Source organism: Callionymus lyra, chromosome 7 (assembly GCF_982586985.1).
Source record: "Callionymus lyra chromosome 7, fCalLyr1.hap1.1, whole genome shotgun sequence".
NCBI classification, from domain to species: Eukaryota; Metazoa; Chordata; class Actinopteri; order Syngnathiformes; family Callionymidae; genus Callionymus; species Callionymus lyra.
Genome location: NC_141824.1, coordinates 24417144 through 24561322, shown reverse-complemented (window position 1 = coordinate 24561322; position 144179 = coordinate 24417144). Strand labels below are relative to the sequence as shown.

General features: G+C 38.3%; 6 protein-coding genes and 1 long non-coding RNA gene across 14 annotated transcripts; 4 read left to right on the top strand and 3 right to left on the bottom strand.

The window, feature by feature from the left end:
* Positions 1 to 24026: 24026 nt before the first annotated feature.
* On the top strand, positions 24027 to 83179 carry dock10 (dedicator of cytokinesis 10). Of its 3 annotated transcripts, none has more exons than XM_087795430.1 (57): positions 24027 to 24235; positions 52255 to 52374; positions 52913 to 53002; positions 53637 to 53719; positions 55079 to 55151; positions 55447 to 55581; positions 56939 to 57073; positions 57162 to 57348; positions 58609 to 58694; positions 58903 to 58986; positions 59063 to 59215; positions 59285 to 59518; positions 59599 to 59721; positions 62206 to 62288; positions 62365 to 62487; positions 62569 to 62648; positions 63001 to 63188; positions 63262 to 63327; positions 63395 to 63487; positions 63561 to 63684; positions 63790 to 63911; positions 63991 to 64074; positions 64730 to 64822; positions 64934 to 65052; positions 65267 to 65336; positions 65709 to 65822; positions 65885 to 65956; positions 66031 to 66177; positions 66712 to 66795; positions 67516 to 67612; positions 67734 to 67766; positions 67931 to 68109; positions 68949 to 69065; positions 69204 to 69321; positions 69405 to 69526; positions 70203 to 70317; positions 70384 to 70450; positions 70527 to 70574; positions 72632 to 72742; positions 73787 to 73899; positions 73965 to 74080; positions 74415 to 74552; positions 74629 to 74811; positions 74876 to 74986; positions 75701 to 75916; positions 75985 to 76042; positions 77209 to 77310; positions 78237 to 78343; positions 78422 to 78544; positions 79030 to 79143; positions 79807 to 79953; positions 80065 to 80275; positions 80342 to 80532; positions 80604 to 80704; positions 80768 to 80906; positions 82276 to 82348; positions 82467 to 83179. In XM_087795430.1, exons 1-57 carry the CDS (start codon positions 24128 to 24130, stop codon positions 82523 to 82525), a joined length of 6582 nt encoding a protein of 2193 aa, XP_087651556.1. In that variant the 5' UTR covers positions 24027 to 24127; the 3' UTR covers positions 82526 to 83179. The 3 variants fall into 3 exon arrangements, with proteins under 3 accessions (XP_087651556.1, XP_087651555.1, XP_087651557.1); XM_087795429.1 differs by lacking the exon at positions 24027 to 24235 and adding an exon at positions 43776 to 43979; XM_087795431.1 differs by lacking the exons at positions 24027 to 24235; positions 82276 to 82348 and adding an exon at positions 43777 to 43979.
* On the bottom strand, positions 61444 to 85589 carry LOC148075773 (uncharacterized). Its single transcript, XR_015711846.1, has 3 exons — positions 85454 to 85589; positions 63216 to 63319; positions 61444 to 61902 (listed from the first exon to the last, which is right to left on the bottom strand). It is a non-coding gene; the product is annotated as an uncharacterized LOC148075773 (long non-coding RNA).
* On the top strand, positions 85456 to 96598 carry LOC148075772 (putative E3 ubiquitin-protein ligase HERC6). 2 transcript variants are annotated; one of them, XM_087795436.1, is made up of 23 exons: positions 85456 to 85695; positions 86535 to 86682; positions 86749 to 86825; positions 87948 to 88175; positions 88240 to 88331; positions 88392 to 88519; positions 88581 to 88735; positions 89764 to 89819; positions 89943 to 90034; positions 90099 to 90158; positions 90263 to 90359; positions 90448 to 90628; positions 90713 to 90858; positions 91773 to 91889; positions 91955 to 92053; positions 92144 to 92272; positions 93847 to 93978; positions 94058 to 94224; positions 94290 to 94356; positions 94413 to 94483; positions 94650 to 94833; positions 95538 to 95640; positions 95714 to 96598. In XM_087795436.1, the coding sequence occupies exons 1-23, from the start codon at positions 85476 to 85478 to the stop codon at positions 95953 to 95955; spliced, it is 2991 nt and encodes a 996-aa protein (XP_087651562.1). In that variant the 5' UTR covers positions 85456 to 85475; the 3' UTR covers positions 95956 to 96598. The 2 variants fall into 2 exon arrangements, with proteins under 2 accessions (XP_087651562.1, XP_087651561.1); XM_087795435.1 differs by having other exon boundaries at positions 92126 to 92272.
* A 9040-nt stretch (positions 96599 to 105638) lies between these two features.
* Positions 105639 to 116826, top strand: LOC148075771 (putative E3 ubiquitin-protein ligase HERC6). 3 transcript variants are annotated; one of them, XM_087795433.1, is made up of 23 exons: positions 105639 to 105899; positions 106739 to 106886; positions 106953 to 107029; positions 108152 to 108379; positions 108444 to 108535; positions 108596 to 108723; positions 108785 to 108939; positions 109968 to 110023; positions 110147 to 110238; positions 110303 to 110362; positions 110467 to 110563; positions 110652 to 110832; positions 110917 to 111062; positions 111999 to 112115; positions 112181 to 112279; positions 112370 to 112498; positions 114072 to 114203; positions 114283 to 114449; positions 114515 to 114581; positions 114638 to 114708; positions 114878 to 115061; positions 115766 to 115868; positions 115942 to 116826. In XM_087795433.1, the coding sequence occupies exons 1-23, from the start codon at positions 105680 to 105682 to the stop codon at positions 116181 to 116183; spliced, it is 2991 nt and encodes a 996-aa protein (XP_087651559.1). In that variant the 5' UTR covers positions 105639 to 105679; the 3' UTR covers positions 116184 to 116826. The 3 variants fall into 3 exon arrangements, 2 of the variants coding, with proteins under 2 accessions (XP_087651559.1, XP_087651558.1); XM_087795432.1 differs by having other exon boundaries at positions 112352 to 112498; XR_015711845.1 differs by lacking the exons at positions 115766 to 115868; positions 115942 to 116826 and having other exon boundaries at positions 112352 to 112498; positions 114638 to 114763; positions 114878 to 115019.
* A 177-nt stretch (positions 116827 to 117003) lies between these two features.
* Positions 117004 to 121232, bottom strand: LOC148075770 (protein YIF1B). The gene is made up of 7 exons (XM_087795437.1): positions 121157 to 121232; positions 119158 to 119287; positions 118969 to 119073; positions 118760 to 118896; positions 118539 to 118694; positions 117630 to 117723; positions 117004 to 117556 (listed from the first exon to the last, which is right to left on the bottom strand). Exons 2-7 carry the CDS (start codon positions 119224 to 119226, stop codon positions 117401 to 117403), a joined length of 717 nt encoding a protein of 238 aa, XP_087651563.1. The 5' UTR covers positions 119227 to 119287; positions 121157 to 121232; the 3' UTR covers positions 117004 to 117400.
* A 3619-nt stretch (positions 121233 to 124851) lies between these two features.
* LOC148075769 (putative E3 ubiquitin-protein ligase HERC6) lies at positions 124852 to 138549 on the top strand. 3 transcript variants are annotated; one of them, XM_087796402.1, is made up of 23 exons: positions 124853 to 125114; positions 128462 to 128609; positions 128676 to 128752; positions 129875 to 130102; positions 130167 to 130258; positions 130319 to 130446; positions 130508 to 130662; positions 131691 to 131746; positions 131870 to 131961; positions 132026 to 132085; positions 132190 to 132286; positions 132375 to 132555; positions 132640 to 132785; positions 133722 to 133838; positions 133904 to 134002; positions 134093 to 134221; positions 135795 to 135926; positions 136006 to 136172; positions 136238 to 136304; positions 136361 to 136431; positions 136601 to 136784; positions 137489 to 137591; positions 137665 to 138549. In XM_087796402.1, exons 1-23 carry the CDS (start codon positions 124895 to 124897, stop codon positions 137904 to 137906), a joined length of 2991 nt encoding a protein of 996 aa, XP_087652528.1. In that variant the 5' UTR covers positions 124853 to 124894; the 3' UTR covers positions 137907 to 138549. The 3 variants fall into 3 exon arrangements, 2 of the variants coding, with proteins under 2 accessions (XP_087652528.1, XP_087652527.1); XM_087796401.1 differs by having other exon boundaries at positions 134075 to 134221; XR_015711878.1 differs by lacking the exons at positions 137489 to 137591; positions 137665 to 138549 and having other exon boundaries at positions 124852 to 125114; positions 134075 to 134221; positions 136361 to 136486; positions 136601 to 136742.
* A 177-nt stretch (positions 138550 to 138726) lies between these two features.
* LOC148075768 (protein YIF1B-like) lies at positions 138727 to 140987 on the bottom strand (the record flags this gene model as incomplete). The annotated part of the gene is made up of 6 exons (XM_087794930.1): positions 138727 to 139279; positions 139353 to 139446; positions 140261 to 140416; positions 140482 to 140618; positions 140691 to 140795; positions 140880 to 140987. Coding segments are annotated over 6 exons (756 nt in total), but the record flags the coding sequence as incomplete, so codon positions are not given.
* Positions 140988 to 144179: the final 3192 nt, after the last annotated feature.

Genomic DNA, 144179 nt, shown 5'->3' with positions numbered 1-144179 from the left:
AGTCTTTGCTTATTTTAACTGTAATGTTGAATCCATAAATCAGATGTGGTGTGTTCACTCACACAGTTACACACAAATTACAGATATTTCTTTCTGCCCCGAAGATAAGTTTTGGCTCTGGCTTGAAGAGCCTTGTTCAAGGTTACACACCCACTGTTCTGTTCCACTGAGCTGTGTAACCATAACAGTTTAATGACATGCTATTACTGGGCTATCATACTTACCACATCATGTTAACACCACAACCACTGCTGCAGTCCCACACATACAGTAGGCTGGATCTGATTTAGGACTTAATCCTGCTCATTTGGATTAACATTTCCTTTTTTTAAATGTGTGGCTTATTTTAGGAGTTTGATGCAGAGATCTAAACGTGTCTTTCATCTTCAAATGTGGAAAAGTCCAATATTTTTCATCTTACTTCAGTGTTTATTATTTATTTAAGTGTTGAGGAACAATCCATTCACTGTGTATGGCTTTTTCCATCTAATCGTCATCCAACAAAACCTATTATGGGCAGAATTTGGAACAAAAAAACATTATTAAGAAGAAAAATGAATGTCTGAAATAATGAATACGGATTGTAAAAGTTTGGACAAAAAATATGTAATAAGTCATAAGGGAAAGAAAATCATAATTAGATATCGAAAAGTGGAAATATGTCATGATGTTATCAAATGTCAAAATATTATAAAGCGTTTGTATTTTGCATAACTTTGGTTAAGATAATCTGAAGTGATAAATAATTGAATTTTGAAAAGAATGGACTTAATTTACAATCATAAACAATCAACTCATCAAGATAAAAAAAAGACTTTTCATTAGTTTTAATATTTTCAGGCAAAAATAGAGCCACAGAAAATAGGGACTAACATTGAGTAGCTTAACTTAATTGAGAATCCTAAAAAAAAAAAAATTGAAAGAAAAAAACATTGTGTAACAATAGAAATTTTAAGAAAGTATGAATACAGTAATTAAAAATTGTAAACATTTAAATAAAAATAAATGATATTGTATGTAATAATACAGAAAGTAATTTAAGAAGTCTAAACTTTATATTATCAACTCCTTATAGCCATTTATCTTAGATTAATTTGTTTAATTATGAAAACAAATTATCATTCATGGTGTTTTGCTTAAGTGAAAACGCTCCTTGACATTTTTATTTTGATGCACCAGCAAGGACGCTGAAAGTCGAGCATGCACTAAATATGGCGCACCGATTCAGCCTCAGTGGAGCAAAAATGCCAGCCCTTCACACAGAGCCAGTCACTTGTGATTTATTTCATATTTCATTTTGATTGGGGGATGTTTTTCGGGTAATCACCCTCTGACAGTGCGCCCCGTGCTGTGGCCAAGCTGTTTACATTGCTTGGCTGGAGACATGCTGACACCGAGGAGGGCTTAGATGAACTTTGGGGTTGCTTTCAAGATCTGGATAGTATTTGTAGCTGCTTGTTTGGGAAGGATGGGTCAACAAGGGCATCGTAATGAGATGGAAAGATGAAAAAGATGACAGGAAGACGAAAGAAAATTTAAATGATTCCGTTTTATTTTGATTGCACGATTTAAATAGTTTCTAAAAAAGTTGAAAAAAAAAGAAAGTTGGATATAAACTTGTTTGATAGTCATGCATCAGAGTAAAACACAATGATTAAAAGCAATGTTGCAAGCTTGCAGACCATTGGGGATTTGTCTCTCGAAAACATGCTGGTATAGTCTAAAGGAAGTTTAATTCCTGCAACTTCACTGCAGTTCCTTCTTTTAGTTCCTTTTTTTTAGTTTTAGCTGTTTGATGTGTGTAATGAAAAAGTGGGAATATTGTAAAATCAATGAAAGGAAATAAATGTCAAATGAAAAGTGATGATAATAATAACAAGGCTTTTATAACTAAATAAAATGCTCAGGGATCGGGGTGTCAAACTCAATCACACAAATCTTATATCAGACCAAGTTGCTGGCAAAACAAAATGTATAATTACAGCAGGAAGTGATTGTTTTTTTCCATTGTTGGAGGCTTGTCTCAATTATCTCTGTGTCTGTCCTTCTTCACCATTCACGCCTATCAAATTCCCCTACTTGGACGATTATATGGGACATCTCTGTATAACTGATGACATAAATGGTCCTTATTTTATCTTAACCAGAGATAATTTTAATGATTTATCATTTACCCCAATTTAACTGCTTTTACATGCATTCAAAGCCACTTTAATCTGTGGAATTTTTCAAATGAGTACATTTACAGTATTTACCACCTGGAACCTTAACCGTATTCATCACACTTATTTATTATTTCTACTTCTATATTTGTTTACTAGAAGCAGGAAAACAATGATAATATATCATGTAAACACAATATTTAGGACGTCATTAAAAAAAGGTAACTTCTGAAGGACTACACAGGGTGTGATAAAAGTTTGGTCTGAGGGTGATACTTGATCAGAAATGATGTACCACATGTTCTCAGTCATCAACTGTTTGATTTGAGACTTTGAATTAAATGTGCATTACAGTGCAATATCTCTGGAGTCAACAGAAATTCCCCCAAAATGTAAGGTACAAGAAAGGAAATTGGGTAAAATCTCATCTTGTTCATTAATCTCAGTGTAATATACTTAAACTGTTTAATAAGTTAATCAATGTTCCAGTTGACAGGATTTAAACTTTAGCTATTGTTATTTTGTTTATTTTGTCTCATCTAAATCCTTTGCAAAAACAGTTCAAACACACATCTGGACTATATAGTTAAACTTTCTCCAATAAGTTTGGAATTATCATAAACAAAAGTGAAATTCACTCTTGGAATTATTCTACTCAATGTTTTACTCTTGGTTTATAATTTAAGACATCTTTTTTCACATCACTATGCCCTCTGAGTATCAAGAAAATAAAAAAATGTCAAACAAGACAAATATCTAACTATAAAATAGAACTACACAAACAGAAGGTTATTTAATTAAAATAGATTGTCTTAAAATCATCACCCGCACATTCTTCAGCCCACTCTCTCATAGCTAATTGAGGTAAATGAGTCATTCCTTTACCAGAGAGGAAAATTAAACAACGCACCAATCCTCAAAATAATCAACAGTTGACATGTTTCTAAAAGCTCGCTGCATATTGCATGCGTCTCCGATAAACTTCAACCCCAGGTTTGGCAGATTCAGTTTCATCTAGAGCAAAGTTCAGCTTGAGCTTTCCCCTCTGACAGGAAATAATGTTGACGGAAAGATTTTATAATGACTACGAGATCTAAAAAGTGAAATCGAGGATTAAAAAAAAAAAAAAGTGAGCCGTTACAGCTGCCACACAAGCAGCCCCTCTTTTTTCGGCAACAGTCAAAGAAGCAAAAGTCAACAGGGCCTTCTCCTCCGACTCATGCGGAAGCCCCGGGTCACTGGCGGCATAAAAGAAAGACGAAAATCTTTGTGAACACAGCACTGCGAGTGAGTAAAGTATTGAACTTTTCACATTGGGTTTCATCAAAAAACCTGAAAAGTTTGGAAAGCCTAGTCAATTTACCAGATCTGTGTTTTTCGTGTGTGTTTGACTGCACAGCAAGAGTCAAGTCTTTGAAAAGCAGAGGCTGAGATCTTTGGGAGGCGCTGAACCCACGCCTTTGTATTGTTTTGGTCTTTGTTTGTAGAGCGTTTGTTCTTGGAGGAGGAGGTGGTTGGCTTCGCGAATCAACCTGAAGTGATATGTCTCACAAACATTTGCTGGGTCTTTAAAGAAATGTATAATGCTGTTAGATATTATTTTAAATCACTCGGCTGATTCAATGCCAAATGTCAAATCAGATGTAGATGACTCCGAGGGTTCTTTATGCTAATGAGACGGTTCATATTCAGAGGATATGTCTACAGAAAAACCTGGGTGTTTTTTCGGAGTACCGGGGAAAGGTGTGTGCTTCCGTAAAAGACGAGTCGGAGCACCCAGGGGCAAAGCTGAACACAAGCTAGCCTGTTGTCGGAGCGCTTGCTGTTTTTACCGCGGGAAGCAACACAAAAGAGCAGCAGGAATGTTTATGAACACCTCCGATCCCTGAGGAACTCCAGGGCTGACCTGATTATCGCCTGTCTGTAATTCCACAGTAGGCAAGATTTTTCCAACTCCTGCGGGTGAGAATTGAAAGGTGTGCGTGTGTGTGTGCGCGAGTGTGTGTTCCGTCACTGATGGGTATGGTTAAACATCATTAGAGCGGTCGGAAGAGTCGGTGCATTGGTTTTTACATGCTTGACTTTGCACTCGAGGAAGATCACTCAAAGGGAAGCCCTGAAGACACACACACACACACACATTCACATAGGTGCACACACTCACACTGACTGAAAACAGGGTGTTTATCAGTCAAGCTTGTTTTGTTAGTGCGTGCATTCTTTTGACATGAGCTCTGACTGTGGCCTTTGTAAAAGAGTAAATCAAATAACAGGGCCGACAGGAGCACAGCTACCACCCCCTCCAGCATATACAAACAGAAATAAACCAAGGCTGTCTATATCTAACAATAGGACAACTTTTACTTCAAGATGGAGCAGTCATTTGTTCGTCTGTCTAAGACAGCTGGCATCTTCTCATTCATTCCCCAAGACAACTATTTGTTCACTTATGTTTAGTGCTCGGTGCCAAGATGTGTCACGTGTAATTCAGATGATCAGCTGTTTCTTCATGGACGATGCAGGAATGCAGCGCTGGTCGGCCCATGTCTGGAATCTGAAGGACCGGGCTTCCAATCAGCCCAGTGACCTACCATGGCACACAACATCTCTATCCATCATTGGACACAGCACTTCCACCGACAACGCAAGGGGTACTCAGCTCAGGAGGGACCAAAGCATAGCTGGGTGCTGCCATCTTCTGGCCAAGCTCCATAAAATAATTGAATAAATGATGTCTCAATTATATTCCTTTTTAAAGCATAAATAATAGGTTTAATGCCAGAGAGGTATTTGTGTTAGACAAATGTTTAAGATCTGACATATAGACCTGATGAAATAAAAAACTTTTAGCAGCTATCGTTAAATTTACCTCCATGTTTTTCCCGCCGTCTGTTTGTTTATAAATTGGGGTCACACCGTGGTGCCCACAGACACCAATGAAAAACGTTTAAAAACATACTTTTATACAGTAAGCATTATAATATGTTTTATTCTGTGTTTTCTTTGTTGTTGCCCATTGCCAATTACTGAAGAACCTACGATTAGGGTATTAGAGATATATCATTTGTCATCCATAATAATATATATTAAGTCTTTTCAGACTTCTGTACCAAACTGATGGTGGCCCTTTGTGTCACACAGTGTCTTTAGAGTTGTTCACAGATGCAAAAAGGTTAGTGACCCGTGCTTTAAATCCATGAATCAATTGATTTGTCACTCTCTGTGGTGCAGAACAAGATGTTCTCTGCAACACCACAAAGAGTCAATAAAATTGTTTTTTTTTAAACTACAATGTTTTAGAATTAAGGGGTACGCTCAATTTCGACAACTCACAAGGTAGAACATACAATTCCTCTTTTCAGTGATAGTGTGTAAAAGTTGTCGATCACTAATTACTAAACATCCTACTATAGGAGGGTCCACTAGAAAGAGATAATAAGAACCCAAACCGGCTTCATCTACTGACAAAATGGATGATTCTTGCAATCTTCAAAGAAGCCTCTCAGACAGCAAGTTTAGCAAAAAGAGCTCCAGCATTTGTTTGTCACTTCGCTATCTATAGCTCTGATGAGAGTGAACTAGTTATTCAGGAAATGCAACCTCTTTTTTTATACAATAAAATATGTGTTGGTCAATGAAATATATTTATAAATCCTTTTTTCAACAATGAAAAATGAATGTACCACCTGAGGTGATGGTAGAGTTCAACCGAGCAGTTAGAGAGAAGGCTCCTGGCTACGTCTCTACAACCAGGCTAAACACATCAAGCTAATATGTCGTGAAGCCTCGTGAGTTATTGTACTGAGTAGCTGGTTTTTCCTAGCAGTCCTGGTTTGATCTTTTATTCACCATCCTTTTTGCTCAGGATTTCAGGACAATTTCTCTCACCCTTTACAGTCAACAAACTACAAAGCCAAGGCCTTGTCTCTGGGAGGCATGTCGAATAACTTGAAACTTTGCCCTCAAAAAACAAAATTGTTTCTTACTTCAGAAATAAGTGAGAGGGTTGAATCAGTCGACGGACGGAGAACCGATATTCTCCGTTGCACAGGCGAGGTAGAGGACAACTCTTGTTGACTCCAGGAGCAGTTGCATATTCACTCAAGTGGCTGTCTGCATCACAGAATTGAGCCAGTACCTAAAACTATTATTCCGCCATTAGTTTTCTGCAGGTCACGATTGTGGCATAATGCAATAGCATTCATCTATTTCATTCATTTTAGTTCTTAGAGAGCGACACACAATTTAATTACCCACTCTCCTCTTTGGCAGCCGGAGCAGGAGCCAGCGTCTTTCCCCCTTCCCTCCACTCACTCACTTCTCGTAACGGATAGAGGGTGCCGAAACAATGATGGATAGAGTCTGAAAAGTGCATTATTTCTGATGCATTTTTGATTATTTCTACCCTTTTCTTTTTTTTCTCCAGGTAATGCAATAAGCCTGATACGCCCAGAGTTCTGTCAGAGACATGGATATTGCAACAGCTCAGGCATCACTTTACATCAGCGGGAAAGTCACTATTCCTGAAACATGGAGTTCTTTTTTTTTTTTTTGAAATAGCTCTTTTACTATTTCTCTCCCATTTGTATACTCTTTATTTGCTCTACATCCTTTGTTATTTTGACCGTCGATCTGTCTCCAGCTTGGAGACATTCTCATTTGGACTGGTGCCTTGGATCCCCCAACAGACGGCCACGATAGTTCCTCATCGAAACAATTTCAAGGACCTTCTTCAAAGAGAATGAATCAATATAGCTCAGATGTGGGGTTTAAGCAGAGGTTACCCTGATATAGTTCAACTTCAGACTCTCCCTCAGTCCTGACGTGCAATGGAGAGCCACTGACCCCTTGTTTGCCTAATATAATTCACTCCATCAATCAATTCTAAATATAAAGTCATTTTCACACAGAACCAAGAAATATGTATTTAAAAAAAAAAATCTCTAAGCACCGGGCAACCTTGAGGGCAATTCTCTCATGTCTAAACTTGGTTTTTCCACAATCAAACAATGCAAATGTCTCTGATGTCTGAAACACTGACGCTCTCAGCGAGAATTGATCCCAAAACCCTCTGAGCTATTTTCCACCAAACCAATTGTACGAGAGTTTCTCTTTATGGATTATCCACCGACTAACAATATGCTTCTATCAACATCCTACAATTTGCTCGCTTACTTTTAAAGAAACAAGTGATAATAGTGTCTTCTTAGCACTATTTACTTGTAAAGAAATAGAACTAAGACGACATTAAAAATGATATTCATTATCAAATTCTGTTGTTTCTGATGAGAGAATTGATATCTTATTTTAAGTACCACAGTTTAACATTTGAATGGAATATTCATATACTGTTTACTTCAGGGATTACTTGAACCGCAAGCAGAAAAGATCTTAACAGCAAATAATCTGACTTTCTGTTCAGATTATTTTATTTGACAAGTTGTTTTTTAATAAATTAGCTTTAGAAGTCTGTGGTAAACATCTGAACAGCCTGAATATTAGTTCTTAAAAGATAAAGGAGTTTGAAATAAGAGTTGACGGACAATAAACAAAATGGTCGCGTTATTACAGAGACAATATTCACTGTATAATATGACGTCAGAGGGAGAGCAGTACGTCAACAATGCAGCCATAATTCTCATTCATAACATTACATATTTACTTTAAACTAAAACTGTAGAGACAATTCTCCAACATGAAGCGATACTTAAAACGTACACTTACCAGAGATGCTGGCCATCATTTTTGTGAACCCCTGTTCCGGAAGTGACGAGTCATCTTCTCCTAGCTAATACAGGTAAGCTAACGCTAGCTTCGTAGCATCACCTAGAAAAGCCTGGTGTCCTCCTTAAAAAATATATAACAGTTAACTTCTGTTCCTTGTTTAACTGCGTTACAAGTTTATCTTAAACTTATTAATGTATTTGAGGTCTTTCTCTTGCAAAACGTCAATGCGGCAGGTGTACACTGACGAGCCAATCAGAGTACAGGAAACAATGGCGCGAACGCCATGAGGGGTGATTGTGTGCTGTGATTGGTCGAACGAGTTGTCAATAAACAGGACTCGGTTAACAGATAAACTGTATCTGAAACATTATGTGTTGTTTAAAATATTATTCGATGGTATATTATGTTATATATTATCTATTATAATAGATAATATATTATATTAAGATGTCCTTTATGTCTCATTAAAAGTCTTAATGAACCGGACTAAAATATGAAACAATAAAAATAGTAAATAATCATATTTAAAAGAAAGACACCTTCAACTCTTTATTGTAATAAAATTGTGTTCCCCTGTCAGGTGTGTATAAAAAAGTTAAGTATATATGTAGGACATGGCATCAAGTTTTCACTGCTGTGGAAGGAGATTGGAGTGCCTGGAAGAAAACTAAGTAAGTGAAGTGAAAACATACAAATTTAAGCAGAAGACAAACCTCCTTTTAAATTCCCCAAACTAGTAATATCTAATAGTATTTGTATTCACTTAGGACATATGTAAAAGCCTCACCCAGCCCTTAAGGTCATATTTTTTATTTTATTCCTGACTTCCAACAAATCAACAGTCTTTAATCATTACCCTTAAACTAAAAGGTTCAGTCTCACACTAAAAGCTCACTAGAGAACCAACATTTGGCACTCCTCAGTATCTCTCATCATGTTAGTGAACATCTCCCACCTCTCCGACCTTCCTCTTACATATCTGCGTCACCATCCTCTCGGCTTTGATTCAACCAACAGCTCTTCACATACAGAGCGGCACCGCACCACTGGGTCACTCGCACAGGTGAAGCCGTCCAGGTGAGCTTGGCAGAGGAACGCAGGCGGCTGTCTGTAGGACGCGAGACTGAGGGTTTGGCTCTGAAGCTTCATCTTGGCATCACACTTCACACGGAGACACAATGTAACCCAGGTAAGGCGATAATATACAGTTGCGAGCGTTGGCTGGGCTCCATTCCGTGAGTGGTTAGACATGATCCCGTACTTGTTGTCTACAGCGAGGAAAAGCCCGAACAATCATTGTTTGATTCAGCACGAATCATGAAAGGCCTTTAGTTTACCAGGTTTAAACAACCAAAGATGAATTAATTAATCTGTGATTAATTTTATTTTTGTTAATGTTATCTGACAGTGTCTTATAAACAACTGTGGAATAGCAGCACTTCATCTTCGTGTCCTCTAGAATTATGTCAATAAACTTTGACCTCCTAACAGAAAGCCATAATCCATCATGTTTTTTGTTTTTTTTCAGTGTGTGTGTCATTAACATGTGGCCTACACACCCTCTTTCCATCATTATATTCATCAACTATAGTTATTTGTATGAACTGTGACAACTTTCCAACATCAGAACAGGATATGTATATTTATGTATGTATATCTACACACAAATGATTGCACGGGAGAAGAAGAAAACGTACAAGAAGATGAATCACAAGAGCAAATATGAGAACTGAAAGAATAGCATGAAAAAGAATAAGAAAAACAAAACAAACAAGAATGAGAACTAAGAACAAGAAGAATGAGTCTGGAGGACAAAATGAAAAAAAAAGGTGCAAAAACCACAAAAAAACATGAATACCAAGAAACAATGCCTACAGAAATAAAATCTAGAACAATAGCAAGAACAAGGACAAAAAAAATGACACGAGAAAAAATGAAATAAAAAATTGTGATAAATGCAAATACATGTTAAAAGAAAAAAAAAAGAAGAAGCAAAAACTAGACATATCAGAAACAATAAAAACTAAAAGGACATCAGATACGAGAAGAATGAAAAGATGTGAAAAAAACAAGAGCAAAAAGAAAACAAACGTGAACAAGAACTAACAGAATTTTAATAAAAAGAAGAATTAAAGAAAAAGTACAAGAACAATAAGAGTGAAAAGAACTAAAACAAGAGCATAACAACAAAAAACCTTAAGAAGAAAAACATTGTCGAGAGATTTTTCAAATACAAGGTGGAAAAAAACAACAATAATTAAAGTGACAAGACCAAGAACAAACAAAAACAAACTCAAATTGCATATTTTTTATTATAGTAACAGCTTTGACTTCTTCATCTTTTCTTTATCTTCTACTTTTAAACAGTGTTTCTATGCCTTGTCTTAGTCAGTCAGGACAGGAAAGAATGAATAAGAAGCTGAGAAGAACTTTAGCAATCAGTGCTCAAGTTTATGCGACACACTCAATTTTTCACAATTTTTTCGCTTCTCAACTGCCTGGTCAGTCTGGCTTATTTGCACACAGAGAAGAATCTTGACAGAGTCTCTCCTGTGACATTTGGTGAGAGTCCGAGTGTGGCATCCCGGCTCTGTCGATGTGATTGGCTTTGTGTTGTCCTGTCGTACAGGCCGATAGGAGATTGATCAGGTGCTTCGCTGTGTCTGAGAGTGCAAGCCCAGGAGAGTGTGAGTGGTGGAGAGAGAGAGAGAGAGACACAGAGAGAGAGAGAGAGAGAGAGAGAGAGAGAGAGAGAGTCTATCTGAAAAGGTCAGGCTGTGGGGGTGAAAAGCACTGATGTTGACTTGACAAAGCTTCTCTGTGATGAGTCTCACACCTGTGATCCTAGTGTTTTCCAAACATACACCCACCAATAGTCGCACACGTGTTCTTTGTCATTGTTGACATGATAATGTTTTTCTCATCATGCATGTACAGGAATAACAGAAGAAAGAACGTTTCTTTCAATAAAATACTTGCGTTTTTGTAAAAGCAATAGAAATAAATAGCGATTTAACGTTTAATTAAAATACATTTAAATACAATATAAGTATTTCTGTATTATCTGGAGACGGCAAGTCAATGTCGTGTCATTCTCCATCTACATCTCTGTGGCTTCAGAAAGATCAGACAGAAATCCTTTATTTGTCCTGCGAGGGGAAATTCGGTTTAAACAACAACAAGAGCCATATACCACAAATAAAACACCCAGAAATAAAATAATAAAATGAAAAAAATCTAAATAGAATAGAATACAAATCTGCACTATATTATATATACACAAAATATTTACAAAAATAACAAGAAGAAAGGTGCTGTTAAATATAAAAAAAAGAAAAAAAAAAGATACTAGATGTCATGGAAGTCTTGTTCTCAGACCAGATTTCATAGTGGTATAAAATATCATTAAGCAGTCTCGTGGCCAGAAAAATGTACTTTTACCAACTGAAGGTATTCATCTGGTTGATCATCAGTCTATCTTAATTTTATCTTTGTTTGCTCTTCATCAAACACCTTTCCTTCAACATCTGTTCAACCATTATTGGAAGTCTCTGCATAATCTCTAATCTATGTTCCTTATCTTATCTTAACACTGGCATCTTAGGTCAACCACTTGAACATAAATCTATGGGCCTTAAGTTTGACACATGTGATGTAGAGGAATATTTCACTTTAAAACTGTTGGGTGCAAGAGATGATCGTATTATTGTGTAATTATAAATGTATCTACAAACACAAAAAGAAAAAGAAATCCTAAAATGCTTTAGAATCAGAACCAGAATTATGTTTATTGCCATTAAAGGGTTTCACCAAAATGGGAATTTTCTTTGGTACAGTAGTGCAAATCTGATCTTAAACATGAGTTAAAATAAAAATGTTCACACAGAATGCGTGTGAACAGTTACAGTCATTGTATGTTCTTGAGTAAAATATGTAGTTCTAAAAATAAGGCCTTAATACGCAGTAAAATGTCTTAAATCAAATATTCAAGTAAAAATGTGAACATTATAAATAAGAACAAATACGATTGTTAGTTTCGAATCTAAATATATTGGGTATTTATTAGTTGGCATTTATTAAGTCAAAATCTTTTTTTTTTTTTTTTACAGATTTTCGCAGAATCACAATAGCGAATGTAGCAACTATTAAAAGATACTTTTACATTGAACAACATTGGAAGATGTAAATGTACATTATTCTTCATGGCGACGGGTTTTGAGGAGAATTATCTCCACGAAGAGAGATATTTAGGTAAAATTCTCCCTTTACAAACATAATTGACGTGTTTTATTTTATTTATTTTTCAGTTTTGTAATATTTTGGAGTTGGTCTTAAATATAATTCCAAACTGTATTTTTAAAAATGTCTTGAATTAAACCCGTCTTAAGCTGCAGGAAGCCTGCTTCAGACCTGCTGGAACACATGTGTCAAACTAATGGCTCATGGATTAATGTTCATGTAGATATGGTGACCTATTAAGTCTTCAGTGATTAAGATAAGATAATAGATTATTCATGTCAACAATCATACAGAGACTTCCAAAAAGGTTAGAAGGAAAGGAATGTGAAGGGAATTTGAGACTTACGGTTAGAGTTCTAAAAGATTCCAGCCTCTTGTATGAATGAGTTTGTTGGACAATCCTGTAGAAGATTTCAATATTCTCACTAAAAATGGCACATTATAATCATTTCCTCAATATGAAATTAGTTGTCCTTCCCTATATAGTTCCTCTACTTTCTCCTTTTGTCCATCACATTTCCCCTCTCTCTTTATTTTGCTTGAAATTCTTCCCTTCTTCCTCTCTCCTCTTCTTGCTTTGCATTCTCTTTCAGCACTCGGTTTGTCCAGGAGATTTCCTAACATTGTTCTCGTCTTCAGTGCACTCCACACTTCATGTCGGGGGGCTGCTGTGTTTCCTGACCCGTCTCAGTCTGTGCCCGCGCCCATTCGTCTTGAAGCCACCTGGCATCCATTCCTCATGCGATGGGGCTCCGAGGGCTCCCTCAGTCATCGCGGTGCTGCGGGGAAGCTGCTCGCCTAATGAAAGGAAAACAAACTCCACACTTTCCTCCCGCTGGTTTTGCAAAACACCAGCCTATTAAGAGTAAAAGTCAAACTTCGTGATTCATTAGGAAGAGGAAGCCTGAGCCTGCTGGACAGATCAGTGAGACGCGTGAGTGGTGGAGGGATGAGGGGGAAATGGGTGTGGACGTGCCTAAGAAACCAACCATTAAAGATCCTTTTACATCTTAACATTTGACTGGTACTTATGATCCATCTGTGGTCATACGGTCCAGGATGTGAATTATTGTTCATAATTATTTCCATGACAAGTTGTGGATGAAGCAATTCATTGTTGGAGGTTGTTTTTTTCCTGAGAAGCTACAAAAAAGATTTGAGTATTGATTCATATGCGCGTAAATGAAGGAAGGGAGCTGTACACAAAGAAAACTGAAACTGCTTGAGGGTTTGATGTCGATGTTTTGAAAGAGATCAAATAAGTATTAGAAGAGAAGGCAAATATGTTGTGTATTGTATCAGGGTAGCAATGGAAAAAACATTGCTCAGTCAATTTAAAATACAGACTTATTTAAGTTTTATTCTGGAACAATTCCTCATGTCGAGGCTTCAACACAGGATGGACGTTACAGACGAGCACAAGGGAGGTATTTGGATGTTTTTAAGTGTCTTTTTGGATGAAGATTAACATGAAGACAACCGGGGCTACATTAAAATTAACAAACATTTGTGTCTAGAATTTTAAAAAAGGAACAGATTACTCTGAAAATAATCCCAACTCTTGGTCGACATGAGTGTGAGTAGAAAATGAGTGAAGTTGGAAGTTTGGGTGAACTATCAGTTTAAGAGAAAGAAGGGATGGAATCAGGGTCATCAGTATTTTTGCAACTATATCTATCTTCCATTTTTCACCTGTCATTACCTCAGTGTAGACCAGTCCCTTGACTATATACAGTATTTAAGGACAGTATTTTAGAAATGTTTCTATGTTCCTTCTTTTTTGTGTGCATTTTTTATCCCATTAAGTACATAGAAAGATAGAGAGAACACATTGTAGATAATAGAAGTTAATGATGTGCTGTATATCTTATTTCATACATATATAGTATATATAAAGTAGGAAATAGTAGTGATGTAATAACCTGGTGGGTGCAGTGGACAAGAAACCGTACTTTCACACAAGTTGTGAGTTTGTTTCTTTTGGCGCTTTTGTTTCATTTTAGTTCGTTTTTCCTTAAACGACTCTTGAATGATGATAGTTGTTGTTTTGTCATTGTGTTAAAGCCATGTCAAATGAGCTCCTTGGCAGGGGTATGCATTGTCTCAGTGGGTTTACTTCTAATTCCCTGTATGCTATTTTTGAAGTGGTGAAATCAAATCCTGCTACTATCTTGAACAGGTTTGTTGTCTACTGCTTTTTAAAATGATGGACACCCTCCACTCTTCAGGGACACTCTCCATTATAACATGATAGCAACGATGGGGTTGAAGACATTTTTTGGAAACAACATTTTTACTCGTAGAGCTCCCTGGTTGAAGCTCATACCTCTACGTAGCAACACCACTTCAGTCCACATCTACATTCCAAATGACTTTAAGAATTGCCTTAGCTGTCGTGAAATACTCTGCACATGCAAGTACTCATGCGTGTCCACGTTTATGTTGACTGGCGTGCATGTTTACGTTTGTCACCAGGCTTCAGGGATAACAAAGTGCTGCTCATATCCTCCACTGTGCCAGCCTGCTGTGTTTGTACAGTAGGTTACAGTGTGTAGGTGTGTGTGTGTCAGACCTCTCCTCTCCAGCACTCCTCACTGTTATGTTTTCCTTTGCCCCTAATGAGTTCTAAGTGGCCAATACTTTCTTCTGCAGGAAACTCATGTCAAACTAATTAACTTTTAATGAGAGGAAACCCACTGATTAGAGTGTTTCTCTTGGCAGAGCCGGCTATTAATTCTGTTGCTTCTCGCAGCGAGCCTGAGAGGAGAAGGCCTTTCGTAGAGCAGCGTAGACACACACTCGGAGGAAATCCTCAGTCTGTTTGACCAGCTGGTGGAGTCAAGCTCAAGGCATGATGGTCTTTTCTTTTTTCTTTTTTTCCTTTAGTTTTTCTCATCCACTTCCCAACACTGCTCTCTAGTGGCCATAACTATAATTGACTCGCTTGATTTAAGTGCTTTATTCTTGAATCATATTATGGGTATTCAGAAATATATTTTATTAATAAAAAATATTAAAACAAGTTACAGTATATAAGTGACAACTGTTGGGAGATATGAACCTATTACTCTTGATTTGGAACTGCCTGGAAGTTCCTTTATATGGCATCATCTTTTACTTGATATTTGTAATTCTCTGACTGATAATTACCCTTTTATGTATTAATGTGTGATTATGTTTGTTAACTGTGTTGGAACATTACTTTTTGGTCTGTGTCTGAGATAAAAATCCAATTAAAAAGAGAAAAAAAAGAATTAGGTATATAGTCATTACTGAAACAACAAATAAATAAACAGTTTGAAGAAATAATATGAAAGTTAAAACAATGCTTACTAAAAATTATAAATATAATGCTCACATATATACATTTGCCTTGATTTCCCGCAGTCTGGCTGATGCATTTAACCATCAAAGTTTAATGTTTGTAAGGGTCTTATTCAGTTTCGCTGATCGGAAATACAACCGCAGGGAAAAGGCAAAGCTTGAGACTCACACAGATGTTCCTCCACAAACTACGTCACATCACCATTGAGGCCGAGAAAACTTCCGGTTTGCTTTAACCGTCTAGCCAATCATGTAAGTAAGTAAGTAAGTAAGTAATATTTATTTATATAGCGCTTTTCGAGACCAGGGTCACAAAGCGCTTAGACAATCAAAACAATACTCAAAAAAGTACATACTTTAAAGATCAAGATAATACTGAGAACAACACAGGAGTTCGAGAAATTCAAGGAAAAGCCTGAACAAATAGAAACGTCTTAAGATGTTTCTTAAAGGAGTCAGTAGACTCCATCAAGCGCAAAGAGAGAGGAAGATCGTTCCAAAGCTTAGGAGCAACAGCCTGAAAAGATTTCTCTCCTCTGGTCCTGAACCGTGTGCGAGGAACCATAAGTAGATTCTGATCCACAGACCTCAGAGCCCGAGCTGGGGTGTAAGGCTGGATCAGATCAGTGATGTAAGGAGGAGCCTGACCATGAATAGCTCTGAAAGTAAGAACCAGAATTTTAAAGTTGATCCTGAAAGAAACTGGAAGCCAGTGAAGAGTTTTAAGGATCGGAGAAATGTGAGTTCTTCTACTTGAGCAGGTCAGAATTCTCGCTGCAGAGTTCTGAATCAACTGCAGACGAGACAGCTCCTTCTTGTTAAGACATGAAAACAAACTGTTACAATAGTCCAGACGAGAAGAAACAAACGCATGGATTACAAGCTCCAGATCATGTTCCAACAACATTTTCCTAAGTTTAGAGATTTTTCTCAGTTGAAGGAAACAGTTTCTGGTCAGTTTTCTGCAGTGTTGAACTAGAGACATGTCTTTATCAAATACAACACCCAGGTTTCTCAGGCTCAGTTTGACAGACTGACCTAAGTCACCCAAGTACTGACTCAACCCTGGAATCTTATCATCAGGAGCAATCACCAGTGTTTCAGTTTTGTCCACATTTAGCTGTAAAGTGTTTTCACTCAGCCATTGTTTGATTTCTAGCAAACAATTGACTAAGCTGTTCAGCCTTTGGGGCTCAGTTGGGTCAAAAGAGCAGTAGAGCTGGATGTAAAGGCCTGACGCAATATTAACCAATCAGAAGGAACAAAAGGCGGGTCAATCTGTCATTACAGCACCACTTGTCTAATGTCGTCGCTTAGGATTCTTCACTCTTTAGCCAAACTTAAATCTGGAGAGTTCTCCATAAACTTTACGGTAGATTCCCTAACAAACGCTACTTAATAGGAGGAAATAAACTCTTGGCTTTCAAATTAAGAGCATTGAATCAGTTGCGTCTTCCTTGTAATCCTTTACTATCACAATCATACTTAATACTGTTTAAATCCATGTTTGCTAATCCTTTTTAAATTAATTATTAGTTCATTCATCTTTTTCTATATCGATTGAATGTTCAAAACGAATTTCGATTTTCAGCCAATTGAAAGGTAATAATTAAATATGGCAGGTTAAAGATTTTGAATACATAACTTTAAATTAATTGATAATTAAAACATAATATTTCAGCTATGACAATTCTATATAGACTTGTTAATTATGAATTAAATCATATATTTGTTAAACTTCATGTGTGTGAAGAATGTTGATGAGATATATGAAATAACCAGTTATAAGAGAAGGTTTTAGGTTTATATACTTGATAAATACAATATAATATACTTGTAATTATGATATAAAGGAGTCAGTGCCTCACCAACCATGAACCTCACTGCACGTCACTGCTGGATACATATCTTTACACATTGTCAGTCACTGATTAACAGAAAAAAAAGTCTTAATATCAGTCTCTTCACACACACAGTTCCCAGTGTCTGTCCTTATGTGTGTTAAAATCACTCATTTCTGTATCCAAACTGTCACTCACATGACACAGAGATATTAACGTTTGAATGACACTCGAACATGCTTGATATCAGAGCTTCTTTTTGCGTTAGCTTCACTGGGATCAGCCTCTTTGACTTGTATTTTAATATCAGACTCGGTGTAACTGCCAATAGACCACATTACAAAGTCCTAACATCTTATTATTGCAGGATTTAAATCCAGTGGGAGCGTAAAAACCGTTCTCTTCCTTTCCCCGGAATCCCGCGTGAGCAGGTTTTGATCTGCCGAATGGAGTGGGCCTCTCAGAACCTGGGAAAATGTGCCCGTTTCATCTTTCAATTACTGTCAGGGTTTGAAGTATCGGCGTCCTACCTTCATCCCTCACAATATGGCTGAAGTTTGTACAAAAAAAGGGGATTCCAAAAGAAAGAAGGAGAGACAGGCCGGCCCAGCAGCCGGTGCTCTTTCAAAGCCTCGCCCGTGCCCTTAAAGATGAAATCCATTTTGTTTCAAGTTCCACGCTCGGCCTGCATGATGAGAGCTGGAGGGGTGAGGAGGGAGAGAGGCCGACAGAGAAAGTGAGGGAGAGTTGGGGAGAGAAATCTGTTTGATTTGTCAGAACTTCTTTAATTTAATCTACAGCTGTCAGGATGCGGAGGATCCAGACCTCATCAGGGTCTTTTATCTGACTGATTCCACCTCAGGCGGCAGACAAACACACACACAAACACACACACACAACACACACAATCATGAACACCAATCATTTATTAAAGAACACGAAAATTCTTGAAGAACTTACTGAAGTGCTAACTGAGGTCGCAGCATCAGTGAGTCAGGTTTGGATCGTACGCTCCTAATATTTGCTCGACTTTGTAAAAATTGAAAATAGTTGAAAATAGATGGAAAGATAAAGTGTGATGTCAGAGAGGAAGCGAGAATGAGGTATAAATGTGTCGTAAATGAGAGAAGTCATTCAAAAATATTGAGGTGAAGACCCTGCTTACTGTACCCCAAATCAAAGACAAGACAAGCTATTTTTCAAGTACAAACTGACTGAATAGATTTAATACTATTCACATAACAAGTAAAAACAATATTATTTCAAGACAAAAAGCAACTGAAATTGACCTTAAACTCAAAAATCTTAAAAGGATTTTTTTTTCAGTTTTAAAAGTAACTTTCAGTTACTATAAAAGTAACTAATAACTTATAAACAAAAGTAACTCAGTAACTTTAAGTTACATATTACTTGCAAAGTAATTGGTCATTAACCCTTGTTTTATCTCAGGGTCAAGGGTCACCTTACCTCACGAAAGGGATACCTCAAACACATTTGTTTTGGGGGCCTTCAGGTCCCTGAGATAACACAACGGTTATAGAAAGGTAAATTCTCCAGGTGTATGGTCCAGTGTAAGTTTGAATGTTGCGATTAATCAATTTAGATAAAAGGTGAGAAAAATAAATGAAATAAACAAACATTCAAAAAAATAAAAATAGGGCTGCACTAATCGTCATTTTTCTGGCCGATCAGCGAGTCTTTACAGGCTGATACCGATTTGTGTCCACCTTAACAACTTAAACACACACAAAATCACTTTTTTCTGTCTGTTTTTTCCTTTTGACTATTGATCACAGAAACATATAACAACGATCAAAAAAACTAAACAAAACTGAAAAAACTCAATCATCTAATTAATACAACAACTACCATAATTTAAGAGTCGTTCTGTTTACAGCAAACACTAAAACAAAAAAAACGAATATATCAAATGATTTAATAACTAAAACAAGTGTAGACAACAGTAAACTAATCAAACTCACAATAAAACGTCTTTCTTATTTACTTATAGACAACTCCTCTCTGTTCATGCAACTCTTGTCAATAACCATTTATAGAAAGTCCACGTGTTTCTGTGTGTTCATTTTTCATTGAAGTGATGCAGTGTTCACTTATACAGTGTTTCACGTTTATTTTGAAAATATCATTCATTCTTGAACGCACCTTATAAATCCAGTTGTCATGGAATGCATGTTGGCATGTGACAAAGAGGTGTTTCTTCCAGTCTTGACATCATCCACTAATCCATTGTTTCCTTTATATTATTTTTTTTAAACGTTGTTTTATACAGTGTCTTCAGATAGTAAACTCAGTTTAAAAATAATGCCAGGTTTAATGGAATTAGTCGATCAAAGATTATTAGAATGGTCTTTCTGTCATCTATTGGTCTTTCAAGATGAAGACACTGTATCATGATACCTCATCAGCTGTTTCATGAAGCCTCATCAACACATTACTAGTTTAATTTTTATATCATTTAATTTTTTCTTGATTTTAGAAACTTTAAAAGGACATTTTTCTAATCCAATCGTCAGAATTTTCGAAAGATATCCAAGTAACTGAGGTTCTATTTTTGTGTATTTGAAAAATACAGTTTTCTTAACTTATCATGTCAATGTAGACATTTTAAAATAAGACATAAACCCTTTTTTTTATTTATGTTTTGCAGTGTATGACTATTGTTATCATACATGGGGCCCAGTGTCTGAATACAGCTCAAAGATTTAATGTTTTTAGTCAGTAATCTTGTTTTTTTTTCTTATTATGTTATAGTTCCTCACTTAATGTTAATACTTGTAATTGTGCTTTATATGTAACTGTGTTTTGCTGTCCAGCCAGGTCTCCGTTGTAGAAAAGATTTTAATCTCAATGAGACTAACCTGGATAAATAAAGGATTAATACATAAATAAAATAAAATTCATGTCATGTGGCCAGCAGGAGCTTTAAACTAAATGTATTCAATACTAGTTTGACGACCAGCTCGCCTCGAACAGGCTTGTTCCCATGTTTCATGTTTTTAATACATCTGTATTGGACACAAGTGATAATTTATAATGATAATATTGATCTATTATCTGAGATCTACTAATTCAAGTAAACTTGCCATAATTTTCAAACAGAGAGCGCCATCTAGTGGCCTTTCAAAATAAATACACTGTATCATGATACGTCATCAGCTGTTTCATGAAGCTCCAATAACCCATCACTTTTTGACTCCATTAAATTGTACGTCTTCTTTCATGCAACACAGAGTAGCTGCAACTCTTAAGAATATACAGCAAAAAAATATCTTTTTTTTAAGGAGAAAAAAAGAAATGGTTCCATTTTTTTAAGCATCTGCATTTTCCCCTCTGTTTAGCATCCTCTCGGAGGCCGTATATCCAGCATCAGCTTGTCCGATCTTGGCTGAAGTTATAAATCTGAGATGGTCTCTCAAGCTTTTCTACTTCTGTTGCTTCCCATCCAAACTGCATCTTAAAGTATAACTCACACAGGTTCTCCCAGAGGGGCTACAGATGGACTTGCACTCTCTTCATGTCCACTTGTGAGGGAGGAAATTAGAAGTAAAGTGCTGGGGCACATCCCAGTCAACAGGAATGTGATCGTCTTTCACTCCCTCGAGGTCTCGGATGGTATTTCTGTGTTTGCCGTCCTCATGATAGTCTTGAACCGAGCAACCTGTGGACACTCCGGAGTGTTATCTTGTTATTGAATCCAAGGTCCTGACAAGAAAAATGGGCTTCTTGAAGCGGCTCCGTGTCCAACCCACGGCCTGGAGAGACCGAGCGTCCTCCCTCGCTCCATGTGCAGTTTTCATCTTGTTCACCGGCAGCACTTAACTTCTCACTTCACCTTCAATGTCAGCCACGCTGAGCTGGGATCAGATGAGGAATCACAGCGCCTTCATAACTGTCTGGATCTGAAAATTAATGTATCATTTACTAGCAGACCCGGCACTTCATTTCTGACCACTTTACTCGTCTTTTGAATAATATCTTTTGCTTCTGTTTTTTTTTTTTTTTTTTAAGGAAATACTTCGCTGTGACTGATGTGTTTCTCTGAGGTCATTGCTCAGGTCACTGAGCTCGCATCAGAATCCACAAGTAGTGAGCCAAAGTTATATATTCACATATATTCTAACTTAAAAGTCATTATTAGGGAATTTAATCACTTACCATACTCAGAACTTCTTCAGTAATTTGTGTGTATTTGTGTATTTTATAAAGCAGTAATTACAAGAAAGAAAAAAAAAATTGTGTGGACAAAATAACAACGTTGTTTGAAAGCTAAATACATCGCAACAGCTAGCCTATTATTGTCATTTAAAAAAAAAATTCGAGCAGAAATGAATACGCTTGTCCTTAATGATTAACTGTTATGGAGGAGATAAATATTTTGTGTAACAGCGCCTTTCAGTGGTGAGATCTGGCATTGATGACCACATAGTTACTTCTATAACATCACAAATGTCTGACATCCATCATCATAATCTTCAGGTGAATGACTGACAAATGCGCCACAAGAACATTGTTTATGTTTTATGCTATTAAATGCTATTAAATATTCATATATGAAACACTGGAATTTTTTAGTGTAGACATTTTTCTTTATCAATATGTTGGATTTTTTTTATTAAACTCTAAGTTGTTTCTAACTGTGTATTTTCAATTTAAAAAAAAAGTAGAATTCGGTACATACTTATAACGAACATATTTCTAGTAGGAGAACATTAGCTATTATTCATTAAAACTGAAGTCGTGTTAACAAGACGTTAAACCAAATTAATTAAATTAAAACCTATCGTGTTTTTTGTTTTGTTTTCGTCCAACAGGACAGTGAACTGGCTTTTATTTTACAGTTTTTTTACATTTGGTCGCAATATGTTTTCTCTTGTTGTATTATATGTAATAATACATATAATGAGAATAAATCAATCAATCAATCAATATAATTATGACATATGATAATAATAATACATATAATAATAATATAAAAACGCAAATTTATACTGAAATAATAATAACCCTTGCATTAGCTCTGGGTCAAGGTTACCCGAAGGCCAGAAAACGTTTTTTTCTTCCTGTTTGTAGTATCCCTTGTGTTGTCTCAGGGTCAAGGTGACCGACCTCCACCACTGCATATTTATATTATCGATTTGTTTTCAGGCCTCCGGGTCACCTTGACCCTGAGAGGAGTTAACACCAGTGCTACAATTTAAAGGGCCACTAGATGGCACCCTCTGCTTGATAATATTTGGCTCTGATCTACCAAGTCAATGAAACTCAGCATCAGGGTTAAACAAGTTGAAAGTTACAAATTCGTTTTCAAATTGAGATGTATCCAAGACAATACATGCAAAATATTGATCTGGCCCTTATTAGATTGTTGTAAAATATCTTCTTTTCATGCTCCCCCAGTTGTCTTGGGTGCCTTTTACCCATTTTGACCAGTAGCTGTCGCTGTTGACTCATATTTCCCATCTACTGCATCTTTTCTTATTGAGAAGTATCAATCAAGGTGTCAATACAGATTTATTGATAATGCAACTACATGTCTACAGATGACTCATAGCAATGCTATCCCTTAGCTAAAGTATATTCAAGAGTATCATTATTTTATACTAACATTTAGGTAGTTTACTTGAAGTTACCCTTTGACATACTAAACTTAACAGTACACTGATGTATACTTATACTCAGGTGTACTTGTGTCAATTGTACTTCAAGTCTACTAAATCACTTTTTTGTATTGGGCAACTGTATTATTGTTGTTTTATATGTATTTGATGGTTTATATGTATTTTTATGTTGTGTATAACAAACCTGTCATGTTTAAAAATTAACAAGATGGTTAAAATATAATTCTTTGATTATCAATTTATCTAAAATTCTACATTTAGTTGTTATATTTTATTGAGATCTAAGGCAGTCGTTGATTGTAGCTTATGATAGTTATTGTTTTATAGCATCACAAACTTCTCATCTTTGACAATGATACTTGTAATATATATGTTATAAAGAATGATTCAGAGACAGCTCAGGTGGGGATAGATACATTCTTGTATGCTTACTACCATACACAACTAGTGACCTCTGACCTCTCTTGTTACCAACAATTCACAGAAAAGCAATTCTATTAAGCTTGTTATCACTGTAGTACAACATATACACATGTCATAGCTAAAACATTGTTTTTGTTAAGTTGAAAGTTTACTTAAAATGTTCCTATTTAGCCTGAATACACATCAAATGTGCGACTTTTAGTACACTACAAGTACATACTGTATAAGTTAGTGAACTTACTAACTTATACTCTTGTGTTTGTCTCTGTGTTGTCTTGACCTTTTAAGTATTTATTATTTTATTATTTTTGGTGTTTAAGGGCTTTGTGACCCTGGTCCTGAAAAGCGCTCTATACATACTACTTACTTACTTACTTACTTACTTAAGTATGCTTGATTAAAATATACTTCAACAATACTTTATACTTTACTACAACTTTTTGCTACACAAATTAATTTCTAATTTGCTTGACCTTATATTAAAAAAAAGTCATCCTCGAATTTGAATTGGCTTTTAAACATGTTTGAATACAAAAGTTTGATTTGATATGTAGGTGTTCCACTTGCGCTTATTCAAAGTAAAAGCACTTCCGGTCCCGCTCTTGTTTTATTGTGAAGACCCCCCTAACGGAAGTGGGACATGACGAGCCGCTGTGTGGCGTCAATGCCAAATTGCGTGTGCGTGCGTAACAGTGTGTAAAAAAAGCGTGTGTTACACGAAACGTGTAAACACGACTCGTGTCGTCGGATGTGAGGGAGCGCGGATGCGGAGATGGCAGCGGAATCCACCCGGAGATTCACCAAAAACCTGCTCAAACCCGGGACCGCGGCTGAGATCCGGCAGACGGCTTGTAACGCAGTCCGTCTCTCGGCGGCGACGGTGAGAAGCACATTATTTATTTATTTATTATTTTTTAATAGCGTTTTTTTTTGCGCGGACCGCCACCTGTGGGCTTTTACAACTGCATATCGATTGAGGGTTTATTTATTTATTATTTTTTTTCCCTGATAGAATCCGGCTCCTCGCTCCACTGCAGCCGAGCATTGACATTCATGTTGCATCTTTCCATGCAGCGGTGCAACATCAGTGCAGCATTTTTTTTCTCCTCCTCCTGTCCTCATCGATCCTGCAGCCCAAACACGTTTAATCCTGCTCTCATATCTGTGGTCATGTTCACAGTCACTGTTGAGAAAAAAAAGAAAAAGAAAAAGAAGAGAAGCTTCCATTGTGGCTGGGGATGAATGGTAGTAAAAATTGTGGGATGCGGCAGCACATCTGTCCAGCTGTGCACGCAGACACACCAGAAAAAAAATGGAGGGAGGTATCAGCTACAGATAGTGGCTTAATATTGGCTTTATTTAATGGGATTCTCCACTTGGAAGGTGCTCTGGTGGGTGTGTCGCCTCCATGGTGGGTGCATGGATTGACATGTTGGATGAGAGAGGAGGGGCGACCCCTGGAGAAAAAAACCTCACCCCAGTGTGATATTAAATTGAATTTTTTTATTTTAAGCAGTTTAATTTCCATAAGGCTTACTTAACTGGTCACTGGCGTGGAGCTTAGCGTAGTGGAAAGGTCAGCGGAGTCTCCTCCTCATCCTCCTCGCTCCCGGTGTTAGTGTGTCAGTGGGACAGGGAAGCACGGGATTGATTTGAATAAAGAGGGAAAATGTGATATTACATCAAACGGCGGCGAGAGTGAATTGAGGTTGCTGTTTGTGAATATGGAAATTGATGTTGGCAAGGTCGGAGTGTTGTTTTTATTCTACTAAATGGACTTAAGTGGGATTATATTGATCCCCTGATTGGATGAAGCGATTGATCGGCGGTGAAAAGACGTGAATATGAATATTTATTTCATGCTTTAATTACGACATGAGGTTTATTTTCTATCGACCGGCTGCTTCGGTTGTGTGTATTAATGTTGGTCGCAGGTGCTCGCAACAGTGTGAAGTGCACTTGTGTGTGTCGATGTGTGAATTTGTGTTGGTCTGTGCCTGCAAATGTTTCCTCTTCAAGCTTTCTCGGTGGTGGGTCGTTGCTCTGCCTTCAACAGTTGAAATTTATCTTAAATCATCAACATCCTTATCGGTATCGTGAGTCTTACATCATGACGATGAATTTGGCATTAAAAGTTGCTCAATTCACTGTGACTCAAATGCAAAAGTCATGTATGTATCTGCGGTTTGGGAAAGAGAGAAGGCACATTTTAGGGAAGTACTTCTCAAGGCCACATTTTGAAGATTTTCTGCATAATTATTTCTACTTAATACTTTTTTAGATTGGAGTCTGCAAATGTAGCTTAAATACATTCCATATACCAGCTTAAGGATTTAAAAGAAATTGGATATTTAAGAAGTTGTTATTGATGGTGTTGTAGTTCCATCTGGATCTAGGAAGGTTATATGGCTACCAACCACTGTTGCTTATGAGCCAAGCTCTTCTTAGAAATGGAACCTCCACCTTCAAATCCAGACACTCAAATAAATCAAGGTGTAGATAGAACTGATGGGTTAACAAAAGCTTCATGAAACAGCTGATGATGTATCATGATACAGTGTCTTCATTTTAAAAGACCCCAAGATAGAACTACAACCTTTGGCTCTGATCTACTTACTTCACGTAACTGGCATAGTTCTTTTTAAAGACATTGTGTCATAACACCTCATCAACTCACCACCAGAAGTGGTGGTGCAGTCATTTAGCAACTTGGGTGTTCGTGAGAACTTTGTCTTTGCAATTCTAGAATCATGAAAGTTGTTTTTTTTCGCTTTTCTTTTTAAGATGTGTTTTTATAATGTGATATAAAAACAGTCCTATGTTCGAGGTATGTACTTTCAGAGAGCTCTTCAAATCTATTGTTTTTGTTTAGGCACCTATTTAAAGGGCAATTAATATGTTGATTTAAGTGTCTCTTAAATAGATGTTGTATTATTGTATCATCAGTATGTGTCTTTTTCACTGAAATATTATTAGAAAAAGGGGTTAAGCCCCGCCCACTGAAAACATCTGGAGATGAAATCTCATTCAACGTTACCACACCCACTCTGTGGTGATTGTGGTAACATCGACGTTTTCATGGAGCATAATCAATCCAGGAAGTCTCGACCTCCAAGGGACTTGTTGTATAAACAAAGCAGGGCATGATTACAGCTGACTGTAGGATGAGTGAAGCCAATATTGCGTAATAATGGAATCCATCTCGTAACCTCTAGTTTCAACACGATTACAGACGGAGGAGAACTTTCTAAAGTAATAACTTCAAAACATAATAATGATGAGGAACTTACTGCCTCATGAAGAGGAAGACTTCAACATTTGAAACATGTGAGTGAGTCAGGAGAATTGGGTTCTCACATTAGTTGACCTTTAAGTAAAAGCGGCAACAAATTCTCCACATTTTAACTTTAATTCATACATAGGAAGTTTTGTCATCATCACATCATCTTATTTGTCTCAAATATATGACATTATATAGTGTGATATATTAAGAGATTTGTTTGTAGAGTTATTTGAATGGATACATTTACTCTCTTAACTAATAATACATTTACTTAAATCAAATTAATCTGTCACTGTTCTTTCATCGGGGCTTTTACCAGATATGTCATGTGAGTCTGCCAATTAATATGAAGTCATAAAAATGGCTTTTGGGTTCATCTATGTAAGAGATATGTGTAAGAGTTGACACCAGCATGTGTGCAGGACTTCAGCTAACAGGGTGTGTAAACGTCCGCTGGTGTTGTCTGTGTCTATAGACAATCTTTTTTTCTTTTTTTTGTCAATGTGTTAATGCACGGCTTTTGAAAGAAACCAGGTCAGCAGAATCAGCCCCTAAAGCATGACGGTCAGTGAGGCGTGAGTCTCCTCGTCACTCGCTGACCCCCCTCTCCTCCTCTAGTTGTACTTTCCCTCTTTCACTCGGTGTCAACCCGCTGACTTTTGCTTTCCCTCACTGAACTTTTTCAGAAGAATTTTCCGCGTCAGTTTTTGGCCTGCCTCAAGTATTGTTGGACATGGATCGTCATCCATTAAAAGTTTAGCTTGAAAAAGTCAAAGAAAAAGGTAAAGTTAAATTAAATCCATGAAATAAAACACAAACATACATGTATGTTGAACTTCGCTTGCATGTGTTAAGCTAAACAACACTTTTATGTATTGAAAAATCTAAATAAAACTATATCTTTGTGTTCATTCCCAAAACAACTTATAGAAAATGTGATTCTATAGGATAAATTAAATGTATCATCTGACTTTTGAAACCACCTGTCATCTTGGACATGTTTGAAAATAAAGCAATATTTTCATATCTATGTTTCTCAATGTTTTGAGAAAAAACTGGAGGTCACCAGAGCTCCGGTCAAGTAAAATTAGAGAATGCAAAATAAAATATAGTTATATTTATGGCCAACTTAAACACTCTTTAGTGAAATAAAATAAAGCACCAGTCAAGATTTTCATCTTTGCTTGAAGTTTGATTCACAACCAGAAGACTTAACCAGAAAGTTAACTAATGGTGTTAACTGAAAATACACATTAGGGTTCGTAGCATTATTTATTTTCATGTAGTATTAGTCTGCAAAATCCATTTTATGAGTCCTAGTCGTCTACTTTAGAGTATACAAAGACCAAAAATGTGGTATCCCACAATGCACGTGGATTTTGTGATCTGCTGATTGACAGGCTTGGATACGCAGATAACAGTTTACAATTCAAATGTATTTAAAATGATTATACTTACCATCAATTAATATCCCAAAAATATATTCACCACTTTTGTTATCTCAAGGTCAAGGTGAACCATAGGCCCAAAAACAAATGTGTTTGTGGTATCCCTTGTGTGTTCTCTGGATCAAGGTAAATGACCTCCCTGGCTTCCAGAAATACATACTGTAAGCAGTGGTGGAGGTTGTTCGGGCCATTGGGTCACCTTGACCCAGAGTTAGCACAAGGGGTAAAAGTAGAAATCAGATTGAAGTTTGTAAAGAGAAGAGTTTGTGTAATAATGTAACTACAACATGGACGATTCTGTGTTTATCACAACTAATAGTTGAAAGTCCAAGAACTTTCTTCTCTTCGGCTAATCGTGAGTTCCCAGACATACCAAAGCCAAAAGTGGAGATGTCCTATCTTTTAATTTGGGGAAATGACATCCTAATCTCTTTAATTTAGGAAAAATGTCAACCAATCTGGAGGTTGATGCAGGAACGTGGTGGTGCCTTGTTACTAATAACAAGGTTGGTATTGTCACATGAGGCTAATATTGACATCACTCTACACAATATTCCACCTTCTCCTGCTTGTAGCAGTCATGTACTGTAATCGTACGCCTGTTCCTCCGGCATAAAAAGCTCCGCTGGGTCTGTCTGGAGCTGCTGAAAGTGTGTCAAGACGGCACGGTACAGTCATTTGCTGGTACGGGGGGGAGCCGGGGGAATGCCATTGTGAATGTGCTTGGAGTGTGTGGTCGTCGGAGGACATGCTGTCAGTCTGACTCTGTTCTCAGCTCACGACGCGTCACCGTCGGTGCCTGCGGTGAAGTCGACATGACTTGCTGACTGGCCTTTTTGTCTGCCGCTCTTACAAGTAGCGTGCATGTGTTTGCAAATGGGAAACGTATTTGCGTCACGGTTCGACAAATCAAAATCGTTCGGTATTGAACGCAGATGCTCTTTGCATGTTTTGACATCGTAGGGATTTTTCTCTTAGTATAAGACGAATGTATTCCCCTACAGCTGTGTCTCTGTTACCATGGCAACAGAAAAGGTCAATTAGGATGGAATTCTTTTTTACAGGAAGCAGCCCTATCACTCCTTTTCCTGTCTGATATATATCATTCATCTCCTGCTCTTCCGTTCCTCTGTTTCCCACTACACCGAGACACGAGATGTCCATGACGTTACTTTCTAAACTATTTTCACCTGATCTAGTCTTTTTTTTTTTGCCTTAAAACACAAAAGTACATTTAACGTCATTAGTATGTGTTGTCTGTGTTTTAATAAAAATACAATTATATGTAATGAAATTCTAATCTATGTCTGAATGAGGTCCACAAAAGCAAATGCATGCCGACCTTCCCGGAACAACCTCCTCCAACTGTCCTTCGTGGACGGGATAAGATCCAGCTTGACCTTGGAGTGAGAGCCGAGGGTCGGGTTGGAAATAGGCAGAAAATAGCTGAATGAATTAGTGTTTCACGTCCACATTTGTGCATGTTTGTGGCTGCAAATCCTCCAATTAAAGCCAAGCATTGTCTTGTCTTAAGTTATATGCGACCTTATGCATCATTCATAGCAGGGTAATTGTTAGCGCTTGATCGTTCCAGAGCATGTGTGGTCACGTTTGCTGAGGTACACATATTAAAACCTTACAAATAAAGCTTACTTACTTACGTAGTATTTCCCAGGTGAGTTTATACATTTATAAATATATCAATCTCAACTTTTCTTATATCGTACATCAGTAGTGCTGGGTGTCAATCAAAAATGTTTAAATACTGGTTAAATACTGGTAAAATACCTTCACTACTACCTAACTTCACTTAAATACTAGTTCCTGATTGATACTTCTTTCCGCCAATTTTATAATAACTTATTCCGAAAAAGGGCGCACAGTGGCACAGTGGTTAGCCCGGTCGCCTCACAGCCAGAAGGTTGCTGGTTGTCCATAGGTATGAGTGTGTGTGTGAATGGTTGTCTGTCTTTGTGTGCCCTGCGACAGACTGGCATCCTCTCCAGGGTGTCCCCTGCCTCTCGCCCAATGAAACTGGGATAGGCTTCAGTCTCCCCGCGACTCCAATAAGGGATAAAGCGTTAGAATAAATAATAATAATTCTGAAAATACACATCGAATGTGTTTATTTTTTTTTAGCTTTGGTACATTTCCAGTTTTTCAATTTACAGAAATCAATAATAACAAATGATTTCAAGTAGATGTATAACACATGCTGCACAATTGCAAATTAGGTTGAAATGTGTAATAAAGCTTATTTTTCAATGACATTTTCAATGAAGTACAGCAACCCCCAAAAGGGAATAAGTGTCAAAGAAAATTAATGAACAGCAAAAATGTTTTTTGCAGTAAAAAAAACCCATTAAATCCATCTTAACCTATGGGTAGCAAAATACTTTTCAGACGAACCATTTTTGGATGCTAGGTACAACTATAGCATTTAGGATGGTGCCCAAAAAAAAAGTACAGTACGCAGCCATATACAGTGTGTATGATGTGTTTTAAAGCGACCGTAGCAGGTGAAGGTTGAATAATAGCCCTTTGACATAATGACTTTGGAAGTGTTTGTACCCAACCATCCCATAAATGTGTCATGCATATTAGATGCATAGTGGATTGAATCTAATGGAGGAGTACGTGGGGGTTTGTTTTGCAAATGGGTATCCCAGTAGACCTCTAGAATATAGTAGCATAGTTCCATCACCATGAAATACTTGTTGGGTTGAAAGTTAAAATAGAAATTACAATAACAATAAACTATACCAAAGATTGGCTTATTTTCTACTCAGCTGAGATATGAGATTCAGCAACTGAGTTTATTTTGAAGCTGTTTTTGAAACACTAGGAATGAATTCAGTAACATTTATGAACAATCATCACCAATGCTTTACGCATGGTTGAGTCAATCCCGGTTTGAAAAAGGCCAGTGTTTTCATCTCTTACACTGTGCGACGACAAGTCTGCTTCTTGCTGACTTTGGGAGGAAGCATGTGCCCCTTTGAAAACCTTTGTGCGAGACCTTTTACGAGGCGACACTCTGTGCCGCTCTACAGGGCGTCTTCATTATGAGGTGCAACAAGAATGTGTTCTCATATCTATGTTGAGGTTTTCACACCATAGTTATATATAATGTCAAGCTTATTTGCATATTTCCTCATAAAAGCTCAACTTCTGCTTAGAATGAATGAACTTTTTAAAAGTATATCTTCTAGAAAAACTAAAAATTAATCTTAGCATAGGACAATGGTTTGATCGTTCTTGTATGGATTATAACCGCTGCTTCTCGTGTGTCTGAGCAAAAAACCCACAAACATTTCTGAATTAAATACATCATTCAACTAGCAAAATGTTTTGTTTTTTATATGTTACTGACATTGTTAGAGAAAACCTAGGTAAGGCAAAGTGGTTATTAACCAACAAGTCAAGGGTTTTATTAGCCAACGTGTCACCCTATGGCCGCAAATTTATTTTATTTTTGTTTTTTTAATATAAAAATAATACCAGTAGTAATAATACCAATAATAATATGCATTTTTCACAGCACTCAAGAGCATCGTAAAAGTGAGATTAAAAGAAACTGTAAAAAACAACAGAAAGTAAAAGTTAGGAGAAATACAATAGGTTTAAAAATATACATTTTAAAAGGGAAAAGTTGGGTTTTGAAGTTTTGAAAACAGTTTGAAAATGTTCATATTTTCATATGCAACAAAACCTTGCTCTTCTAATCTTTACATTTTTGGCCACTTTTTCTTTCGGGATCTTTGCTCCTTCTCAACTGCAACCAGGTTCCATTGACTCTGCACTCAGTTGGTTTGAGTGAAGACCACAACAGTTCCCCGCAGTGTGTACGTTTATGAATCCCACTCAAGAGAATAGAGAATAGGATTAGAGCGATGAATGGCTCTTTGACATTTGTTTTGACTGATCTGCTGATGACTGGGCTGTGTTTCCCTGATAACAGTGGGACAGTGCACCGCTGGCTGTGTAACTTCTCAATGACTCATTCAAAGACGACACAGAAGTAAAAGCAAACGAAGGAGAACAGAGAACAAATCTGTCACCGTCAGTAGTGACACTGTCTGCTGCAGAATCCTCCCACTGTTTGACAGAACGTGATGCTGCACAGACATCTCGCTCCAACATGAGCGCATGGATCTACACTACTGCGTTGCCTCATCGAGTGCTTGTTAGCTTTAAGAGTAAGAAAGAGTGTTTAGTCTTTGGGAAATAAGTCAGTTTTCCTGGGAGGTCACTTGCGTGGGGTTGGATGGAAAGAGGTCTTCAGTAGGGATGTAAGAAAATATACACTTAAATATTACACTATTTCTTTTCATGATATCGTATCGATATTTATTATTTATATTTCAATAAAGCGTGCACAAAATTAAATAATTAGATTTTTATTAAATTACAGCTAACATGCAAATATTTACGGCCTGTGTTGCAATTAAACCTCCGGCAGCTAGGTGGCAGCAGTCAATACGTCCTCTGCAGCTAACAATGAAATCATGCGACATCTCTTTGATGACTAAGGACAAGAGGATACATTCATTATCATAAGCTGATATACTGTTCTTTCTTGTCTCACAACATAAATGAATATGTTTGAATGGAGATGGATCTATTGCTCATATACTGTAGTGCAACTGCGTGTAATCAGCTACACGATGGTTATAAGCCTTGACTACAAGTTTTAAAAAATAGTAAAAGTTCACACTCCCAATCTTATCGTTGCCCCAGATTCTTGCCAACACACACTCCCAGTGCTCCGGCGCAGACGTAGAACTGATGTAGGTTTTTAATAGACAGCACGAAGCAGCTTTACAGCTTCACTGTCAACAGCTCCATTATGGCTGGTGCTCAACTTTTATCTTCTCCTCACTCTCACAAACCTCCTACCTTCGTAGTCAGCGCCTCGCAGCCGTCCGACTCCACTCTTTGCAAAAGCCCCCCCCCCCCCCCGGGAGGGGATGGAGGAACAGTCCACTTCACATAACTGGACTAAGAATAGTTCAGTGAATTGAAGTCTTGTGTCTCTCCCTCACTGTGCATTCCAGAGTAGGAGGCCTGAATATGCTGCTGCCATTAACGTATGCCCCCGGTGCCCCCGCTGCCCTCATCCTGTTGTGTCCACGCATACATGCATGATCTATCACATGGTGTCTACTTTCAATCTTCAATCTAGGGCAGCACAGATCCTGAAAATAGTTGCCCTGACAGATGAACATTGGATTAGGTTGAGCTGCCTTTCTGTTGTCGAATCATTTCAAAGGGAGAATCTATCAGGGAAACATCTGGTCTGAAGTTAGAAATGCACTTTAATATCTTGGAAAGGAACACTGGGGTTTAAGTGGCCTCTTAATGTGCCTGTCCTCTGCTGGTCTTTGATCAATCCTGTTGACCCAACTGTAATCCTCTCGGACCGTTCCTGTCCTTTTGACTCTCAAGGAGATTAAAGAAGAAAAAAAAGGAAGAAGATCCCAGTAACTATTAGTCACGTCTCACATAAAAAGATAAAAGAAGCATGTGTGGTTTTTTTATTAGGTCGGCACAGGAGCTAAATGCAGTTTTACTGATAATGGCAGCGTCCTTACAGGACAGAGCTGGAATGAGAGTCTGCCACAGCAAACGATAGTGGACCACTTGAAGGTCGTGGTTTTAAGATAACATGAACCCTGCATTTGAATTAAGTTCTCTTAAGCTAGCATTTATTTCAAGTTAATGTGTTACAGCACAAATGAATTTTATTTTAGTTAAAAAAAGATACAGTTGATTTAAGATTACATTAAAATTAATGACATGCATTAGCTTTATATTGACCTTTAAATTAATTATTTTGAAAAAGATGCTTTCTTTTATTATCAGTTTATTATGTTACTTACAGGAACATGAATTAAAGGGTCGACTAAACAAGGCATTTTTATTATCCAATAAACTCATTTTAATGAATTAACTAGGAAAGAACAAGAACGTTGGCACCACTGAATTATTGTTTCTTTTTTTCTATTGCTTATTTTTTGTGTTATCGTATTTCATTCTTTTATTCTAAAGTATCACCACAAGAATCCCTATGTTGTGTTCACAACACTGGCATTAAACGTTTCTGATTCTGATCCTCAATTGAGTATCAAAGGTACGTTCTCTTTATCACTAACTATAGGTGATCAATATTTGCCTTTCATTGTCTCAGTCGTTAGTTTTGCATGACTTTCATCTTTTTCAAAAACAAATTATAGAAAGAGAAACATGCTTTCCACACACTTATTGTTGTAGAACGGACTCCAAATTAATTTAACATGTAATCTAAACATTTGTTGTTGCTTAAATGCAAAAAAAAGTGAACTTTAATGCTCTTGTCCAGCTCCTTTACATAAATAATCCATCAATAATTATTTTAAAGATTTGAAAATAATGTATGCATATAAATATTCAACTTTAAATCTTATTGTTGAGTGTTTTATGTACATTTTAAGCACAGCTTTCCTTTTTTTTTGGATGCATATTTTTAGTCATTAATGGATTTAGTAGACACAGTGGATATTTTTCTTTTGAAATATAATGTTTTATGTTGTTATTTAATTTAATTAGATAAATTAATGAAAACACGGTTATTTAAGTGGTGATTGGTTAATGTCACCACTGACTGTAGTTTTGAATACAAATCCTTACAAATGTTTCAGTAAAATGTTGTGTTTTAGAAAGAGCCACCAAAACCTATTTAGATCTTTTTTGGGTATCTGAAGTTGTGTCATCCTTAAGTAGAGCCAAAAGCAGATCTGCAAAAGAAATAAGCTGGGAGGGATAAGAAGAGTCTAACTCAGCAAGTCGGGGGGGTAGAAATTAAGAAGAAAAGGGGGGGGATATATAGAGGGGTGGGGGGATAATAAGAAGGAAACCCAGGAGGGAAAAGTGTGCAGCTGCGTCCTCAGTCTAAACCAGGACCTCTGGGACACGGAGCATGCTGAGTAGGCGTCTGGTTGATAGCTAGAGGTCCTCGGGAGGTCACATGTAGGATTTGTGTAGGTGTCATATGCAAGTCTTATGACTGGGAAATAATTTTGGAAGGTTCTCTGATGGAGCGTTGGCATGAACTTGTGATTTACTCCGAATGATTTCCCTCCAAGGGGAAACACATGACGGTTCAAGCATATATTACTTGTTGGTATGTTCTTCTGGCCTGGACTCGGTAAAATCAACACAAGCTGATTCCTGATGAATATGACAGGTTCAGACTCGGGACACGTTCTTCAAGCGAGTTGCAGGAAGCAGAAATCATTAGGGATAATTGCTCGAGGAATAATGAAGGTTTCCTGGTGTCACTGGCCCGGAAAAGTGTTGGAAGTTGAGCAGGCTTTTGGGCTTATTCACTGATCTTTTTTTTTTTTACCTGGAGAGGAAGTGGATGAAGTTTAACAGCTGGATAGTTGGCCCAGATAAGAGATGGATGGATAGGGAAAAGGTGGGCTTTCCAGGAATCTAATGACATTGGCAAAACCTCTGCACACTGCAGTGAAACATAAAGTAAACCTTCATAGTTTTATTCCCGTCTCTAATGAATGTCTCCCTCGGATGGAAAACCAGCATTGACAAGCTGTGCTGCTCGACTCACGGCTATTATTGTGAACCCTTCGTGAAGGTTGCCCTGATTCTCTGCGTTTCTCATCAACTAGCAACATATACGCCCTGAATTACTTTCTAAAATATCCCCTTTTTTTCACCACACCAACCGAAGAATGTCTTTCAATGCCACATGCTTGTGAAGGAGTCAGTAATATTGGCAATATTGAAGCCGGTGGCCTCAGATGTCTTCTGCTCGGCTCGGGACAGGAGGGGGAGGAGAGGATGCAGCAGTAGAACCGAGCCTTGTGGGAGTCTGAATTAATGAGGCATCGGCTCTCTGACAGTGGTTGTGTGTCTTTCCAGTACTTTGCTGCCCCGTTTGCCTAAAAAGACTGTAGACTTCGCCGGGTATTTTTCTAACACTGCTGTCTTTTATTAATGGGGTTTATGTTTTCATGAATATGCGGTGAAAATATATCTTTTTCTGCCATTTTTTGTTTGACTTTTATCAATAGCTGAGATGGATTGCTCTTTTCGTTTACAAAACTTTGTTGTGTTGTACTTCTGACTCAGTACCGCCCCGATTCTTTGAAATTCCCAGTGGTTTAAATTCAATCCCGTCTTACTGAATCAACTTATGTTTTATTAATTTGTGCCCTGAGGTTGTTTCCCCTCAGTTGGATTGACTCCAGAAAACCAAGGTTGGAATTCTTAAGCATTTTTTTTCCTACAATCTTTGCTTGAAAGTGGTGACATACAAAGGACGAGTGAAAGAAAAAATATCGATTCACTGTGATATTTTTATTTTATTCATGATATATATCGATATTCAACAGCACTGTGTAATTTTTTATAAATATTCAGGTTCATTTGCTTCAATTTCTTCTCTTTTGAAATATAAATAAAGACGGGTTTAAATTATAATTAAATATCCTATCGTCAGATTCTTGCCTAAACACACACATAATAGAATGACTTTTGTGTTACATTTACACCTAATCCATTTGGAAATTAATTGGACACTTTGTTTCAATCAAGATCAACCCTTGTATTTGTTGTTACATAGGATGTAGTTGAGTTTTGATCTCTGTGCGCACAGTCTTACTTTCATAACATCCATAGTTTTTAGCAAAGTAAAGTCAAGTGAAAAAATTAAGAAATCAATTGTTGTCAAATGTTTTTTTGATAGGTTAACAAAATGTATGAATGACGATTGAATAGGAACTTTGTACCACATAATAATAAACAAAAGTGACACCCCAATGGAAAATGTCTGGGCTCATGTAGCCCAGAAATTGTGTTGTGGCGAAATTCTGATATTTTTCCAGACCAGGAAGTGACAGAATGGATGAAAGCTTCGAAAAAGATCTGATTAACTAAGTTGGTCTATTCTGAATAAAAATGTTTTATGTGTGGTGTAAAGTGCCCTCAAATAGTTCCGTCAAAATTGTATTCAAAAAAGCTTTTAAAAGCCATTCGCATTTTTAGCATGTGAAGTCATCATATAGGAAGTTAGGAAAGATCCCTACTCTGGCGTTAACCTTCACCCTTGAGAACCCAAAACCATGTTTTTTCACTTTTTCCGAAATTGCCAATTTGGCCAAAGTTTCATGATAAAATTCCTCCCCTTAAGAATACAGCCTTTTAAAAATATTATGTAAATCAGAGAAGCTGCAGTTCAACTTGTGTCCACTTGAGGCTTGCTGCCCTGTAAAAAGTAAGTAATTTGTTTTTGTATAGCGCTTTTTCAGACCAGGGTCACAAAGCGCTTAAACAATCAAAACAATATTCAATAAAATATATACTTTAAAGGTAAAGATAAAACTGATAACACAACAGGAGTTCCAGAAAATCAAGGAAAAGCCTGAACAAATAAAAACGTAAGATAACCTAAGATGTTTCTTAAAGAAGTCAGTAGATTCATCAAGCACAGAGAGAGAGGAAGATCGTTCCAAAGCTTAGGAGCAACAGCCTAGAAGGATTTCTCTCCTCTGGTCCTGAACCGTGTGCGAGGAACCATCAGTAGATTCTGATCCACAGACCTAAGAGCCTGAGCTGGGGTGTAAGTCTGGATCAGATCAGTGATCTTAGGAGGAGCCTGACCATGAATAGATCTGAAAGTAAGAACCAGAATTTTAAAATTGATCCTGAAAGAAACTGGAAGCCAGTGAAGAGTTTTAAGGATCGGGGAAATGTGAGTTCTTCTACTAGAGCAGGTCAGAATTCTCGCTGCAGAGTTTTGTATTAACTGCAGGCGAGACAGCTCCTTCTTGTTATGACATGAAAACAAACTGTTGCAATAGTCCAGGCGAGAAGACACAAACGCATGGATTACAAGCTCCAGATCCTATTGTGACAACATTTTCCTAAGTTTAGAGATTTTTCTCAGTTGAAGGAAACAGTTTCTTGTCAGTTTTCTGTAGTGTTGAACTAGAGACATGACTTGACCCAGGTTTCTCAGGCTCAGTTTAACAGACTGACCTAAGTCACCCAAGTGCTGACTCAACCCTGGAACCTTATCATCAGGAGCAATAACCAGAGTTTCCGTTTTCTGTATGCTCCACCTCTTGATCAGAAAAGGTGTAGGTACAATTTCGGTCCCCCCTGCAATGTCGTAAATACTACATCGACAATCTAACTTGCAATGTATTTTTTGCTTGAATATACCTGTTATTTCCCCCCTACAAGTCAAAAGACATCTTCCCTTTCAGAGGTTGTATGAGCACTGAGTAACAATGAATCCATCATAAGATGAAACACTCTCATGAATATATTCACAGACCGACCTTGTTTGTGTTGTTTCATTTGATTTAGTTAGTTTGTAGGATTGTTGACAGCACTTTTGAATTGCTCCATCAATTCCTCATGCGGCTTGAATTGCATTCAATGACTTGAAAAGAAACAACTAATCCTTGAACCACCGGAATGTTTGTCAAAGTCTTTTGTCACTCTGACTGATTTGATATATCACTGCTGTTCTAGTCAAATACTTCAAATCCCGCAGGCACCGTTCTTTCTGTAAGTTAAGCTGCATTTTTCGAGGAAGTATAATTTATAGATAGATTTAGAAAAGGAAGGAGTTTCTTTTCAGGAGGGGCAGCTTTTAACGTTTAAAGAATGATTCTTGGAAGGGGATGTTTCTTAAATCTCATTCCACTTCAACAATAGCAAACATCCTTTTTTTTTTCCATACTCTCCTCCTCATTCCCCTCTTTTTTCTCCACCTCCCCCCACATCCCTTTTGCCTCAGGACTTTACTTCCCAGATTATTTTAATAGCTTCCTTTTATAAATAAAGCAGCTGCCAGCAGAGCAGATAGTATCATAGAGCGCCTCCTAGAGTTTATTTACCAGTGGCCCGACAGAGAGAGAGTGTGTGGGCGACGTAAGAAGGGAACCTTGCAGACGGAGACCGTGCTGTGTTGATGTCTCAGCACTAGATGGCAATGCTAATGTGCTCTTCAGTCGCCGCCACTTCCTCTCAAACATTACACCAGGAAGCTTAAATCATACCCTGTATAGTAATAATGGTTATTAAAGAAAACACTATACATTTGTATCACCATATATTCCCTGATTTATATTTATATTTTATGAATTAAATTATTATTTTATTATTATGCAATTGCTGCAATGTAGATTAAAAAAAAAACACATTTTTATTAGTAGTTTTTTTATAGTTAAAACACAAGGCACTCACTCAATCATTCAATACAATAAGTGTGTTCTTGTATGAAATTCAAATATATTCTCTTTGTCTTTCGATGTCTATATGTGATCTTTTCAAATGGAAATATAAGAGACAGTCCTTGCAACCAATCAGTCAGTGTAATACGTTTATTTTTGCTTGTAAAAGGCAGAGATTGATAAAAAGTTACATTAAGTATTTCATGTTACTTCATTTTATCAATTGTCATATTTATGATATATTATCTTTGTTAAGAGGCTCAGGAAGAAAGTGGACGCCTGAAAAAAAAGGTTCATTTAATTAAGTTGTAAGTTTATAGTATGTCAGATTCAAGTCGTCTGACAGTACAACATGGAAGAAAAGCAGTGTAACAGCAGAGTATAAATGACTTACTTACTTACAATAATGGCAGGATTATTTCAGACTAGCTGTGTAGCATCAGTTTGACTGTCTTCCTGTTTTGGTCGACCACGCTGCTGTGGTGCTTCTTGGGGTTTTTACCGAGAACAACACATCAACGTATCTGCGTTGACAGCAACAAGAACAGCTGATCAAATAACCCCCCTAAACTATTAGTTTCATTTTAAAGAGATGGTTTTTTTTCACTGCAGCCAGACTTCATTATCGATCAGAGATCAACTATTTTTCAAAAACGCTGGAGGCCCCAGATTCTTGTGTGAAGCCAGCACCTATGCATGACAGCATCCTTCCTGTTGGGGTCGCCATGGGAACCAGTCAGTGTTTTCCCGAGTAAACCGAGTGCAGATCCGCACCACATCAAGTGCCACTGCTGTGAGTCAGCCTGCAGCTCTACGGGGAAGCTAACTATAGCAGAGCTAACTGCTTACGAAGCAGCGTGCAGGAGTTTTTAATGGTTCATGGGTTTTTTTCTTCTTGACCTACTTTGTCAGGCCATCTGAAGTCAGCAACATGGTCCATTGTTTTTAATCACACAAGTCTGCGAGTTCACTTTTTTTTAATGCCTTCAGAGGAGAAGTTTGAAAGAGACGGCTCGTGAGGACGGAGACAGCTGGAACGCATTAACTCCACGCACATGATGGCAGCAAACAGTTCACTGCTCTGATGTCATCGAGCTAGAGGTTCACATTTTACATGGATAATAACCCTCGGTAGACCACATGAAAACTTTCAAACAGTCTTCCATTTTTCTTTTGTTTTGAGGAAAAAGGGAAAGTTTATTGCTTGTCTTTGACTGAACATGTGGTGGAACCAATGTCGATGGCTTAAAATACCACATAATTATTTAAACAATAATGTTTGTCTTTTAATATTCCCTCTAGAGGTCACTTCATGCTTGAATCAATGATTTCTGCCTCATCTCACGCTGTGTCTTATTGTGCTGCCTTTATAAAAACTGTTTAGATTTATACAGATAAATAAAATAAGATATTATTGCAAATTGAGAAGATATGTTTAATACTATTTGATAGCTTGAATAAAGAGGTTAAATTGAGTAATGCCGCCCCACACACACACACACAAAACAATTCTCCAGAGGTGTATATGTATCTTTCTTACATGGGAAAGCTTGTCTTGCTTTCTTTGCGAGATCATAAAACCAACATGAAAATTAAGTGATGAATTCAACTAAATATGGTTTAAAGTTGTATTTTATAAATATTAGTTTTAATATAAAGACAATTTCTTTCTTCTAAATATTGTATATTCCCTTAAAGAGCCAAAAAATACTTATACAAAATGTACAACAACAATAAAAGTCCACAACAAAAACCCTATAGTCATATATGAAGGGTAGCAACTAATAATATAAATAAACAAATAATAAGTAGTTTGTTTCTACATTATTTTTGACCTCATGAGGGACACATAAATACAGTCAAAGGCCCTCATGTGGCCCCTGGGTAGCCCAATTCTGATGTAATGTTACCTCAGGGCTCAGCTACACAACAGCAAACAAACCTAAGAAAAAACTAGATTTTGTATCGGTTAAATGGTAATTAGTTCTAAATAGATTTCAATTCAATTTTCGTCAGATGTTAGTAACCAGGACGTATCAGAGCTTTACTTTTGCTAGGATTTGCCCACAATATACCTTAAGCTCAATTATCTGGCTTTTCCTCTGTAAGAGCCATATATAAGTTCAGGACTTGAAACAATAATGACTAGAGATAGATTTTATCAATTGGGATTTGTTTTAAAAAAAAATTGTGCCAACACTTAAATGACCCAAAACGATGGCTAAAGAATAAAGATTGTCACAATGGTGTCAAATAAAAATGAATCCACTTTGTTCGAGTTATATTATGGCAGTATTATTTTGGGGCTAAATGCGACAGACTGTTGAGTTGTGTCAGTATAATGGGTTCAGGCTAAACTGAGTGCGAGAGGTTGTACAGTGAGACAACTTTTACATACTAGAATGCTACCAAATACTATCATGGCTATATTTTTAAATGCATGTTAAATGTTTTTGTTGCAGAAAATGACATTCAATCCAAGTTCAGACACAGAAATGAAGCTTCTGAAATGTACCCGCCCAGAAATATATCTGTTATCTGTATCGTTCCGATCCCTGCCTGGTAGCATTTTGAGGTATCTGGATGAGTCAGTACGAAATCACGAGATCAGTACGAAACATCCGGGGGAGTAATTCCCATAAGCAAAACCTTGCAACTTAATTTCACCATTTAAGTTAAAGCTAACTAAGAGGTAAAATGCATACGGTTTTTAAATTGAGAAATACTTTCAAAACCTTTTAACGACACTTAAATTGTCAAGAACAAATTGTGATGAAGTGCATCACACATCCATCCATCTGGTCGTCTCGTCTCATTGGCTGTTGCTTGAAAATATTCCTTCAGTGTTTATATTCAATTGTAATTATGCCGTCACCACTGTTGCGTTTAGTGATTATTATCTTTGGCCTTTGTTAAGTATTACAACACGACTACATGTGGGCGGACGCTGGGATTTTCTGTCACACTGAAACACTGCAAGGACTTCCATGAAAACTCTCACCATCACCATGGTTTCCACTCTGAGAGGAGATCGCATTCTCCATCACTGGAATCATTCCTTCCATCGTTCCATCTGTCTTACCTTCAATCATTCTGTCAATTATTTGTCTATTCATTCATCTATCTATCAGTTTGTCAGTCTGTCTGTCTGTCCACCGTTCATCTATCAGTCCGTCCGTCTGTATTTCTAGCCATCATTCCTTCTATAATTATGCAAAGCATTCGCTCTATCATTCCATCTATCAATCTATCGTTTGTCCATCTGTCCGTCTGTTCATCCATCATTCCATCTATCATTTCTTCTATCATTTCATCCATCTTTCTATTCATCATTACATCTATTAATCCATCTATATATCGATCCGTATTTCTGTATGTCTTACAGTCCCCCATTCCATCCATCATTTCGTGTAACATTCCATCTATTTATGAATCTATATATCCCCTTGAATATCTGTCTGTTCATCCATCATTCATTCTAGCATTCCTTCTATTGTTCCATCTGTCATTCCCCCCATCAATCTGTCCATCATTGCGTCTATCCTTCTATCTATCTGTAGTCTTTCTGTCCTTCTACCATTCTTTCTATCGTTCCATCTATCATTATTTCTGTTATTTTGTATTTATTTGTCCATCTATCCATCCATGTATCCGTCTGTCTCTCAGTCTCTCTGATTATTTTCCTTTCTTCACAAAGACCACACACAGATAAATGTGAGTTAAATGTAATCATCAACCAGAAACAGATGGTATTATAAAATAAAAAATGAAATGGGATAATAATTCAATAAAGCTGGCTGTGTGGGGCGTTAGAACGGATCACATGATCACTTCTTTTGTGTCTGCCTAGTTGGGTAATTAATGCCATGTTTGTGCTACAGTTGTAAAACTCCACCAGGACGCCCACTCTCCACTTTCCATCCACTTTCTCATTTAAACGCCTCTCGTACGACTCCTGTACGCTCACACACCAGCTGCTCAGAGGAGAAACCTACACAAATCTATACGAGATGTCTTGAAGAATCGGACTTTTGTTAATTATCTTGAGTGAGGTGGAGATTGATCCTTGCTTCAGATGCACAGTCAAGATAAAATATATTGTGCAGAGATGTGTGTGTGTGTGTGTGGAGCAGCTGGTTCTGGTCAGCTGACAGTTCTTGCTGAATGTGATTTGTGGGGTGAGTTGGGCTGGGCTGGACTGCTGTCACTGTGTTTGTGTGTGTGTGTGAGGAAAAGAGAGAGAGAGAAAGAGAGAGAGAGAGAGAGAGAGAGAGGGGGGGAAGTAGGAATTCTGTTGTGGATGTTCAGCAGCAGAAACTTGCGACAGGAGAAGAGCCGGGATCTTGTAATGCAGGGATAGCAGAATTAAGATGGATTTTTAGGAAGCGGTCGGGGCTTCGGATTGATCACAGCACCTCTGGCTGGACCAGGGCTGTGTCAGAGAATTCATTTGGAATCCTCAGGCAGGTGGATCTGGGCTGCAGAATCATGGGCTGTTCAGCCAGCGCCGTCCTGCTGCTGCGTTCCGTAGGTGGCCCCGACTGTGGCCATATATGTTCACGTCAGGACCGAGCATCCCTGGACGCCGCCACACCCACGCTGGAGGGCTACACCATGACCGGCTCACCTCTCACCATCATCGTGATGGTAAAAACCAGCGGCGCCGGCGACATTCTCTGTGCATGTGTGGGCAGCTGCAGACAGCCACTCTGTGCAACATGTTGGATGCTTCTATATTTCCAGATTCTTGTGTATTTGTCTGCTGCATTCTCAGTCTAACCAAACCCGCTATTGCTGATGTTGATCTATGGTCAGTCCGTGGGTTCTGCCTGGTTCCCCTCACAGCTGAGAGGCAGAACGACGGAAATGGAGGGAGGTGAGAGGAGGGCGGGAGGTGGGGTCATACATCAGGAATCTGTGGGAAAATCTTCTTTTTGAGAGGCAGAAAATAGCCTCTCGATCATCCCCCCGCTCAATGGACTGCCAGTGTTTCACCATATAGCTCTTGCATAAATAGAATCCAAAGTTCATGAATGGATCACAGGAAATAGCATGTGCTCCTACTTCCCTCCATCTGTATCTCCTCGTGTTGGCAACAATTTTTATTCCCTTGAGCGACCCTGGATTCTGTTAGACCAGTGGAAAAATGTTGCAGATTTGGCAGTGAGGGATTTGTTGTGCTGACTTTTATTTAACTCTTTTCACTCTAGTCTCAATTGCCTTGAATGTCAGGTTTTTATGGTTTTATTTTGAAGGTATCAGCCTTGCTCTAGGAATTAACAATCAAGCCTTCGATCCCGAAAAAGGGAGAAAAGACATTAAAAATACTTTCATTCTTCACCTGGACAAGACCATAATGACTTATGCACCTAAAAATGTAGCCACGTGCACACGCCTTTGCGTGGGTACTTTAGGGGCGATCCGGGGGTTTAGCTAAGCAAAACGAGGCGACATTTCCCTTTCGTTTGTTTCTGCCCTTGGGTGCCAAAATGATCGGAGAAAAACATCACTAATAACGCTCAGTTTCTAGGGACTTGAATCAGTTTCCCACGAAACTGAGCGACATCAGAGAGGAGCCGCCAGCGTGTCGCGATATCTCCAAATCAATAATAAATCTCACCTCCTTCCACACGCACACATAACAGTTAATAATTTACCTGATGTTAACAACTTGGACAGAAGATGGACAGGTTTACTATCGTTGGAAGTTCCTAATCTTATAAGAACGCTGAAAAAAACAAAGAAGAGATGAAAAGTACTTACAATATGTTGCTTTAGCAAAGAGGGTTGAAAGAGACGAGTTATTTGCGTTTGAGTAGCGTTCATATATTAGTCTTACTTCCGTGTATATACTGAGCCGCACACCAACAAGACGTGTCGCCATAGCAACCAAGCCTAGCGAACTGCGCCTCACAGCTGACAGACAGACCTAGACGTAAACGACAACGAGACATAGAAGTACAAATTGACAACTTTACAAAATGTGACACCGATCGGTCGAAGTGGGAATTTAAGAAATGCTTGATTTATACAATACAAATGATACAATTATCGCACATGTTTTCCATGCCAATATCGCGATATCTTTTCGATATATCGTGCAGCCCTAGCCACATTTAATAAAGGAAAACCAGCAGGGGCCATATGTGAACTATAGCTTCAAATAGACAAATAAAAAACAAAAAACAAACTAGTGATTAGTAAATAGAATTTGTCTTGTTTTCCTTTGATTTTGTCAATTAAACCTTGAGTTTTGTTGTATTGAATTGTGTGACAATAGAAAACGTATAAAAAACTTAAAGTTAACCATTTTCTGATTTTATAGATGGCCCTCGGGCTGAACTTGACTTGCCTGCACTACAGTCAGGAGAGTGGCGGTGCGGAGCATACAGCAGAGGTGTCAAACTTAATCATACAAGGTGCCAAAATATGTTAGTGATTGTGAGATTAGATTGTGGTAAAGACAAAATGTGTATTTCCTAAACCATCACAGGATGCATGAAGTCTGACGTGATCTGATGTGTCTTTTGATTTGGAAACTTGATCTAACTTTATCTTCTCTGTGTTTTTTCTCTTGTACCAAAAATTCCCATCGAATTCCTTACGACATCAATTTTACTCTTAATGCAAGTCTCTGTATTATTGTTAAAATATTTAATCTATGTTCATTATTTTGTCTTAAACACTGATAATGTTAAGTTCAATTTTAGGTATTAATCTAAGTTGATTCTTAGCCAACTATCTGGCTGGCCAAACAAAATGTGCTTCGGATTCTGTTCCTGAGCCTTGAGTCTGACATCTGTCTACAGGATACAGATCAAAGTTATGAATCAAATGAAGTCATAAATTCTTAGTAATTTTCCCTTGATGTTATTTATGGTAGTGGCAAAAAACCATAACGTCATTGGCTTAGATAGTAAAACTAAAAATGCTGCCAACAGAATAGAAGGAGACCAAAAAACATTTCTTCCACAGGAACATAATGAGGGGAATATATAATAATACAAATTGAAAATATATGAAGGTTTTAAGGATAAGCATCCAGGAATGATGAAGGAATCAATCAAACTAACCACTTAAACTTCTGGGAGTTTTATAGTCAAACATATACAAAGAATAAATATTAAAGAATGAGTCTATATACAAATAAAGATGGATGACATGAGTCATGTGGATGTATACACTGGTTTCAGAACGAGTCTCTGGGGAATTCCAAAGGTCAAATGTCACATTGTGTAAGAGCATTTACGACAAATCAACTCAGGCTTTTCATTTGTAACAAATCTTAATAAGTAAGTAAGTAAGTTAAGGTTAATTGTAAAGCACCTTTCTAGACCAGGGTCACAAAGCGCTTCAACAATCAGAAACAATACACAATTAAAATATAATCTTAAAAGATCACGACACATAAGACAAACACAGGAGTCCCATAAAATCAGGGAAAAGCCTGAACAAATAAGAATGTCTTAAGATGTTTCTTGAAGGAGTCAGTAGATCATCAAACACAGAGGGAGAGGAAGATTGTTCCAAAGCTTAGGAGCAACAGTCTGGAAGGATTTCTCTCCTCTGGTCCTGAACCATGTTCAGAAACCATCAGTAGATTCTGATCCACAGACCTCGAAGAATGAAAAATGAGAAGACACAAACGCATGGATTACAAGCTCCAGATCATGATGTCGGCTGACTGGGGAAAGTACACTGTTCTGGTTCTCTTGGATCTGTCCTCAGCCTTTGACACAGTTGATCACCAGATCCTGCTAAGAAGACTGAGGGATGAAGTGGGACTGTCTGGGTCTGTGTTACAGTGGTTCTTGTCATACCTTTCTGGGCGCAGTTTCAGTGTATCTGCCAATCAAATAAGGTCTGAATCAGCAAATGATATTTGTTCTGTACTTGAATCCCCTGGTTAAAATCATTCAGAGATTTCCTGATGTTTCTTACAACATTTTTGCTGATGACATCCAGCTCTACTGCTCATTTGATCCAACTGAGCCCCAGAGGCTAAACAGCTTCGTCAATTGTTTGCTAGAAATCAAACAATGGCTGAGTGAAAACACTTTGCAGTTACATCTGTACAAGACTGAAACTCTGGTTATTGCTCCAGATGACAAAGCTCCAGGGTTGAGTCAGTACTTGGGTGACTGAAATCAGTAAAAGTATCAACTTTACTTTCTGAAAACCTTTTATTGGATTCGCCTCATCTTTGCACAATGACAATGAATGCACAATGACAACAAATGTAAACATTTACTCTGATATTCCTGTGAAAATAATTTAATTTAGAGGAAGGCATTTACTAACAACTTAGATTTGTTCAATATGAGTCTTGTTTTTGAGTGAAGGCCATTGGGACAAAGAGTTTCATTGCAGCGTTTAAGCAGCTTAGAGAACATATCATAATAGATTAAGTTTTAATTAAATAAAAAAAGATAAGATCAAGGATGTCTTGGCTGGATGCAGAAAAGTAGATTCAGGTTCCTTGAACACTCCGGCAAAAATACATGTAACCTTGATGGAAGTCAGACCTGGCGAAATCGAATCCTCACTCAAGGCTGGTTGGACTTAATATAGACCAGATTCCGGGCCTGGTTATTTATAGATGAAATGTCTTTTTAATATGTTTTTCAATTTATCACATTTTCGCTCGACCTGTTAATGTAAAGCAGACGCACGTCCTTTCATTTCTCCTGATATCCTTTGTCTCGTTATCGGTTTCTGTGCCCCTCGTTTCACATGTGTTTGTCACAGATAAACCTGAAAATATTCAGTGACCGTAAGAACACCCTGTAATTCCATCTTTATAGTTTTAAATCATGCAGATTTTTACGCCTCATTTTCCCACTGAGTGAACGAGACACTCAGTCCTGCTGAATGTTTCAAAGTCTCAGTTGAATCCATGATTTTCGATCGGCTGAAAAGAGCAGGAGAGATCCTGAGGAAAGATGTGAAAAAGTGGTGTAAGCGAGGGATCAGAGACGAGACAGGGAATCAAAGGAGGCAGATAGGAAGCTTTTGATGAGACGAAGGGGAGGACGGGGAGGACGGGGAGCGAGGGAGCCAGCTGAGGCAGGTGCAGCTCAACTGTGTTTAAAAAGGTCAGACTCTTCATGCACATGTTAAGCATCTCAGCACATCAGTTTTCGCTTCGGATCTATTGCAAAGCAAATAGACGCTCAACCTCCGTCCAGATGTTACGGTCATGCGTGCAAATATTGTGAATTACTGCTTTCGAAATATCGTGAGAAGCCCATCAACCCTTGACATTCAGAATTAGCTACTTACTCAACACAATCAGTCGCGGTTCTTTAGGTGGAGAATCAAACCAAGGGAGTCACGCTACTCACCTCAATGCTTAGTAAGAACGTGTTTTACATTTGACTGATATTGACTGCTACGAAGCACAGAGACTTACTCTTTTATGGACAGTTTCCATTGAATAAAATAGCTTGAAAGTCAAAAGTAAGGCTAAAGAAATCCAGCACTGGCTACTCAGGAGTAACTCAATACATATTTGGACACAACGTGCATGAATTCTTAAGTTGTGTATTTCTAAGTGTACTTTCAACCTTAACAGAAAGTCTGGTTGCAATTTGGTCTTTTTATTCTTTAAGGCTGAATATTCCTTAACTACCTTTTACTTACAAAAAATCACCTCAAATTCATGTTCTAGTCTTATATGAATTTTCAGCATAATTATTAACATCTATATTATTACGTGTTATTTTAGCTTAGGCCACATAGGATGACTTGGCAGGCCGTATTTGCACCCTGAAATTTGAGTTTTACACATCTTTTTTTGAACAATCATTTCAAATAACTGTGGCATGGTAATCCACTCGACTTTTTTGTTTTATGCCTAAAGAGCAATAAAAAGACGCTTTAAAAAAAACACAATTTATGCATAATAGGTTAAACATGATTTTCGACTGTTTGGTCCCAAAAACACATCCATTTGGGACATCCTGGACTTCGTGCCAGTTCAGTGTTGGGCACAGACAACCACTGACGTCGAATTTGATCACATGAATATATTTTCTTAAATCTATCAATATTTTGTCACATTATTTAAATGTTTCATCACAGAAAAATATTAAACAATCTTTTGTTTGCAGCCTTCGAAGCAACTTTTGACAAAAGTTGTTTCCTCTTAATGCTTCTATTATCTGTTCTGCTCTGAGGTTTTGAATGGAGGAAGTGAGCGCTTTCTCACATTTGTCAATTTGGTTTTGGTTGCTATGGAATCTTTCATTTTTTGATCTTTGCATGTATACCTCACTTGACTGCGTTTTTTAGAAGACGAGAGTTTACATTTAAGGCTTACGTAAAAGTGTTCTTTAATTTAAGTTAAAACTTAAATGGCAACTTATGTGGAAACCCAACTCTCCTGGCTTACTCGCATGTTTAAAATGTTGTCTCTCATCATGTTTTCAAGTTGTTACTTTATAATGTCCTCCCACGTCGGAAATCTCGGCGAACGAGAGGTGAAGAGAACCGAGTCCATTATGATGTAATAATGGGCTTCACACCTCCTCCAGCCACCTGTAATCACACCCCGCTTTGTTTATACAAAGAGTCTCTTGGAGGTGGATACTTTCAGGATTAATGGTGCATGGTGACAAACTTCACAGTTTGAGTAGGTGTGGTTATGGTAAACAAGATTTCATCTTCAGAAAAACAACGTGTTTTCAGTGGGCGGGGCTGAAGCACATTTTCTAAGTAAATATTTAAATGAAGAGAGTTTTGTACAAACAGACACATACTGATGATACAATATAGCTCCAAGATCTATTTAAGACACACTTAAATCAACCCATCAGTAGTTCTTTAAAAGGTAAAGTTCATTATTTGAATAATCAGATCTACCAGAGGTTGTAACTACTACACACAGAGATGTGGTTTCTGTGCTTACGTTTGTTGTTCATCGCAGACGCACTTCCTCCAAATCCACGTGTGTCGTGTCACAGCTCGAGCTGCCGTGTGCTAGTCTGCCTCTGCGTCAGCACATGCTCACAATGTGAGCGTAGCTCGTCGTACTTTTTTTTACATACTGATTTTTCTCACTGAATCCAAATGAGCTTTCGGAGCAAAATCACCTTCCGCAGGAAAGTAAAGAAACCAAGAGCACGGTTGGATTTCGCTCATTTGAGTACTGTATGTGTTTTTATTTACTTCATTTTCGTGTGTGTTGCTATTAATGTGTCTGCCTCTACAAGGTGTCATTATGATGAGGAAATCTGCCTAAAAGTACCTTACTTAACAGCCGTCTGCTACGATGACATGATGTAAGAACCAGCTGAAGTGTGTTAAATTAGATTATGTGTGTAATTTAGAGTCATGTTCTCTGCATAGGGGGAAACCCAGAATTCCTCCTTAAAGTCCCCACAGTGTTATCATGAGATCAAGTAGCTTGAAAAATCATTAAGATATTTTTTTTCTTGTAAGTAAGTAAGTAAGTAATTTGTATTTATATTGCGCTTGTGGTGTTTATTAGGTTGTTCGTTTATTAACACTTCATGGCATCAATAACATATTTAATTAACTATACATTTAAGAAAAATGGCCTTAGATCTTATGAACGACTCATATGTCAGAGGAACCATTTTCAATCGATCCATTTTTTGAAAGGTAAGTATGAAGAAAGCAGAGTTTCATTTCCTCGGTCTGACTCTTGTCTTGTTCACATGCATGACAGGCCTCTGGTAGACAGTGTGCGTAAAAGTCCCGGTCTGCACTGCCAGACCAGAAATCATCACTTCCTCTGCTGTCATAACGGCCGCTGTTGCTGCTTATGGTTTGATTCCAATCTGCCTTAAAATTGCAGAAGTCTTTTACTGAAAATAAGCCATCGGTGCAGCAAAACCTACTTTTAAATTTCACTTTGAACCCGATCTAGAGATGATTTCCTCATCACAGTGTGTGGTAATGTCATGATCATCACTTTTCTTGAGCGTTTGCATCTTGGCTACGGATAATGAACCGTGATGGTTACCATCTGTTGGCCCGTGTGTTTGAAATCATCAGCGATGAATTACTTTGTTAGCCTGGATATGGGTTCACATGTGGTAGAAGCATCATCAATGTTGGAGTCTGGAGTGGTCAAAGCAAAAGTCTTGTTACCTGTGTTCTCTCATGTTTCAAGTTAAAAGCGAGTTAATCATTGAAAAATATAAATGTAATTTAAGGAAACAGAGGAAAAAAGTATGTCGTGAATGATTATTTTTGATTAGTTCTTAACCTTAACTCCCCCCAAAGCTTTTTTGAAATACTTTCATTTTCATTTTAAAAATCATCTGAGTATTTAATTTCTTCAGGCTGTTATACTGAGTTATGTTGTTTAAACCAGGAATTACCCCATTATATTAACAGACCGACCCTATGATTAGTTAAAACTGTTAATATACATCATATAGAGTTTTATTTCACTCATGTTCACAAGTTAACAGGTTTATTTTTGACTAAAACGAGTCTCAAGCTAATGTTATTTCAGAGAAATACAATCTTTTTTTCAAAACAAATCACATGTCAGACAGAAATAATCAATTAAACAGAAATGATATCCTTTTTTCTTTATAAGTGGCTTGGTAACAAGTGGCTCGAGGACCGGTACTGTACTCTTGATCGGGTTATGGGGACCACTGGTTTATACGTTACGTCTCACTGATGTCTCTAACTAATCTGCATCTAGATTGTGGGAGTAACAGCAAACATTCTAATACTACGCTTTTCCATCCCATAATCCTGAGTTTTGCCTTGAATAACCTCTAAATCAGTGACCCAGAATTCATGAGAAAATGTGACGCCAGAGAGTAGAATTGATTGAAAAAAGGGGGGACATATTTTTTTCTGTTTACAAATGCATTCAACATTTTTGTGCTCTTATATTGTTCATTGTTATTGATTCCAATATTGTTTCTGTTCACAGCAGGAGAAGCCAAAGCTAATAGATCCGCTCGACTATGAGGCCGTCATTGCTGAACTGGGGGACGGGCTGAAAGAAGATCCTCTCAGGGATCTGCTGCTATTCCCCGACAATGATTTCTCAGTAAGTGCCTTAGATGTGGTTGTTGTTCGGTGGTTAATGCAGCTGAATGATTAAGATTTAGGTTGTGTGTTAGAAAGTTGACAAACTGCCAAAGAATCACTTTACTCTGAAGATGGTTTTATTGCTTCCATGAGCCCAGTCGATAGATTTACACATTTAATTGCATAACAATCCTACTCCAAGAAGAAGATAGAAGTAAATCTTCTTTTATCTTCCTGTCCTTAAATCTCTTTTTGTCATTATCTGTTAGTAACTTAGACTGTTTTGAAATCCTTTAGAAAACTTTCCAAGACAAGAAACCCTGTGAATCCTGCAGCTTTTATCTTCAAAACTGAATAATTGCTTTTCTGTGAGTCTCCGGCTTGAAATGGATTTCATTAGAAGGAATAGACGGGGTTTCTTACATCTGCACATTTCACAGTTGGATACTTACGTCGTCGTCTGTCGAGTGCAGAAATGAAATCCACTGACCAGGCTTTTGCTGACTTGTTCTGAATGTTTAAGAGTGTAATAATAGTTAATACCTTTTTCATTGCAGGTGTCCACAGTGCCTCAGGATAGAAGAACTCTCAAGTCAACAGTCCCTGAAGGTGCAGAGCTACAAGCTGAGTGTCTGCTGGTCAGACAGGTGAGTGCAGTATTTAGTTAACTTTATAAGGTACCCAATGACATTAGTAAACTGAATAATAAACTTAAGTTCAATAATGTGTATTCTCAAGATGCAAACTAGCCATCATTTAGTAAGCTAGGCAACTAGCTTACCAATTAGCTCGCTGTATGTGCTACATGGATTCTTTGGTATTGTTGTGCTTCAATATCAGATGTTTTTTGGAATCGACTGTAAGAAAAATGCTTTTGAAGTTATCTGGCTTAGTTTATTTACAAAAACATTAGGACATTTCTGATACAGTATTTAAATTTATTTTCAAAAATTTCCATCTGTGTTTTGACGAACCGTTTCATTAGCAACTTCGCTAAGTTAGCAATGCTAACAATATAAAAGCTAAATACATATTATTAGCTTGTTGAGTTTCTGCTATTGAATTTGTTACATACAATTTGTTTTATTTGTAGTTTGAAAGGTTTCCTTTGTGATATAAAGTTGACAAAAAAATAAAGCCTCTCATTCTTGCTCCACATTCCAATGTTACATTTCTTATCATCCGTTTGATTGATATACTGTATTTCTGTGATAAGTCCTGGTTTCAGACACTACCATCATTTTCTTGGAACTACTTTCACTGACAAATCTTTTCCACCAGGCTTGCAAGTATTACAACTCCGATTTAAACGTGGTTCAGTTCAAGTATGACGACTACGCTGGAGACTATCGCCTACTGCCGAGGTATTTTACTCCATATTATATATTTCATTGACTGTGTTTATGTTTAATACCCATGTATTTTTCTTTTAAATATCATTTAGTGTTTAGTACTTTTGTAACACAACATAAAATAATGTGTTATCTTTTTTACCAAGGTTCTGTACTTCACCCATTATAGTTTGATTTCAGTTCAGTTCAGTTTATTTTAAAAGAACAATGTGCATTTACATTAAAAAAGATATTTTGTTGAACACCTATCAAATACTTTATCGCTGCTTCTAAAATATTATTATACAACTTCATGAGTCAACTTTAATTGAATAAAAAAACATCAGATAGCGTATATTCTTCCCACTGATTTAAAATGACGGCTTGGAAATTCATTTCATTGTGGTTTTGAATGGGAAGGCTTGACAAACATCTTGGCTTTATCATAAGCCCTCAATGTCAGTCACTCAATCTGATAACAGTTCAGTCAAACAGGTATTTATCAACATTTCCCACTTCTAGAGAGAGAGCCAAAACATTATGTAGTAACTGCTCGGGACCACAGGAATGTGTTCCCCTGGGCAGCGGCTGTATTTTTCCCAACCATTCACATGACTTTTGAACTTTTCCATATTACTTTTGTGTTAATTGAGATTAAAAAATAATAGCCTTCAAAAAAGGAATTCCATGAATGCCTCATTGACAAGAAACGTGGAACGTTTTTCTTTACAAAAAAAAGAAAAGATAAAGACACAATTTATAGACAAGGTTAGTGGTCCAGAATATAAAACATAATTTAGTCTTTTAAGTGCCTTGAGATTTTGAAGCACATAAAATCTGTTTTCTTCTCTGTCCTGTGGTGAGTTTTTATTTGTCATTTTATTGTAAATAACAAGTATTTAATAGTGGCAGATTATATTAATGCTTATCGCAAACATGCTTTATAGAAAGAAAGCTTTAAGTTGCAAGTTTAGTCAGAACTCATCAACAGCTCTGCACACACAACGAACATCTGTTCCATTTTAAGACCAATCACAAACAGCTTTGATCTGTATTATACACTCTCGGTCCAGAATTTTCTGTTCAATAATTGTGTCAGACCGTTTTTATGACATTAGGAAAAGCGCAGCCTCATGGACCTGCTGCCTTTTTGTCTGCGTCTCACGGTGACATTTCGGTTCCACAAAAACGGGTCAGCCAGGGCGGTCAATGGCGAGGGATCAAGTTAGCCCGTCTTTTGTTGACTCCTGAAAGGGAATGACAGAGCAGCAACCTGCATTTATTAACCATGTTGAACCCTTGGAATGTTTCCTTTTTTCTCCACATAGGCTTTTAATTATTCCTGATCTGTTTTTAACTAACTCCACTTTCATTTTCTTAATGACTCGACAGGAAATTGTACAAAGCAGAGAAGCTTCCTTCACACACGTTTGAGATCGACTATGAGGACGTGGACAAGGATGAGGTCGGTAATGGCCATCTGTGGAAAGATGCTTTTTAGAGTACTTACTGGTTACTTCCTGGGCTTCATGTCGAAATCTGTTTATCGCAGACGTAAATCTGTTAGAATAGAACTCCATAAGAGCGTCTAGGTCATTACAGGTTATTACATATGAGTGTAATTCGTCGGACAAATGGCTGTTGTCGTATAGAAAGAGTCTAGAAAGTCTCCTTTTTCCGTATTGATCATTTGTTGTCTGTCTCAGAGGGAGAAGTGGCAAGCTAATGTATGTTTGACTGAATGTTTCGGTGTTCAACAGGACACCACATCCCTGTCTTCATCCAAAGGGGGTGGCGGCGGAGTTGGAGGAGGGGGAGGGATCGGTGTGTTTCGCTCTGGCTGGCTGTACAAAGGGAACTTCAACAGCACTGTCAACAATAGCATCACTGTTCGGGTAAGGAAGTCATTATTTTCCCTCGATGATACTGCTCTACGACAAATCAATGTCCAGATAATAACATTTAAAATGAATGACCCTTATTGAAGACTGAACTTTTGTGTAGGTCACATACTTTACATAATAAATGGATTCTGAACTACTTAACCATCATCCATTTGTACCATATAGAACTCAAACTATAGATGATTTAGATTAAGTAGCGTTTAGTTTACTCCTCAGATTTACAGTCATTCCTCTCGAGGTCAAGACTTTTTACTAGAGGCAGAAAGTTCCAGCCAGAAGCTATTGTTGGCACAACACAGCAGCTGAGTAAAATCCTTATGAATCCATCACTTTAAGAGTTTTGGATACTGTTAATGTTGTAAATATCTCTGGAAAAGATGGTAATCATTCATTTTTGGATTTACTAAGATTTTAATGGTAAATAAAGAGCTTATATTCTCTATAATAGGCAGTAAAATATCTAAGTTCTGTCACTCTAACTTGGACTTTTGACCTTCCAATTCTCGATTTCATGTTTAAACTGCAATTCATGTGAAAACCCAACTTTCATGACTAAAAGTCTGTCATTATGTCGATGCTCCTATTTTAAGTTATTTCTTCATAATATACTGTATATATATAAATGACACACCGTGACAAACAGCAATGCTTGACCAATCCCAGAAGACTGGGCGTGGTTATGGTAAACCACTTAAGCACATTTTCTAATGTAAATATTTAAATAAAAAGAGAGTTTTGTACAAACAGACACATACTGATGAGTACAATAGAGGACCAATATCTATTTAAGACACACTTAAAACACACACATTAGTTGTTCTTTAAGGGTGAGTTGACCAATTTACTAATCACACTGAAAAGTTGTCCTTTAATTTTTCTGCATATGCATTTGTTTACAATCCATGCCATATTTAACAGCTGGAGATGTGATGAAGAAGCCTCATGAAACAGCCAATAAGGTATCATGATACAGTGTCTTCAATTTGAAAAAAAACCCTAGATGTCATTCTGGTATTATCTTTGGCTCTACTAATGTTACTAATTCAGTAAAACCTGGCATCGTTTTCAAACAGAGAGCGATATCTAGCTGTCTTTCAAAATGAAGACACTGTATAATGATACCTCATCAGCTGTTTAATGAATCCTCATCAACCGATCTCGAGTAAGGGCCATATTAAGACAGTGTCTCTGACCTCTGCTGTAAAGTAGTTTAGTGTTCTTGTGACACTAACAAACTTTAAGGACTGATGTTAAAATAATAGCTACAGAGTTTCACGACTTAACTATTGTGCAAAATAAAACCAATCATGTTTGTAAAGATGTTTAACACTTTTTTTTTGTCTTGTAGTCATTCAAGCGGAGGTATTTTCAGCTCACTCAGCTGACGGACAACTCCTACATCATGAACTTCTACAAGGATGAAAAGATTTCCAAGGAACCCAAAGGTTGCATCTTCCTGGACTCATGTACAGGCGTAGTCCAGGTATTTAATTTGGCTTTCAATGTTTTCATTTGCAATAAGGAAGATACAGTTTTTGAAGGTACGTTACCTTTTTTATTTTCTTCTTCAGAATAATCGCCTTAGAAAACACGCCTTTGAACTGAAGATGAACGAGGTCACGTACTTTGTGTTGGCGGCGGAGACGGAGCAGGACATGGAGGAGTGGATAAGCACGCTGACCCGCATCCTGCAAATAAGCCCCCCCGAGTGTCCCACACAAGACCGGAAGAGCCTGGACCTTTCCGACCATCGGCAAGGTAAAAGTTTCTGACTTTTAGAAAGTGGGGCACGAGAAGAAGTTTAATAACCTCCCTGTTGTTTAACGGCGTAAACAAACAATATATTTTATTAAGCCACAGCAATCATGAGGACTTTTTTTATTAGCGTGGGCCTGATCCACATGAGGAAATGAGACATGACGTGAAACAGGGACTCCACCTTAGCTCTGTAAGCGAACCTTGTTATTAGAAAACTTAACATCTCGGGGAAAGGTTTAAAAAACGTCTGAGGTCGGGCACGGAGCTGCAGCTTGTAATGTAAGACCCGCTGACAGAGCGTTGAGAATTGGCACTGTGAAAAGTGAGTGATGTAACAGGTCCAGTCTCCAAGGCTCTGTGGTCTGTGAACATGCCTCTATAAATCCTGCTGGTGACCCGCTATTAGTAACACTTTTTGTTCAAGCATGGCCCCTGCAACAATCTGCTTCAAGCTGATTTATGCAGTTGTTTGTCCTCAGTTTAACCTTTAATTACTTGAAGCAACAACATGTAGCATTTTTAAACATTTGTTTCAATAGTTTCTTTAATGGTTTAACCTTAATGAATCATTGTTCATGTAGGAGAACATTATATCTACTGCTTTGACAATGTTGACCGAAGTACTGAGATAGTTCTGAGAAGCCTCCAGGAAGATTAAAATAAGCCTTCATTTTTTTTTAAACAAATGCACGGATTTCAAAGGATTGCAGTCACACTTGTGTGACAAGCTGAGTTGACATAAACAATATTTGGAATATTATGTATTATACCTTTAAAGTTGGAGGTTTGAGGTTTTTGTGGGGCTTATATTGTTAATTTCATTTAATTGCAGGGTTGTAACAATACAACATATCATTTTGATGCCAATACTCAGTACTCAATACCATTTTCGATACCAAAAGGATAATAAAAATACCCATTTTAAAGACCAAATATTTATAAAAAAGAAACTGCAACTATGATAACACTTTTCAGGGCTGAGGTAGTGCAAAAAAAACAAACAACTAAAATAAACAATTAGAACAATATATACTGGCTCTTGGGCAGGTGGGGGCGGTAATATCGAAACTTATAGTATGAGTAATGTATCCGGATACATCATTTTATTATAGATATTTTTTTCACTTTAGATACTCTTGACAGCCCTTAATAGTACAGCATCTTTCCCAACTTTAACCACCTTTATTAACCGTTTTGTTACATGTTCATATTGACCTGTGTCATAGATGTACTTAATTCTGTCCTTTTCCTTTTTTTCAGATGTTTTTGACCTCTCTTTGAGTGACTGCTGTTTGCAGGAGAGTGAGGATAAAACTGAGAATGGCATCAATCCAGAGCTGGCAAAGGTTTGATAATCAGCTTCTATAATATTTCCTCTCCTTTGCAATATATGATACCTCCAGACTCAGTCTCTTCCAGAAATGTAGACGTTGTTTTCTTCTCAGTGTGCTCCAAAATAAACCATGAAATGTGTTATATTAGTATATAGTATATAGTACTCAGACGACTTGTCATAGTGTTACAGTTCAACTGTTTCTCTGCTGGACTCAACAGTACATCTCTGAGACTGATGAGAAGATTCGTACGGCGAGAAGAGAAGAGCGCTTAAATCTGTTCTCTCTGGACCCAGACACTCCCGTATGGATTACTTCATCAATTATTGATCCCAGTGCTCCATCTGATTTGTTAACCAACTCTCTCAAATATCTCTCAGGTGTTAAGGAGTCCAGAGCACAAGTCAAGTGAACATGCTCACGTGCGTCCTTTTGAGGAGAAGCTGGGCAGAAGGTTCATGGTGACCTGTCGATCCCTGAATCTGATGCTGCAGGGCTGCATCAGTGAGAACGAAACTGGACCCGTCACGAATGTGAGTACACACTCACGGAGATGATCAGCTATATGGAACTCACGATTCTCTCCTTTGACATCCAAACAGATTGAGCCTTTCTTTGTGTCGTTGGCCCTCATGGATGTCAGAGAAGGGAGAAAGGTGTCGGCTGATTTCCACGTCGATCTAAACCAGGAGGCGGTCCGTCAGATGCTGGGGGTCGTCAGCAATGGAACCAGCTGTTCGGGTCCTGGAGTTGAGAATGGTGTGAGCTCTCCTGGAGAGAATATGTCCTCAGATGTCAATCTGGACCTGGACCACTGGCTTTGCTTCCCCACGCAGGTCAAGTTTTGTTTCAGTTACATTAAAAATATATTTGCATTTTCTTTTCTATAAACATCTAAAATTATTCTTGAGTGCAGGCTATCTTCTCAGTGACCAACCCACACACAGACATAGTGCTGGTGGCAAAGGTGGAGAAGGTGCTGATGGGAAATATTGCCTGTGGAGCAGAACCTTATATCAAGAACACAGACTCAAGCAAGGTCAGATGTCATTTTTTACAGTCACAACAATAACATTTATATGTTGCGGGAAAAAGGTAATTTAATCTTAATCATTTAATCTTTATTATCATTATCATTAAATTGATAGTTCATCCGAAATTAAAACTTTATTTTCTAATCACCCTCATTACGCACCACGCTCATCTTCATCTTCGTCCAAAAAGTTAAAAACATCTAAATACCTCCATAGTGGTTGTCTGTAATGTCCATCTTGTATTGAAGCATCGACATGGGGAATTGTTCCGGAAAAACTTAAATAAGTCTATATTTTAAGATTTTTTTTTAGCAGAAGTTTAAGGCTAACATAGGGCCGTGTGTCCCTGATCAGGGTAAAGTGTCTGAGCAAGACACCTACACCATGTGTTGCAGCCTACTCCCATCAGTATGTGTGAATGGGGGAATGCATGACTGTCAAAGCGCTTTGTGACCCTGGTCTAGAAAGCCACTATACAAATAGAAATTATTATAATACTACACAAACAGGAAGTACTGTGGGTAAATATCACAAGTGCTTCCAGTTTACTGTGTACACTACTGAAGAGCTCACGATATTTACTACTTAGTAGTTCCTGTCTAAAACTATTTAAAACTAATATGCAAAAAAGACTATCTTCAAATTTGTGTATTGCATTTTTTGTAAATGCAAAATAATTAAGTTAGATCATATGTATTTTATTCCTAACAAGCAATAGTACTACATTTTGTCATGTGAACATTATGTGTGTCATGTAAACATTGTTTGTGTCACGTGAACATTTACTTATATCATGTGAACATTTCATGTTATAATTTGTGTGTCATGAAATAAGAATGATGCATTAATGACCAAACTACTTACACACATCTTAACCTTCCATATTATATATCTTTAGAAATTACCAAATTACACAAAGAATTAAGTATATAGTAGTAGTAACCCAAAACTGGAAATGTATAAATCTTTCTGTCACAAAATAGGCTCCATTAAAAGAGATATTGGCATCAACTTTGCCAAAATGATCCCACCCTTGCCCTTTCTCTTGATATATCTACACTGTTGTTTAAATGTTTAACCTTAAATCTGTTCAATTGTCTCAAAAAGATTTTCCCTTGAGACAATTGGGTAAAATAGTTTAAAAAAGTGTGTTTTTCCAAGATGTAGTTGATGATGTTTGAGGGGTTTCCCACTGGAAGAGATTCAATTGGCACTGATTAAGTTAAGCGAAGTTAAGTGACGCACCAGATATCTTGCCAGACACTGTTCTGAATTAGACTCTGACATTGTGGTGATTTTAATCTTGAATGAGTGGAAATTCTTGTCTTGTCTTCACTGGCATTACTATATAGTGCTTAAAGCAGAATAGAATTGTGATCCTTTAATGCAAAGGGCTCCAACTTTTTTGTACTCGGAACGGTTTGAATCCTAATTATTTCCAATACCGATCCTTTAGATAAAAACATAATAAAAACAAATTATAAAGAAAAAATAAAGATATTTTAAGCACATGAAAAATAAAGTCAGCCAAATCCTTAAAAAAATGTTGTTATTGTACATTGATAATGATGTTTTAATGACAATAAAGACTCTTGAAAAACTTAACCTCTTAACAAGATGGTCCCATATAAAGTTTGCTAGTTTAAAAGGTTTTGTTTGTTTATATATATATATATATATATATATATATATATAAACTTGATCATAACAAGCATTTTGCTGTGAATAAAGTCAGACCTGTCACAATATATATTTATACACAAGGTTACACAATATATAACCCAAGTGCAGGTTATTTATTTAACCAATAGCAAGTCCAGACAAAAACATTTCACAAATACAAATAAAAAAAACCGAGACCAATATCTCTAAATATCTTAAAACCAAAGCGTCTCCCGAACCGGCAAAAAAGAGAACAAAGTAAAGAAACAAGGAACCTTGAAAACAGAAAAGCAAACACTGAAGTCAAAACACTGGCTCAGAAACATGAATAAACCAAAGCACTCAGACATAGAGGCAAAAACACTACTAAGTACAACAATAATAATCCACGGAAGGGAACAATAAGCACGACTGCAAACCAGCTCAGGAAAATCTTTGATCCGGCACACAGCTCTGGACTCAGGTGGTTGAAGTAGGTGAGGATCTTGATTGTAGATAAGGTCCAGCTGTGAGCCATAAGAATTCTTGGGAAAATGGTAAAGGAGAGAAAAGGAAGTTAGTGAACAAAATAAAAGTGAAAACACAAGACTACTCAGCTTTGGAAAGTAAAAATAAACAAAATAATTAAATAATGATGTTCTCTTTCTGTACAAATCGGTAACAAATGCCTCATGAACTAGTACCAGGCCCAGTTTTTGGGGAGCGCTACTTTTATAGATGCAAAAACTACACACACATATCAAAGTATATTATCTGTTTTTTTTTCAGTTTCTTATGTTATAATTTCACTAAAACGTCATGTTTCTGTCCTACTTATCTTCTTACAGACTGTTCAGAAAATCATTAAATCCAACAAACAATTCTGCAATAAACTAGGAAGATACCGGATGCCTTTCGCTTGGTCTGTCAGGTTAGTGGAAACGTCCAGTGTCAGACACTTCCCAGTAAAATGTTTATATTTTCTAATAAGTTGTTTTTGTCTGTAGATCCATTTTTAAGGACAACCATGGTGCTCTGGACCGGGATTCCCGCTTTTCTCCTCTTTTCAAACAGGAAAGCAACAAGATCTCGACAGAAGACTTGATGAAACTCGTGTCAGAGTACAGGCGGTGAGAAGAATAAGTTCTCGTTGTCGCTGAGGAGATTCTTTTTTGCTCCTCCTTGATAAGTCTGCGTGTGATCCTGTGCAGAGCCGAGAAGACGAGCAAGCTGCAGACTGTGCCGGGAACTCTGGACATTGCTGTGGATTATATTCCACTGGAGCATCCTAGTAAGACGGCTTTTACCAATCTCTTGAATTCATCATAAAATAATATACAAATACAATCATTTCGTAAAATAAATGTCAGTCTGCCTTATTTTTCATTTTATTCCTCTGCTAAATTAATATTGTCGATATAATTTAGAATAGTATTAAAGTGTTTATAGTTATCATGATGCAATTTAAGATTAACATTCATTCTTACTACATCCATTTAAAACTCTTTTGAACAACAGGTAAGTTGAGGTTTTTAAATATGCAATGTAACTTAAGTTGGAAATTGAAATTTAAAATGTGACTACTTCATTGTGCAATCTGAAAATATAAATCTATTTTATAAGCGTCAAAATACTCTTTCCAGACTGTGTCACGTCTTCGTATGTACCAGTGAAGCCTTTCGAGGATCTCAGCAAACATCCACCGACAGTGGAGGTGGAGGAGTTTGTCCAGGACTCAACCAAGTTCACACAGCCACACAGAGTCTATAGAAACCACATCTACGTTTACCCCAAACACCTCAAATATGACAGCCAGAAAAGCTTTGCAAAGGTATTTTAAGCTCTTTTTATTACATACCTGGTGTAATTTTATTGTGACAAGTTGCTTTTTTTCTTTTTTGAAGGCCCGAAATCTTGCAGTCTATGTGGAATTTCGAAGCTCAGATGAAGAATCGACGAAACCTGTGAAGGTATAAAAAAGAGTCTTTTCTATGAATTAAATATATATTTATCTTATATTTGTATTTACTTTAATAGTGCATCTATGGAAAGCCAGGAGATCCAGTTTTCGTAACAGCTGCGTGTTCCACCGTGCTGCATCATTCTCAGAGCCCAGACTTCTACGATGAGGTGAAGAGATCACCTTTTTTTTTTCTTTTGACTAAATTAAAGCACATATTTAACGTTAAACATGGACTTGCAGGTGAAGATTGAGCTTCCCACACAACTTCACGAGAAGCACCATCTTCTTTTTTCATTTTACCATGTGACCTGTGACATCAATGCCAAGACAAACGCCAAAAGGAAAGAAGCCTTAGAGACTCCAGGTGAGCAGCGAAAAAGTCGACCTCATAACCACCTACTTGGTTAGTGAGTTAGTGGTGAAGTAAGGAAGTTGTACTTAATGTTGTATTGTTTGATTTGATTGACAGTGGGCTACTCATGGCTCCCACTCCTTAAAGAAGGACGTCTATCATCCCAGGAATTTAACATGTCGGTCTCCTGTAACCTGCCACCTGGATATTTGGGGCTCAAGGAAGCTAACAACACCAAGGTGATATCAGACATCTGTAGTAGAGTTTGAATAAAAAAGCTTTGTAGCTAAATTTTGTTTTCATCTTCCGTCATAACAGAATGGAGCAGATGTCAAATGGGTTGACGGTGGGAAAAACATTTTCAAAGTGTCAACTAATGTCGTGTCAACAGTGTATACTCAGGTGAGACCTTAGACTTTTTAGTTTACTTAAATATGAGAAGATAGACATATCCATATTGTAAAGACTTTTGTAAGTTTTTATAACCCATTGATGCTGAGCTTTGTTTATATATTTTCTTTACATTTTTATGGTGAGGATAAGTGAAGGAACAATATCTTGTTAAATTCAAATTGTTGTTGTGTATCGCTGCTAATGATCCCTTGCTGATAGTTTTAGTCTGTATATGGTACTAATAAGTTAACAGCAAATTATAATGTTTAAATGTTGTTTTGATACCTTAACATAATATTTTAACTCATAACATGTATTTTTCTAGTGCTGCTACAATGAAATTCTAGGCTAATGTAGCTAATCGAAATAACCAATATATATTATAATGCTTGACACATATTAATGTTTTATTGGTTATTGTGTCAACTATGAAACTAACTTTATACAAGATGACATAATCATATCCAAGCTTTGAATATCAATATGTATTAACTATAACATATTTTTATAACAATATTTCTTATGGGCTTTATTTCAAAGTCACTCAAACAGTGTTTTTTTCCCCTTGTGATTCAAAATTAAACAGAAAAAAGTGGTTCTTTTGGGATCCAAAAAAATTCTAGTCAGTTGGATCTAATCTAATGTGATGTTACTTCTATTACAGGATCCCCACCTGAACAAATTCTTCCAGCAGTGCCAGAAGAGAGAGCTGGACCTCTCGTCACCACCTACCTCCAACTTCCTTAACTGCTTAAAGGTCAGAAAAATATATCTACATTGGCATTAAACCGAAACCTTCTGTTGATTCAGTTTTCATGTATTATTGTTTCTACTGATGCTTATTACTCCAACAAATGTCTGCCTCCAGGGTCTTCTCAGCATGGAGCGAATCCCGGTGATCATCCGATTTCTGCCCGTTCTCTTCAATCAAATGTTCAAAGTTCTCACTCAGAACGACAACGATGAGGTCACTACTGCCACCACCAGGTAATCTGCTGTGTTGCAAGATGTGCTTCATTATCTTGTTAATTCAAAATACTGGTGATTTAAGATGTTGCTATTGCAAATAAATAAGTATTTAATTATTTAGACTACTGTGAATGAAATGAATGTAAAATTTAAAAAATGAAATATTTACAATGTTCGACAGTCAATATAATCCGCCGTGACACTTTATGTACGTACACATGTTGTGTTTCAGAGTGCTGGTTCACACTGTAGCAAAGTGCCACGAAGAAAACCTGGATCACTATTTGCAGTCCTACATTAAGGTACAATCCAACAGAACAATCAGAGAGGGAAGATGTGCTTGTTTATGCATCTGGAAGAGATTGATTGTGTTTGTTTGTTTTCAACAACAAACAAAACAAGATCGTCTGTTTATCCACAAAATCAGACAGAGGCCTAGCAAAGAGAATCTGAAAACACAGTTGGTTTAGAGTTGTGGACAAAAGGGGAGAAAAAAAGGGGCACTTCAGTTGAAGTAAGAGGACTTATCTAATGGAAGCGCAGTTTCCATAGCAACCGATTGGTGCGTGTTAGTGTTTTTCATAAACTAGCTGTCAATCAAGATGCCTTTGTTTTTCATTATCAATCGCAATTTATGATTCATTGTGCTGCTTTTAATTGTGTATTATTTGCAGTTTGTGTTTAAGTCTGAGGCTTACGGCTTCAGGACTGTCCACGAGGAGCTTGCCAAAGGAATGACCTTCGACCTGAAGAGCAATGATCCGACAGCAGTCAAGAATGTCCTAAAGGTTTGTATAAAACAACATCATTCATTCATCACATGATTTATTGAAATGTATTCCTTCCTTAGTTCTCCTGGTTCTTCTTTGAACTGATCGTGAAGTCCATGGCCCAACATTTGGTGGACGGCGACAAAGTCAAAGTAATTTGTCTCCAAATAAACGTCACTAACAGTTGACTTTTTTATTTAAGCTAACATTCCAATTTTTCACGCAGCTTCCAAGACCCCAGAGGTTTCCTTCATCGTACCTGAACCGTGTGGAGACTCTGGTGGAAACTATGTCTGAACACATCTTCTGGAAAAACAAAGAGCTGACAGAGGAGACACGCAGTGCAAACTTGGCTGTAGCAGCTTTTGTAAAGGTTAGAAAAAACTGAATTAACTAAATTACTTTTTTATAAATGTTTCTAATTCTATATACAATCATTCTCTACTTTATAAATGTATTAAATGAAATGTAAGTAAATACTTTTCGAGAAGGTTGGAAATGATAATTACATTTAATTGAGGTGAATCCTGTGGTGAAAAAATAAATTACATGATTATTTACTGTAGAAACCTTATTGTTTATGTTTGAATGCAGCCATTTAAATAAGGAATGTTCATTTTACATCCCTGCAGTCATAATTATGTCACTTCTTAACTTTATTTACAGTAAATTGTGTATCTTTGTCTACAAAGATACACATTGACTACATTGTTCTACAACTATCTAGGTTTTTCTTTTAAGCTCTCATTCATTTTAAACATGTTTTTTTGTGACAAGAGCAAGTGAAAACATCTTTTAATGTCCGGATACAAAAAATATAAACAGGGCAAATTATTTTTCTCTGAGCAAAAACATTGACATTGATGTGTTTTATGTTAAAATGACATGTATCATCTTTTTTTTGCAGCGTTGCTTCACACTCATGGACAGAGGCTTCACCTTCAAACTCATTAGCAACTACATCAACATGATAACGGCGACGGATAGCAAGGTAAAAATCACATCTACATTTTCAATTCAATTTCTTTTGTCAGGCTATAAATAAAGTTGATTCAACACTTCTCCTTGTGTTTTCTAATATTAAATAAAGTCCAGTTCTTCTAATATAACTTCGTAAAACGGTCACGAGAACTTGTTAAAGTAGAGCTCTGGAGGAATCAAGTTAATCAATTTCTTGATAAAAAGGAAAAACAATGGTGTGTAATTTGTCTACAAGGTCAGATGAGCTGCATGAATCCTTTCTAATTTTTTCAGTGAAACAACTATGTAGTGTTTATCCTGAATACGTCAATATTTAAGACATGGGCAAAGTGTGGTCCCCTGACTGTATTTATCTTACCTTTACCTTGAGGTGCGATTAAAAGTACAATCATAGCAAACACAGAATTTGAATTTATTTTATTATTTTAATGTTTATTTAAAGTTATTATTTTTAGCCTGCTTTTTTTTCATATTAAAAATTGTTATTCTTCTTTTCGAATTATTTTCTAATAAAATGTATTTAAAATTAAATAAAAAAGTATATATAACTTTACCACTGTCTATTTAGAGTTGAAAAGTAAATAAATATTAAAATGAATTAAAATTGTTGGTTTGCTACAATCATACTTTACGGTCATACTACTTTTTCTCGCTTATTTAATCATTTAATAATTGCATGATTACAGGTGTTTTGTAAGACCTCTTCTCATTCATCTGCTCCCTTTCAAAGGTGTTGTCCGAACTGAAGTTTGAATTCTTGAGAGACGTGTGCAACCATGAACACTACATTCCTCTCAGTCTGCCGCTGCCCTCGGCAAGGATCACAGGTTAGCACCTCATACCTTTCCCCACAAACCTATGTAATCGTTCATGCTCATTCATCTATTAACACACTTTCTTTCACCCTCTCTGTCTTTTTGTTTTACCACTTTTATCCTTGTCAATCAGATCATGCATCACCTGAGCCACAAAACACTCATGGTAAATATGTCCCATCATTCTCATATTTCTTTGTGAAGTAAGAGTTCACTGAGCTATACACACTTATTATTTGATTTCTCTGGTCCGGTTTTGGATAAATTAACGTCCTGATTGAAAGTAAATACAAGCAACGCTGTCACTTAAATCTGTCTCTTTAACCTTAGTGTCGGTGCCAGAGTACAGTCTCACCGGAGAGTTCTGCCGGAAGCACTTCCTGACTGGCCTGCTGTTACGAGAACTGGGCCTGGCTCTCCAGGATGAGCAGGACCTGAGGCACCTGGCTCTGGCCACACTGAAGACTCTGATGGCCAAGCACTCTTTAGATGCACGCTATGCCACTAAGGTAGGAAGGAAACGGAGTTTGCATTAGTGGAAACCACATGAAAGAGTGACAGGGTATGAACAGTCATGAGTCACGCCCTCACAGACTGACTTAGGTTTGATTGCTGGCAGCAGCTGTAAAAGCTGCACATCTTACTTTAATGAAAGTCTGGAAGAATCCAGATCCCACAGATGCCATAATCTGCTCTCAATATTAAATATTGCCAACCACAACAGAAGGGACTTGTAGTCCTGTTGAACTTCAGTCCAAAGTAAATGTGAATGTAGACTTAACGAAAGCAGACAAAGAAAAAAAGGGAGGATTTCTTTTTGAGATTTATATTCCACACACTCCTGTGTACAACATGACCTTTGTCGATAGCATCGTCTTAAGTGCAGGAGTTGCATTTTCATGAACTGTTTCTCAGAGGTTTCATAAAATGAGCACAAAACCTACTGAGCTATAAAAACAACATACAACACTGTGTCATGAAACACCTGCTAAGATTGTATGGTACACCTTATGGCAATCTCTGAACCACTTATCAATTCAAACCTCTAATCATGTTCAAAAAGACGTGCACTTAGCTCTCAAAACACCTCACAGTAATGTATCTCAAAACAGCTAATAATGTTTACTGATACAGGTCCCTAATGTTTAAAGACTAACCACTTTCTCCTCTGTCATCTTTGGGGTTAAACAATGTTTCAACTGGGAGTTGATAATCCCTTTACTTATTAAACCTTCCTTAAATTTATATTTATTTTACCTGAGTTAACTAAGTCACTGTCAATGAGGAAAGAATGTTTATTAAAATGTTTTAACTCCCTTTAAAAACTGCATTATACTGTATTCAACAGGAGAAGCAGGCAAAGATTGCCTCCCTCTACCTCCCTCTTTATGGCTTGATCCTGGACAACATGCCACGATTCTTCCTCAGGGATCTTTTCCCAATATACTTTACCTCAAGCGACCAGGTATCACGCTTTGATATTTTTCATTGTGCAACACCAAACATGTTTATGATTTGAGATGATTGTATAGAAATGAACTAAAATGCATGTAAAGGACAAGATTGAAAGAAATACATTTATTGTTTAAATTATTATATCAAGGGTTCGCGTGACGACCTGAGTGTTGGAGGCGTAGTAGCTGGAGTTCCAGTGCCCGTCATTCGCCATGGCAACTCCGTGGATGCCTCGTTTTCTAAAGAAGTGCTCAACTCCATCACAGGTATAGTGCGCTTCAGCTGCTCATTTTTTGTGTGTCCATAATAGAGTGCGAACGTTTACAAATGATTGCTCTCCCATTGATAGCTTTCTCCTCGCTGGCCGTTGCTACGGGCAACCAGACAGACTCTCGCGGCTCTCTCATCAGCGTGGACTCCAACCCCAGCAACAGTGACAGGAACAGTGAGAAAATGGACGGATGTGAAAAGGTTAAAAAAATATATATATTTGGATTCATTATTCCACGATTTAAAATGACTACCAAGACTTCATCTGAATGCAGTTATTTTCGGGTGGACACAAATATTGCTAATTGTGGATTTAAAGGCAAAAAGAAAAATGTATTCACAGACATTAAACACTTTTTCTCTTAAACAAAAGAATAAATAAAAATACTGTAAAGGAGAGGACAACATAAATATAGTTTCACTAATACTGTATGAAACAGTTTATTGTTATCTATTTTTGATTTATTTGTTAATTATGTACAGTTTACGTTTAATGTATTTCCTACTCTGAACTTGCTGCTGTTACAACATACACATCCCAACTGTGGGATGAATAAAGAATTGTCTATTACTATCTTATGACAGTGTTTAAAAGGTTTAGACCTTTTTTTCAATTCTTGCCCCATATTTAATGCCTCATTCTGTGGTATAATTGCCATTTATATGTAATTTCTAAAACTTTTCACTCTTTACTTACGTCAAAGCAAAGTTTTAGAAATAAATCACCTTTATATAACAATTTTATTTTCACTGTTATAATTGTTAATACATGTCTTGTTTAAACTAGCATTTCTTAGAATAAATAAATGCATAACATTTAATTTAAATATCTAAAGTAAAATTTAAAAAATAACTAAATAATGACCCTTATTGCCAGTTTGCGCGACCGCAGTCCCTGATTGGCTACGGTTCTCGCTGTGACAAACTGGACCAGGCAGAGACCCGAAGCCTGCTGATGTGCTTCTTGCACATCATGAAAACAATATCAGAAGGTAAAATAATCTGTTATACGTTTAATTATTTCTGAATTGTAGATAATATTTACTATAATCTTCCAGATGTCCTGGTGTCTTACTGGCACAGAGCCGTACACCAGGAGATTTCCGACTTCTTCAACATTTTAGAGTAAGATTTCCCTCTTTCTCGACTATATTTGCTTCACTAGTTTGGGCTCACTAGTGACATTTTCTTTCTTCAACAGGTTATGTCTTCAGCATTTCAGGTTTCTAGGGAAACGACACATAGCCAGGTAATTGTGCGTCTTCACTCTCTGCGGTCGTGTTACATGCTTGCAAACAGCTTCTTAACGCCACAACAACATGACCACACCCACATGTATAATTCATTGTCTCATGCAGACATGCTTATATCTGCAAGTGCAGTCAATGGATACATATGAATGAGCGCGACAGTCGAGCAGAAAATACTAATATGTGTGCTGTATGCGAGAGCACTGACGGCTTCAAGGATGGAAGAAAGAGGAAGAAGTGGGGGGGGCAGGCGGGGGTGAAACTCCTGGATCTTGATGTTGAGAGCACTGCTGGATATTGTACTGTAGTTGGCAGGCAAAGGATGGGGGTTGTTAACATGCACGTGTGTGTGTGTGTGTGTGTGTGCTCTTTGGAGCAGTGCCATTGGCACCAGAAAAGTCCGACATCTTCTTGTTCCACCCAGCTAATTAAATTAGGCCCTTTTTCCCTTTCAGCAGCAAGATTCTCAGATGTAAGCCAACAAAAGGCAGTACGAACACACGGCTTTACTGAGGCATTAGCACGGGAGAGATAGCCGGGAGCTACTCTAGACGACATGGTGTAGCCTGTCTGGGGCTCCTAGCTGCTTAACATTCGTCTGTAACACAAGACCTGCACACGGGGATTCTCAATCTCTACACCCCTGTCTGTCTCCCGGTTAGTTCTTTGATGCTCGGCTGACTCCGTCTGGGCACCCATTGAAGCTCCGGAATGATGCGTTACACGAGCTGTGTGGTGGGGATTGTTGGTGGAAAGCTAGCACCTGAGACATTTATTGAGTCTTATTCCACACTAGAACCTTTTTTTAAATAGTTTTATCGACATTTCCGAAGAAAAAGTGTGTTTATGCCGCTTCAGCTCTTCCACTGGAATTCAAATAATTGTTCAGCATTTGAAGACGTCTCGATCACTGATCCAGAGCTTTTGCAATCATTTTCCAAAACACCTGCACAGACAAAAGAAGTCCCATCGACAATTGCATGCTCTATTCTGCGCTGCTGTGTGCATGTATTGCATGCTGCCGTGCTCGTCATTTGACCTGCATTTTGTCGTTTGTTCATTTTAGAGCCTCAGTACCAATGTTAGCTGCCGCTCATAATTATGGATTAGTATTAGCAACAACCTCACAATATGATATTCGTCACGATAGTATCACAACATAATAGAAAATCAATGTAATATATTGCAATGTTTTCTACACTAGGGGTCTTGAACTTCGTGGCCGTTTGCTTCCCATGAGTAGACATTTGATGTCAGTTTTTATGAGTTAGAAGACCTCATCTTCATCCAATGTCAGAAGGAATAAAACTAATCACAATAAAACCATTTCTAATTGAATATAATGATATCCAAAAAACAAAAATCTATATACAATTGGAAGAAAAAATCATTAAATTTTAAGCAACAAAATATAAATCAAATTCAGATTAACATTGTCAGGTTATCAATGACAACACTACTGATACTGACAGTCAAACTCAGTGTTTCATACAAACACCATCTTTTAATGTAGTGGAGGTGCCGAAGTCGTAGTTCACTTTCAACTTGGCTAAATGTCCATTTTTTCAGTTTATTATCAGTAAAACAAATGATGTGTAAGCATTCAATCATAGTGGAGAACATATGGAATTGGTGAATCTTAAAATGTATTTTTTTTAAAGAGTAAAGTTGTACCTCAAGGTCAAGATATGACTTGTTTGCCCCTGAAGAGATTCACATAAATGTGCTTGTTGCTTCAAACATTAATATTTTTCTGAATACTAACAGTCTAATACTTTCACACAAGTAATCACACAGTAAATCTTTGCCATCTCCACCTGGCTGGGCCTTTTGCTTGTCGGCTCGTACTGCATTGTCTTAAGAAGCTTCTTTGAACTGTCCTTTTGACCTTCGCTGCAAGGTCAACGTTCCCTCTCAGTATTTCATTGAACTTAAATGGAATACAAAGAGTTTGAGTCAACACTGACTCTTTCTCAAGCATCATGTTGATGCCGAAGTTATGACTCACCTTCGGTGTTCAGAACTAATGTTAGATTTGTGATTGGCTCATGAACAGGAAGCTAGCAGCGGCACTAAAGCTGGCACAGTCCACCCAGGCCAATGGCACGCTGAAGGGCTCTAACCATCCTTCCCAGTCCACTCAACCCTCCAGCCTCCTCCCTCAATGGTAACCACCCTCCTCCAGGATAAAACTGCACCCCAACCTCGATGTTTGTCCGACATCAGACTGTGATTTAGGTTCAACCAACAACATTCTTGTCGTGCGTGATGTCGTCATTGAAGTGACCACCGTGTCTTTAAACGTGTCGTGTACTCTGCATGCCCTCTCCACCCTCTGTCTGTGGGTTTGTGTTTCTGCTTTATGCTGACCATGCACTCCTTGTGTTAGCTTAGCAGAGAACTTGTTTCATTCAGCCACAGCAGGGAGCCACATCCTGAGTATGACTGTTTGTGTCTGTTCTCAATTGTATGATGGGAAAAAGTACAAGCTTTCAATGGCTTGGCTGACACATGTCTAGTATTTTAATCTCAAGGCTGATCCTTGAAAAAATGTTGAATTTGAAGCCTTTTATTTCTCTTATTTTAATTTGTTTTTCATCTTACTTCAATCTATGATTGGATATCAAACTACAACCTTTAATAATGGACAGATAACAATGTATATAATTATTTTTCAATGTATGTGTATTATTATTAAATTAAATATTGGAAATCAACTTCAAACTATAGTGATTGACAAGTGAAGATCGTTTTTAATGATTTAAATATATTTTCAAATGTTTCTTGTTCAAAACTATGAATCTAAATCGAACTACAACCTATACTGATGGATTATTAATTCATATTTATTTTAATTATTTCATTTAAAAACTAGGATTGAAAAATAAAAATAAAACTTAAGTAAGTAAGTTTGAAAAGATACATGTTTTATTCTTTATTTTTTATTGATATAGTTGTTGAAATGTATTATTAAACATTTGTAATATAAATCAAACAACAACCTATAATGATGGATGGATAATGTGTTTTTTTTTCAAAATTTGTATTGGATATCAAACTATCATTTGATGATAGATGTATAAAATAGAATTCAATTAACAAGCTACATGGAAAAACATTGCAAAGAAGATCATTTAAGAATGATTTTTTAGCAGAAGCAGCACTATTTCAAGACAAAAACAGTGGCTTGAACTCTCTTCCTTCATACTAGGATGGCGTCATCAGAACGGGAAGGACAGCGTCATGCCCGCTCTCAAACCATGCCCATCATCCGAGGCAAGAATGCTCTCACGAACCCAAAGCTGCTGCAGATGATGGAGACTGGTGAGTCTTTAAACACTCACAATGTCCAAGATGTTTTATCATTTTATTTTTCCTGTCATTTCCAGATGGCAACGTTCAGGATGGTGATTCACTGAGTCCCACTGATGTTGAAGCAAACTTGGCGACTGAGGTCTCACTCACGGTGCTGGATGTATTGGAGCTTTTCGTCCACCATCATAAGGTATTTGATCATGCAGCTCAAATGGTTTTGTTTTTTTGGTTCTGACTTCATAATTCAACCTCATTTCCTGGTAAATGTTTCTTGAAGGATTTATTTTTAAGAGGGATGAGTGCGGATACATTTTTTCAATTACATAAAATTTGTGTATGTGTATTATATCAATAAAGTTTCTTGAAACGTTCTAATAAATAGTTTTAACTTGTGCGCTTCAAGTACTGTGTTTGAAATGTGGTGATACACTACTGCCATCTAGTGGCGTAATCTAGGAGCTTCTAAGTGCAATATTTAAAAAAAATAATCTTATTCCTCACGTCTTTTAACTTTATTTACACAGAAGCAGCTGCTGCAGGATGATGGACAGAATGCACTGATGAAGAAGGTGCTGGACACCTACTTGCTCTTCTTTCAGATCAACCAGTCCACCGCCACTCTACGCCACGTCTTTGCTGGACTCAGGCTTTTTGTACAAAAGGTTATTTATTAAAAACAAAGACATTAGCTATATGTTTTTTAATTACTATTATTGATTTAAGACCCTCTCTCTCTAGTTTCCCAGCTCCTTCTTCCAGGGTAAAGCGGACCTGTGTGGTTGTCTGTGCCACGAGATCCTAAAATGCTGCAACCATCGATCCAGCTCCACACAGACGGAGGCTGCTGCCCTGCTTTACTTCTTCATGAGGAAAAACTTTGAGTTCACTAAGGGCAAATCCATAGTCCGCTCACATCTACAGGTTTGTCATTTCTGTTGAAACTACTTTTTTTTTCACTTCTCTTTAATCAAAGTTCTCATTCCAGGTCATTAAGGCTGTCAGTCAGCTCATAGCAGATGCCGGCATCGGAGGATCAAGATTTCAACAGTCCTTAGCCATCATTAACAACTTCGCCAACGGAGACGCTCCACTTAAGGTAACTTTAATAGAAAGGAAGTAGGGAACATTATTAAATAGTAGAATCCTAATTAATTTATCACCCACATGTTCAACCTGGTTGAAGGACACCTTGTATATTCTAGAACTAGACAAACAAACTGAATACATTTAACGACTCCCTCCGGAGTAAGTGATTGGTAAAATTACCTTAATAGTTAAGTACTTGAGTCTACTGGAATTGATTGATTTGTTGTCTCCTACCCTCAAACTCAATCAATGTAATGCCTGGATGTTGAGAGCCACTAAATTTCCAAATGGACAGGACTGGAATGTTTTGAAGCTCCATCTTATTTCTTCTGTCTGTGTGTTTATTTGAATACTAGTAGCTACCTTGGCATCTCTGTTTATTTCCTTACTGCCTGCACAATATGAAAACATTTTTTTTATTTTATTTTATTTTATTTTCATCTTTTTTTTATATATATATTTGTAAATCTATTTATGTTTTTAAAAATGTGTTAATCTGTGTATATTTTTCAGTCTTTTTTGGTCATTGTATGGGTTGAATAGATAATTCAATAGATAATTAACTCGGAGTGATCTGATGTTTGTGATGCCTTATGACAGACCAATCCATGAAATATGAATGTGATTTCTGTCCAAATAAAACAAATAATGACAAAAAAAAGGTTAAAAACACAAAGGTTAAAAACACATCAGTCCTGGAACTCATGACTCTTTTCCCTGTCAGAGCACATCATTCCCAGCTGAAGTCAAAGACCTCACCAAGCGAGTCAGGACTGTCTTGATGGCCACCGCACAAATGAAGGAGCACGAGAAGGACCCGGAGATGCTAGTGGACTTGCAATATAGTTTGGCCAACTCGTACGCCAGCACCCCCGAGCTACGTCGCACCTGGCTGGAGAGCATGGCCAAAGTCCACGTGCGCAACGGAGACCTTTCTGAGGTACTTTTCACAACAGCTATGGCGACCAATCTATAAGAGACAACACTGACAAAGTATTTATGTCTTAGGCTGCCATGTGCTACATTCACATCTCTGCTCTGATCGCCGAGTCACTGAAGAGGAGAGGTCAGTGCTCTTTCATCAGCTTCTAATGACAGCATGAGCTTCTCCGTGTGTCTTTAAAATCACACATTCCTCATCTTTGCTAACAAGAGTCACAGTTCGCTCTAGTCAATTTCTTTTCAGTTTTTCACTTTCACTCTCATGAGATCACTTTTATGCTAATCCACTTTCTGGCCAAGCTTATCCACATGTGTCAAACTCATGGCCGGAGGCAAAACCATTTTATGTCGATATGGGGACCTATAGGCGCTTTGTGACCCTGGTCTGGAAAAGCGCTATATAAATACAAATTACTTACTTACAGTACTTACTTACTTACTATAAAGACCCCAGTGTTTAAAGGGCATCTAATGTGTTAATTTAAGAGTCTCTTGAATTGATCTTGTACCTCTATTGTACTCATCAGTATGTGTCTATGTGTACAAAACTATATTTTTATTGAAATATTTACATTAGAAAATGTGCTTAAGCCCCGCCCACTAAAAACACTTTTTTTCTGGAGATTGAAATATGTGTGATCGGTCAAACATCAAGAATTTCACAGCACGTCATTTATCCCAGAAGTCTCCACCTCCAAGGTACTCATTTTATAAACAAAGCAGGGCGTGATAACAGCTGGCTGGAGGGGGAGTCATTATGGGCTACACTTGTTCGCCGAGAATTCAGACGGGGGAGAACTTTATAAAGTAATAAGTTCAAAACATGGTCATGATGAAGGACTTTCTGCATCTTTGAGAGGAAGACGTTAACATTTGAAACATGTGAGTGAGTCAAGAGAGTTGGGTTTTCACAGTTGGCCCTTCAGATGTGATAAGGGACGCCTCATAAACAATTAAATAATCAGAATCATACATCCTGATGGGTAAATACATTTTGTTTGGCTCGTGACTTTGACTGCTAAAAGATTTTTGCCCCTTGTGTGATTGAGTTTGACACTTGAAAAAAGAAGCTCTTTGACCCTGAAAAGACTTCCCACTCTGCTCTGACTTGGATTTCCTCTTGTGTGTTCATTCCTCTTCCTATATCTGCATGCACTTCACTTTTGTGTCCACTAGTGTTGCACGTCTGCTGCTTCTTGCTTCATGAGTCTCTCCACGACTTTGTGATTAAAAGCAAAAAGCGTGTGAACTTTTAAACCTCCTGCTCCTCCTCCTACTTCCCACGAACAGGCTACTGGAGAGCTGACAAGACCAGGATGTCCAGTGTGTCCCTTGAAGAAAGCTCTGTTTATAGCTGTAGCTCCTTACTAACCTCCTCCCGAGATCAAGACAGTGAGTGAACGAGTCGTGGGGCCTGGATTGGGGTGGGAGACGAGTCAGAGGGGTGGCCAGGTTTTGATGCTGACGTAGAAATGTAGATTCACTTGATTTGGTAACGAGGATATCCTACAAAATGACGCCATGTTGCTGTTGCACGTGTCCACACTTGCTGCCACTGGAGCACAATGCATGATCACAAGTCATGTTTACAACTGAACTTTGAATGTTTTATTTTATTGTTGTAGAAATTACAGGTTCAACTTTTGGGTAATTTTATGACGATACATTTGTTTTACATTGTTTATATGATAAGATGTTTCAGTACAATGCAACATTTTAATATAGCTAACAATAATTATTATGTAAATAAAAACAAATGCAAAAAATGTGTTTCTAATACAGTTTACCTATTATTATTATTATTATTATTGTATTTATATAGTAAAATAAACAATTATTCCTCATTTATCTTCTACCACTGATTACCTCATAAGTTCCGTGGGGTGATGGAGTTTATCCCAGCTACTAAGGGTGAGAAGCATACAAGTATCATCCTGCCTCACAGAGAATAACTAACATTCACACACCAGTTTACATCTGCAGACAATTTTTAGTTTTTTACCCGGAGTAAAGCTTTGCAACCAAAGGGAGGACAAACAAAACCCAAACAAAAACACCACTCGTAAAATAACCTCCATACCTTGTAAATATAAAATATAGTATATAGGCATTTATATTAGAAAGGGACGGAAAAGTATAACTTCACCTAAAATAATAATTATAAACATTAACAGCTTTATTGTGATGGCTTATTTTTATTAACAGTTGTTAACATTAGAGAAAATAACTCATAAAATAGATAGAAATGTGAATAAATGTATTTATCCAAAGTAATTAAAAATATTTTGTGAATTAAAAGAGTTTATTTCAAACTCCAGCTTCATTTTCATTGGGCTGGGCGGCGTTCATGTGCATAAGTCCAAACGTTGAAGAAGAAGGTGCCATGAAGGAAGACACTGGAACACAAGACACGCCGTATACTGAGGTGTGTGTCTTTCTTCTTTACCTCATTTAAGTTAAGATCTTGAATCAACCCCGGAACTTTTCACATCTTCGTTCTCAGGACACACTAGTGGAACAACTGGAACTCTGCGTGGACTATCTCTGGAAATCCGAGCGCTATGAGCTCATCGCTGACATCAACAAGCCTGTGATCGTCGTCTTTGAGAAGAGGAGGGATTTCAAGGTGGGTTGTATCTCCTGCTGTCTAGGTATTTTTAAGTAAGAGTGAGATAAGCGTTATAATGTTCTCTATTTAATTAATCAGATTAATCTATTTTTAATCTCTCCCAAAATGATTGACAAAAGCCCTTTACTCCTTCTTTTTTTTTCTATTTACATTCATTATTGTGGCAGTGTTTCCCAGGTGCAACCTTTAGTTTTCACCAGCAGTGGTGACTATTTCCTTGTTTTTGTTGTAATAATCAGAAAAAGGAAATCACAAGGTCTATTTAAAGGGCAGTTCAAATAGCTACTTTAAAATCTGAAAAACTCAGTTTTAAGATTTAAAATAAAGATAAAAAAGAAGCAATAATTTGTGTAAAAAATACATAATTATAACTGTAATTATATCATCTCTATTAATCACATAGTACAACATCCTTAGTTTTATCATCATGTTTAACTTTAAATCATAATTTGTGCGTTGTTTCTTTCTTTTCATTCTCACAGAGGCTGTCGGAGCTGTACTACGACATCCACCGCTCCTACCTGAAGGTGACGGAGGTGGTGAACTCAGAGAAGAGGCTGTTTGGTCGCTATTACCGCGTCGCTTTCTATGGACAGGTGAGACGCTCTTCTGTGTCTATCTTAACAGACACTGACCTTTAAGTACAATTTCACACAAACAACATTCAAATCAGACACATTTTAGAAAGAGATATTTTTTTAAACATAAAAGCTAGTGTCTTTAAATTCTGTTATTCTTTTCTCTCTTTCTTGTACCTTAAATAATATTCTCAATAAAGATTGCGGTAAGTTGTGTGTCTTCCTTTCGCTCTCTCTGATCCTTTCCTCACCTATGACCTCTATTAGTGATGTGTTGTTGAGGCCTCATGAAACAACTCATGAGGTATCATGATACAGTGTCTTCATTTTGAAACACCACTAGATGGCACTCTCTGATTTGTACTCTTTGTCTCTGATCCAGTTCAGAGTGCCACACTGTATCATGATACCTCATCAGATGTTTCATGAAGCTTCATTAAAACATCACTAACCGCTATTAACATGGTTCCCCCTTAAAGAAGTTTTCTCAAGCTTGCAGTGATCCGTTAATCCGTTATCTTTTAATACCACAGAGCAGTACCATTTCTTCACCTTGACTCAGGTGGTGCCAAAAATGTTATCCCTTATCTTCACTCCGTTAACTTGTGTGTTGTTGCTGAGAACTAACCACTGATGTCAGAGACATACGTGCACCCCAATAAGTGGTTTGTGTTCTTGCAGGGTTTCTTTGAAGAGGAGGAAAGTAAAGAGTTCATCTACAAAGAACCGAAGCTCACTGGACTCTCGGAAATCTCCCAGAGATTACTGAAACTCTACTCAGACAAGTTTGGGGCCGACAATGTCAAAATGATCCAGGACTCCAATAAGGTGACGAAAATAAAAAATTGTCAATGAAGTGTGTAAAAAAACTTCAATCAATCCTATAGGACATACAGGGGCAAAGTTGTGGCCTTTTGACTCACGCAAATGATTTTTCAGGTGAATCCCAAAGACTTGGACCCCAAGTTCGCCTACATCCAGGTCACATACGTGCTGCCCTACTTCGACCAGAAGGAGCAGCACGACAAGAGGACAGATTTCGAGAGACACCACAACATCAACCGCTTCGTCTTTGAGACGCCGTTCACGCTGTCGGGGAAGAAACACGGAGACGTGGAGGAGCAGTGCAAGAGACGCACCATCTTGACGAGTGAGACAATCTTAACCTTTGAAAATGTTACAGTAACATCATGTTTTTCTCTCTCTCTCTCTCTAGCCAGTTTCAGCTTCCCGTACCTGAAAAAGCGCATCCAGGTGGTGGAGCAGCAGAGCACGGAGATGAACCCCATTGAAGTAGCCATCGATGAGATGTCTCGGAAGGTGTCTGAGCTCAACTATCTCTGCAACATGGAGGAGGTGGACATGATCCGGCTGCAGCTCAAACTGCAGGGCAGCGTGAGCGTCAAGGTGTGTACCTCTACAGAGTCTGGACAGCAGACATCGTTTGGCCTCACAACCATGTGCCTGTGCACTCGCAGGTGAATGCAGGCCCGATGGCGTACGCCAGAGCGTTTTTAGAGGAGAAGAATGCCAAGAAATATCCCGACAACCAAGTGAAGCTGCTGAAGGAGATTTTCAGGTAGGACCTCTAGGACGTCTCTCACCGAAGAACTGTATTAAGACCTTTTTTTGCCCCATGTAGGCAGTTTGCAGAAGCCTGTGGTCAGGCGCTGGACGTTAATGAACGCCTGATCAAGGAGGACCAGCTGGAGTACCAGGAGGAGATGAGAGCTCACTACCGGGACATGCTGACAGAGCTGTCTGGCATCATGAACGAACAGGTCTTACTTTTGTGGCACATCTCAACTGGACCAGGATTTACATTCGGATGGATTTGTTGTCTGGATGGATGGATGGATGGATGGATTGATGGATGGATGGGTGGGTGGATGGATGGATGGATGGATGGATGGATGGATGGATGGATGGATGGATGGATGGATGGATGGATGGATGGATGGATGGATGGATGGACGGACGGACGGACGGATGGATGGATGGATGGACGGACGGATGGATGGATGAATGGTTTCGGTGTATGTATGTATGTATGTATCACTGAATGGATGGATAGTTTTGTGTGTAGGTGGATGGATGGATGGATGGATGGATGAATGGATGGATGGATGGATGGATGGATGGATGGATGGATGGATGGATGGATGGATGGATGGATGGACGGACGGACGGATGGATGGATGAATGGTTTCGGTGTATGTATGTATGTATGTATCACTGAATGGATGGAAGGATGGATAGTTTTGTGTGTAGGTGGATGGATGGATGGATGGATGGATGGATGGATGGATGGATGGATGGATGGATGGATGGATGGATGGATGGATGGATGGATGGATGGATGGATGGATGGATGGATGGATGGATGGATGGATGGATGGATGGATGGATGGATGGTTTGGATGGATGGATGGATCACTGAATGGCTGGATCGTCTTGTCCATGGGTGGATGGATGATGGCTTGTTTTGTGGGTAGGTGTATGGATGGATGGGTCGATGGATGGATGGATCACTGAAAGGATGGATGGATGGATGAATCAAAGAATAGATGGATGGATTGATGGATGGATGAATGCACAGCTGCACAACGTAAGTTTGAGAATATTTGTTTCTGGCGCCCCCCAGTGTTCGTGCATTTCCTCCATTTTCTCTGTACATTTCCACTAATCCTCTCTGCATTCGTTTCCATCATGAAAAGACAACGTGTAAAAATATCTCTGACCTGCTGCGGTAAACAACTTAAGTCATCACATGACAAAGTTGCAAATCATTTCATAAAACCAATGATTTTAGATAATGATATAACGATAATAATGAGAATGGTATAACCGAGTTTAATGTCATTTTCACAGTCAACTCTGAAATACATTTTCATTACTGTAAGATATTTTTGTTTTTTTTATCCCTTTTTTTGTCATTATTTTAAAATGTTGCTAAAATGATATCACAGCTAACCACAGCCACTAGTTGTTCCAGTAAACACGACGATCATAATCTTTCAATGAAAACTAATGCCAAGACTCATCAGTCATCATAACTCAGATACATTTCAAAGTCAACGCTCATCATTGAACGGCCTTTGTTGTGATGTTGTTGCTTCTGTCACCTCATGTCACTTTCTCTGCTTTCAGCTGCAACGAAGTGTTCTTGCCTCCAGCACCACTTCTCTCTCTAACAGCTCTCTTTCCACTCTTTCTAAGACTGGTATGACTTGTCTCTCCATCATTTCATCTCCTTCTTTCGTGACATACATCAAATCAAAAAAGTGGGTCGTGTCATTTTGTGCTCATTTAACTTGCATGTTTTGGTCTCTTGTGTCTAGATTCCACACACAAGACAGCCAGGAACGGAGCGACACAGCGGCTTCTGAACGGCCAATAGAATCAGCGGACGCTCGTTGATGTTAACAGATGCCAGGCGGAGCCTTCGACTGTGGCTTCAGATTGTTGGAACAGTATAGTGAAGTTCAGGGTGTAGAATGTGGTCGTGGTAGTCTGTCGTCCTGTTGTTGAATGTGTAATATCTTCAGTAGAGACCAGACCTGCTTGTTTGTTTTGGGTTCCCAGAATTTTGCTTGGATTTTGCTTTAGAAATTTGCTTCCTGAAAGTTATTTCCAGACGGGATTTCTCTTTAGTCGTCCTTAGAGACCGGCGACCTCACCGAGGTGCTTCATCACACTGGTGTTTTTTCCTGGTTCTGGCAAAAGCAAGACCCCTTGCGGGGACGATCCCACCTCTCCTGCTTGAATGTAGAGCAGCTCCACATTTGTACTCGCGCTAACAGAAATATCAGCCGGTTTTTCAGACGGAAGTTACGTTTTGTAACGTTTTTATCACTCAAATGGCTTTTCAATTGTTATTATTTCCCGTTTTCAATTGTACATAAGAAATATTAATATTTAAAAATGTTTTGAACATTTGTTTTTTTTAATAAAATATACAATATATAAATATTTGTTTAGCTGAAAAAAAAACAAAAAACAAACAAAACTGAAGATTTATGTATAACAATTTAAATAAAATTTTGTTAATGTCTGAAGTGTCGAATCCATTTTTTTCAAGTGTTCAAGTCGGTGAAATTTGAGTTGAACTAGAAAAACAGTGAGTTGTTTCTACGTCAGTGGTGTGTGAGGAAAAGACTCACTCTTGTCCGAAACAAACGATCAACGTTAGAGATTTCATGACGGAGACGCCGGTCAACATTGCGCGTTGAGACGTTGGTTCCGAAGCGCCGAGTAAATCTGTGGTTTTCCTTCGACGAACACAGGCTCCTCCAAACGAATCGGACCCAGAAACTACTTTGGTAACAACAACTCCAACTGTTATTACTTCAACCCCTTGGAAGCCAGAATTTGACTCCACTGTGTCTAAGTCTAAAATGATGTACATGACAAGAACTCTGTATTAGCTGCGAATGGTTTTCTCGATACGATGATGGAAACATTTAAAATGTTGAAATTTTAAATATCATGGCTATGATTGTAACTTTTTTTTTTTGGACGATGAGATGTCCTTTCTTTTTAGCAAGGATTTCTGAATCAAGAGTCTCTTCTAGTTTTCGTTTCGCTCCTCCCTAGGGATTCCTTACGATCTGAATTGAAATTCAATCTTTTCACTCATAGCCAGGGTCCTATCACATTGTTCTGTGTTATCGAGGACGTTTCCAAAATAAAAATATTATCGCCTTTAACGGATCGGCCTCCGTCTTCCAGGCCCCCGTCATTCGTTCTTTGATCCAAGACCCAAGCAGTGAAAAGGCAGACAAACAGACGTTTTTTAACCGGTGTCATGTCTCTAATTCTGTTTCAAGCTTGTCTTGAAACAGTGTAAATCAGTCTGAGTAAAATGTTGATTGTGAATGTGTATTCAAACGCATAAGCTCTTAGATCAAGCGAGTAATTTATACTTTATATTTTGATTATCTTTTAGCATTAATTGAAGTATGGCGTATACGTTTAGTGTATAATAATTTTTAATCTAACACCTTCATCGTTGACAACAACAAGGATGAGAGGATGAGAACCAAGAGACCAGCCAAACAGCAGTTAGCATGTTGTGCTAGCACAAGCTCCATTAATCGAGGCAATACTTCATGCATGCTTCGCCCTCCAGCAGAGCTTCGCTTACGGTTTATTTACCGAGGTGAAGGTGACAAGATGAATTTCCTCCCAGATACTCACAAAAAGGGAGGCATAAAAGTCGTAGCTCTTCAATCTGATACTCAGACTGAGGGATGCAATGCAATGGTCTTTTTGGTCTTTTAACCACTATCCTTATATTTTTATTGTGATACTTCTTGTTTAACTGTTTAACCTTATATGAACAATTTATGGTAAAAATATCACCAGAAATCATTTATTTGTTTCGAATTTTTTATATTAATTCACCCACGTATTTATACTTTTATTTTTTATTGTGTAATTAATCTTTTTCTCTTTTATCAAGCAATAATTTGATTAGTTTGTCCTTGTCTGTTTCCTTATTATTGCACCTTAAATACGTTTCGGTTGTCACTCGTGTGTACTCGGTAATTTACGGTGTAGGTACAACGCTTCCTACGTGATGACGTCACACGCTCCATTTGCGAATGTCTCTTTAAACTATTTTTTATGGGTTAAAGAAACGTCAACAGAACGTTTACATGATACTTTTTACCACACATAAAACATTTATATTGACAAAAAGATAATCTTCTGAAACCTTTTCACTTTCCGTTTCTTCCATTTCCTGGTCCGACGATACATGACAACGCTGATTGGCTACTTTAATGTTACAATTAAGACCACAAAACCCTCTTATATTACAATTAACATATATTTATATATTTTATTATATTACATGTTTTGTTAAGAGAAAAAATCACAATAATATCATGAAAATTAGAAAATGTTTATTGCCAGAAGTGTTAGAAAAAAAACACGATTTTTTTTGTTGTACTGCATACATTATACAAATGGAACACATTAAATAAAAATAAAATGACTCGTTTAATAAAGTGGGCATATATACATGTAATTATTGATTTAAATCGAGAAATGAAAACTAAATAATTACTGAGGTGTTTATGATCCGAACTACAGGTAGAATGAGTTATAGAAAATGGGAATATTCTAACAATTTTGTTATTTGAAAAGCGAATTATTTCGGAATTCGAATGTTTGTATTGCATTGTACAGTTGTGCGTTATTATTAGTAAAACAGCTTCAGTCAAACATCACTGCCCTCCTGAAGTTCAACTAAAGCGTCATTTTAAGGCCCCGCCCCCACATCACACGTCACTTTAAATTTACCCCCCCTACCCCGGTCTACCTGGATCTTGTCAGTCGTCATCATGGAGGTCTTCTGTTGGGGGAACAATTCCAGCGAACAGTTAGGACCCAAGAAGACCTCAGGTGGACCCAGACCCTGGTCCTGGGGGCCCCAGCATGAGGTGACCCTCATCAGCTGCGGGGAGCGACACACCCTCATCCTCACCCGGGACGGAACGTTGCTCTCCAGAGGAGACAACTCTCACGGACAACTGGGGGTTGAAGATGACCAAACACGACCAGGTATCAGTCCAAATATGAACAGGTTTTACTTTCGTTTCTCGGGAACCGAACTGGCCCTGCGGTGGTTAGTTCAAGTGCGTCTGGAAATATTTATTCTCCACATGAAGTGAAACTTATTTTAATCCACGAGTTTTGTAAAGTTTTAGAGTTTCCCCGAGTGTTTTTTTCTGTTATGATCTCGTTTGAATAGTTTCTGAAAGTGTGATCATGTATTTGTTTCACGTTATCGTTGATCGTACGATCAGTTTCGTTTCTCTGGAACCTCGTCTAGAACCTTCTCTCTGGGTAGTTCAAGTGCGTCTGGAAATATTCCTTCTCAACATATCATCGAGAGATACATTATTGTAAAACTTTCTATTTACTTTTATGGAACGTTTTTAAGAATTCTCAGAATCGCTAAACAAATTTAAATACTCGGTGCCGAAAATTATTATTTTTTACATTTTTTTTATAATGCGTGGTGAAACACAGTTTATATTAATATTTATAAAACGCGATAAAACATATTTATGGAATATATATTCTATTTCTGAACCGACATATCAAGATCCATCCGTACAAGTTTCGATTCTTGCCAACTTGAAATTAAAATCTAATTTTAAGAAGTTTGTAAATATTTTTTTACGTTTTATTTGTTTGTTTTTTTCTTCCCAGCCACCGTAGTAAAGTCATATTAAATATTATAGATTCTTTTATGTAAATATGATTTTTTTTTTTTTACCATAGAATTCGTTTTGCTTTTTTTTTGTGTCATGTTGTAGTAGAATCAAAATCCAACATTTTGCCATTTGCTAAAAAAAAAAAAAAAAATCTTACCAATTATTTTGTTTGTAAAAAAGAAATCCCAGAAGTCATTGCCACCATAGCCTGTGGTCGGAATCACTGTGTGGCAGCGACGACGTGCGGCAGAGTGTACAGCTGGGGGGCCAGTAAAGAGGGACAGCTTGGAATCTTGCCGCACAAATGGCTGTTCAGTAACACGCCGAGGTGACTTGTTATCGACATTGATGTTGCTTGTTTTGGATAATATTGACTTTCTTTTTTTTTTGCTAGCCATGTATCCATGATCACATCGATCCCAGTGGTCCAGTTGACGTGTGGAGACTCCCACTCCCTCGCTTTAACTGAAGGTTTGTTTTCGTGTAACACGATTCTTTAATAGATCAGTGTCTTCGGTACACGACTGATAAAGCTTTGGGTTTACTTAAGCCGTTCATTTAATCACGCCTTAAGTAAACTCCATAACAATTCTTAATAACCAGGGGGTTCAACATCTGTTTGTAACTTTCAATCCTGAGATGAAGAAGTAGTTTTTGTTGCAGGAATTGATTATGAAAAACGACCTCCTATTCATGACTTTTTATTATTTATAAATACATGTTGTTAACTCAATAAGACTGTAAGTACATATTTCTACATTATAGCTTTCAGTCTCAAGGCACTTAAAGAGATGAAGCATTTTAACTTGCAGTAGTAAGTAGTAAGTAGTAGTAGTAGTAAGCTAAAGTATGTTTATGAAATTTACCACAAATAATATAATTTTTCCAAAGACTATTTAATTATCAATGCTTGTGTGAGACAGGAATGCGAAGGAACAGGTGACTTTATGTCAGGTCTCTGAAGGGGGTTGAGCGATAATTAAACAAGTTTTTAATAAATCCAAACCGGTCCTTAATAAGAAAAGAGAACAAAAACAAAACAGGCACTCGGGACGGAGACAGGGCGCGGCTAGAGATCGGGGTCTCGACGGCGACTAAACAAAAGACAAAAGGACTCACGCAAATAAAACCACTGACAATGTCAGGAGTATCCACTTTCTTTTCAAAGTTCAGATCCAAGGCGAAGGGAAAGCCCACCTGGTCTGGAGATGCAATACTCTGGCGAGGTAGAGACGCTCCTTATCAAAGGGAAGAACCCTCAGACCAGCGTCTGTCAAAAGAAAGCACAGGAAATATAAAAACGTGAAAACACTCTCAAAATAAAACAGGATGTGCATAACAGCTCTGTGCTTCAGAAATAAATAAGACCGACTAAGCTCTGTGTTTTTTCTCCCTCACTTGTACAAGTAAAACGTGTTTCTATTCTTTGTTTAAGTAAAAGGGTTAATTCAGATTCCTAACCTGACCTGAACTGTTCCAACGTTAAGAAACATTGTTGCTACATCATTAGCTTGATTTTCCATCAAACGGTGAACGCAGCGACTCCCTGGACTTTCCATGAAACCTTTTTTTATTTTTTTTACTTCAAATCAGGAGGGGATGTGTTCTCGTGGGGTTCCAACAGTCACGGTCAACTGGGTCGAGGCAGGAGCGTCACAATAGAGGACCAGCCGCGCCAGGTGACGGCTCTGATCGGGATCCCGGCGACCCAGATCTCGGCCGGAGCAGCACACACACTGGTGCTGACGCTCACCGGCCTGGTCTACTGCTGCGGTGCCAACGACCGCGGCCAGCTGGGACTCAACAGGCTCGATGAAGCAGGTAAACGGCAAAATGATCCTCGTTTTAAAATGATGTTGAGAAGTTTTGGTTTTTTTTGTCTTAGGCCGGTTCAACTTTTGTCTGGTTCCTGCTCTCAGACCTTTCAGCATCTCCTCCATCAGCTGTGGAGAGTCTCACTCAGCAGCACTGACCAAGGTTTTTGGACAAAGGTGATATATTTAAAAAAGATGGATACTTAAATATTTAATTTTCCAGGATGGAAAGGTGTTCACTTTTGGAAAAGGAAGTGAGGGTCAACTTGGGAACAACTCCACGGTTGATGAAGTGAGACCTTGTTTGGTGGAGGGTCTGGATGGACCTGCCTCTCAGATCGCATGTGGAAGGTTTGAGCTGAAATATTCTGTCGTTTATTTGAACTTGATTTAACAATGGCTTTCTTTCAAGGCGTCACACGTTGGTTTTGGGGTGCTCGGGTCAAGTATGGGCCTTCGGTGACGGGGAAAAGGGACAAATGGGAAGTGACAAATCTGAGGGAAGTCTGTCTCCAAGTCTGGTTCAACTTCCGTGGACTGTGGCCGGAGAAGCTGCTGTACCCAAAGGTCAGTAGTGTGACTATTTAAATCATCAAATAAGTAACGTGTAATGTTGCTCTTTGTTCTTTATCTAATCCTTTTGCAAATAAGAACTTTTTAAATCTTATACACAGTTAATTATAAAATTTAAAGTAGATTTTTGGAATTCAATTTGTTTGAATCAGGGGAAACAAACTAGTGAGTTATAGAAAGAAAATGTCTTGTTGACGTGAAATATATACAACAGCTGATGAGGTATCATGACACAGTGTCTTCATTTCGAAAGACCACTAGATGGCGCTCTCTAATTTACCATCTTTGGCTACTAATTCAATAAAACCTGGCATGATTTCAAACTGAGAGTGCCATCTAGTGGCCTTTCAAAATGGAGACACTGTATCACGATTCATTAATAACTGTTTCATGAAGACTCATAAGTTACTGCAACTTCACTTACGGTCTCATCTAGAAAGACTTGTTTGACGCAGGAAACTAGGTAGAATATACAGTATATACTGTATATATATCTCATGATATCACCAAGTCATTTGATGTTGCTAAAATGGAATCTCTGTTTATTCTTGTTCAAAGAGCACAAAAATAGTTCAAGACCACCAAGAATTTAAAGCAAGACTGAAATCTTGTTATGTTAAAATGCCAGTAAAAGGCTGTTGAGCCCACATATTGAATCACCTGGGAACATTTCTATGTCAGGGGTGTCAACCCCAATCGTATAAAGGGACTTTATATATATCGTTGGCCGAAAATGTCTATTTACCAGGAAGTATGAGTCATGAATATTTTGTATTCTTGGAGGCTAAATATATCTGGTGTTCGTACTTCTTTATTATCCCTCACCAAGAAAATAGCTTTTGTTCATCATTCATTTTACTGGAGGTCTATCATTTTTGACATCCATAACTTTTGTTCCTTATCTTACCTTAAACATTAGCGTCTTTAAAGGTTCCAGAATATCTACATAAAAATGTACCTGCTTCGATTTGAGCCAACCATCCGGCGGGCCACATAAAATGAATTTTGCTTTTATCTTCCAGATTTGGAAATTGCAGCCGGCTGGGATTCCAACTTCGTCTTCACGTCTTCAGATCAGGTGACGCCCAACGAAAAGCAGCGCGTCCTCAACTCTGACTTTACGAACTGGTTTTCTTGTCTGAGTGTCTTCTAGACTTGATCAAACTGAACAACAACTTTTGTTGTATCTGCTCCTCTGTAGAATCCGGAGCTGCGTCAGATTAGTGGACGACTTCATAAAGGGAAACTGAAAGAATGGTTTTTGATGGAAACGCCTGACGAACAAGCCGAGTGGTCTTTATAAATCACTTCTCTCTACGTAATGACTTTCATACTCATTTACGCTTTACTCCGACAGCGAGATCGGCTGGATGTTTGGTTCGTGTTCTAACCTTGTTTCAAGTTTTACAAAGGAGCAGTGAGTACCACTTTACAACACGGCACCAGAGACAAAGATACCATCGAATATACTTCATCTTTTAAAACATACTTGATGGTTGGGAAAACTTCATATTTTCACAGCGCTGTTCCGCCAGAAGAGGGCGCCCTGACTGTTGATCTTGAGGCTGCTGATCGAACCATTGGGCAGCTCCTGAAAGTACCCTGGAAGAAGAGCTTAGTAAAGATCCTTGAATCATTTAAATGTCTTCAATATTTTTCACATTAAATGTTCCTGATATGTGAGAAATATGCTGTGTTTCCTCCAGGTGAACATCTACCCCATGCTGAACGAACTCTTTGGGTCAAGACAAATACTTCAATCCCCTGAGATCATCATTCTTTTGCTCTTATTCCCTTTTGAGGCAAACATTGACGCAGTTCAGACCAAGTTTTTTCTTCTGGCTGCAGTAATAAATGAATTGAGCGAAAAGACGAGCGAGAAGTTGAGTAAGAAAACGTTTTATTTGAAGTCTAGAAAACCCCATCAGATGGTTAGACACCGTGCTATGTCTGATCTTCTCTCTTTTTCAGGGCGCCTGTGGAGTTCACTCAAGCCTGCCTTGTTTATGAAACAACTCTTGGTGTTGAAACAAACCCTTGGTTACATTCTGGGGATGGATGAGCTAAATTACCTTCCTGTTAAAGTGCTACTGAATGCGCTCAAGCTACTTTACAGAGTCAGTATTTGGAACATTATTGATTATAAACCGTGTAAATGTTCATTGGTTTGCATTGTCACATGCACATCCTCAAATAGTCTTTGGCCTAACACCTGATGAAGAGCAAAACATTAAGTCAAAATTTTGGAATCCCCTCAATACCCAAGTACATTTATTTGAAGACGTTCACAAAGGGATGAGTTAATGAAACCTCTGATGAGGTATCTTGATACAATGTCTTCATTTTCAAAGGGCACTAGATGTAACTTTAGTAGAATAAGTAGATCAGATTCAAATATTATTAACAAGAGAGTGACATCTAGTGGCCTTTCAACTGGAAAGAGTGTACCATGATACCTTATCAACACATCATTAGTGCGAAAGTCTTCAATAGAAATGTATTTTAATTAGAACAGCAGGAATACTCCAGAGTACAATGACTTGAGGACAAATTATTTGGAAATGCAGATTAAAGGGCAAATATGCATCCACTAGTGATTTGTTGATGAAGCTTCATGAAACAGCTGAGGAATCATGATACAGTGTCTTAATTTAGAAAGACCACTAGATGTCTCTCTGATTTATAATCTTTTGCTTTGATCTACTAATTCAATAACACTTGGAAAAACTTCCAAACTGAGAGTGCCATCTAGTGGTCTTTCAAAATGAAGACACTGTATCATGATACCTCATCAGCTGTTATAGTAGTATTCAAAGATGAGTGGAAACAGGAGCTACAATAAACTGAAGCATAAAACTATTAGGGACACACACATAACTCATAATACACACAATAATATTTATTAAACTCAATATTTTATGGAGTAAACAGCAACAAACAAGCATCAACATTTTTATCTTGAAACTGTTGGACATTCAACAGTAAGAGGTTTGCATGGTATCTGTCCATGTTTAACACACTTTCCCAACAGGCTAACAAAACTGGAAACTCCCATAAAGTCCCATTGAGCAGTTTTCATGTTGAGGAGTTCAAACATCTCAAACCTTTGAAAGACGTCGAGTTGTGGTTGCAGTTCTTAAACAAAGAGGTAAAAAAAAACATTATGATTGATGTTTGCCATTTTAGTTTTCTCCTAAAATGTCTTTTTCCCAGGATGACAAAGACACACCCGTCATCATTTGCCGATACCCGTTTGTGTTGGATCTGACTTGTAAAGTTGGGATCTTCAACATCTGTGCATTCATCTCAGAGGTGCTACAAATTTTGAAATTCTGACTAATGAACATGTTTATATATATTTCATACCGTTTTCCACAATCTCAGAGAGGTTTTGTTGAACAGTTTGAGAAGGGTTTAGAAACTGCCGGAGTCCCAGTCTTCCAACTATCCCTGCGCCGGCAACACCTGGTTGAGGACACCTTCAGACAGCTGCATCATGCTGACCACGCTGCATTCAAACGGAAACTTGTGGTAAAAACCTTCATATTGTCTCATCAAGTATCACATTTAAGCAAGAAATAAAATTAATTTTGTCACTTGGTCTGGATATACTACTACATACTAAATATACTATACAACTACTACAGAATTTGATAGGTTTGTTTTCTATTTAATACGCTTGTGATGTGTTGCCAAGGCTTCATGAAACATCTGATGAAGTATCATGATACAGTTTTTTTTTTTTTGAAAGACCACAAGATCACTCTCAGTTTCGTCATCTTTGGCTCTAATCTACTAATTCAATGAAACCTGACACCATTTTCAAACTGAGAGCGACATCTAGTGGTCTTTCAAAATGAAGACACTGTATCATGATACCTCAAAAATAATACGTCTTAAATGTAACATATTACACAATATTGCAGTGGCTTTATTAAAACAAATTAAAATATCATATTGTTTGATTCCTTGAAAAGTGTACCTTCAATGTCGTGGCTCCTCTGTTGCCACGTACTGCATGTATATTTATTTGCAAGAAAAGATAATAACTTAGTTTTTGGTTTTCTCTTTCTGGTAACTTAAAAAGGGTAAAATAAAATAAAAGTCCAAGTATCTCATATGAACAGGCTGTATTTACACTATGTTTGCCCAAAAAGCTTAGTTTTAGAAAAGGATTATGAAGTGCTGTAGGGGGGTGTATTAGCAAGAATCTGGTGATTGGATACGTTTCACGATACAGGGAGAATGAGAAGAGATATTCGATATATTAAGATACTGTAGGTACAACAATATATTTGTAGTATTGTCAGGTACTTGACTCTAACATTGCAGACCAGATGAGTCTTGACAAACTTGTAACTGCTCTAATTTGTTTGAAAACTAAAATATATCCAAACATCAACTTTAAAAACTGCAGGAGTCGACTGTATCCTCTTGTCCTCAGTCATAGCTAGGAACTCTCAGGGTTTCATTGTTCCTTAAGGGTAGGTAATAATAGCAGCCATTTTAAAATCAAATGATTGTATTCAACATAGATGTTATTTAATATAAACCATAAAATAACTATGATATAAAATGTGATTTTAAAGCAAAACAATTGAATGAACAAATTTGATAAAATATCGTTAGAATCAGAAACAAGTTTTCTGCCAGTAATGTCGAAACAAAAACGGAATTTTGTCTAAACGAAACAGGATTTATTTTGTGATGAAGTGGAAAAGACACTCGAGACAATCACCAAGGCAACAAGTTTGGGGTGGGTTGAGAGAAAACAACATTCTCTGCTCTTCTCCTGAAGGGGGCGCAGTTAAAAAAAAAACAACTCTGAAGATGTGATCACACTTTGTGTTAGAGACCGACTGGAACAATTTTTTTTTCCACCTTGAGTCTCTCAACAGCCTCATGGCGTCGTGAAAAAATGTTGTGATGTTCTTCACATCCCTATTTTCTACGTTGCAATTCATGTCCTTGTCAAACCAGATACTGATCCAGAATATTAGATTTAACCATCTCTAGTCATCATAAACTGAACACAAACCCTACAGTTTAAGATAAAAACAACAACACACCGAGCGATCTATTGAAGAGCCGCTGGTTTCTCTCAGGTCGTGTTTGTGGAGGACAGGATTTTGTCAAACGTCAACATAAAGGACTTCTTCCACGACATCTTTACAGACCTGAAGTCGAACATGTACATGTACAACGACAGCGGGAAAGTGGCGTGGTTCCCGCCAAAAGTAGGACAAAACTGTTGTTGCTATGAAAGTGAACGTTGTGTTACTCATTGTTCTTACTTTTATATCTCCACACAAAAAGCCAAAAGAAGAGGAGAAGAAGTACTTCTTGTTCGGGGTTCTCTGTGGCCTGGCGGTCTATAACCACCACATCATAGACCTGCCGTTCCCACTCGCCCTTTTCAAGAAGCTGCGCGGCATCAAGCTCACACTTGACGACCTGATGGAGTACGAACCTGTGGTTGGAGAGTGAGTCGAGCAACACACTGGTCATCTATTTAAACAGTCATTGAAGACTCTTTGTGTGTCTTCAGGGGACTACGTTGCATCTTGCACGACTACGACGCAGAGACACTTCAAGAGATGGCGACACCCTTCACTGTGCGTCCATCCATACGTTTTGATTGTCCAGTTGCTTCATTACGTCTTTTCCGCAGATGTTCTGGGGTGGGGAGAGAGTGGCCCTCGATCCAAAAGACCCCCAAAAACGTGTCACACAAACCAACAAGTGAGTCTTAAACATTTGAAGATTTCCTCCTGAACTAAGAAGTTTACGCTGGGTGAGGACAGTGCCTTGGGGCGCTGCCGTCTAACATGAGATCTCTCTTCCTAACAAACCGATCTTTGTTTTAGGCTCTCGTGTAGTAACACAACTTGTGTCCTGCTCTCCACAGGAAAGCGTTTGTCGCCGCGTATATCGACCACGCTTTCAACAAGTCTGTGGAACGAGTGTTCGAGGAGTTCAAGAGAGGCTTCTACAAAGTGTGCGACTTTCACGTGGTGGCGCTGTTCCAGCCGGAGGAGCTGAAGACTGTGATGGTGGGAATAGAGGATTACGACTGGGTGACGTTTAAGCAGGTCAGTAAATACTAGGGGTGTCAAGAAATATCGGGTACACTTAAATATCGCAATTATTTTGTCAAGATTCTGTATTGATATTGTATGTAGCCCTGGAGTTGACATGGATGAAATAAAATGTTAATCTCGTGATTCACGTATTTAGAGATTTTAAAAATAATTACACCCATGTCACCTCCTGGGCTACGTAATATTTAACAGCAAGGTATCATTTTTCTTTCTTATTATTTTTTTTTATCATAGCTATTTTTTGGTTTTCATTACAATAAAGTGAAAATTAAATAATTCAATTGTATATCTACAGTTAATATTCACAGCGCTTTCCTTTTTTTTGCAATTAAACTCCTAGTTAGTCATAATATCCACCACGGCTAGAGGAAGAACAAAATCCTGTGAGATTACAGATGTGACTGAGGACGAGAGGATACAGTCCACTCCAGCAGATTTTAAAGATGATGTCTGTACCTATTTTGTCCATAGAAATGAAAGCAGTTATGACTTCAAGAGTCATGTGATCTGTAAATTCTGCAACACCAGAGTCAAGTACTCGGACAATAGTACAAATATATACTCGTTCCTACAGTATTCCAACATATTCTATCGTTGCCCCTGTATTGTGATACATATAGTATCGCCATATTCTTGCCACTACACGCTCCAAGTAAATGCAGTGGAATAACAGGTTAAGCACTGTTTCGACCCAGAACACGCGGTATGAAGGGGAGTACCACGCTGAGCACCCGAACATCATCACCTTCTGGAAGGTTTTCGAGAGTCTGACCCCAGAAGAAAAGAAGAAATTTCTCTGCAAGTAGAATGAAACCTCTAACGATCGACACTTAATGAGGCTCTTTGACAAGTTTCGTCGTTTTGTTTGTAGGGTTTGTTACTGGTTCGGAACGCGTCCACTTCAAGGGGATGAAAGCTGTCCAGATGAAAGTGGCAGTCCTGCAAGATTCCGACGACATCCATTGTCCACAGGCGCTCATCTGCCATTGTCTTCTGCTGCTTCCTATCTACAGCAGGAAGAAAGCTGGAAAGCTGATGCGCAAATGGCTTCTTGTGGCTTTGTCGACAAAGAAAGGTTCAGATCCTCATGCCAGATCAAACAGCAACGTGTGAATCAGATTCGCTTTCAAGTTACATTTTTTTTTAGTAGAAGTTTGCTTTGAAAGTTCTGCAAAATCTAGAACGGAACTCGTGTCTCCTGTTTAGAGGCTCCCACCTGTCCGTCAAAATAATTAGAAAGTGCTTTTACAAAGGGGGCGGGGTTAAGTATTCACCACATCCCCAAATTTCCCAGCGTGTAATTGAAATTAAAGGAGGGATTAAATAAGGAGGGAAAAGACCATTTGGTTACAGAGTGATCAGGAATACTCATTTAGAAATATATGTATATTGATACACGCATTTTCTCGTTTATAGACATATTTCTGTGTATTTCCCTTAAGCCATATAGATAAGTGTGTATTTATATATACCATCAGGTCGTCAATTCATACTTGGCTCTCATGTACCCGTACGTGAAGAAAAAACAATAATTGCAGAATCAATAGTTTCAATTTGAGATCATTAAGTTAGTTGGTCAGTCAATTTTATTTTGTTTTACAAAAAGCATTTACATTTTGACATTTAATTCAATCTTCTTGTCGACTGGCCTGAAAATGTTTTTAATTTAAAGGATTTATTATACAAGCAAATATGTGACTTTTTCTTGAACTAACAAACATTAAAAATAAAATGTTTTGTCTTCTATCACTCACCATTTTAGGTCTCTTTTTGTAGCCCATTCTTCTCCCTTTACCTCAATACCCCTGCCAAGGAGGTATTTTGATCAGTTTTTGTGTGTCATCACACCATTGATTGTTTGGCGGTATGAACCGTCAAGAATCATTTTAGGTCTTAAAATGAAACCTCTGACCTCAAGTGACTTCAAAGGACATTTGGAAAGAACATTTTTTATTTTTCTTACTTTCAATATGAAAAGCAGTAATAACTTATCGTTTTTAAAAATGTACATCGACGTCAAACGAAACGGTTCCACACCTTTTAAATCTCGTTCGAAACAGTTTCATCAGCAGGTAGCACAAACATTGTAAACAAAAGCTAGAAAACATGACAAGACTTCCCTCCCTACGATCGTGCTCAGATGAGGTGAGTGTGCTTTTTTCGGCGACAACAGTCTGTACACAAACATGTAAGATTGTAGTTGTGGAGAGTACAAAAGCTGACGAGCCTAAAGTGTTGCGGGGAGAAGTACAGCTCGTCGTATCCTCCGTCGGGTTCAATGACGGCAGAGGTTTTAGCAGAGTTAGCTTTTGGACTGCGTTCCCGGGGTTTTATCTGACGAGGTGGTAGGTGAGCCAGTACATGAAGACGGGCTGTGCTGCTGCTATGGACATGGTCAGGTACATCCGCAGCTGGTTTCTGGCTCCTCTGACGAGTCGACCCTCTGCCGCCGCCTCGGACAGAAGCTTCAGACGCAGCGTTCGTATCTTGAAAATGAAATGAAGATGATTAGAGAGTGGCGGCCGTTTCAGACGCGACACAGAGGAACTGGCTGCTCACCATGAAAACAAAGATGGCCGCACAGCACCAAAGCAGGGACAGATAATACGCTGGTCTTCCAAACAACAGCCCCGCCACCACTCCGACGATCATCCTGCAGACGAAAAAAAAAAAAAAGAAGGTACTTGTTAAAACTTCCTATCGGGGGTGTGATTGTATAACCAGTTACATGAAGTTGCGCGACATAACCACTAGAGGGTTCTGTGTCCATTGAAACATCTTATCACATTACAGCAAAGCCCTTCCAGTAGTTATCAGACAAAAAAAAATAAAAAATCATGTTGACCAAGTTAAATAGGTACTCAATGTATCAAACATTACAAACAAATCACAGTACCTTTAGTGTATTTTTCAGACTATAAGGTGCAGGTAAGAGCCATTAATTTTCTCAAATAGACAGTTCACCTTAAAAGCGTTTAGTATCAGGTATGTATCTGGTTTAACTACTGACCTTGAACTGATTTTATGTTGCACAGCACTCAGAAATTTAAATATTTGTAATATAGGAACATTTGAAACCCTGTACAAGTACAATAAACACTTTTTTTTGCGTGAGCAGTAGCGATGTCTATTTGCAAGAATCTGTTGATAAGGCTCGCATCATGATACATGTTCAATATATTGCAATACCGTAGTATCAACAATTGATTGTAGTATTGCCAGAGTACTTGAATCTGGGATTTACAGAACACGTGACTCTAGAGAAGTCGTAACTGCTTTCATTCGTTTTGAAACCAAAATATGTCCAAACATCAGTCGACTACAATGCTGCTGGAGTCGACTGTATCCTCTCGTCCTCAGTCATCACCGGGATTTCAACTTAATTTAGGTGTGGAGGTATTGACTGCTACTATCTAGTGGCCGGAAGTATAATTGTAACAAAACAATGAACAAGTTGTATAAATATTTGCATTTTTATTGTTATAAATAGATTTTTTTTTATTTTACACAGAAATGATTGGACTATAAACCATAAAAGTTCTGTAAATATCTTTACAGTATCGTGGATAGGACTATCTATTTAAAAAACATTGAGGAGCAGGTCAAATGTATTAAAAAATGATTGTTTCATCATGACAGCGATATCAAGTTGAATTGTGTACAAAAACATAAGGGAGCGGAACTTTCGTTTTTAATGAAATGAATGTAGCCTAGTTAGCCTAGCATAAAAACCGTTAGTCGCTAGAACCAGGACAAAGAGGGTTTATATAAAATGGTTGACTGGCGACATGTTTGAATCAAAGTAAATGAGATTCTCTGCCCCTTATATTGATGTTTTAAGTCAGCTAATTTAGAGGGAAAGTCGTGTGGAGGTGTAGCCGGCAGAAGCTAGCAGCTAGCGTCAAAGTCAACGTAGCGCAGATTTAGGGCAATGAAAGGCATTAACACGTACGTGACTTACGTTGTCTAAAACCGGTTTGAGTTGAAGAATAATCCATGGATCATGAGATCATCATCCATTTTCTCTGTAAATTTCCACTAATCCTCTCTGCATTTGTTTCCATCATGAAATGACAACGTGTAAAAATATCTCTGACCTGCTGCGGTAAACAACTTAAGTCATCACATGACAAAGTTGCAAATCATATCAGAAAACCAATGATTTTAGATAATGACAAATGATAATAATGAGAATGTTATAACTGAGTTTAATGTCATTTTCACAGTCAAATGTTAAATACATTTTCATTACTGTAAGATATTTTTGTTTTGTTTATCCCCTTTTTTGTCATTATTTTAAAATGTTGCTAAAATGATATCACATCTCACCACAGCCACTAGTTGTTCCAGTAAACACGACGATCATAATCTTTCAATGAAAACTAATGCCAAGACTCATCAGTCATCATAACTCAGATACATTTCAAAGTCAACGCTCATCATTGAACGGCCTTTGTTGTGTAGATGTTGTTGCTTCTGTCACCTCATGTCACTTTCTCTGCTTTCAGCTGCAACGAAGTGTTCTTGCCTGCAGCACCACTTCTCTCTCTAACAGCTCTCTTTCCACTCTTTCTAAGACTGGTATGACTTGTCTCTCCATCATTTCATCTCTTTCTTTAGAGACATACGTCAAATCAAAAAAGTGGGTCGTGTCATTTTGTGCTCATTTAACTTGCATGTTTTGGTCTCTTGTGTCTAGATTCCACACACAAGACAGCCAGGAACGGAGCGACACAGCGGCTTCTGAACGGCCAATAGAATCAGCGGACGCTCGTTGATGTTAACAGATGCCAGGCGGAGCCTTCGACTGTGGCTTCAGATTGTTGGAACAGTATAGTGAAGTTCAGGGTGTAGAATGTGGTCGTGGTAGTCTGTCGTCCTGTTGTTGAATGTGTAATATCTTCAGTAGAGACCAGACCTGCTTGTTTGTTTTGGGTTCCCAGAATTTTGCTTGGATTTTGCTTTAGAAATTTGCTTCCTGAAAGTTATTTCCAGACGGGATTTCTCTTTAGTCGTCCTTAGAGACCGGCGACCTCACCGAGGTGCTTCATCACATGGTGTTTTTTTCCTGGTTCTGGCAAAAGCAAGACCCCTCGCGGGGACGATCCCACCTCTCCTGCTTGAATGTAGAGCAGCTCCACATTTGTACTCGCGCTAACAGAAATATCAGCCGGTTTTTCCGATGGAAGTTAGTTCAATTGTTATTATTTCCCGTTTTCAATTGTACATTAGAAATATTAATATTTAAAAATGTTTTGAACCTTTTTTTTTAAAAATAAAATAAACAATATATAAATATTTGTTTAGCTGAAAAAAAACAAAAAACAAACAAAACTGAAGATTTATGTATAACAATTTAAATAAAATGTTGTTAATTTTTTTCAAGTGTTCAAGTCGGTGAAATTTGAGTTGAACTAGAAAAACAGTGAGTTGTTTCTATGTCAGTGGTGTGTGAGGAAAAGACTCACTCTTGTCCGAAACAAACGCTCAACGTTAAAGGTTTCATGACGGAGACGCCGGTCAACATTGCGCGTTGAGACGTTGGTTCCGATGCACCGAATAAATCTGTGGTTTTCCTTCGACGAACACAGGCTCCTCCAACCGAATCGGACCCAGAAACTACTTTGGTAACAACAACTCCAACTGTTATTACTTCAACCCCTTGGAAGCCAGAATTTGACTCCACTGTGTCCAAGTCTAAAATGATGTACATGACAAGAACTCTGTATTAGCTTCGAATGGTTTTCTCGATACGATGATGGAAACATTTAAAATGTTGAAATTTAAAATATCATGGCTATGATTGTAACTGTTTTTTTGGGGGGAATTGTTGGTTTTCACATAGTGTATAATTGGTTTATTGTTTTGGGTTTATAGAATAGTGTCAAAACATCTGCCGCGTTAAGACACTCACTTCTGTCTCTTGTACTTCAAGATTATAGCCCTCAAGGTCACAGGTGTCGTGTTCCTCCTACAATTTCCTTAGAATCAACTCCCTAATTTCTTATCTTGCACATGAAGCCGACAAACACAATGCTCACAGTCACACGTAATATCCTCATCTCAGTCTCATTTTAGTTTCTATTTATTTGACACTATTCTATAAAGTATTTCTAAACTACAGGGACAGCTGTCTGATCATCTAAACCCGCTCTGCTTTGGAGATCTTTTCCCTGTTTGACGCAGTTCCTTATATGAACTTTTTGGGTCGAACCTATGTGCCAGACTTATGGCAAAACAAAGTTCATCTGCTCTTTCACCCACCACCATGAGATGTCCTTTCTTTTTTAGCAAGGATTTCTGAATCAAGAGTCTCCTCTAGTTTTCGTTTTGCTCCTCCCTGGGGATTCTTTACGATCTGAATTGAAATTCAATCATTTCACTCATAGCCAGGTTATTGAGGACGTTTTCAAAAGAAAAATATTATCGGCTTTAAAAATATTATCCGGTCAAAACAGGAGTCCGTTCCGGTCGCTCCAACACGCCGTTCACTTCCGGTTCTTCTGCTTCGCTTTGTGGAGAGAAATGGTCAATGCAGAGAGTCACGGGTCGTTTATTCGCCGCTTCAAGTCTAACAAAATACAAGCTTTACGATCGATCGTGAGCACTTTCTCCCGGCGATTTTACAGGTCAATAGCCCTGGGAGAAACGGTCTTGAGCTGTAGAAACATCGCGATATTTAAGGCAAATTGCCCACCCAGAGGGTCGTCATTTCCGGGGCAAATGGTTCTTTCAAGTTGCCTGTGTCTCGATCACCTGCAGAGCGAACTTCCTAACTTGCCCTCTTGCAATCTATCATTCAAATGTTCTCGGGTGGGGGTTTCCGTCTTCCAGCCCCACCCCCCCTCCTTCGTTCTTTGATCCACGACCCAAGGTGTGAAAAGGCAGACAAACAGACGTTTTTTAAATAACCGGTGTCATGTCTCTAATTCTGTTCCAAGCTTGTCTTGAAACAGTGTAAATCAGTCTGAGTGAAGTGTTGATTTTGAATGTGTAACGTTTAAGCTCTTAGATGAAGCGAGTAATTTATACTTTATATTTTGATTATCTTTTAGCGTTAATTTAAGCATGGCGTATATACGTATAGTGTATAATAATTTTTAATCTAACACCTTCATCGTTGACAACAACATGGATGAGAACCAAGAGACCAGCCAAACAGAAGTTTAATCGAGGCAATACTTCATGCATGCTTCGCCCTCCAGCAGAGCTTCGCTTACGGTTTATTTACCGAGGTGAAGGTGACAAGATGAATTTCCTCCCAGATACTCACAAAAAGGGAGGCATAAAAGTCGTAGCTCTTCAATCTGATACTCAGACTGAGGGATGCAATGCAATGATCCTGTTGATCCACGGATGGCTTTGATAAAGAAGATAAAGTAAAAAATAAATACATTTGTTTTCGGTTGACTTCATGTTCTACTTTTATATCCGGTCTTATTTTTGGTCTTTTAACCACTATCCTTATATTTTTTATTGTGATACTTCTTGTTTAACTGTTTAACCTTATATGAACAATTTATGGTAAAAATATCACCAGAAATCATTTATTTGTTTCGACATTTTTATATTAATTCACCCACGTATTTATACTTTTATTTTTCATTGTGTAATTATTTTTTTCTCTTTTATCAAGCAATAATTTGATTTGTTTGTCCTTGTCTGTTTCCTTATTATTGCACCTTAAATACGTTTTCGGTTGTCGTGTGTACTCGGTGATCATTCTCTTGTATTGTTTAACCTGGACTTCATCCCTGAACCTAAGCCTTTGAAAGTTAGGTCTCAGAGGCGTGTCATCTCAGCCGATACTGCAGACAGTTTTTCTGCTATGTTTGACCGTCTTTCCTTTGATGACTGCCCAGACGTGGACAGTTTGATTCACTGTTTCACTGATCATTGTGTTGAAATACTGGATCAAGTGGCACCTGTTAAATCGAACTTGAAAATTCAGAAAAAACGGTGCCCTTGGACAAATGAAGATCTCCTGAGTCTGAAGAGACTTTGTCGAAAGACTGAGCGTCTCTGGAAGTCCACTAAACTTGAGGTGCATAGACTTCACCTCAGGGATCTGATGACTTCTTACAATGAGATGGTAGAAACTGCTAGATCTGATTACATCAGAAAACTGGTAGCAGCAAATAGGAAAAACCCCAAGGTTTTGTTTGACACGATTAATTCTCTCGTGTCTCCTGCTCCTCAAATCACGCCTGTCTTCTGTGAAGCTGACAGCAATGCATTGTTGAGATTTTTCATTGACAAAATTAAATTGATCAAAGAGAAAATCTCTCCCCCTTTGTTTGGAACCCCTACTGTCTCTGAGCCCCTCTCCTCCTCTTGGTCCTCCTTCACTGCTGTATCTTTGGGTGAAATTTCGGCACTAGTGAACAAGATGAAACCCTCCTCTTGCTCAGATGACGTCCTTCCGTGTAGGCTTTTTATTAAAGTATTTGATGTAATTGGCCCCTGGGTTACCAATATGGTGAACCTCTCCCTTTCCACAAGGGTTTTTCCCAATGCATTTAAACATGCCATTGTGGAGCCTCTGCTCAAAAAACCAGGCTTAGACCCAACTGACCTCAGTAATTTCAGGCCTATTTCTAAGCTCCCTTTCTTGTCCAAGATCTTGGAGAAGGTGGTGTCTGAGCAGCTGTCTTTGTTCCTGGATCAGAGCGACATCCATGAGAAGTTTCAGTCTGGCTTCCGTAAACATCACTCTACGGAGACAGCTTTATTGAAAGTGTCCAGTGACATCATGATGTCGGCTGACTCTGGTAAATTCACTGTTCTGGTTCTCTTGGATCTGTCCTCAGCCTTTGACACAGTTGATCACCAGATCCTGCTGAGAAGACTGAGGGATGAAGTGGGACTGTCTGGGTCTGTGTTAGAATGGTTCTCATCTTACCTTTCTGGGCGCAGTTTTAGTGTATCTGCCAATCAAATGAGGTCTCAATCGGCAGATCTGTTGAGTGGAGTCCCTCAAGGTTCTGTTCTGGGTCCTTTATTGTTTTTACTGTACTTGATTCCCCTCGGTAAAATCATTCAGAGATTTCCAGATGTTTCTTATCACATTTTTGCTGATGACATCCAGCTCTACTGCTCTTTTGATCCAACTGAGCCCCAGAGGCTGAACAGCTTAGTCAATTGTTTGCTAGAAATCAAACAATGGCTGAGTGAAAACAATCTACAGCTAAATGTGGTGAAAACTGAAACACTGGTGATTGCTCCTGATGATAAGATTCCAGGGGTGAGTCAGTACTTGGGTGACTTAGGTCAGTCTGTCAAACTGAGCCTGAGAAACCTGGGTGTTGTATTTGATAAAGACATGTCTCTTGTTCGACATTGCAGAAAACTGACCAGAAACTGCTTCCTTCAACTGAGAAAAATCTCTAAACTTAGGAAAATGTTGTCGGAACATGATCTGGAGCTTGTAATCCATGCGTTTGTTTCTTCTCGTCTGGACTATTGCAACAGTTTGTTTTCATGTCTTAATAAGAAGGAGCTGTCTCGTCTGCAGTTGATTCAGAACTCTGCAGCGAGAATTCTGACCCGCTCAAGTAGAAGAACTCACATCTCTCCGGTCCTTAAAACTCTTCACTGGCTTCCAGTTTCTTTCAGGGTCAACTTTAAAATTCTGGTTCTTACTTTCAGAGCTATTCATGGTCAGGCTCCTTACATCACTGATCTGATCCAGCCTTACACCCCAGCTCGGGCTCTGAGGTCTGTGGATCAGAATCTACTTATGGTTCCACGCACACGACTCAGGACCAGAGGAGAGAAATCTTTTCAGGCTGTTGCTCCTAAGCTTTGGAACGATCTTCCTCTCTCTTTGCGCTTGATGGAGTCTACTGACTCCTTTAAGAAACATCTTAAGACGTTTCTATTTGTTCAGGCTTTTCCTTGAATTTCTCGAACTCCTGTGTTGTTCTCAGTATTATCTTGATCTTTAAAGTATGTACCTTTTTGAGTATTGTTTTGATTGTTTAAGCGCTTTGTGACCCTGGTCTCGAAAAGCGCTATATAAATAAATATTACTTACTTACTTACTTACTAGGTACAACACTTCCTACGTGATGACGTCACACGCTCCATTTGCGAATGTCTCTTTAAACTATTTTTTATGGGTTAAAGAAACGTCAACAGAACGTTTACATGATACTTTTTACCACACATAAAACATTTATATTGACAAAAAGATAATCTTCTGAAACCTTTTCACTTTCCGTTTCTTCCATTTCCTGGTCCGACGATACATGACAACGCTGATTGGCTACTTTAATGTTACAATTAAGACCACAAAACCCTCTTATATTACAATTAACATATATTTATATATTTTATTATATTACATGTTTTGTTAAGAGAAAAAATCACAATAATATCATGAAAATTAGAAAATGTTTATTGCCAGAAGTGTTAGAAAAAAAACACGATTTTTTTTTGTACTGCATACATTATACAAATGGAACACATTAAATAAAAATAAAATGACTCGTTTAATAAAGTGGGCATATATACATGTAATTATTGATTTAAATCGAGAAATGAAAACTAAATAATTACTGAGGTGTTTATGATCCGAACTACAGGTAGAATGAGTTATAGAAAATGGGAATATTCTAACAATTTAGTTATTTGAAAAGCGAATTATTTGGGAATTCGAATGTTTGTATTGCATTGTACAGTTGTGCGTTATTATTAGTAAAACAGCTTCAGTCAACCATCACTGCCCTCCTGAAGTTCAACTAAAGCGTCATTTTAAGGCCCCGCCCCCACATTACACGTCACTTTAAATTTACCCCCCCTACCCCGGTCAACCTGGATCTTGTCAGTCGTCATCATGGAGGTCTTCTGTTGGGGGAACAATTCCAGCGAACAGTTAGGACCCAAGAAGACCTCAGGTGGACCCAGACCCTGGTCCTGGGGGCCCCAGCATGAGGTGACCCTCATCAGCTGCGGGGAGCGACACACCCTCATCCTCACCCGGGACGGAACGTTGCTCTCCAGAGGAGACAACTCTCACGGACAACTGGGGGTTGAAGATGACCAAACACGACCAGGTATCAGTCCAAATATGAACAGGTTTTACTTTCGTTTCTCGGGAACCGAACTGGCCCTGCGGTGGTTAGTTCAAGTGCGTCTGGAAATATTTATTCTCCACATGAAGTGAAACTTATTTTAATCCACGAGTTTTGTAAAGTTTTAGAGTTTCCCCGAGTGTTTTTTTCTGTTATGATCTCGTTTGAATAGTTTCTGAAAGTGTGATCATGTATTTGTTTCACGTTATCGTTGATCGTACGATCAGTTTCGTTTCTCTGGAACCTCGTCTAGAACCTTCTCTCTGGGTAGTTCAAGTGCGTCTGGAAATATTCCATCTCAACATATCATCGAGAGATACATTATTGTAAAACTTTCTATTTACTTTTATGGAACGTTTTTAAGAATTCTCAGAATCGCTAAACAAATTTAAATACTCGGTGCCGAAAATTATTATTTTTTACATTTTTTTATAATGCGTGGTGAAACACAGTTTATATTAATATTTATAAAACGCGATAAAACATATTTATGGAATATATATTCTATTTCTGAACCGACATATCAAGATCCATCCGTACAAGTTTCGATTCTTGCCAACTTGAAATTAAAATCTAATTTTAAGAAGTTTTGTAAATATTTTTTTACATTTTATTTGTTTGTTTTTTTCTTCCCAGCCACCGTAGTAAAGTCATATTAAATATTATAGATTATTTTATGTAAATATGATTTTTTTTTTTTTACCATAGAATTCGTTTTGCTTTTTTTTTGTGTCATGTTGTAGTAGAATCAAAATCCAACATTTTGCCATTTGCTAAAAAAATAAAAAAAAATCTTACCAATTATTTTGTTTGTAAAAAAGAAATCCCAGAAGTCATTGCCACCATAGCCTGTGGTCGGAATCACTGTGTGGCAGCGACGACGTGCGGCAGAGTGTACAGCTGGGGGGCCAGTAAAGAGGGACAGCTTGGAATCTTGCCGCACAAATGGCTGTTCAGTAACACGCCGAGGTGACTTGTTATCGACATTGATGTTGCTTGTTTTGGATAATATTGACTTTCTTTTTTTTTTGCTAGCCATGTATCCATGATCACATCGATCCCAGTGGTCCAGTTGACATGTGGAGACTCCCACTCCCTCGCTTTAACTGAAGGTTTGTTTTCGTGTAACACGATTCTTTAATAGATCAGTGTCTTCGGTACACGACTGATAAAGCTTTGGGTTTACTTAAGCCGTTCATTTAATCACGCCTTAAGTAAACTCCATAACAATTCTTAATAACCAGGGGGTTCAACATCTGTTTGTAACTTTCAATCCTGAGATGAAGAAGTAGTTTTTGTTGCAGGAATTGATTATGAAAAACGACCTCCTATTCATGACTTTTTATTATTTATAAATACATGTTGTTAACTCAATAAGACTGTAAGTACATATTTCTACATTATAGCTTTCAGTCTCAAGGCACTTAAAGAGATGAAGCATTTTAACTTGCAGTAGTAAGTAGTAAGTAGTAGTAGTAGTAAGCTAAAGTATGTTTATGAAATTTACCACAAATAATATAATTTTTCCAAAGACTATTTAATTATCAATGCTTGTGTGAGACAGGAATGCGAAGGAACAGGTGACTTTATGTCAGGTCTCTGAAGGGGGTTGAGCGATAATTAAACAAGTTTTTAATAAATCCAAACCGGTCCTTAATAAGAAAAGAGAACAAAAACAAAACAGGCACTCGGGACGGAGACAGGGCGTGGCTAGAGATCGGGGTCTCGACGGCGACTAAACAAAAGACAAAAGGACTCACGCAAATAAAACCACTGACAATGTCAGGAGTATCCACTTTCTTTTCAAAGTTCAGATCCAAGGCGAAGGGAAAGCCCACCTGGTCTGGAGATGCAATAATCTGGCGAGGTAGAGACGCTCCTTATCAAAGGGAAGAACCCTCAGACCAGCGTCTGTCAAAAGAAAGCACAGGAAATATAAAAACGTGAAAACACTCTCAAAATAAAACAGGATGTGCATAACAGCTCTGTGCTTCAGAAATAAATAAGACCGACTAAGCTCTGTGTTATTTCTCCCTCACTTGTACAAGTAAAACGTGTTTCTATTCTTTGTTTAAGTAAAAGTGTTAATTCAGATTCCTAACCTGACCTGAACTGTTCCAACGTTAAGAAACATTGTTGCTACATCATTAGCTTGATTTTCCATCAAACGGTGAACGCAGCGACTCCCTGGACTTTCCATGAAACCTTTTTTTATTTTTTTTACTTCCAATCAGGAGGGGATGTGTTCTCGTGGGGTTCCAACAGTCACGGTCAACTGGGTCGAGGCAGGAGCGTCGCAATAGAGGACCAGCCGCGCCAGGTGACGGCTCTGATCGGGATCCCGGCGACCCAGATCTCGGCCGGAGCAGCACACACACTGGTGCTGACGCTCACCGGCCTGGTCTACTGCTGCGGTGCCAACGACCGCGGCCAGCTGGGACTCAACAGGCTCGATGAAGCAGGTAAACGGCAAAATGATCCTCGTTTTAAAATGATGTTGAGAAGTTTTGGTTTTTTTTGTCTTAGGCCGGTTCAACTTTTGTCTGGTTCCTGCTCTCAGACCTTTCAGCATCTCCTCCATCAGCTGTGGAGAGTCTCACTCAGCAGCACTGACCAAGGTTTTTGGACAAAGGTGATATATTTAAAAAAGATGGATACTTAAATATTTAATTTTCCAGGATGGAAAGGTGTTCACTTTTGGAAAAGGAAGTGAGGGTCAACTTGGGAACAACTCCACGGTTGATGAAGTGAGACCTTGTTTGGTGGAGGGTCTGGATGGACCTGCCTCTCAGATCGCATGTGGAAGGTTTGAGCTGAAATATTCTGTCGTTTATTTGAACTTGATTTAACAATGGCTTTCTTTCAAGGCGTCACACGTTGGTTTTGGGGTGCTCGGGTCAAGTATGGGCCTTCGGTGACGGGGAAAAGGGACAAATGGGAAGTGACAAATCTGAGGGAAGTCTGTCTCCAAGTCTGGTTCAACTTCCGTGGACTGTGGCCGGAGAAGCTGCTGTACCCAAAGGTCAGTAGTGTGACTATTTAAATCATCAAATAAGTAACGTGTAATGTTGCTCTTTGTTCTTTATCTAATCCTTTTGCAAATAAGAACTTTTTAAATCTTATACACAGTTAATTATAAAATTTAAAGTAGATTTTTGGAATTCAATTTGTTTGAATCAGGGGAAACAAACTAGTGAGTTATAGAAAGAAAATGTCTTGTTGACGTGAAATATATACAACAGCTGATGAGGTATCATGACACAGTGTCTTCATTTCGAAAGACCACTAGATGGCGCTCTCTAATTTACCATCTTTGGCTACTAATTCAATAAAACCTGGCATGATTTCAAACTGAGAGTGCCATCTAGTGGCCTTTCAAAATGGAGTCACTGTATCACGATTCATTAATAACTGTTTCATGAAGACTCATAAGTTACTGCAACTTCACTTACGGTCTCATCTAGAAAGACTTGTTTGACGCAGGAAACTAGGTAGAATATACAGTATATACTGTATATATATCTCATGATATCACCAAGTCATTTGATGTTGCTAAAATGGAATCTCTGTTTATTCTTGTTCAAAGAGCACAAAAATAGTTCAAGACCACCAAGAATTTAAAGCGAGACTGAAATCTTGTTATGTTAAAATGCCAGTAAAAGGCTGTTGAGCCCACATATTGAATCACCTGGGAACATTTCTATGTCAGGGGTGTCAACCCCAATCGTATAAAGGGACTTTATATATATCGTTGGCCGAAAATGTCTATTTACCAGGAAGTATGAGTCATGAATATTTTGTATTCTTGGAGGCTAAATATATCTGGTGTTCGTACTTCTTTATTATCCCTCACCAAGAAAATAGCTTTTGTTCATCATTCATTTTACTGGAGGTCTATCATTTTTGACATCCATAACTTTTGTTCCTTATCTTACCTTAAACATTAGCGTCTTTAAAGGTTCCAGAATATCTACATAAAAATGTACCTGCTTCGATTTGAGCCAACCATCCGGCGGGCCACATAAAATGAATTTTGCTTTTATCTTCCAGATTTGGAAATTGCAGCCGGCTGGGATTCCAACTTTGTCTTCACGTCTTCAGATCAGGTGACGCCCAACGAAAAGCAGCGCGTCCTCAACTCTGACTTTACGAACTGGTTTTCTTGTCTGAGTGTCTTCTAGACTTGATCAAACTGAACAACAACTTTTGTTGTATCTGCTCCTCTGTAGAATCCGGAGCTGCGTCAGATTAGTGGACGACTTCATAAGGGGAAACTGAAAGAATGGTTTTTGATGGAAACGCCTGACGAACAAGCCGAGTGGTCTTTATAAATCACTTCTCTCTACGTAATGACTTTCATACTCATTTACGCTTTACTCCGACAGCGAGATCGGCTGGATGTTTGGTTCGTGTTCTAACCTTGTTTCAAGTTTTACAAAGGAGCAGTGAGTACCACTTTACAACACGGCACCAGAGACAAAGATACCATCGAATATACTTCATCTTTTAAAACATACTTGATGGTTGGGAAAACTTCATATTTTCACAGCGCTGTTCCGCCAGAAGAGGGCGCCCTGACTGTTGATCTTGAGGCTGCTGATCGAACCATTGGGCAGCTCCTGAAAGTACCCTGGACGAAGAGCTTAGTAAAGATCCTTGAATCATTTAAATGTCTTCAATATTTTTCACATTAAATGTTCCTGATATGTGAGAAATATGCTGTGTTTCCTCCAGGTGAACATCTACCCCATGCTGAACGAACTCTTTGGGTCAAGACAAATACTTCAATCCCCTGAGATCATCATTCTTTTGCTCTTATTCCCTTTTGAGGCAAACATTGACGCAGTTCAGACCAGGTTTTTTCTTCTGGCTGCAGTAATAAATGAATTGAGCGAAAAGACGAGCGAGAAGTTGAGTAAGAAAACGTTTTATTTGAAGTCTAGAAAACCCCATCAGATGGTTAGACACCGTGCTATGTCTGATCTTCTCTCTTTTTCAGGGCGCCTGTGGAGTTCACTCACGCCTGCCTTGTTTATGAAACAACTCTTGGTGTTGAAACAAACCCTTGGTTACATTCTGGGGATGGATTTGCTAAATTACCTTCATGTTAAAGTGCTACTGAATGCGCTCAAGCTACTTTACAGAGTCAGTATTTGGAACATTATTGATTATAAACCGTGTAAATGTTCATTGGTTTGCATTGTCACATGCACATCCTCAAATAGTCTTTGGCCTAACACCTGATGAAGAGCAAAACATTAAGTCAAAATTTTGGAATCCCCTCAATACCCAAGTACATTTATTTGAAGACGTTCACAAAGGGATGAGTTAATGAAACCTCTGATGAGGTATCTTGATACAATGTCTTCATTTTCAAAGGGCACTAGATGTAACTTTAGTAGAATAAGTAGATCAGATTCAAATATTATTAACAAGAGAGTGACAGCTAGTGGCCTTTCAACTGGAAAGAGTGTACCATGATACCTTATCAACAGTTTCATGAAGCCTCATCAACACATCATTAGTGCGAAAGTCTTCAATAGAAATGTATTTTAATTAGAACAGCAGGAATACTCCAGAGTACAATGACTTGAGGACAAATTATTTGGAAATGCAGATTAAAGGGCAAATATGCATCCACTAGTGATTTGTTGATAAAGCTTCATGAAACAGCTGAGGAATCATGATACAGTGTCTTAATTTAGAAAGACCACTAGATGTCTCTCTGATTTATAATCTTTTGCTTTGATCTACTAATTCAATAACACTTGGAAAAACTTCCAAACTGAGAGTGCCATCTAGTGGTCTTTCAAAATGAAGACACTGTATCATGATACCTCATCAGCTGTTATAGTAGTATTCAAAGATGAGTGGAAACAGGAGCCACAATAAACTGAAGCATAAAACTATTAGGGACACACACATAACTCATAATACACACAATAATATTTATTAAACTCAATATTTTATGGAGTAAACAGCAACAAACAAGCATCAACATTTTTATCTTGAAACTGTTGGACATTCAACAGTAAGAGGTTTGCATGGTATCTGTCCATGTTTAACACACTTTCCCAACAGGCTAACAAAACTGGAAACTCCCATAAAGTCCCATTGAGCAGTTTTCATGTTGAGGAGTTCAAACATCTCAAACCTTTGAAAGACGTCGAGTTGTGGTTGCAGTTCTTAAACAAAGAGGTAAAAAAAAACATTATGATTGATGTTTGCCATTTTAGTTTTCTCCTAAAATGTCTTTTTCCCAGGATGACAAAGACACACCCGTCATCATTTGCCGATACCCGTTTGTGTTGGATCTGACTTGTAAAGTTGGGATCTTCAACATCTGTGCATTCATCTCAGAGGTGCTACAAATTTTGAAATTCTGACTAATGAACATGTTTATATATATTTCATACCGTTTTCCACAATCTCAGAGAGGTTTTGTTGAACAGTTTGAGAAGGGTTTAGAAACTGCCGGAGTCCCAGTCTTCCAACTATCCCTGCGCCGGCAACACCTGGTTGAGGACACCTTCAGACAGCTGCATCATGCTGACCACGCTGCATTCAAACGGAAACTTGTGGTAAAAACCTTCATATTGTCTCATCAAGTATCACATTTAAGCAAGAAATAAAATTAATTTTGTCACTTGGTCTGGATATACTACTACATACTAAATATACTATACAACTACTACAGAATTTGATAGGTTTGTTTTCTATTTAATACGCTTGTGATGTGTTGCCAAGGCTTCATGAAACATCTGATGAAGTATCATGATACAGTTTTTTTTTTTTTTGAAAGACCACAAGATCACTCTCAGTTTCGTCATCTTTGGCTCTAATCTACTAATTCAATGAAACCTGACACCATTTTCAAACTGAGAGCGACATCTAGTGGTCTTTCAAAATGAAGACACTGTATCATGATACCTCAAAAATAATACGTCTTAAATGTAACATATTACACAATATTGCAGTGGCTTTATTAAAACAAATTAAAATATCATATTGTTTGATTCCTTGAAAAGTGTACCTTCAATGTCGTGGCTCCTCTGTTGCCACGTACTGCATGTATATTTGTTTGCAAGAAAAGATAATAACTTAGTTTTTGGTTTTCTCTTTCTGGTAACTTAAAAAGGGTAAAATAAAATAAAAGTCCAAGTATCTCATATGAACAGGCTGTATTTACATTATGTTTGCCCAAAAAGCTTAGTTTTAGAAAAGGATTATGAAGTGCTGTAGGGGGGTGTATTAGCAAGAATCTGGTGATTGGATACGTTTCACGATACAGGGAGAATGAGAAGAGATATTCGATATATTAAGATACTGTAGGTACAACAATATATTTGTAGTATTGTCAGGTACTTGACTCTAACATTGCAGACCAGATGAGTCTTGACAAACTTGTAACTGCTCTAATTTGTTTGAAAACTAAAATATATCCAAACATCAACTTTAAAAACTGCAGGAGTCGACTGTATCCTCTTGTCCTCAGTCATAGCTAGGAACTCTCAGGGTTTCATTGTTCCTTAAGGGTAGGTAATAATAGCAGCCATTTTAAAATCAAATGATTGTATTCAACATAGATGTTATTTAATATAAACCATAAAATAACTATGATATAAAATGTGATTTTAAAGCAAAACAATTGAATGAACAAATTTGATAAAATATCGTTAGAATCAGAAACAAGTTTTCTGCCAGTAATGTCGAAACAAAAACGGAATTTTGTCTAAACGAAACAGGATTTATTTTGTGATGAAGTGGAAAAGACACTCGAGACAATCACCAAGGCAACAAGTTTGGGGTGGGTTGAGAGAAAACAACATTCTCTGCTCTTCTCCTGAAGGGGGCGCAGTTAAAAAAAAACAACTCTGAAGATGTGATCACACTTTGTGTTAGAGACCGACTGGAACAATTTTTTTTCCACCTTGAGTCTCTCAACAGCCTCATGGCGTCGTGAAAAAATGTTGTGATGTTCTTCACATCCCTATTTTCTACGTTGCAATTCATGTCCTTGTCAAACCAGATACTGATCCAGAATATTAGATTTAACCATCTCTAGTCATCATAAACTGAACACAAACCCTACAGTTTAAGATAAAAACAACAACACACCGAGCGATCTATTGAAGAGCTGCTGGTTTCTCTCAGGTCGTGTTTGTGGAGGACAGGATTTTGTCAAACGTCAACATAAAGGACTTCTTCCACGACATCTTTACAGACCTGAAGTCGAACATGTACATGTACAACGACAGCGGGAAAGTGGCGTGGTTCCCGCCAAAAGTAGGACAAAACTGTTGTTGCTATGAAAGTGAACGTTGTGTTACTCATTGTTCTTACTTTTATATCTCCACACAAAAAGCCAAAAGAAGAGGAGAAGAAGTACTTCTTGTTCGGGGTTCTCTGTGGCCTGGCGGTCTATAACCACCACATCATAGACCTGCCGTTCCCACTCGCCCTTTTCAAGAAGCTGCGCGGCATCAAGCTCACACTTGACGACCTGATGGAGTACGAACCTGTGGTTGGAGAGTGAGTCGAGCAACACACTGGTCATCTATTTAAACAGTCATTGAAGACTCTTTGTGTGTCTTCAGGGGACTACGTTGCATCTTGCACGACTACGACGCAGAGACACTTCAAGAGATGGCGACACCCTTCACTGTGCGTCCATCCATACGTTTTGATTGTCCAGTTGCTTCATTACGTCTTTTCCGCAGATGTTCTGGGGTGGGGAGAGAGTGGCCCTCGATCCAAAAGACCCCCAAAAACGTGTCACACAAACCAACAAGTGAGTCTTAACAAACATTTGAAGATTTCCTCCTGAACTAAGAAGTTTACGCTGGGTGAGGACAGTGCCTTGGGGCGCTGCCGTCTAACATGAGATCTCTCTTCCTAACAAACCGATCTTTGTTTTAGGCTCTCGTGTAGTAACACAACTTGTGTCCTGCTCTCCACAGGAAAGCGTTTGTCGCCGCGTATATCGACCACGCTTTCAACAAGTCTGTGGAACGAGTGTTCGAGGAGTTCAAGAGAGGCTTCTACAAAGTGTGCGACTTTCACGTGGTGGCGCTGTTCCAGCCGGAGGAGCTGAAGACTGTGATGGTGGGAATAGAGGATTACGACTGGGTGACGTTTAAGCAGGTCAGTAAAGACTAGGGGTGTCAAGAAATATCGGGTACACTTAAATATCGCAATTATTTTGTCAAGATTCTGTATTGATATTGTATGTAGCCCTGGAGTTGACATGGATGAAATAAAATGTTAATCTCGTGATTCACGTATTTAGAGAATTTAAAAATAAATACACCCATGTCACCTCCTGGGCTACGTAATATTTAACAGCAAGGTATCATTTTTCTTTCTTATTATTTTTTTTTATCATAGCTATTTTTTGGTTTTCATTACAATAAAGTGAAAATTAAATAATTCAATTGTATATCTACAGTTAATATTCACAGCGCTTTCCTTTTTTTTGCAATTAAACTCCTAGTTAGTCATAATATCCACCACGGCTAGAGGAAGAACAAAATCCTGTGAGATTACAGATGTGACTGAGGACGAGAGGATACAGTCCACTCCAGCAGATTTTAAAGATGATGTCTGTACCTATTTTGTCCATAGAAATGAAAGCAGTTATGACTTCAAGAGTCATGTGATCTGTAAATTCTGCAACACCAGAGTCAAGTACTCGGACAATAGTACAAATATATACTCGTTCCTACAGTATTCCAACATATTCTATCGTTGCCCCTGTATTGTGATACATATAGTATCGCCATATTCTTGCCACTACACGCTCCAAGTAAATGCAGTGGAATAACAGGTTAAGCACTGTTTCGACCCAGAACACGCGGTATGAAGGGGAGTACCACGCTGAGCACCCGAACATCATCACCTTCTGGAAGGTTTTCGAGAGTCTGACCCCAGAAGAAAAGAAGAAATTTCTCTGCAAGTAGAATGAAACCTCTAACGATCGACACTTAATGAGGCTCTCTGACAAGTTTCGTCGTTTTGTTTGTAGGGTTTGTTACTGGTTCGGAACGCGTCCACTTCAAGGGGATGAAAGCTGTCCAGATGAAAGTGGCAGTCCTGCAAGATTCCGACGACATCCATTGTCCACAGGCGCTCATCTGCCATTGTCTTCTGCTGCTTCCTATCTACAGCAGGAAGAAAGCTGGAAAGCTGATGCGCAAATGGCTTCTTGTGGCTTTGTCGACAAAGAAAGGTTCAGATCCTCATGCCAGATCAAACAGCAACGTGTGAATCAGATTCGCTTTCAAGTTACATTTTTTTTTAGTAGAAGTTTGCTTTGAAAGTTCTGCAAAATCTAGAACGGAACTCGTGTCTCCTGTTTAGAGGCTCCCACCTGTCCGTCAAAATAATTAGAAAGTGCTTTTACAAAGGGGGCGGGGTTAAGTATTCACCACATCCCCAAATTTCCCAGCGTGTAATTGAAATTAAAGGAGGGATTAAATAAGGAGGGAAAAGACCATTTGGTTACAGAGTGATCAGGAATACTCATTTAGAAATATATGTATATTGATACACGCATTTTCTCGTTTATAGACATATTTCTGTGTATTTCCCTTAAGCCATATAGATAAGTGTGTATTTATATATACCATCAGGTCGTCAATTCATACTTGGCTCTCATGTACCCGTACGTGAAGAAAAAACAATAATTGCAGAATCAATAGTTTCAATTTGAGATCATTAAGTTAGTTGGTCAGTCAATTTTATTTTGTTTTACAAAAAGCATTTACATTTTGACATTTAATTCAATCTTCTTGTCGACTGGCCTGAAAATGTTTTTAATTTAAAGGATTTATTATACAAGCAAATATGTGACTTTTTCTTGAACTAACAAACATTAAAAATAAAATGTTTTGTCTTCTATCACTCACCATTTTAGGTCTCTTTTTGTAGCCCATTCTTCTCCCTTTACCTCAATACCCCTGCCAAGGAGGTATTTTGATCAGTTTTTGTGTGTCATCACACCATTGATTGTTTGGCGGTATGAACCGTCAAGAATCATTTTAGGTCTTAAAATGAAACCTCTGACCTCAAGTGACTTCAAAGGACATTTGGAAAGAACATTTTTTATTTTTCTTACTTTCAATATGAAAAGCAGTAATAACTTATCGTTTTTAAAAATGTACATCGACGTCAAATGAAACGGTTCCACACCTTTTAAATCTCGTTCGAAACAGTTTCATCAGCAGGTAGCACAAACATTGTAAACAAAAGCTAGAAAACATGACAAGACTTCCCTCCCTACGATCGTGCTCAGATGAGGTGAGTGTGCTTTTTTCGGCGACAACAGTCTGTACACAAACATGTAAGATTGTAGTTGTGGAGAGTACAAAAGCTGACGAGCCTAAAGTGTTGCGGGGAGAAGTACAGCTCGTCGTATCCTCCGTCGGGTTCAATGACGGCAGAGGTTTTAGCAGAGTTAGCTTTTGGACTGCGTTCCCGGGGTTTTATCTGACGAGGTGGTAGGTGAGCCAGTACATGAAGACGGGCTGTGCTGCTGCTATGGACATGGTCAGGTACATCCGCAGCTGGTTTCTGGCTCCTCTGACGAGTCGACCCTCTGCCGCCGCCTCGGACAGAAGCTTCAGACGCAGCGTTCGTATCTTGAAAATGAAATGAAGATGATTAGAGAGTGGCGGCCGTTTCAGACGCGACACAGAGGAACTGGCTGCTCACCATGAAAACAAAGATGGCCGCACAGCACCAAAGCAGGGACAGATAATACGCTGGTCTTCCAAACAACAGCCCCGCCACCACTCCGACGATCATCCTGCAGACGAAAAAAAAAAAAAAGAAGGTACTTGTTAAAACTTCCTATCGGGGGTGTGATTGTATAACCAGTTACATGAAGTTGCGCGACATAACCACTAGAGGGTTCTGTGTCCATTGAAACATCTTATCACATTACAGCAAAGCCCTTCCAGTAGTTATCAGACAAAAAAAAAATTAAAAATCATGTTGACCAAGTTAAATAGGTACTCAATGTATCAAACATTACAAACAAATCACAGTACCTTTAGTGTATTTTTCAGACTATAAGGTGCAGGTAAGAGCCATTAATTTTCTCAAATAGACAGTTCACCTTAAAAGCGTTTAGTATCAGGTATGTATCTGGTTTAACTACTGACCTTGAACTGATTTTATGTTGCACAGCAGTCAGAAATTTAAATATTTGTAATATAGGAACATTCGAAACCCTGTACAAGTACAATAAACACTTGTATATTTACAACTTTGTGATAGTTATCGTATCTTTTAACAATCATTCATAAAAGTTTGTGAGTCGTTGCTGTCAATAAAGTTACAAGACTTTATCATAGTCTCCCGTCTGTGTCCCTCATCACATGACCAAAGCACACACCCCTCATTGGCCAACCGCAGCTTCACGTCATGTGCAGGCATTTGTATATAATATAATTAAAGATTTTAATTTTCACCATTTAGACATTAGAAACTCTAATTCCCTATTATACAGTAATTGGTTTCTGAATGTAGCATACAAGAATATTTTCGCACATTTGAAACAAATCATTTAACTCCCACGACAGATGTCAGTTTGTTGTGAGCGGCGACGAGGACACGTACCCGACATATTTGTACCCAGAGAAGGCGAGCAGGTCGATGGTTGTGAGGTCAGTGTTGACGGTGACGAGGTAAAGAGATAGAAGAACGACCAGAACTTCCATGACCAGCCACACAAACGCAGAGCTGGCTTGAACTCCCAGCAGCTCCGGAGAAAACCTGCAGGACACGAACGTTATTTACAAACCCGAGAGGACGAGCTTCAACTAAGAAAATACATTCACCTGTTCTGTGTTCCCAGTGCAAGTCCAGACACCAGGACGTACGTGATGAAGCCCATGGCTGGGATATAGAGGTCCGGGGTGTTCACGTCAAAGCGAGGTGCAACTGGAGTGTCCTGCTGGTAGCTCACATCCCAATTCTAGGAAAATAAATCCCTTTTATTAAGACTCACATTTCATCGGCGACACACATGATTAGCAACAGGACCGACCTTGTGCATGTAGGGGAAGACCAGCAGACCGAGCTTCTTCCCCACGTAAAGAGTATCCACGGCAAAATAATACTTTAACTTGGAAATCGGGATCAACCGGTCCAGCTGCAAAAGCAATAAAATAATCCATCATTAAAAAATAAAAGTCAACATGTGTGCGGTGACAACGAGCGAATAAATGAGTCGTACGCTCTTGTCCATCATTTCCTTCCCCTGAGACGCCAGAGAGCTGCCGTATGCCATGGCCAGGTTTGACATGGGGTCGGACAGGAGGGAGGGACCAGGTACGCCAGGAGTGTGTGATTCGCTCTGTTGGGTCCTGAGCACAAAATTAAAAGGTGAGTCGCTATAATGTTTATCTAAATAGTTTGTAAAATCACATCAATTTTGTTAGATTTAAATCAATGAGAAGAAGATGTTTCCTCCAACTGGTGTCTCCATAGAAAGCCACTTAATTTTACATTTAATTTTTATTACATTTTGCTTCTAAAAAAACATCTTGAACAATTTCTAGGATGTGGTGACTGGAACTGGAGAATTTAGTAGACGAAGTTTACAGCGTTTCTTTGCAGAGACTTTGGGGATTTATCATAAACAGCAGGGGCCAGTTGTTATAAGGTAATATGATCGGATTGGATCAAATCTTGAAAATGGATTGTTCAAAAGTGAAAGAAGGATTCTGGAATCAGATTGAATCATGTCATCTAATCCTGTTTTTTTTTTTTGTTTAAAACATTTAAGTTGGATCTTGATACATTTTATGTAAGGGCCGAGAGGGTCCAGGTGGGCCCTTTTCTGGACCAGTTTGACACACGTGCTAAGAGGGGTTAGGATTTCAAGGTGGATTTCAGGAAGGAAATGTAGCACAATTTAAAAATGGCTAAAATCATCAACTTGTCTCATTTTTTATTTATACTTTTATTTACATTTTGCACTTGATTTGTTCAACTTTGGCAGAGATGAAGTGGAACATTTAGATATACCAGTTAAGCCTTCAGTAAAGATAATACTTATAGTAAACATAAAATAAAAATATGATCTTGTCCACATGAAACAACCCCCCTTTTGGCCTTCAATCACTGTATATTAGTTTAAAAAACAGAGATTAACCTGTCAAAAAAAATGAATTCAAGACTTTTTCTTTTTTTTTAAAAATATAAACACGATGTAATTCATCATATCTAACTGGCATGAAAGGGCCATGGATTACATGGTAGCAAAAAAGAGGATTTTGTATACGGATCATTTTACTCCAGATTACATACTGTGAGCAGGGAAATAGAAAAGCGATCCAGAATTCAAAGTCTAGTCACATGAAGAACTACCTGAATCCTGCGTGAGCAGTAGCGATGTCTATTTGCAAGAATCTGTTGATAAGGCTCGCATCACGATACATGTTCAATATATTGCAATACCGTAGTATCAACAATTGATTGTAGTATTGCCAGAGTACTTGAATCTGGGATTTACAGAACACGTGACTCTAGAGAAGTCGTAACTGCTTTCATTCGTTTTGAAACCAAAATATGTCCAAACATCAGTCGACTACAATGCTGCTGGAGTCGACTGTATCCTCTCGTCCTCAGTCATCACCGGGATTTCAACTTAATTTAGGTGTGGAGGTATTGACTGCTACTATCTAGTGGCCGGAAGTATAATTGTAACAAAACAATGAACAAGTTGTATAAATATTTGCATTTTTATTGTTATAAATAGATTTTTTTTTATTTTACACAGAAATGATTGGACTATAAACCATAAAAGTTCTGTAAATATCTTTACAGTATCGTGGATAGGACTATCTATTTAAAAAAACATTGAGGAGCAGGTCAAATGTATTAAAAAATGATTGTTTCATCATGACAGCGATATCAAGTTGAATTGTGTACAAAAACATAAGGGAGCGGAACTTTCGTTTTTAATGAAATGAATGTAGCCTAGTTAGCCTAGCATAAAAACCGTTAGTCGCTAGAACCAGGACAAAGAGGGTTTATATAAAATGGTTGACTGGCGACATGTTTGAATCAAAGTAAATGAGATTCTCTGCCCCTTATATTGATGTTTTAAGTCAGCTAATTTAGAGGGAAAGTCGTGTGGAGGTGTAGCCGGCAGAAGCTAGCAGCTAGCGTCAAAGTCAACGTAGCGCAGATTAAGGGCAATGAAAGGCATTAACACGTACGTGACTTACGTTGTCTAAAACCGGTTTGAGTTGAAGAATAATCCATGGATCATGAGATCATCATCCATTTTCTCTGTAAATTTCCACTAATCCTCTCTGCATTTGTTTCCATCATGAAATGACAACGTGTAAAAATATCTCTGACCTGCTGCGGTAAACAACTTAAGTCATCACATGACAAAGTTGCAAATCATATCAGAAAACCAATGATTTTAGATAATGACAAATGATAATAATGAGAATGTTATAACTGAGTTTAATGTCATTTTCACAGTCAAATGTTAAATACATTTTCATTACTGTAAGATATTTTTGTTTTGTTTATCCCCTTTTTTGTCATTATTTTAAAATGTTGCTAAAATGATATCACATCTCACCACAGCCACTAGTTGTTCCAGTAAACCTGACGATCATAATCTTTCAATGAAAACTAATGCCAAGACTCATCAGTCACTATAACTCAGATACATTTCAAAGTCAACGCTCATCATTGAACGGCCTTTGTTGTGTAGATGTTGTTGCTTCTGTCACCTTATGTCACTTTCTCTGCTTTCAGCTGCAACGAAGTGTTCTTGCCTGCAGCACCACTTCTCTCTCTAACAGCTCTCTTTCCACTCTTTCTAAGACTGGTATGACTTGTCTCTCCATCATTTCATCTCTTTCTTTAGAGACATACGTCAAATCAAAAAAGTGGGTCGTGTCATTTTGTGCTCATTTAACTTGCATGTTTTGGTCTCTTGTGTCTAGATTCCACACACAAGACAGCCAGGAACGGAGCGACACAGCGGCTTCTGAACGGCCAATAGAATCAGCGGACGCTCGTTGATGTTAACAGATGCCAGGCGGAGCCTTCGACTGTGGCTTCAGATTGTTGGAACAGTATAGTGAAGTTCAGGGTGTAGAATGTGGTCGTGGTAGTCTGTCGTCCTGTTGTTGAATGTGTAATATCTTCAGTAGAGACCAGACCTGCTTGTTTGTTTTGGGTTCCCAGAATTTTGCTTGGATTTTGCTTTAGAAATTTGCTTCCTGAAAGTTATTTCCAGACGGGATTTCTCTTTAGTCGTCCTTAGAGACCGGCGGCCTCACCGAGGTGCTTCATCACACTGGTGTTTTTTCCTGGTTCTGGCAAAAGCAAGACCCCTTGCGGGGACGATCCCACCTCTCCTGCTTGAATGTAGAGCAGCTCCACATTTGTACTCGCGCTAACAGAAATATCAGCCGGTTTTTCAGACGGAAGTTACGTTTTGTAACGTTTTTATCACTCAAATGGCTTTTCAATTGTTATTATTTCCCGTTTTCAATTGTACATAAGAAATATTAATATTTAAAAATGTTTTGAACATTTGTTTTTTTTAATAAAATATACAATATATAAATATTTGTTTAGCTGAAAAAAAACAAAAAAACAAACAAAACTGAAGATTTATGTATAACAATTTAAATAAAATTTTGTTAATGTCTGAAGTGTCGAATCCATTTTTTTCAAGTGTTCAAGTCGGTGAAATTTGAGTTGAACTGGAAAAACAGTGAGTTGTTTCTACGTCAGTGGTGTGTGAGGAAAAGACTCACTCTTGTCCGAAACAAACGATCAACGTTAGAGATTTCATGACGGAGACGCCGGTCAACATTGCGCGTTGAGACGTTGGTTCCGAAGCGCAGAGTAAATCTGTGGTTTTCCTTTGACGAACACAGGCTCCTCCAACCGAATCGGACCCAGAAACTACTTTGGTAACAACAACTCCAACTGTTATTACTTCAACCCCTTGGAAGCCAGAATTTGACTCCACTGTGTCCAAGTCTAAAATGATGTACATGACAAGAACTCTGTATTAGCTGCGAATGGTTTTCTCGATACGATGATGGAAACATTTAAAATGTTGAAATTTTAAATATCATGGCTATGATTGTAACTTTTTTTTTTTGGACGATGAGATGTCCTTTCTTTTTAGCAAGGATTTCTGAATCAAGAGTCTCTTCTAGTTTTCGTTTCGCTCCTCCCTAGGGATTCCTTACGATCTGAATTGAAATTCAATCTTTTCACTCATAGCCAGGGTCCTATCACATTGTTCTGTGTTATCGAGGACGTTTCCAAAATAAAAATATTATCGCCTTTAACGGATCGGCCTCCGTCTTCCAGCCCCCCGTCATTCGTTCTTTGATCCAAGACCCAAGCAGTGAAAAGGCAGACAAACAGATGTTTTTTAACCGGTGTCATGTCTCTAATTCTGTTTCAAGCTTGTCTTGAAACAGTGTAAATCAGTCTGAGTGAAATGTTGATTGTGAATGTGTATTCAAACGCATAAGCTCTTAGATCAAGCGAGTAATTTATACTTTATATTTTGATTATCTTTTAGCATTAATTTAAGTATGGCGTATACGTATAGTGTATAATAATTTTTAATCTAACACCTTCATCGTTGACAACAACAAGGATGAGAGGATGAGAACCAAGAGACCAGCCAAACAGCAGTTAGCATGTTGTGCTAGCACAAGCTCCATTAATCGAGGCAATACTTCATGCATGCTTCGCCCTCCAGCAGAGCTTCGCTTACAGTTTATTTACCGAGGTGAAGGTGACAAGATGAATTTCCTCCCAGATACTCACAAAAAGGGAGGCATAAAAGTCGTAGCTCTTCAATCTGATACTCAGACTGAGGGATGCAATGCAATGGTCTTTTTGGTGTTTTAACCACTATCCTTATATTTTTATTGTGATACTTCTTGTTTAACTGTTTAACCTTATATGAACAATTAATGGTAAAAATATCACCAGAAATCATTTATTTGTTTCGAATTTTTTATATTAATTCACCCACGTATTTATACTTTTATTTTTTATTGTGTAATTAATCTTTTTCTCTTTTATCAAGCAATAATTTGATTAGTTTGTCAGTTTCCTTATTATTGCACCTTAAATACGTTTCGGTTGTCACTCGTGTGTACTCGGTAATTTACGGTGTAGGTACAACGCTTCCTACGTGATGACGTCACACGCTCCATTTGCGAATGTCTCTTTAAACTATTTTTTATGGGTTAAAGAAACGTCAACAGAACGTTTACATGATACTTTTTACCACACATAAAACATTTATATTGACAAAAAGATAATCTTCTGAAACCTTTTCACTTTCCGTTTCTTCCATTTCCTGGTCCGACGATACATGACAACGCCGATTGGCTACTTTAATGTTACAATTAAGACCACAAAACCCTCTTATATTACAATTAACATATATTTATATATTTTATTATATTACATGTTTTGTTAAGAGAAAAAATCACAATAATATCATGAAAATTAGAAAATGTTTATTGCCAGAAGTGTTAGAAAAAAAACACGATTTTTTTTGTTGTACTGCATACATTATACAAATGGAACACATTAAATAAAAATAAAATGACTCGTTTAATAAAGTGGGCATATATACATGTAATTATTGATTTAAATCGAGAAATGAAAACTAAATAATTACTGAGGTGTTTATGATCCGAACTACAGGTAGAATGAGTTATAGAAAAGGGGAATATTCTAACAATTTTGTTATTTGAAAAGCGAATTATTTCGGAATTCGAATGTTTTTATTGCATTGTACAGTTGTGCGTTATTATTAGTAAAACAGCTTCAGTCAAACATCACTGCCCTCCTGAAGTTCAACTAAAGCGTCATTTTAAGGCCCCGCCCCCACATCACACGTCACTTTAAATTGTCAACCTGTCTGGTCAACCTGGATCTTGTCAGTCGTCATCATGGAGGTCTTCTGTTGGGGGAACAATTCCAGCGAACAGTTAGGACCCAAGAAGACCTCAGGTGGACCCAGACCCTGGTCCTGGGGGCCCCAGCATGAGGTGACCCTCATCAGCTGCGGGGAGCGACACACCCTCATCCTCACCCGGGACGGAACGTTGCTCTCCAGAGGAGATAACTCTCACGGACAACTGGGGGTTGAAGATGACCAAACACGACCAGGTATCAGTCCAAATATGAACAGGTTTTACTTTCGTTTCTCGGGAACCGAACTGGCCCTGCGGTGGTTAGTTCAAGTGCGTCTGGAAATATTTATTCTCCACATGAAGTGAAACTTATTTTAATCCACGAGTTTTGTAAAGTTTTAGAGTTTCCCCGAGTATTCTTTACTGTTATATCGTTTGAATAGTTGCTGAAAGTGTGATCATGTGTTTGTTTCACGTTATCGTTGATCGTACGATCAGTTTCGTTTCTCTGGAACCTCGTCTAGAACCTGCTCTCTGGGTAGTTCAAGTGCTTCTGGAAATATTCCATCTCAACATATCATCGAGAGCAGGGGTCGGGAACCTTTTTGACTCAGAGAGCCATGAAAGCAAAATATTTGGAAATTTATTTCAGTGAGAGCCATATAAATAATATTCAGATGTAAGAATCTGTGCTTGACACGAATTCAAGCCCTTTTCCTTTGTTCATCAAAATCAACAAAGAATTCAGATGGGTTCATCCCTTTCCATGCCTCCATTTCAATATGTCCATCATATTTAAATGAAGCACAAGACTAAAATTTCTCCATTTCTGTGATCATGAAAAAACAAAAACAAATGAAAACATGAATTCAAACTAACAGTTTATATTTGTTAATTTTAAACATGTCTGATATGAATCACACAAGTGGATTAATTACATTTCAGATGAAGTTTAACGAGAATAAAACTGTTCATCAGTAACTTCACATCATCATCGCTTTGTCTGATCGTCTCTGACGTCATTAGAATGTGTGTCTCACCTGCACCTGTTTAACGTGTTTGTGTTTCTGCGTATTCTTATTACATTCGTGAGATAAAGGTAATTTACAAATAGTCATCATGTGATGGTGTATTAATGCAAGTGTGTTTTAAGGACCGCGATCACAAAAGGAAAACCAGCATTTGTTGCGCTTTCATTGAAACCTGCAGCTTAACTTTGATGGACCTGACGTCATGTTTCTGTGACTCTCGTAGAGAAGAACCTGAAGCGATCAAACGCGCATTATTTTGTTCGATATATTATTTAAAAAAAACAAGTTTATAATTCTATATTATGATCCGCTGGATCCGCTGCAGTTCGCCTACAGGCCAAAGATGGGGGTGGACGACGCCGTCATCTACCTGCAGCACCGGGCACTGACTCACCTGGAAGCCGCCGGTAGCACTGTGCGAGTCATGTTTTTTGACTTCTCAAGTGCTTTCAACACCATCCAGCCGGCGCTGCTAAGGAAGAAGATGGAGGACGCAGGAGTTGGGACACAGCTGGCAGCATGGACGATGGACTACCTCACCAACAGGCCGCAGTATGTGAGGCTGCAGGACTGCAGGTCTGAGGTGACCATCTGCAGCACCGGGGTGCCTCAAGGGACAGTGCTGTCACCTTTCCTTTTTTCCCTCTACACGGCGGACTTTACCTATGACTCCAGCAGCTGTCACCTCCAGAAGTTTTCTGACGACTCGGCCATTGTGGGCTGCGTGTCTGGGGGGGGCGAGCTGGAGTACAGGTCAGTCATCAAGGACTTTGTTGACTGGTGTGAGAGCAACTACCTTTGCTTAAACACCGGTAAGACAAGGGAGATGGTGATTGACTTCAGGAAAAAGTCCCCACCACATCAACCGGTGAGCATCCAGGGCTCGGACATTGAGCTGGTGGACAGCTTCAAATACCTGGGTGTTCACCTCAACAATAAACTGAACTGGTCCACACACATCAACGCCGTGTACAAGAAGGGCCGAAGTCGCCTCCACCTCCTGGGGAGACTGAGGTCCTTCGGAGTGTGCAGACCACTTTTAAGGACCTTTTATGACTCCGTGGTAGCCTCTGCTATCCACTACGCTGTGGTCTGCTGGGGAGCAGGCAGCACGGACCGGGACAGGAAGAGACTGAACAGGCTGGTCACAAGGGCCGGCTCTGTCCTGGGCCGCTCGCTGGACTCGGTGGAGGAGGTGGGAGAGAGGAGGACACTCTCCAGACTCTCCTCCATCAGGGACAACGCTCTCCACCCACTGCACCTGACCGTGGAGGAGCTGGCCAGCTCCTTCAGTGGCAGGCTCAGGCACCCCCAGTGTAGGACGGAGCGTTATAGAAGGTCCTTCATCCCAACTGGTGTCAGGATATTTAACTCTCTACTTTAAATATCCTGATGCTAATCCGTAGCGTGTTTTTCTTCTTGTGTGCTTTTTATTTTATTTTTTTTCCCGTTTTTTATTTCTATTTTATTTTATTTTTATTCTATTTTATTTTTTTAATAGTGTCAATTTCTAATTTTGTAAATAATTTGTATATTTTTAAGATCGTTTTTATTTTATTTTGTATTATCTCTTGTACTATTTCTTTCTCCTTGCACTTTATTTTCTTCCAACTGCGCTGTTGTGAAAGTGTGTTTCCCCTCTGGGGATGAATAAAGCCTTTCTATTCTATTCTATTCTATTCTATTCTATTCTATTCTATATCGTTTTTCTGAATTGCGTAAAATGACTGTCGCACGTTTTGCTCTTTTTATTCTCGATTCATATGCGTTCAGTGGAAGAGGCAGGAGCTCTGATTGGCTGCTGTGCATGTCAATCAAATTTTAAACCAATCGGCACAATAACCATTTGATTGACATGCACAGTAGCCAATCAGAGCTCTCTTTACTATTTTCTTACACCATATTTTATTAAATCACGCGATCTACTCGCAGCAGCTTCGCGATCGACGTATTGCCCACCCCTGAAACAAGTGATAATATTTTATGTTTTATCTGAAAAGCCGAAATCTGCGAGCCAGATGCAATCATCAAAAGAGCCACACCTGGCTCGCGAGCCATAGGTTCCCGACCCCTGATCGAGAGATACATTATTGTAAAACTTTCAATGTACTTTTATGGAACGTTTTTAAGAATTCTCAGAATCGCTAAACAAATTTAAATACTCAGTGCCGAAAATTATTATTTTTTACAATTATTTTTTATTATGCGTGGTGAAACACAGTTTATATTAATATTTATAAAACGCGATAAAACGTATTTGTGGAATATATTTTCAATATCAGAACCGACATATCAAGATCCATCCGTATAAGTTTCGATTCTTGCCATCTTGAAATTAAAATCTAATTTTAAGAAGTTTGTAAATTCGTTTTTACATTTTATTTTTTCATCCCAGCCACCATAACAAAGTCATATTAAATATTCTAGATTATTTTTTGTAAATATAACTTCTTTTTTCCATAGAATTCGTTTTGCTTTTTTTGTGTCATGTTGTAGTAGAATCAAAATCCCACATTTTGCCATTTGCTAAAAAAAAAAAAAAATCTGACCAATGCTTTTGTTTGTGAAAAAGAAATCCCAGAAGTCATTGCCACCATAGCCTGTGGTCGGAATCACTGTGTGGCAGCGACGACGTGCGGCAGAGTGTACAGCTGGGGGGCCAGTAAAGAGGGACAGCTTGGAATCTTGCCGCACAAATGGCTGTTCAGTAACACGCCGAGGTGACTTGTTATCGACATTGATGTTGCTTGTTTTGGATAATATTGACTTTCTTTTTTTTTTGCTAGCCATGTATCCATGATCACATCGATCCCAGTGGTCCAGTTGACGTGTGGAGACTCCCACTCCCTCGCTTTAACTGAAGGTTTGTTTTCGTGTAACACGATTCTTTAATAGATCAGTGTCTTCGGTACACGACTGATAAAGCTTTGGGTTTACTTAAGCCGTTCATTTAATCACGCCTTAAGTAAACTCCATAACAATTCTTAATAACCAGGGGGTTCAACATCTGTTTGTAACTTTCAATCCTGAGATGAAGAAGTAGTTTTTGTTGCAGGAATTGATTATGAAAAACGACCTCCTATTCATGACTTTTTATTATTTATAAATACATGTTGTTAACTCAATAAGACTGTAAGTACATATTTCTACATTATAGCTTTCAGTCTCAAGGCACTTAAAGAGATGAAGCATTTTAACTTGCAGTAGTAAGTAGTAAGTAGTAGTAGTAGTAAGCTAAAGTATGTTTATGAAATTTACCACAAATAATATAATTTTTCCAAAGACTATTTAATTATCAATGCTTGTGTGAGACAGGAATGCGAAGGAACAGGTGACTTTATGTCAGGTCTCTGAAGGGGGTTGAGCGATAATTAAACAAGTTTTTAATAAATCCAAACCGGTCCTTAATAAGAAAAGAGAACAAAAACAAAACAGGCACTCGGGACGGAGACAGGGCGCGGCTAGAGATCGGGGTCTCGACGGCGACTAAACAAAAGACAAAAGGACTCACGCAAATAAAACCACTGACAATGTCAGGAGTATCCACTTTCTTTTCAAAGTTCAGATCCAAGGCGAAGGGAAAGCCCACCTGGTCTGGAGATGCAATAATCTGGCGAGGTAGAGACGCTCCTTATCAAAGGGAAGAACCCTCAGACCAGCGTCTGTCAAAAGAAAGCACAGGAAATATAAAAACGTGAAAACACTCTCAAAATAAAACAGGATGTGCATAACAGCTCTGTGCTTCAGAAATAAATAAGACCGACTAAGCTCTGTGTTTTTTCTCCCTCACTTGTACAAGTAAAACGTGTTTCTATTCTTTGTTTAAGTAAAAGTGTTAATTCAGATTCCTAACCTGACCTGAACTGTTCCAACGTTAAGAAACATTGTTGCTACATCATTAGCTTGATTTTCCATCAAACGGTGAACGCAGCGACTCCCTGGACTTTCCATGAAACCTTTTTTTATTTTTTTTACTTCAAATCAGGAGGGGATGTGTTCTCGTGGGGTTCCAACAGTCACGGTCAACTGGGTCGAGGCAGGAGCGTCGCAATAGAGGACCAGCCGCGCCAGGTGACGGCTCTGATCGGGATCCCGGCGACCCAGATCTCGGCCGGAGCAGCACACACACTGGTGCTGACGCTCACCGGCCTGGTCTACTGCTGCGGTGCCAACGACCGCGGCCAGCTGGGACTCAACAGGCTCGATGAAGCAGGTAAACGGCAAAATGATCCTCGTTTTAAAATGATGTTGAGATGTTTTGGTTTTTTTTGTCTTAGGCCGGTTCAACTTTTGTCTGGTTCCTGCTCTCAGACCTTTCAGCATCTCCTCCATCAGCTGTGGAGAGTCTCACTCAGCAGCACTGACCAAGGTTTTTGGACAAAAGTGATACATTTAAAAAAGATGGATACTTAAATATTTAATTTTCCAGGATGGAAAGGTGTTCACTTTTGGAAAAGGAAGTGAGGGTCAACTTGGGAACAACTCCACGGTTGATGAAGTGAGACCTTGTTTGGTGGAGGGTCTGGATGGACCTGCCTCTCAGATCGCATGTGGAAGGTTTGAACTGAAATATTCTGTCGTTTATTTGAACTTGATTTAACAATGGCTTTCTTTCAAGGCGTCACACGTTGGTTTTGGGGTGCTCGGGTCAAGTATGGGCCTTCGGTGACGGGGAAAAGGGACAAATGGGAAGTGACAAATCTGAGGGAAGTCTGTCTCCAAGTCTGGTTCAACTTCCGTGGACTGTGGCCGGAGAAGCTGCTGTGCCCAAAGGTCAGTAGTGTGACTATTTAAATCATCAAATAAGTCACGTGTAATGTTGCTCTTTGTTCTTTATCTAATCCTTTTGCAAATAAGAACTTTTTAAATCTTATACACAGTTAATTATAAAATTTAAAGTAGATTTTTGGAATTCAATTTGTTTGAATCAGGGGAAACAAACTAGTGAGTTATAGAAAGAAAATGTCTTGTTGACGTGAAATATATACAACAGCTGATGAGGTATCATGACACAGTGTCTTCATTTCGAAAGACCACTAGATGGCGCTCTCTAATTTACCATCTTTGGCTACTAATTCAATAAAACCTGGCATGATTTCAAACTGAGAGTGCCATCTAGTGGCCTTTCAAAATGGAGTCACTGTATCACGATTCATTAATAACTGTTTCATGAAGACTCATAAGTTACTGCAACTTCACTTACGGTCTCATCTAGAAAGACTTGTTTGACGCAGGAAACTAGGTAGAATATACAGTATATACTGTATATATATCTCATGATATCACCAAGTCATTTGATGTTGCTAAAATGGAATCTCTGTTTATTCTTGTTCAAAGAGCACAAAAATAGTTCAAGACCACCAAGAATTTAAAGCGAGACTGAAATCTTGTTATGTTAAAATGCCAGTAAAAGGCTGTTGAGCCCACATATTGAATCACCTGGGAACATTTCTATGTCAGGGGTGTCAACCCCAATCGTATAAAGGGACTTTATATATATCGTTGGCCGAAAATGTCTATTTACCAGGAAGTATGAGTCATGAATATTTTGTATTCTTGGAGGCTAAATATATCTGGTGTTCGTACTTCTTTATTATCCCTCACCAAGAAAATAGCTTTTGTTCATCATTCATTTTACTGGAGGTCTATCATTTTTGACATCCATAACTTTTGTTCCTTATCTTACCTTAAACATTAGCGTCTTTAAAGGTTCCAGAATATCTACATAAAAATGTACCTGCTTCGATTTGAGCCAACCATCCGGCGGGCCACATAAAATGAATTTTGCTTTTATCTTCCAGATTTGGAAATTGCAGCCGGCTGGGATTCCAACTTTGTCTTCACGTCTTCAGATCAGGTGACGCCCAACGAAAAGCAGCGCGTCCTCAACTCTGACTTTACGAACTGGTTTTCTTGTCTGAGTGTCTTCTAGACTTGATCAAACTGAACAACAACTTTTGTTGTATCTGCTCCTCTGTAGAATCCGGAGCTGCGTCAGATTAGTGGACGACTTCATAAGGGGAAACTGAAAGAATGGTTTTTGATGGAAACGCCTGACGAACAAGCCGAGTGGTCTTTATAAATCACTTCTCTCTACGTAATGACTTTCATACTCATTTACGCTTTACTCCGACAGCGAGATCGGCTGGATGTTTGGTTCGTGTTCTAACCTTGTTTCAAGTTTTACAAAGGAGCAGTGAGTACCACTTTACAACACGGCACCAGAGACAAAGATACCATCGAATATACTTCATCTTTTAAAACATACTTGATGGTTGGGAAAACTTCATATTTTCACAGCGCTGTTCCGCCAGAAGAGGGCGCCCTGACTGTTGATCTTGAGGCTGCTGATCGAACCATTGGGCAGCTCCTGAAAGTACCCTGGACGAAGAGCTTAGTAAAGATCCTTGAATCATTTAAATGTCTTCAATATTTTTCACATTAAATGTTCCTGATATGTGAGAAATATGCTGTGTTTCCTCCAGGTGAACATCTACCCCATGCTGAACGAACTCTTTGGGTCAAGACAAATACTTCAATCCCCTGAGATCATCATTCTTTTGCTCTTATTCCCTTTTGAGGCAAACATTGACGCAGTTCAGACCAGGTTTTTTCTTCTGGCTGCAGTAATAAATGAATTGAGCGAAAAGACGAGCGAGAAGTTGAGTAAGAAAACGTTTTATTTGAAGTCTAGAAAACCCCATCAGATGGTTAGACACCGTGCTATGTCTGATCTTCTCTCTTTTTCAGGGCGCCTGTGGAGTTCACTCACGCCTGCCTTGTTTATGAAACAACTCTTGGTGTTGAAACAAACCCTTGGTTACATTCTGGGGATGGATTTGCTAAATTACCTTCATGTTAAAGTGCTACTGAATGCGCTCAAGCTACTTTACAGAGTCAGTATTTGGAACATTATTGATTATAAACCGTGTAAATGTTCATTGGTTTGCATTGTCACATGCACATCCTCAAATAGTCTTTGGCCTAACACCTGATGAAGAGCAAAACATTAAGTCAAAATTTTGGAATCCCCTCAATACCCAAGTACATTTATTTGAAGACGTTCACAAAGGGATGAGTTAATGAAACCTCTGATGAGGTATCTTGATACAATGTCTTCATTTTCAAAGGGCACTAGATGTAACTTTAGTAGAATAAGTAGATCAGATTCAAATATTATTAACAAGAGAGTGACAGCTAGTGGCCTTTCAACTGGAAAGAGTGTACCATGATACCTTATCAACAGTTTCATGAAGCCTCATCAACACATCATTAGTGCGAAAGTCTTCAATAGAAATGTATTTTAATTAGAACAGCAGGAATACTCCAGAGTACAATGACTTGAGGACAAATTATTTGGAAATGCAGATTAAAGGGCAAATATGCATCCACTAGTGATTTGTTGATAAAGCTTCATGAAACAGCTGAGGAATCATGATACAGTGTCTTAATTTAGAAAGACCACTAGATGTCTCTCTGATTTATAATCTTTTGCTTTGATCTACTAATTCAATAACACTTGGAAAAACTTCCAAACTGAGAGTGCCATCTAGTGGTCTTTCAAAATGAAGACACTGTATCATGATACCTCATCAGCTGTTATAGTAGTATTCAAAGATGAGTGGAAACAGGAGCCACAATAAACTGAAGCATAAAACTATTAGGGACACACACATAACTCATAATACACACAATAATATTTATTAAACTCAATATTTTATGGAGTAAACAGCAACAAACAAGCATCAACATTTTTATCTTGAAACTGTTGGACATTCAACAGTAAGAGGTTTGCATGGTATCTGTCCATGTTTAACACACTTTCCCAACAGGCTAACAAAACTGGAAACTCCCATAAAGTCCCATTGAGCAGTTTTCATGTTGAGGAGTTCAAACATCTCAAACCTTTGAAAGACGTCGAGTTGTGGTTGCAGTTCTTAAACAAAGAGGTAAAAAAAAACATTATGATTGATGTTTGCCATTTTAGTTTTCTCCTAAAATGTCTTTTTCCCAGGATGACAAAGACACACCCGTCATCATTTGCCGATACCCGTTTGTGTTGGATCTGACTTGTAAAGTTGGGATCTTCAACATCTGTGCATTCATCTCAGAGGTGCTACAAATTTTGAAATTCTGACTAATGAACATGTTTATATATATTTCATACCGTTTTCCACAATCTCAGAGAGGTTTTGTTGAACAGTTTGAGAAGGGTTTAGAAACTGCCGGAGTCCCAGTCTTCCAACTATCCCTGCGCCGGCAACACCTGGTTGAGGACACCTTCAGACAGCTGCATCATGCTGACCACGCTGCATTCAAACGGAAACTTGTGGTAAAAACCTTCATATTGTCTCATCAAGTATCACATTTAAGCAAGAAATAAAATTAATTTTGTCACTTGGTCTGGATATACTACTACATACTAAATATACTATACAACTACTACAGAATTTGATAGGTTTGTTTTCTATTTAATACGCTTGTGATGTGTTGCCAAGGCTTCATGAAACATCTGATGAAGTATCATGATACAGTTTTTTTTTTTTTTGAAAGACCACAAGATCACTCTCAGTTTCGTCATCTTTGGCTCTAATCTACTAATTCAATGAAACCTGACACCATTTTCAAACTGAGAGCGACATCTAGTGGTCTTTCAAAATGAAGACACTGTATCATGATACCTCAAAAATAATACGTCTTAAATGTAACATATTACACAATATTGCAGTGGCTTTATTAAAACAAATTAAAATATCATATTGTTTGATTCCTTGAAAAGTGTACCTTCAATGTCGTGGCTCCTCTGTTGCCACGTACTGCATGTATATTTGTTTGCAAGAAAAGATAATAACTTAGTTTTTGGTTTTCTCTTTCTGGTAACTTAAAAAGGGTAAAATAAAATAAAAGTCCAAGTATCTCATATGAACAGGCTGTATTTACATTATGTTTGCCCAAAAAGCTTAGTTTTAGAAAAGGATTATGAAGTGCTGTAGGGGGGTGTATTAGCAAGAATCTGGTGATTGGATACGTTTCACGATACAGGGAGAATGAGAAGAGATATTCGATATATTAAGATACTGTAGGTACAACAATATATTTGTAGTATTGTCAGGTACTTGACTCTAACATTGCAGACCAGATGAGTCTTGACAAACTTGTAACTGCTCTAATTTGTTTGAAAACTAAAATATATCCAAACATCAACTTTAAAAACTGCAGGAGTCGACTGTATCCTCTTGTCCTCAGTCATAGCTAGGAACTCTCAGGGTTTCATTGTTCCTTAAGGGTAGGTAATAATAGCAGCCATTTTAAAATCAAATGATTGTATTCAACATAGATGTTATTTAATATAAACCATAAAATAACTATGATATAAAATGTGATTTTAAAGCAAAACAATTGAATGAACAAATTTGATAAAATATCGTTAGAATCAGAAACAAGTTTTCTGCCAGTAATGTCGAAACAAAAACGGAATTTTGTCTAAACGAAACAGGATTTATTTTGTGATGAAGTGGAAAAGACACTCGAGACAATCACCAAGGCAACAAGTTTGGGGTGGGTTGAGAGAAAACAACATTCTCTGCTCTTCTCCTGAAGGGGGCGCAGTTAAAAAAAAACAACTCTGAAGATGTGATCACACTTTGTGTTAGAGACCGACTGGAACAATTTTTTTTCCACCTTGAGTCTCTCAACAGCCTCATGGCGTCGTGAAAAAATGTTGTGATGTTCTTCACATCCCTATTTTCTACGTTGCAATTCATGTCCTTGTCAAACCAGATACTGATCCAGAATATTAGATTTAACCATCTCTAGTCATCATAAACTGAACACAAACCCTACAGTTTAAGATAAAAACAACAACACACCGAGCGATCTATTGAAGAGCTGCTGGTTTCTCTCAGGTCGTGTTTGTGGAGGACAGGATTTTGTCAAACGTCAACATAAAGGACTTCTTCCACGACATCTTTACAGACCTGAAGTCGAACATGTACATGTACAACGACAGCGGGAAAGTGGCGTGGTTCCCGCCAAAAGTAGGACAAAACTGTTGTTGCTATGAAAGTGAACGTTGTGTTACTCATTGTTCTTACTTTTATATCTCCACACAAAAAGCCAAAAGAAGAGGAGAAGAAGTACTTCTTGTTCGGGGTTCTCTGTGGCCTGGCGGTCTATAACCACCACATCATAGACCTGCCGTTCCCACTCGCCCTTTTCAAGAAGCTGCGCGGCATCAAGCTCACACTTGACGACCTGATGGAGTACGAACCTGTGGTTGGAGAGTGAGTCGAGCAACACACTGGTCATCTATTTAAACAGTCATTGAAGACTCTTTGTGTGTCTTCAGGGGACTACGTTGCATCTTGCACGACTACGACGCAGAGACACTTCAAGAGATGGCGACACCCTTCACTGTGCGTCCATCCATACGTTTTGATTGTCCAGTTGCTTCATTACGTCTTTTCCGCAGATGTTCTGGGGTGGGGAGAGAGTGGCCCTCGATCCAAAAGACCCCCAAAAACGTGTCACACAAACCAACAAGTGAGTCTTAACAAACATTTGAAGATTTCCTCCTGAACTAAGAAGTTTACGCTGGGTGAGGACAGTGCCTTGGGGCGCTGCCGTCTAACATGAGATCTCTCTTCCTAACAAACCGATCTTTGTTTTAGGCTCTCGTGTAGTAACACAACTTGTGTCCTGCTCTCCACAGGAAAGCGTTTGTCGCCGCGTATATCGACCACGCTTTCAACAAGTCTGTGGAACGAGTGTTCGAGGAGTTCAAGAGAGGCTTCTACAAAGTGTGCGACTTTCACGTGGTGGCGCTGTTCCAGCCGGAGGAGCTGAAGACTGTGATGGTGGGAATAGAGGATTACGACTGGGTGACGTTTAAGCAGGTCAGTAAATACTAGGGGTGTCAAGAAATATCGGGTACACTTAAATATCGCAATTATTTTGTCAAGATTCTGTATTGATATTGTATGTAGCCCTGGAGTTGACATGGATGAAATAAAATGTTAATCTCGTGATTCACGTATTTAGAGAATTTAAAAATAAATACACCCATGTCACCTCCTGGGCTACGTAATATTTAACAGCAAGGTATCATTTTTCTTTCTTATTATTTTTTTTTATCATAGCTATTTTTTGGTTTTCATTACAATAAAGTGAAAATTAAATAATTCAATTGTATATCTACAGTTAATATTCACAGCGCTTTCCTTTTTTTTGCAATTAAACTCCTAGTTAGTCATAATATCCACCACGGCTAGAGGAAGAACAAAATCCTGTGAGATTACAGATGTGACTGAGGACGAGAGGATACAGTCCACTCCAGCAGATTTTAAAGATGATGTCTGTACCTATTTTGTCCATAGAAATGAAAGCAGTTATGACTTCAAGAGTCATGTGATCTGTAAATTCTGCAACACCAGAGTCAAGTACTCGGACAATAGTACAAATATATACTCGTTCCTACAGTATTCCAACATATTCTATCGTTGCCCCTGTATTGTGATACATATAGTATCGCCATATTCTTGCCACTACACGCTCCAAGTAAATGCAGTGGAATAACAGGTTAAGCACTGTTTCGACCCAGAACACGCGGTATGAAGGGGAGTACCACGCTGAGCACCCGAACATCATCACCTTCTGGAAGGTTTTCGAGAGTCTGACCCCAGAAGAAAAGAAGAAATTTCTCTGCAAGTAGAATGAAACCTCTAACGATCGACACTTAATGAGGCTCTCTGACAAGTTTCGTCGTTTTGTTTGTAGGGTTTGTTACTGGTTCGGAACGCGTCCACTTCAAGGGGATGAAAGCTGTCCAGATGAAAGTGGCAGTCCTGCAAGATTCCGACGACATCCATTGTCCACAGGCGCTCATCTGCCATTGTCTTCTGCTGCTTCCTATCTACAGCAGGAAGAAAGCTGGAAAGCTGATGCGCAAATGGCTTCTTGTGGCTTTGTCGACAAAGAAAGGTTCAGATCCTCATGCCAGATCAAACAGCAACGTGTGAATCAGATTCGCTTTCAAGTTACATTTTTTTTTAGTAGAAGTTTGCTTTGAAAGTTCTGCAAAATCTAGAACGGAACTCGTGTCTCCTGTTTAGAGGCTCCCACCTGTCCGTCAAAATAATTAGAAAGTGCTTTTACAAAGGGGGCGGGGTTAAGTATTCACCACATCCCCAAATTTCCCAGCGTGTAATTGAAATTAAAGGAGGGATTAAATAAGGAGGGAAAAGACCATTTGGTTACAGAGTGATCAGGAATACTCATTTAGAAATATATGTATATTGATACACGCATTTTCTCGTTTATAGACATATTTCTGTGTATTTCCCTTAAGCCATATAGATAAGTGTGTATTTATATATACCATCAGGTCGTCAATTCATACTTGGCTCTCATGTACCCGTACGTGAAGAAAAAACAATAATTGCAGAATCAATAGTTTCAATTTGAGATCATTAAGTTAGTTGGTCAGTCAATTTTATTTTGTTTTACAAAAAGCATTTACATTTTGACATTTAATTCAATCTTCTTGTCGACTGGCCTGAAAATGTTTTTAATTTAAAGGATTTATTATACAAGCAAATATGTGACTTTTTCTTGAACTAACAAACATTAAAAATAAAATGTTTTGTCTTCTATCACTCACCATTTTAGGTCTCTTTTTGTAGCCCATTCTTCTCCCTTTACCTCAATACCCCTGCCAAGGAGGTATTTTGATCAGTTTTTGTGTGTCATCACACCATTGATTGTTTGGCGGTATGAACCGTCAAGAATCATTTTAGGTCTTAAAATGAAACCTCTGACCTCAAGTGACTTCAAAGGACATTTGGAAAGAACATTTTTTATTTTTCTTACTTTCAATATGAAAAGCAGTAATAACTTATCGTTTTTAAAAATGTACATCGACGTCAAATGAAACGGTTCCACACCTTTTAAATCTCGTTCGAAACAGTTTCATCAGCAGGTAGCACAAACATTGTAAACAAAAGCTAGAAAACATGACAAGACTTCCCTCCCTACGATCGTGCTCAGATGAGGTGAGTGTGCTTTTTTCGGCGACAACAGTCTGTACACAAACATGTAAGATTGTAGTTGTGGAGAGTACAAAAGCTGACGAGCCTAAAGTGTTGCGGGGAGAAGTACAGCTCGTCGTATCCTCCGTCGGGTTCAATGACGGCAGAGGTTTTAGCAGAGTTAGCTTTTGGACTGCGTTCCCGGGGTTTTATCTGACGAGGTGGTAGGTGAGCCAGTACATGAAGACGGGCTGTGCTGCTGCTATGGACATGGTCAGGTACATCCGCAGCTGGTTTCTGGCTCCTCTGACGAGTCGACCCTCTGCCGCCGCCTCGGACAGAAGCTTCAGACGCAGTGTTCGTATCTTGAAAATGAAATGAAGATGATTAGAGAGTGGCGGCCGTTTCAGACGCGACACAGAGTAACTGGCTGCTCACCATGAAAACAAAGATGGCCGCACAGCACCAAAGCAGGGACAGATAATACGCTGGTCTTCCAAACAACAGCCCCGCCACCACTCCGACGATCATCCTGCAGACGAAAAAAAAAAAAAAGAAGGTACTTGTTAAAACTTCCTATCGGGGGTGTGATTGTATAACCAGTTACATGAAGTTGCGCGACATAACCACTAGAGGGTTCTGTGTCCATTGAAACATCTTATCACATTACAGCAAAGCCCTTCCAGTAGTTATCAGACAAAAAAAAATTAAAAATCATGTTGACCAAGTTAAATAGGTACTCAATGTATCAAACATTACAAACAAATCACAGTACCTTTAGTGTATTTTTCAGACTATAAGGTGCAGGTAAGAGCCATTAATTTTCTCAAATAGACAGTTCACCTTAAAAGCGTTTAGTATCAGGTATGTATCTGGTTTAACTACTGACCTTGAACTGATTTTATGTTGCACAGCAGTCAGAAATTTAAATATTTGTAATATAGGAACATTCGAAACCCTGTACAAGTACAATAAACACTTGTATATTTACAACTTTGTGATAGTTATCGTATCTTTTAACAATCATTCATAAAAGTTTGTGAGTCGTTGCTGTCAATAAAGTTACAAGACTTTATCATAGTCTCCCGTCTGTGTCCCTCATCACATGACCAAAGCACACACCCCTCATTGGCCAACCGCAGCTTCACGTCATGTGCAGGCATTTGTATATAATATAATTAAAGATTTTAATTTTCACCATTTAGACATTAGAAACTCTAATTCCCTATTATACAGTAATTGGTTTCTGAATGTAGCATACAAGAATATTTTCGCACATTTGAAACAAATCATTTAACTCCCATGACAGATGTCAGTTTGTTGTGAGCGGCGACGAGGACACGTACCCGACATATTTGTACCCAGAGAAGGCGAGCAGGTCGATGGTTGTGAGGTCAGTGTTGACGGTGACGAGGTAAAGAGATAGAAGAACGACCAGAACTTCCATGACCAGCCACACAAACGCAGAGCTGGCTTGAACTCCCAGCAGCTCCGGAGAAAACCTGCAGGACACGAACGTTATTTACAAACCCGAGAGGACGAGCTTCAACTAAGAAAATACATTCACCTGTTCTGTGTTCCCAGTGCAAGTCCAGACACCAGGACGTACGTGATGAAGCCCATGGCTGGGATATAGAGGTCCGGGGTGTTCACGTCAAAGCGAGGTGCAACTGGAGTGTCCTGCTGGTAGCTCACATCCCAATTCTAGGAAAATAAATCCCTTTTATTAAGACTCACATTTCATCGGCGACACACATGATTAGCAACAGGACCGACCTTGTGCATGTAGGGGAAGACCAGCAGACCGAGCTTCTTCCCCACGTAAAGAGTATCCACGGCAAAATAATACTTTAACTTGGAAATCGGGATCAACCGGTCCAGCTGCAAAAGCAATAAAATAATCCATCATTAAAAAATAAAAGTCAACATGTGTGCGGTGACAACGAGCGAATAAATGAGTCGTACGCTCTTGTCCATCATTTCCTTCCCCTGAGACGCCAGAGAGCTGCCGTATGCCATGGCCAGGTTTGACATGGGGTCGGACAGGAGGGAGGGACCAGGTACGCCAGGAGTGTGTGATGGAATCAGATTGAATCATGTCATCTAATCCTGTTTTTTTTTTTTGTTTAAAACATTTAAGTTGGATCTTGATACATTTTATGTAAGGGCCGAGAGGGTCCAGGTGGGCCCTTTTCTGGACCAGTTTGACACACGTGCTAAGAGGGGTTAGGATTTCAAGGTGGATTTCAGGAAGGAAATGTAGCACAATTTAAAAATGGCTAAAATCATCAACTTGTCTCATTTTTTATTTATACTTTTATTTACATTTTGCACTTGATTTGTTCAACTTTGGCAGAGATGAAGTGGAACATTTAGATATACCAGTTAAGCCTTCAGTAAAGATAATACTTATAGTAAACATAAAATAAAAATATGATCTTGTCCACATGAAACAACCCCCCTTTTGGCCTTCAATCACTGTATATTAGTTTAAAAAACAGAGATTAACCTGTCAAAAAAAATGAATTCAAGACTTTTTCTTTTTTTTTAAAAATATAAACACGATGTAATTCATCATATCTAACTGGCATGAAAGGGCCATGGATTACATGGTAGCAAAAAAGAGGATTTTGTATACGGATCATTTTACTCCAGATTACATACTGTGAGCAGGGAAATAGAAAAGCGATCCAGAATTCAAAGTCTAGTCACATGAAGAACTACCTGAATCCTGCGTGAGCAGTAGCGATGTCTATTTGCAAGAATCTGTTGATAAGGCTCGCATCACGATACATGTTCAATATATTGCAATACCGTAGTATCAACAATTGATTGTAGTATTGCCAGAGTACTTGAATCTGGGATTTACAGAACACGTGACTCTAGAGAAGTCGTAACTGCTTTCATTCGTTTTGAAACCAAAATATGTCCAAACATCAGTCGACTACAATGCTGCTGGAGTCGACTGTATCCTCTCGTCCTCAGTCATCACCGGGATTTCAACTTAATTTAGGTGTGGAGGTATTGACTGCTACTATCTAGTGGCCGGAAGTATAATTGTAACAAAACAATGAACAAGTTGTATAAATATTTGCATTTTTATTGTTATAAATAGATTTTTTTTTATTTTACACAGAAATGATTGGACTATAAACCATAAAAGTTCTGTAAATATCTTTACAGTATCGTGGATAGGACTATCTATTTAAAAAAACATTGAGGAGCAGGTCAAATGTATTAAAAAATGATTGTTTCATCATGACAGCGATATCAAGTTGAATTGTGTACAAAAACATAAGGGAGCGGAACTTTCGTTTTTAATGAAATGAATGTAGCCTAGTTAGCCTAGCATAAAAACCGTTAGTCGCTAGAACCAGGACAAAGAGGGTTTATATAAAATGGTTGACTGGCGACATGTTTGAATCAAAGTAAATGAGATTCTCTGCCCCTTATATTGATGTTTTAAGTCAGCTAATTTAGAGGGAAAGTCGTGTGGAGGTGTAGCCGGCAGAAGCTAGCAGCTAGCGTCAAAGTCAACGTAGCGCAGATTAAGGGCAATGAAAGGCATTAACACGTACGTGACTTACGTTGTCTAAAACCGGTTTGAGTTGAAGAATAATCCATGGATCATGAGATCATCATCCATTTTCTCTGTAAATTTCCACTAATCCTCTCTGCATTTGTTTCCATCATGAAATGACAACGTGTAAAAATATCTCTGACCTGCTGCGGTAAACAACTTAAGTCATCACATGACAAAGTTGCAAATCATATCAGAAAACCAATGATTTTAGATAATGACAAATGATAATAATGAGAATGTTATAACTGAGTTTAATGTCATTTTCACAGTCAAATGTTAAATACATTTTCATTACTGTAAGATATTTTTGTTTTGTTTATCCCCTTTTTTGTCATTATTTTAAAATGTTGCTAAAATGATATCACATCTCACCACAGCCACTAGTTGTTCCAGTAAACCTGACGATCATAATCTTTCAATGAAAACTAATGCCAAGACTCATCAGTCACTATAACTCAGATACATTTCAAAGTCAACGCTCATCATTGAACGGCCTTTGTTGTGTAGATGTTGTTGCTTCTGTCACCTTATGTCACTTTCTCTGCTTTCAGCTGCAACGAAGTGTTCTTGCCTGCAGCACCACTTCTCTCTCTAACAGCTCTCTTTCCACTCTTTCTAAGACTGGTATGACTTGTCTCTCCATCATTTCATCTCTTTCTTTAGAGACATACGTCAAATCAAAAAAGTGGGTCGTGTCATTTTGTGCTCATTTAACTTGCATGTTTTGGTCTCTTGTGTCTAGATTCCACACACAAGACAGCCAGGAACGGAGCGACACAGCGGCTTCTGAACGGCCAATAGAATCAGCGGACGCTCGTTGATGTTAACAGATGCCAGGCGGAGCCTTCGACTGTGGCTTCAGATTGTTGGAACAGTATAGTGAAGTTCAGGGTGTAGAATGTGGTCGTGGTAGTCTGTCGTCCTGTTGTTGAATGTGTAATATCTTCAGTAGAGACCAGACCTGCTTGTTTGTTTTGGGTTCCCAGAATTTTGCTTGGATTTTGCTTTAGAAATTTGCTTCCTGAAAGTTATTTCCAGACGGGATTTCTCTTTAGTCGTCCTTAGAGACCGGCGGCCTCACCGAGGTGCTTCATCACACTGGTGTTTTTTCCTGGTTCTGGCAAAAGCAAGACCCCTTGCGGGGACGATCCCACCTCTCCTGCTTGAATGTAGAGCAGCTCCACATTTGTACTCGCGCTAACAGAAATATCAGCCGGTTTTTCAGACGGAAGTTACGTTTTGTAACGTTTTTATCACTCAAATGGCTTTTCAATTGTTATTATTTCCCGTTTTCAATTGTACATAAGAAATATTAATATTTAAAAATGTTTTGAACATTTGTTTTTTTTAATAAAATATACAATATATAAATATTTGTTTAGCTGAAAAAAAACAAAAAAACAAACAAAACTGAAGATTTATGTATAACAATTTAAATAAAATTTTGTTAATGTCTGAAGTGTCGAATCCATTTTTTTCAAGTGTTCAAGTCGGTGAAATTTGAGTTGAACTGGAAAAACAGTGAGTTGTTTCTACGTCAGTGGTGTGTGAGGAAAAGACTCACTCTTGTCCGAAACAAACGATCAACGTTAGAGATTTCATGACGGAGACGCCGGTCAACATTGCGCGTTGAGACGTTGGTTCCGAAGCGCAGAGTAAATCTGTGGTTTTCCTTTGACGAA

Excerpts from the sequence above, each read along its gene's own strand:
- LOC148075772 (XM_087795435.1), top strand. The coding sequence starts at position 85,476 with ATGGAGGTCTTCTGTTGGGGGAACAATTCCAGCGAACAGTTAGGACCC. Across the intron at positions 90,035-90,098 it reads CCTGACGAACAAGCCGAGTG|CGAGATCGGCTGGATGTTTG; the intron begins GTCTTTATAAAT and ends TTACTCCGACAG. Across the intron at positions 90,629-90,712 it reads AAAGACGAGCGAGAAGTTGA|GGCGCCTGTGGAGTTCACTC; the intron begins GTAAGAAAACGT and ends TCTCTTTTTCAG.
- LOC148075769 (XM_087796401.1), top strand. The coding sequence starts at position 124,895 with ATGGAGGTCTTCTGTTGGGGGAACAATTCCAGCGAACAGTTAGGACCC. Across the intron at positions 132,786-133,721 it reads CGCTCAAGCTACTTTACAGA|GCTAACAAAACTGGAAACTC; the intron begins GTCAGTATTTGG and ends CTTTCCCAACAG. Across the intron at positions 137,592-137,664 it reads AGAAAAGAAGAAATTTCTCT|GGTTTGTTACTGGTTCGGAA; the intron begins GCAAGTAGAATG and ends TTTTGTTTGTAG.
- LOC148075770 (XM_087795437.1), bottom strand. The coding sequence starts at position 119,226 with ATGTCAAACCTGGCCATGGCATACGGCAGCTCTCTGGCGTCTCAGGGG. Across the intron at positions 118,695-118,759 it reads GCACTGGGAACACAGAACAG|GTTTTCTCCGGAGCTGCTGG; the intron begins GTGAATGTATTT and ends CGTGTCCTGCAG. Across the intron at positions 117,724-118,538 it reads TCTGGGTACAAATATGTCGG|GATGATCGTCGGAGTGGTGG; the intron begins GTACGTGTCCTC and ends TTTCGTCTGCAG.
- dock10 (XM_087795429.1), top strand. The coding sequence starts at position 43,821 with ATGGGCTGTTCAGCCAGCGCCGTCCTGCTGCTGCGTTCCGTAGGTGGC. Across the intron at positions 53,003-53,636 it reads AGTGTCTGCTGGTCAGACAG|GCTTGCAAGTATTACAACTC; the intron begins GTGAGTGCAGTA and ends CTTTTCCACCAG. Across the intron at positions 66,178-66,711 it reads CTGTAGCAGCTTTTGTAAAG|CGTTGCTTCACACTCATGGA; the intron begins GTTAGAAAAAAC and ends TTTTTTTTGCAG.
- LOC148075771 (XM_087795432.1), top strand. The coding sequence starts at position 105,680 with ATGGAGGTCTTCTGTTGGGGGAACAATTCCAGCGAACAGTTAGGACCC. Across the intron at positions 108,940-109,967 it reads AGAAGCTGCTGTACCCAAAG|ATTTGGAAATTGCAGCCGGC; the intron begins GTCAGTAGTGTG and ends TTTATCTTCCAG. Across the intron at positions 111,063-111,998 it reads CGCTCAAGCTACTTTACAGA|GCTAACAAAACTGGAAACTC; the intron begins GTCAGTATTTGG and ends CTTTCCCAACAG.